Here is a 139,596-nt window from a genome sequence, read left to right on the forward strand (position 1 = left end):
AAAGAGAGGAGGGAGAGGAGGGAGAGGAGGGAGAGGAGGGAGAGGAGGGAGAGGAGGGAGAGGAGGGAGAGGAGGGAGAGGAGGGAGAGGAGGGAGAGGAGGGAGAGGAGGGAGAGGAGGAGAGGAGGGAGAGGAGGGAGAGGAGGGAGAGGAGGGAGAGGAGGGAGAGGAGGGAGAGGAGGGAGAGGAGGGAGAGGAGGGAGAGGAGGGAGAGGAGGGAGAGGAGGGGTTAAGAAGATTTTGGCCACTGCAAAGTTTTAGGACTATGGCATGGCTGAGGGATAGTTAAGCTTCAGGAATGGGAAAAGGAAGGAGGCAGTAGGTGGAGTCCCGTGCTTGCTCAGTGGCACTGAGAGCACAGTGTGGTGGTGTCCTCCCCACAGCTGGAAGCTACAGAGGTCACCATGTCCACCTTTCCCCTGGCTTTGCTGAGCTCTATGGAGAAGTGTCCCTGCTGATGTCTCAGATTAGCACCCACGGGGGCTGTGGGATTACATCTGTGGGGATAAGAGAAGGAAGGCTGCTGGCTCATCCTTGGGGGTGTGGAGAACATGACAGAGGAACAGAGGGCTTAAGGTCACACTTGTCCTTGGAGATTGCTGACAAGTTGGTGGACCCCAGCAGGGTGAAGAAAGCAAAAGGGATCAGCTCAGAATGGTCTATTTGTAAGCTGAAGAGGTCAGTGCTAGCAGAGAGCTCCCAGGGTGTGAGCACTTAACCACAGAGACCACAGGGAGCCCTGTCCCTCATCACCACCACCAGATCCTTTTTGGGGTGAGCTGCTGGGGAGCCACACACTGGAATTCAGGTCTGGTGTACCAGAAAATGTCCCTGGTCAGCTGCATTAGCATCCCAGCACCTCCCTCCTTCCTGGCCACGCTCTGATGAGTGCCCTCTGATGAGTGCAGCCAGCCCACAGCATGGAGCAAGGCACCCACTGCACTGGAACCATCCAGGGCACTGGCTTGGAAGGGACCTCTAGAAACCAGCCAGCCCAACCCCCCCTGCAGCAAGCAGGCACATCCCCAGCTTGCTCAGACGGTGTTTGGATGGGTGGAAGTGGAGCTGGGCAGAGCTGATGAGTGGAAAGGGAGAACGCAGCCAGCAGAGGGCAGGAGGCTTTGTCAGCGCAGTAAAAGTCCCGGGAGAGGAGGGGAAGCAAGGCAGCCCTGCAGACATTCCCTCCCGGGCTCTGACATCACAGCCCATTTCCCAAGCCCATTTTACCACCACACCAGGCCGGGAAGTGAGTAACAGGGCCGGAACATGAGCTCCCTGGCACAAGCATGGGAGCAATTAGCAGCGTGTTGGTGAGAACTCCCTAGCACTGCCCTTCACCCTGCTTCTGCTGCCAGCTCCTCTGCTCCTCCAGCCCTGCTGAGGGGACCCCTCTTCAGCAACATGCTTGACTGCCGCTGCCTCCTGGGAAGTTATTCCAAGAGGATCCCCTTTCTTTTTCAGGAGAGGTTATTTTGGTTCCCACGCACTTTAGACCACAGAATGGTCGGGGTTGGAAAGGACCTCCAAAGGTCATCTGGTCCAACCCCCTCTGCAGTCAGCAGGGGCATCCTCAACTAGATCAGCTTGCCCAGAGCCCTGCTGAGCCTCACATTGAATATCTCCAGGGATGAAGCCCCAAACACCTCCCTGGGCAACCTGTTTACCTGCACTACCTCTCAATTCCAGCTGCACTGAAGCCACTTACAGGATGCTGCAGTTCTTGGGAACATCTAACAACCTCCCAAGCAGGTCCACTCCTTTCTTGGGCCACACTGGTGGCATCACCTCATCTGAAAGAACTGCCACACTCACTGACTGCTTCCCAGGACCTTAGTCCTGGGGTGATTTACTCTTCCTTTGAGCCACTGATGACTGAGAGGGACAGGCTGTGGAGTCTCCTATCTGGAGACTTTGAAACCCAGCTGCCTGTGTTCCTGCCTGACCTGCTCTGGCAGCAGGGCAGGACTCAAGGATCTTCAGAGGTCCCTTCCAACCCTTCCCATCCTATGACTGCTATCAAACTTTCCTTGCAAGCCACTCTTGAAGCAGCCTGGCCACTGGGAAAGCCAACAAGTCTCCTAGGCATGGTGTCATGGATCAGCAGTGTTGTACAGACCAAACTTTAGCCATGGCTGGTCCAAATCACTTACTCCTTGGGCTAGCAAAGCAGACCTGACCTTATGCCTGGGGAATGGTTGCCATCCTTGCTATTTGAGAAGCCAGACATGAGTGGCTGAATCACAGGGCCTGAAGCCACTGGGGACTCAGAGTCACCTGAGTTCCAGAGTATCAGGAAGATTGCTATGTGGCACCTGCACCTTGTCATGATGATCTAATCATGCTGCTTTCCTGGGGACCACAGGAAATGAAGAGCAGCTCCAAGCAAGGTGCTGGGGGTGGATCCAGTGTTTGAATGAGATTAAACTCACAGAATCAATCAGCCAGGTTGGAAGAGACCTCCAGGATCACCAAGTTCAACCCATCACCCAACCCTATCTAACCAACCAGACCATGGCACTGAGTGCCTCATCCAGGCTTTGCTTAAACATCTCCAGGGGTGCTGACCCCCCCCCCACCTCCCTGGGCAGCACATTCCAAGGGCAATCTCTCTGTCTGGGAAGAACTTCTTTCTAAGCTCAAGCCTAAACTTCTCCCTGCACAGCCTGAGGCTGTCCCCTCTTACTCTGTTGCTGGTTGCCTGGGAGAAGAGCCCAACCCCCACCTGGCTACAACCTCCCTTCAGGTAGCTGTAGAGAGCAATAAAGTATCTCCTGAGCCTCCTCCAAAAACACATGGTTCCAGAACTTGGACTTGGCTTGGGAATCACTAAGAGGAGCCAGCTGAGGGGCACAATCCATGGCTCTATCCAATTTTTATTCAGTCTGTGTCAAGCCCCCTTATCAAGCTACACATTGGCAATGCACAGCTCCTCCAGCACTTCCCCTTCCACCACCTCCTCCAAGCCTTATCCTCCTCTTCCAGCAGGTCACTCTGCCATGATAAGGGGCACAACTTTTCCAGGCATTGCTGCTGGCACAGAGATCACAGCAGCATTGCTGAATGTTGCGTCTTGAGCTTCCCATATGCCATAAAAAAAAAAAAAACAAAAAAACCCCAACAACAACAAAAAAAACAAACCCAAACCAACAACCCAAAAAACTTCCTGGGCTGTAAAATGAGATAACCTCCTTGATAAGCACAGTTACTGGAAGGCTTAGCTCACCATGTCTGTGAAATGTCTTGAGATTGTCTGATAGAAACAGTTAGAGAAGGATAAAAATATAATTAGAGCAGAAGGATCCCACAGTGAGTTCCCATCTAAGCTTATCTGGTGACTCACTGAGAGGCTCTTTGCTGACAGGACATAATCCATGCTCTGGAATTTAAACAGCCCAGGCTAGCCCTAGGTGCAAACCACTGCAGCAATGATAAGACTTCAGAAGGCAACACCTGGGGAAGGCAGCCAGCTGCACGTGAAGAGGCAGAGCTCCAGGAGTCAGCATGGGAAACAGCACTTAATGGTGCTGGTTACCACCCTGGAGCATCGCTTGCAGAGAGCACCAAGGCCTCCTGACTCTGAGGAACACTCCAGCATCCAAAACAGAGGCTAGCTCCAGGCCAGAGAATTGTTTGCCAGGAACACTCAGGCACAGCTGGGTCTCACCACTTCTTCTGCATCTGATTAGCAGAGGATAAGAGTGTAAGGTGGAGAGCTCAGCTGTGGAGCTGGACCTGTGCCAGCACCCACAGAAGCTGTGGATATTGTCACTGGCACTCAGGAGCTTGGGAGCAGGCACATGGATGTGGGAGCCAATAGAAAGCATTGCCCAGGAAGTGTCCTGCTGTAAGCATTTCATTCTGCAGAGGCTTCTGTTCCACATTCAACCACAGAATGGTTTAGGGAGCTCAGAGACCATCTCCTCCAACCTCCCCACCACAGGCAGGGACACCTCTCAGCTAGACTCAGCTCCTCAAGGCTACATCCAACCTGGCCTTGAACACCCCCAGGGAGGGCACATCCACAACCTCCCTGGGCAGCCTGTGCCAGAGTCTCACCACCATTATACTGAAGAACTTCTTCCTCAGCTCCAGTCTAACCCTGCTCTGCCTCAGCTTCAAACCATTTCCCCTTGTCCTGTCTCTAACACCCTCATGGAAAGTCCCTCTGCAGCCTTCCTGCAGGATCCCCTCAGGCATTGGAAGGAAGCTCTAAATTTCCCCTGGAGTCATCTCCTCTCCAGGCTGAACACCCTCAGCCTGTCCTCACAGCAGAGCTGCTCCAGCCCTTGGATCATCTTTGTGGCCCCCTCTGGCCTCACTCCAGCAGCTCTGTGTCCTTCTGATGCTGGGGACACCAGAACTGGAGGCAGGATTCAAGGTGGGGGTCTCAGAAAAGCAAAGGAGCAGACTCACCTCTCTTGCCCTTCTGCCCACACTCCTCTTGCTACAGCCCATCCTTGCTCAGGGCTGTTTGATTTAGGCTGGTTCACACCCAGCTCAAACCACCACACCTGTCCTAAGCCATGCCTTTATTTTTCCCTTGAAAGCAAGGTGCAGCTCCCTGAACCTAGCAGAGATCTCTTCTGTAGGCAGGAGTGACCCTACCTACATACCTTGGAGTTTTGTCCTGCAAAGGCTGAGTCCAAAGCAGTTTGGCTCTGGACACTTTTAGGCTTTTTTAGCAACTGCTCCCTTGGGGCCCTCCCAGCACAAAAAGCTTTCTAGAGCCCTTCCAGGTTTAGGATATCCCAAACAAATCAAAGCTGCAAACTATATCCAGAAGAGGAAGAAGGAGATATCACTCCCAGAGGTGCTAAGTGGTACCTAGAGTCAGAGAATGCACTGGGTTGGAAGGGACCTCCAGAGATCATCTACTCCAACCCTCCTGCAGTCAGCAGGGACATCCCCAACTAGCTCAGGTTACTCAGAGCCCCATCAAGCCTGACCTTGACTATCACCAGGGATGGGGCTTCCACCACCTCCCTGGGCAAGCTGTCACCATGAGAAGCTTAGATGAGAGGAGAAAGAAATCAGAGGCAGCTTTGCTGCTCCTTGCCTGCTAGGTTTTGAGCACTTTTTTCCCCTCACCCATCTTTGTTTGGTGGCTTTAGTTCATCCACTGAGATGAGCTACATCAAGACTGAGTGAGGGTTGTGTACTTCAGCAGTGGTGGAGGTAGAGAAAAGCTCAGGAAGCAGCCTAAAGCTGTAATCAGCACTTTGGTTTTATTACTCTGCAGCAGGCTTTGTTTCTCTTCACACCAAGGAGCCTGGCTTGCAAGTTTGGTTTGGGTTTTTGTTTGGTTGGGTTTTTTTTAGTGGTTATTTTCTCAACCAGTTGGTAGCTGCTGCTAGAAATAATCTTCTTTTTTTCATTACCAACTCTCCTGAGAGGGTTGTTCTGGATGAGATGGTGATGCTTTGTGGTGCTGGTGGGAAGAGGCTGACTACTGAAAGCTTAAATAGTTCAATCACAGCCAGTCCCTGGAGGTGGGATCCTATATTAAGGTCTGGAGCTACTCTGCCCAGCTCTGTGCACTAGGCAACACCTATCCCTCCCAGCTAAACACACAATCCAGCCAAAGAAGACAACCACAAGGAGAGGTGATCATTCCTTTCCTTCATTTTATTTAGCTCTTTGTTTGCAGTGAGGGGAGGGTTGGTCTCTTCTCCTTAGTAACAAGTGATAGGATGAGAGGAAATGGCCTCAAGGGGAGGTTTAGGTTGGATATTAGAAGAAACTTCTTGGCTGAAAGGGTTCTCAAACTCTGGCACAGGCTGATGGTTGAATGCCCATCCCTGCACGTGTTTCAAATCTGCTGAGATGTGGTGCTGAGGGCTGTGGTTTGACACCAGATTTGGTAGAGGCAGCTCATGGTTGGATTCCATGACCTTAAAAGGTCTTTTCCAACCCAAACAATTGATTCCATTCTGTGGTTCTGTGATTTAGGAGATGAGCCACAGCAGCCCATGGAAATGAAGTGTTTTGCTCAAGGTCACAGTGCTTATAGTGGAGGTTTGCATCTCCTACATCTCACCCCAGCCTCCCAGTCACATCATCTTCACTCCTGCATGGCCAGGCAAAAGAAAAACCAACCCAGAACAAGGCTGCTGCTTGAAAACACTTCACCTGCACTCAGAGAACAGCTCTTGAGAAGCAGCTGAGCTGTGCAGGTGCAACACAAGAGCAAGGAAATCCCTGTGTTAGCAAAGCCACTGCTTCTCCTCACTGCCACTGCTCCTTTAAGTGCAAACACCACAGAAGGTGCTCCCACAACTGCTTGCTCCCAATCCTCTGGGATCCACCCAAGCCCAGCTGCAGCTCCTGACACGCTCAGCCTGGTGCTCCAAGCTGCAGATAAAAATAACAACTAGCCTCCCACTCACCTGTGGGAGCCAAGCCCTGCTCGTCATCCTGCTGTGGTGCTGGGGCCTCAGCACGCTCAGCACATCCTCACAGAGGGAGGAGTGTGTGGGGCAGCCCGGTTTGCCCCAGGCTCTCAGCTCTGGGGTTGGACTCAAGCCATTCCCTGCAGCAGTCACGTTGAGGCTGGTGGGGACCCAGCCTCAGAGAGACTGAAACTCTGCTCTGAGAGGGCAGTGGGCTGCTCATGCTGCAGCTCAGCAATCCTGGGCCTGGCAGGGGGTAGGGGGCTCCAAATGTGCCTATGTCTGACTTTAGAGCAGCAGCAAAAAGTGGATCAGTGCTGCTGCCAGGGGAGAGGGTCTTAGCTAGACAGAAACACAGCATCACAGCATTGTTTTGGTGGGAAAAGCTCTCTAAGATCATCCACTCCAACCACTTACCTAAGACCACCATGGCCCCTAAACCCTGGCCCCAGGTGCCATGGCCACAGGTTGTCTGAACACCTCCAGGGCTGGGGACTCCACCACCTCCCTGGGCAGCCTCTTCCAATCCCTGACCACTTTTGCAGCAAAGAAATTGTTCCTAACCTCCAACCTAAACCTCCCCTGGTGCAGCTTGAGACCATTTCTTTCATCCTATCCCTTGTTCCTTGGGAGAAGAGACCAAATCCCATGTGGCTCCCACCTCCCTTCAGGGAGTTGCAGGGAGCAATCCTCTTCAAACTAAACACCCCCAGCTGCTCCTCACCAGCCCTGTTCTCCAGAGCCTTCAACAGCTTTGTTGCTAACCAAAACCCAAAGACTTGTACCCCTCAGTGTGCTACTGATCATCCCCCAGGATACTCCTGTAACAGGGTTTATTTTGAGCTCAGTTTCCCCAGGTGCTTGTGCAAGTGACTCAGTGAGCAAGACCTTTAAAAATCTGATTTCCATCCATTCATCAGCTCTGCTGCTGTGTCAGCTGCAGGCAGGGATTGCTCCCAGCCTCCCTCCTCCCTCCACAGCAGCATAAATAGACAGGGGAGTGCTCCCTGCTCAGCTTAGACTATGGGTTGGTGTCCCCATGGTGTGGTTGCACTCCCCTGAGGTGCACATCTGGCCAAGTTGAGTCCTAACCTGCATCCTCCACTGTCCTGAGCAAAGTGGAGTTGGACTGAATGATCTCCAGAGGTCCCTTCCAACCCCTGATGTTCTATGATCCTAGAGGCATCCACGGAGCTTATTGTGATCCACTGGAGGAACAATGTCCTAGAGCAGATCCTTCCAGCTGCTGAATCATAGAAGGGGTTGGAAGGGACCTTGAGAGATCATCCAGCCCAAACCCCCTGCTAGAGCAGGGCCACCTAGAGCAGGTCACAGAGGAACACATCCAGGTGGGTTTGGAATGTCTCCGGAGGAGGAGATTTCAGCTCACTAAAACTAAACAGTGGGAGCAAAGGAAGAAGGGAAGGGAATATGGAAGCCAAATGTGACCTGGAGAAGCCAAATGTGGAAGCCAAATGTGACCTGGAGAAGACAAATGTGACCTGGAGAAGCCAAGTGTGGCCTTGAGAAGACAAATGTGGAAGCCAAATATGACCTGAAGAAGCCAAATATGACCTGGAGAAGACAAATGTGGAAGCCAAATGTGACCTGGAGAAGACAAATGTGACCTGGAGAAGACAAATATGGAAGCCAAAGAGAGTTGTATCTGACTGCCACAAAAGCCATAGAAACATAGAATTGTTTTGGTTGGAAGGGACCTTAGAGATCTTAAAGATCATCAAGTCCAGCCCTAGTCTCTGGTTCTGTCTGTCCCAAGAGATCCGTGTCTGCCTTCTTCTCTGTCCCAACAGGTCCATGACTACCTATTTTCTCTGTCCCAAGAGATAAAGACACTTCTATACATTTTTACAGTAGGTTTCTCAACCATGTTTAAGAAAGGACTCCTTGATACCACCCTTAAAAAAAAAAATCTCCAACCACCTTGTGCTGGTTTTTGGAGAAACTGGAGAAGGAAAAGCATCTTTTGCACCCAAGAAGACCTCCCCTTGCCCACCCCCCCTGCACATGAGTGTAAATGTGTTGCTGCTTCATTTCTGCCTCCTGGGCTGATGTTCTGTGAACCACAGAAGCTTTGCAAGCCCCAATATCATTTCTCTGAGCCAATTACTACCAAAAGCTGCAAAGGATTGAACTGCTTCTCTCTGAGAAATCCATGCAGGATTAATCTGGACAATTGTATAGGAGCTTGAAGCAGATAGATCATTGTATGGAGTGGTTCAATTAATTGCCAAGCAGCTTGCAGGCTTACAGACTACAGCTGGATTTTTCTATTGCAATCATTTGGTTGTCTTGTTTTGGTTTTTTTTTTTTTTTTTTTGTCCTCAACCCATCACCACAAATTTGACTGCCAGAAATTTGCTTCTGCCATTCATCTAAGGCACTTTGAAATTATTTGTTCTCCAGGAAGGCATAAGGGGACAATAAGAAACAAGAGGACAATAAGGGACAGGAGGACAAAAAGAAAGGAGAGGGAAATAAGGGACAGGAGGACAATAAGAAACAAGAGGACAATAAGGGACAGGAGGACAATAAGAAAGGAGAGGGAAATAAGGGACAGGAGGACAATAAGAAACAAGAGGACAAAAAGAAAGGAGAGGAAAATAAGGGACAAGAGGGCAAAAAAGAAAGAAGAGGAAAATAAGGTAAAAGAGGACATAAAAGAAATGAGAGGACAAAAAGAAAGGAGAGAAAAATAAGGGACAAGAGGACAAAAAAAGAAACGAGGACAAAAATGAAAGGAGAAGAAAATAAGGGACAAGAGAACAATAAGGACAAGAGGACAATAAGGACAAAAAGAAACAAGAGGACAAAAAGAAACAAGAGGATTATAAGGACTAAGAGGCCAAGGAGAAATAGGAGGCCATTTTTTGGTGTCCTAAAATTTCCTCTTAGGAGATTTGCTGCTCTGAGCAGTGCCATCTGTACAAGCTGGAGCAGATCTTAGGATCACAGAATGGTTTGGGTTGGAAAAGCCCTCAAAGGTCATCCAGTCCAACCATCAACCTAAGACCACCATGCCCACTAAACCATGTCCCAAAGTTCCATGTCTAGATCTTTTTGAACACCTCCAGGGCTGGGGACTCCACCACCTCCCTGGGCAGCCTCTTCCAATCCCTGACCACTCCTGCAGCAAAGAAATTGTTCCTAATCTCCAACCTAACCCTCCCCGGTGCAATTTCAGGCCATTTCCTCTCATCCTGTCACCTAGGGGGAAGAGACCAACCCCCTATCTGGCTCCAACCTCCTTTCAGGGAGCTGTAGAGAGCAATGAGGTCTCTCCTCAGCCTCCTTTCCCCCAGACTAAACACCCTCAGGTCCCTCAGCTGCTCTTCTCCAGCTTGGTTGCCCTCAGAGCGATTACAACCCCCCGCAAAGCCAGTGGAAGAACTGGGAGAATTCAGCAGGCAGCAGGTGGCCTTCCCCACTTCAGGGAAGATGAAGAAACAAACATTTCTCTCCCCTTGCTTCCCCAGGGCAGGCACAGGCTCCTTATCAGGAGCATTCCAGCCTGCCCTGTTTGTCACAGGAACCGGCCGGAGCGGGAGTGCGCTCGGAGCCGAGGGAGTGATTCAGTGGTGATGGGGAAAGGCAGGTGGAGCAGGTAAAGTCACCTCCAGACAGGAAGGTATAAAAGATACTTGAACTGCAGCAGCTGGGCCACTTGGACACAGGCAGCTGGGAGAGGTTACTTGTCTTGCCGTGCTTGGGAACAACTCAGGAAGCCTCTGGGGAGCTGGAAGAGCAGGAAGCGGCTTGGAAATACAAAAGACCCTGAGCTTAAGGCTGTCCTCTGGAGAGGAGACTCCTCAGGGGTAGAAATCAAGAGCCCAGAACATGCTTTTCTCCTTCTAAACCTCCCTTTGAACAGGTATTTATAGACTTTAATATCCTGTACACCTCTTGCATTGCTGTGTCTCCAGTCCCTCGGAGTTCAAGCTACAGGCAGGGACCAACCTGGTTCACTCTCTTGCCTGTGTGTTCTCTCTGGGCTGGTTTTATGGCGTGGAAAGACGTTTTCTAGAACTTGCAGGAAGTAGTCCACTGCTTAGTTTTAAACCTGGGGTTATGTCTGACTCTCCTGAATGGTGTTTTTTTTTTGTTTACTGATATTCCTAAATTTTTTTCTGGAAGCAGTTGGGAAAGGGAGGGAGGAAAAAGAAGCGGAGGGGGTCTGAGGAAATGCAGTGTGGCTGTGGAGGTCTGAGCAGTTGAAGAGATTTTCTTGTACTGAAGAAAAAAACAAACAAACTTTAAAAAGCCACAGAAAACCAAGCAAACTCTCCAAATTTGACCTATTTTATGGAGATTCCATGCTGCAAGTCTTCACTAGGACCCTCCAGCTGCAGTGCCTGGCTCCCACCAGAAGAAATCTTGCTGCCTGCCTTAGGTGCTGACCAAACCCAGTTTGATTTTTTTTCTGAGCATCAGCACTATGGCAACACAGCAAAAGCCACAAGAAGCAGGCACAGGCTGCCCTGTCCTGTGTGGCAGGGGATGAATTAAAAGTCTTTCTCATGTCTTAATTCAGTGCCCTGCTTGCTCTTCATGACTGAAGTCGACTGCTTGGTGGTGTCTGGTCAAGGGGCCACACAAGAGGGACTGGAGAGGGAACTTTCTACGAGGGCTTGTAGTGATGGATGAGGGACAGTGAAGATTTAGAGGTAGGAGACAAGGAAGAAATTCTTGGCAGTGAGGGTGGGGAGACACTGGAACAGGTTGCCCATGGATGTCCCCTCCCTGGAGGTGCTCAAGGCCAGGCTGGATGAGGCTCTGAGCAATCTGGGCTGGTGGGAAGTGTCCCTGTCCATGGCAGGGGGTTGGAACTGGATCATCTTGAAGGTTCCTTCCACAATCCAACCAATTCTATGGTTCTGTGAATCTCCACATTGATCAGATGGGGCCCAACTTGAGATCCAAGTTTAGGGGATAAGGTGCAAAGTCGGTCTCTGGCTAGGTGTGATTTGGTGTATCTAAGGTACAGCCTTCATCTTGAAGGTCCCTTCCAACCCAACCCATTCTGTGACTCTATGATCTTCAAGGTCCCCTCCAACCCAAACCCTTCTGTGATAACATCAAGATGCTGACAAAACTAAGCAGACTCTAAAAAAATCATCCACAGAGCCACAACCCTCTTGAGCAGAGGGGGAAAAGTGGGTGAAAAATGTTCTGTCCTCAGCTAAAAGCAACTCCTGGGAGTAAACTTCCTCCAGTTTACAGCCAAGATCCTGTTGTTGATATTGCTGTTGTATTCCAACCTGTAACAACCCAAACAGAAGAGCTTTTACACCTGGGTTATGAGCTCACCTCTGATTGCACAAGCAAAAGCTCTCTCTTTCTGAGGTTACCTCCTGCCACTGGTCCTGCTGCTCATCATTCCTAACAAAAAAAAAAAATCCCTGGGTGTAGGGGATGGAATTCTGCAAAAGAGTAGATTTAGTTAAATAAAGAAACCCCCAAACTAAACAGAGGTTTCCCTCATCTCTGTGCCAGCTTGGGCTTGCATTTGTAATTCAGCAGCATCTGCCAGATTGGGCTAAAAGCTGCAGGGTAGTCTGCAGGAGGGGGAGGAAAAAATACATTAAAAAGAATATCTTGCAGCTTGCTGAAAAGTGCAGAGAGTCTGTGAGTGAAAATGTGACTTGAGGAGAGGCTCTTCTAGAATAAGAGAAGGAGGGGGGGAAAAAAAAGGTTGTTGAAGCTGGGTTGAGCTCTGGCAGTGGTAGCTGTGATGGGAGAGAGAATTCTCCCCTTTACATAATGGAGATAGTTTTTTGTGTGCAATGTGAGGTCTTTCTGATGCCTTAAATAAGCCTTTCCTGCTGAGGAGCTTAGGGACAGAGGCTGACAGTGGTGTGTGCAGGGAGCTGTCAGGGTATGGCTGGACTCCACGAGCTGGGTTGGAGGATTCTCCAACCCATGCTGGTGAGCCACTGCTGGGCTGACTGCAGACCTATAATTACAGCAGCAATCTCAACATTTCTGGCTTGTCATGGCTAGATCTCCCAGCCCAAAGAATCAAGCCCAGCTAGTTCAGTGACACAGCCCCAGAACAATGCTCCCCAGGCACACGGCACCAGGGCTGGGAAGTTCCTCCAGCTCAGTCCTTGCTTTCAGGTAAAAGTGCTCCACAACCAAGGACTCCTGCACTTGAGGATCAGAAGGTAGGAGAAGCTGCATGTCTGGCCTGGGATAAGGGGGATTTGAGGTGCTGCTGAGCTTGCTGAGAAGGCTGCAGGGAGTTGCAAAGCAGCTGGCTGGAAGTGGGGTGGGAGCTGCTCAGCTGAAGGCATGGCAGAGCAGAGCAGAGCTCACAGTGTGCAGCAAGGCTGGGGATGTGCTGGCACTCCTCCAGGGCTGGGGACAGGGCAGAAAGCTGTTTTCCTAGGGAAATCAGGACAACAAGGAAACAGTGGAGAATTCCCCTTGCTCTGGCATCAAGGCCATTTCCTCAACAGAGCTTTTATTGCTCTGTCAGGGTGACCTGAGAAGCTTCTCGTGCTGCTTGGGGCTGAGGATGGAACAAACTCAGCAAGGTGTTTCCTCACCTCCTTTGGATTCTCCTGTGGCATAGATTCATAGAATGGTTTGGGTTGGAAGGGACCTCAAAGATCATCCAGTTCCAACCCCCCCCACCATGGGCAGGGACACCTCCCACCAGCCCAGGTTGCTCAAGGCTTCATCCAGCCTGGCCTTGAGCTCCTCCAGGAAGGGGACAGCCACAACCTCCCTGGGCAACCTGTTCCAGTGTCTCCTCACCCTCACTGGAAAGAATTCCTTCCTCATCTCCAGCCTGAATCTTCCCTCTTCAGGCTTCATTGAGGATCCTACTGTGGACAGACGAAACCAGGCAGCGTCCTTGGGTGGTGCCTCACTTGCCTGCCAGGCAGCATCCTTGATTTGAGGCACACCAAAGGGACTCTTCACCCCCCTGCTACCTCCACAGCTGAACAGTGTTATCTGTCTCTTAGGCCATGCCCATGCTGTCACCATAATATCTGAGTGCCTCCCAGACTAATAGACTGGGACCATAGCGAGGTCCCTACTTGACCTCATGGAGTCTTCTGCTCTCCTCCCTGCTCAGGTGTCAGGGAGCACCAGCTGGGGTAGGTTCTTCTTGTGATTTCTCTGGCCAGAGGGGGACAGGCTGCAGCCATCTGTCATGCCGTGGTGGTTCTGGTGGAGAGGCTTTGGCTGGATGCTGGATCTCTGCTGGCTGCTTTGCTCCTTTACAGGTTGTTGGACTTCACCTTCGGTACAGCAGCTTCCAGCAGGCTACCTGAGCCAACTCTCACCTCTAGCAGGGATCTGTTCCAGGCTCAGGATGCAGTGGAAGTCGTCACCTTGCACTTCATTCCTTCCAAGGGGTTAAGCATAGGTCTGGTGATGGGTGTCCTCACAGGGTGTGACATCAAGACTGTGGTTTTCTTCTCTCCTAGAGTCTCCCAGGGCTCTGTTTCTCTCCTCGGGCACCGTCATGTCGTGCTTCACCCAGCTGTGGCACTCCAGCACACCAGACTCTCCCACCAGCCCAGTCCCTGCCTCTCCAGGTGAAATCCCCATCCCCATCAGCCCCATCGTTGTCACCTCCCCAGGAGATGGCAGGAAGAAGGCCAGGTCCCCAGTCGACAAGCCAGGCTCTCCAACCCCAGCCTCTCCAAAACCAACCTCCCCTGTGGAGTGCTCCATTTGCTTCAACACCTATGACAACACCTTCAAGACCCCCAAGCTGCTCCAGTGCTCCCACGTGTTCTGCCTGGAGTGTGTGGCCCGCCTGAGCACAGGGCTGCCCCCAAACCAACCTGAGGACCAGCTGCCCTGCCCCTTCTGCAGGCAGCTGACCAGCATCCCTCAGGAAGGTGCCCCAGCACTCAAGACCAGCAAGGAGCTTCTTGCCACGCTGCCTCCTGAACTCCAGCAGGAGAAGGTGCTCTGGATGGAAGGGACCAAGCTGTGCTGCCGTCAGGCTTCTGAGGACCCTGAGAACCCAGACTCCTGCATCTCCATCGACGTTGCCATGAGCAAGCCCGAGAGCTCGGAAGCTCCCCCGGCGGGGCTGGCTGGGAGGCTGTCCCGCTGCGACATGTGTGATGACTGGAAGCGCATCGTCCTCCTCTCTGCCCTGATCATCATCCTCTTCTGCATCATCCTGTGGCCAGTCCAGTGTGCCCTGAAGACAGGGAACCTGCGCTGCTTCACCAGGACTGTTGCAATGAGCAGGCCAGAGTACCTGTCCCCTAAACCCACCATGGTGCCCCCACCTGGCACACAATCTCCTTTCCAGTAGCACCGAAGCAGCCCCTTGCCTCCTGAGCAAGCAGGAACAGGACCTGCTGCCCTGTTGGCATCCCTTGGTTTGCTGGCAGATCCCCACAGTCCACTCCCCACACTGCTCCTGTGCCTGCTCTTGAACAGATGCATCCCTCTCCAGGAGATCTGCTGAAGTACTTGCCTGCCAAGCTGTCTCCAGGCCAGGGATGCTCCAAGGATCCTTCTGCCAAACTCTCCATGGAAACCAAAGCTCTGAAGACAACAGCCAGGCTGCCAGGACTGTTTGCCTCCAGCAGCGTTCAGCTGTTTGTTGCCTTGGCTGGATACCAGGTGCCAGTAGGTGCAGTTCCTCTGACTCCCTTAGGGAATAAAGGGTTCGTTTTGCAAACTGGAAGGATCTCCATGATTATTCTTCGGACTGGGAGGGTAGAGACGTGGCAAAGCTGTAGAAGGAGATGCAAAGGAGCCTCACTGCACAGGCTTGGAACCAACCTCTTGAAGGTGTCAATGCTGCCTCCTGCTGGCCAGCCCCAGACCTGTCCCTGCTGCCCACCACCTGAGTTGTGTTCCCACCCTGAGGAGCTTTTGGAACAGAAGCCAGCAGCCACTCTGCTCTTTTTTTTTCCCTTTTCTTTTCAAGAAGATGCTTAATCCCCTCTCATCCTACCTGGACAACGACTCTGAGCACAGGGTGGGTCCTGTCAGGCACATGGACACCGCACCACACCTCAGCAGACTTCAGTCCTGCTTCTCACAGGCAGAAGGAGAGAAGCTCCATCCCTCTGACAGCTTGACCCTTCTCACCTTAACATGTGTCAGTATTCAGACACAGGCCAGTTGCTTACAGCCTGCTTCTATTCAATGCAGTGATCTTCTGGCAGTGATTTGCAGAAGTCTTCGTGACGAAGGCGACCTTCAGTTCAATGTTTTCTATTCAAGCACGTGGATGTTGGACAGTATTGTATGCAAGGACCATACCTGTATGGATTAAATTATGTTTTGTACAATGCAAAGTGTCCCTTGGTAGCCATTGCTCCACATTTCCCTTCTGACTTGCAGCTGGAGGTGCTCCCTTCCCAGGCCTGAGTCCAGCTGCATTCTTGGATCATGGTAGTTACAAGCAGGTGGCACATCCGAGCTGCCCTATGAGGAAAGGCTGAGATGGAGCTGGGTTTGTTCAATCTGGAGAATAGAAGGCTCACGGGAGACCTTCTCACCACAGGCTAGGACATAAAGGGTGGCTGAGAGGATGATGGAGACTCCCTTTTCACCAGGAGTCCCATGGAGAAGACAAGGAGTGACGGGCACAAGTTGCCCCTGGGGAGATTCCCTTTGGAATCCAGAAGAAAATGGTTCCCCTGGAGCACAGCTGGGCACAGAATCATCTCCCAAGGGAAGCAGTGGATTTCCCTCCACTGGACAGTTGTAAGCCTCAGCTTGCCAGGGTGCTGGACCGGAAAGGCTGGAGCAGATGACCTTTGAGGTCCCTTCCAGCCTGGCATTCTGTGAGTCTGTGATCTGCACTCTGGCCCATGCACCACCTGTCCCAGTGTTGTCCCATCCTGAGCACACCACCAGCTTTATTCTGTACATTCATACTTACAACCATCCAGGCAGTGTTGTCCCAGCTGGGACTCCCCTCTCTCTTTACCTGATTTCACCCAAAAGTGAGAAGCTGTCCAAGCTTCTCATCTTGTGCTTCTTCCTGGCTGGAGGGAAGATGCTTCCAGTCTGCCTCCCCAGAAAATCCAATTAGAAACAGAAAAGGCAAAAGGAACAGAAGAAGTAGAAGTGAGGTTGAGGTTGGTCTCTTCTCCCTACTATCAAGTGATAGGACAAGAGGAAATGGCCTCAACTTGCAGCAGGGGAGGTTCAGGCTGGATATTAGGAAAAAATGTCTTTGCTGCAAGAGTGGTCAGGGATTGGAAGAGGCTGCCCAGGGAGGTGGTGGAGTCCCCATCCCTGGAGGTGCTCAAAAACCCTGTAGAAATGGCATCTTGGGATGTGGATTCATGACCAGGGTGGTGTTGGGTTGATGGTTGGACTTGATGATCTTAAAGGTCTTATCCAACCTTAATGAGTCTATAATCTTCAGCCTCATAAAAATCTCTTGCTCTGGTGGCAAATGGGCCCCAGGGATGTTCAACCAGCTCCAGCTGTTTCTAGCAGCCTGTCACAGCATCCTTGTGGGAACTGCCCCTTTGCACTTCTCCTTCTCCCCGTCTACTTGGAACCAAAGCCTGAAGGTTAGGCTAAGACACAGCTGAACCTCTGGCTCAGGGATAGTCCAAAGGAAGAGTCAAAGCAAATGAGAAAAGAACCCTGGGTGATGGGAGACACCCAGATGTCCACACCAGCTGTCAGTCACTCTCCTAAAAAGCAAACTACTTAAAAAGAAATTAATAAAAACAAACAAACAAACAAACCAAAAAACAAACCCAGAAAAATCCTTGAGAAGATCCAACATTTATTCAACATTTATTAAAAGTGCAATAAAAATGAAACAGCTCTCCTGTCCCTGGGACAAGGGATGAGGAAGACCAACCAGGAGACACAGCCAAGGTGTGACATTGTGCTTTTGTTCTTCAACCCCTTCTGCTCAACACATGGAGCCAGCACTCCAGGCACTAATACCCCAAGCACACAGCAAGTCCCTGAGACCTAGGAGGACCTCAACAGCAGCCCCCCGGGTGCTCTTCTGGAGGTTCAGGCAGTAGGACTGAGCACTCCCCACCAGACAGCACCTTTGCTGAAGAGGTTCCTTGGCTGGACCATTTGCAGGCTGCAGGGCTGGAACAGCAGCAGCACTGGCAGTCACAGGTCAAGGCTGGAACACTGCAGTCAGTGACACCTCCACCTGGCCAGGTCACAATCACTCCTGCAGCAGCCCCCACACAACATTTGCCCTTCTCATTGGAGCTGCAGCAGGCAGGCAGAACAAAAAGAGGTCACACAGCAAGGTAATGGCAGAGCTGCATCAAAGCTTAGGGGAGCCCAGCTCAAAAGGTTCAGCTCAGCTGAGCATCTTAGGCTGCTCCTAAGGGTGGCTAAAGGCACAGTGCAGGCAGAGCTGCTTCCCTGCTCTTCAGCACCATTCAGCTTGGTGAGATTTCACTGAGCTCAACATTCAGACCCAAAGGAAGTTGGAGATGCTCAGCTCTGGCTCAAATTCTGCTAGGACCCCTCCCCAGTGCAGAGCAGGCTCTCAGGCACAGGCACAAGGAGCTGCTGCCCCACAAGCAGCAGGCAGTGCTCGGTGTGCTTTGGCAGGGTTGCATAGAAACCTACAACTGGTAGAGCCAAAAGGAAGCAGGAGGAGAAGAATCAAGAGGTGCAAACAGCTGGAGGAGGCCAGGCAGTGCTCTTTCTCTTTCTCACCCTCACAAGGCAGCAAAACTACTCCAGGATTTAGGCTAAAAACACTTCCAGCTTCGAAATGATTGACCTAAAGAAAACAGTTCAAGTCTACTAACACCTTACTAACAGCCCTGGGTGGGCAACCCTGGGAAAGCTCGTGAGCCAACAGGCCTGTGAACAACTTGTGTGTAAAAAATAAGAATCTTAAATTACAAAACAAACAAACAAAACCAAAAAAAACCAACAAGAACCACCCCAACATAATCCCCCCCCAAAAGAAAAAAAAACCCAATGAGCCTTGATTGCCCTCATGAAGGTCCAGAGGCACTTCCACATAAATATCAACCTGCTGAGACAAGGGAGAATGGGAGAAGATCCTTCTGATTAATAAGTTAGGTCAAGGCATGTTCTTAAGGTGGTGAGGATTCTGCTTGCTTCTAACAGTCAGCTTCTTTATTTCCTCACTCAGTCCAAGGTGCTTGGGGAAGGCAAACCAGGCAAAAAAACCCCAAAAAATCTTGTCCAGAATTGCAGATCTTGGAAAGGGTGGAAGTAAACACTGCAGATCCTGCACTGCAGAAGAAGGGAGAAGGGCAGCAAGGTTAATCATGGGAAGAAAAGCACACTGAGAAGGTTACAAAGCTACAAGCACTGCACCATGAGGCTGCTGGAACACTGCAGCAAGTTGCCCAGAGAGGTGGCTGAGGCTCCATCCCTGTTGATATCCAAGGTCAGGTTGGGCAAGGCTCTGAGCAAGCTGATCTAGTGGAGGATGTTCCTGCTGGCTGCACGGGGCTTGGACTGGATGGCCTTTGGAGGTCCCTTCCAACCCAAACCATTCTGTGATTCCCAGCTTGTGAAGTCTGTTCTCTAAGCCCAACACCTTTCTCCTGGCAGCCCAAAAAGCAGATGCCCCCTCAGTGGTAACACTGGAAAAGTCTTTCCCTGGTGACATCTCATTACCACATGCCCCCTGTTCTCCCATCAGCAGCTGGCCACAGCCACAGCTTTAGGCTCTGTCAAATACCATCAAAGTTTGAGGTGCTGGAGGGAGTCCAGAGCAGGGCAATGAAGCTGGTGAAGGGTTTGGAGAACAGGGCTGGTGAGGAGCAGCTGAGGGAGCTGGGGTTGTGCAGCCTGGAGAAGAGGAGGCTGAGGGGAGACCTCATTGCTCTTTACAGCTCCCTGAAAGGAGGCTGCAGTGGGGTGGGGCTTGGTCTCTTCTCCCAAGGAACAAAGCAATAGAACAAGAGGAAATGGCCTCAAGTTGCTCCAGAGGAGGTTTAGGTTGGACATGAGGAGCAATTTCTTTCCTGCAAGAGTGGTCAGGGATTGGAAGAGGCTGCTCAGGGAGGTGGTGGAGTCAGCACCTCAGGAGGGGTTCAAAAAACCTGTAGCCATGGCACTTGGGGCATGGTTTAGTGTCCATGGCGCTGCTGGGCTGATGGTTGGACTCCATCTCAGAGGTCCTCTTCAACCCTAAGCATTCTGTTGTTCTGAAGGGCACTGCTGCCTTCCCTGGGGCAGGCAGGGAGCCCTTCCCAGGGAGCTGCAGAAGCTGAGCTGAGGAGGAGCTGGGACAGAGGTGATGTCAAGAGGCTGTGGTGACTCTCAGCACTCCTACCTGTGCCGCCTGCAGGCAGCTCGGCCCCGGCGCCTCTACCGCCCTGCGCTGCTCGTCCCGGGGACCTTCGGGCTCTTGATGTTCAGGTTCTCGTAGACAGAGGCTGACTCATCCTCAGCCCTGGCAAGAAACAAAGCCTTGTTGAGAACAGCCTCACTGCACTGGATCTTGGCCCATGGGCAGCTGGCCAGTAGGGAATGGGGAATGGCCTGGCCAGGCTCCCTCTTCCCTCCCCAGCCCCGGAGCGAGGGTGACGTTGGGTTACCTGCTCCCAGTCACAGAGAGAGCACAGCCCTCAGCCCAAGAGCAAGCAACAACCTCCAACTGAACAGCCCTCAAAGCCTGCACAGCCCCCAACAACCCGCACAGCCCCCAAAACCTTCACAGCCCTCAAAAACCTTTACCACCCTCAAAGACCTTCACAGCCCTCAACAACCTTCAACTTCACAGCCCTCAACAACCTTCACAGCCCTCAACAACCTTCAACTTCACAGCCCTCAACAACCTTCACAGCCCTCAACAACCTTCACAGCCCTCAACAACCTTCAACTTCACAGCCCTCAACAACCTTCACAGCCCCTGGCTTCACACCCTTCAACTTAAAATCCTCAACAACCCCCAGCTCCTTCACAGCCCCCAGCTCCTTCACATTCCCCAGCTCCTTCACAGTCCCCAGGCTCCTTCACAAGCCCCCAGGCTCCTTCACAAGCCCCCAGGCTCCCTCACAGCCCCCAGGCTCCTTCACAAGCCCCCAGCTCCCTCACAGCCCCCAGGCTCCTTCACAAGCCCCCAGCTCCCTCACAGCCCCCAGGCTCCTTCACAAGCCCCCAGGCTTCTTCACAAGCCCCCAGCTCCCTCACAGCCCCCAGGCTCCTTCACAAGCCCCCAGGCTCCCTCACAGCCCCCAGGCTCCCTCACAGCCCCCAGGCTCCTTCACAAACCCCCAGGCTCCTTCACAAGCCCCCAGCTCCCTCACAGCCCCCAGGCTCCTTCACAAGCCCCCAGGCTCCTTCACAAGCCCCCAGCTCCCTCACAGTCCCCAGGCTCCCTCACAGCCCCCAGGCTCCCTCACAGCCCCCAGGCTCCCTCACAGCCCCCAGGCTCCTTCACAAGCCCCCAGGCTCCTTCACAAGCCCCCAGCTCCCTCACAGCCCCCAGGCTCCTTCACAAGCCCCCAGGCTCCTTCACAAGCCCCTAGCTCCCTCACAGCCCCCTCTCCATCACTCATTGGTATTCCCTTACTTGGGCAAGAGGGAAAATCATCATTTGGGGTATTTTATCCCTTGCTATGCCAGGACTCATGCTGCTCAGCACACCCTCCCTCCTCTCCAGGTGGGTGCAAATCCAGCTCCCTCTGCTCTCTTCTCATCTCGCTCAGAGCCTGCTGTGGAAGTCCCTCAGTGGCACAGTTTCACTCTCTGGCTGATCTCCAGAGACAAGGACATGGAACACCACTTGCTAAAGGATCTATTTCCTCCTCTCCTTCCCAAAAGTGTGGCACACCAGCCAGGTGGGCTACTGCCACCCCTGCTGCCACTGTGGGGGGATCACCTCTTCATTCTTAGCCATTCCAGAGAAGGGCCACAAGGATGAGCAGAGGGCTGGAGCTGCTCTCCTATGAGGACAGACTGAGAGAGTTGGGGCTGTTCAGTCTGGAGAGGAGAAGGCTCCCAGGAGACCTTCTTGTGGCCTTCCAGCATCTGAAGGGGGCTACAAGAAAGATGGGGAGGGACTTTTTAGGGTGTTGGGTGGTGATAGGACTGGGGGGGAATGGAGCAAAATTAGAAGTGGGGAGATTCAGACTGGATGTTAGGAAGAAATTCTTCCCCATGAGGGTGGTGAGAGACTGGCAGAGGTTGCCCAGGGAGGTGGTGGAAGCCTCATCCCTGGAGGTTTTTGCAGCCAGGCTGGAGGTGGCTGTGAGCAACCTGCTGTGGTGTGAGGTGTCCCTGCCCATGGCAGGGGGGTTGGGACTGGCTGAGCCTTGAGGTCCCTTCCAACCCTAACAATTCTCAGATTCCCACAGGACAGCCAACAGCTGCTCAGGGTTCAGGGATGGGAGAGGCAGGCTGGCAAAGGAGCTTTCTCTCAAGCTGTTCTCTCTATGGCTTCAGAAGTTCTTAGCCACTCAGAAGACATCCAGAAGACCTTTAGACATCCACAGAGGCATTCAGCTTACACAGATGGGGCCCGTGGTGAAGGGGGCTGTCCCTTGGCTCTGCCTTTGTCCATGGGAGGGTAGCCAATATTCAAGTAGTCTCGTTCCTTCCTTTTGCTCCTCTGCAACAGAAAGCAAAGGCAATAAAAAAAAAATCCCACTCAGAGCAGACACAAAAAGAAGCCCCACAAGGTTCCAGCAGTGGGACACTGGGTGTGAGGCTTCTTTCCATCTATTCAGGGCAGCATTTTTAGTGGTGACCCAACAGTGTTGGGTTAATGGTTGGACTTGGTGATCTGAAAGGTCTCTTCCAACCAAAATGACTCTGTCATTTGAGGCCCAGGGAAAAGATGGGAGTGGAAGTGGTGCCTGGCTTTTATAGAATGAGAGAATCTCAGCATGGTGGGGTTGGAAGGGACCTCTGGAGATCATCCACTCCAAACCCCCTGCTAAAGCAAGGCACCCACAGCAGCTTCCCAGGATCACAATGGCATGGGGGGTTGGAATCTCTCCAGAGAAGAGCCCCAGGGCTCTCAGCCTCTCCTCCCCAGGCAGTGCTCCAGTCTCTTAATCATCCTGGTAGCCCTCCCTTGGACTCTCTCCAGCAGATTCCTGTCCCTCTTGAACTGAGGAGCCCAGAACTGGATGCAGTACTCCAGGTGAGGTCTCAGCAGGGCAGAGCAGAGGGGGAGGAGAACCTCCCTGGCTCTGCTGGCCACACTCCTCTGAATGCAACCCAGGACCCCATTGGCCTTCTTGGCCACCAGGACACATTGCTGTCCCATGCACAACTTGCTCTCCACCAGCACCCCCAGGTACTTCTCCTTGGGGCTGCTCTCCAGCAGATCCCCTCCCACCCTGTCCTGCTGTAGTTTATTCTTCCTGCCCAGCTGCAGGACCTCTGCAGTTGGGTCGAACAAGCCTAGACCCAGTCCTGACCTCTGGGGAAACACCAGAGGCCTCCAACCAGAGGCAAGCTGCAGAGGACTCACCTGCTCCTCTTCCAACCTCTTCTGCTCAGCCTCAATGTACTGCTGCACAGCCATGTACACAAACTTGTACTGAGCCTCTGTCTGCACCATGCCCGAGCGCTGCCTGCGCACCATCTGGATGGTTTTGGGGATGTCGATGTCACAGTCCAGCCCTGCCCAGCAACCAGAGGGGGAGGGTTAAGGAATGGGTCCAAGGCTGAAAACTGACTGCCTTGAAGCCAGCTTTGAAAGCTTTCAGAGTCAGCAGAGCCATGGGAATCAGAGAATGGCTCCTGTTGGAGAGGGCTTTTAAAAGTGATCCAGTTCCAACCCCACTGCCACGGGCAGGGACACCTTCCACTAGAGCAGGGTGGTCAAAGCCTCATCCAGCCTGGTCTCAAACACTGGGTGTCAGGGAGTGATAGGACTGGGGGGTATGGAACAAAACTAGAAGTGGGGAGATTGAGACTGGATGTTAGGAAGAAATTCTTCCCCATGAGGGTGGTGAGATACTGGACAGGTTGCCCAGGGAGGTGGTGGAAGCCTCATCCCTGGAGGTTTTTGCAGCCAGGCTGGATGTGGCTGTGAGCAACCTGCTGTAGTGTGAGGTGTCCCTGCCCATGGCAGGGGGGTTGGAACTGGCTGAGCCTTGAGGTCCCTTCCAACCCTAACAATTCTATGATTCTCTGACTTCCAGCCTTGAAGCATCCACAACTTCTCTGGGCAGCCTGTTCCAGTGCCTCGCCACCCCCATAGTCCAGAACTTCTTCATAACATCCAACCTAAATCTGCCCTGCTCTAGTTTCAAGCCACTGCCCCTTGTCCTGTCACCCCAAGCCCTTATAAATAGTGGCCCCAGTGATGGCAACAAGAAGCCCTTCCTATGCTGTGCTGTCCCAGAGCCCCTCTCACCGTGTCCCTGGACAAGCCGAACCCACTGCTTGGAGATGACAGAGCCACTGCTTGCACAAGAGCAGGGCTGTCCCAGATGTGGTCAGAGGAAGGGCAGAGGAAAAAGGCAGGAGGCAGGGAGCAGACAGTACCTTGCCTGTGGATAATGTCCACCAGAATGTCAATCACGATGATGGTTCCTGTGCGTCCGATTCCAGCGCTGGCAGGAGGAAAGGAAGAAACATTCCCTAGAGTTACTCAGCTCAGCTCCAACACTCCCCTGCATGCCTGCCCCATCCTGGGCAGATGTGCCATGGCTGCTAGCAGATAAACCCAGCCCAACGCTCACCCCGAGGAGATCAGAGCCTAGGAGGCTGCATCATAGAACTGTTGGGGTTGGAAAGGATCTCTAAGGTCAAGTTCAACATCAACCCAACTCTAAGCCATGCCCCACAGTGCCAGGGCTGCACATTTCTTGAGCACCTCCAGAGATGGAGGCTCCACCACCTCCCTGGGCAGCCTCTTCCAATGCCTGACCACTCTTGCAGGAAAGAAACTGTTCCTCATATCCAACCTAACGCTCCCCTGGTGCAACTTGAGGCCATTTCCTCTTGTCCTATCACTTGACTCTAGGGAGAAGAGACCAACCCTCACCTCACTCCAACATCAGAGCTACCACCTGGAGATCAGCCCTGCTCTTTCCTGCACCACTGATGGCCTGGATTTTGCCATGTGTGTACTTCTCTGCCAGCTGATGGTGGGAATGAGCTTCAGGGGGTAACAGGAGAGGCACATTTTTGTTACCCACCCTGCTGCCAGCCCAACTGGTCCATACCTGCAGTGCACCACGATGGGCCCCGTGCCTGGAATGCTCCTCTGTGCCCGATTCACTTGGTCCAGAAAGCTCAGAACCCCTCCTGGTTCATTGGGCACCCCATGGTCTGGCCAGCTGAAATATTGATAATGCTTCACCAGCCTTGGGTGCTCACCCTGCTGGGAGCAAAGACCTGGTCAGGAAGCTCCTTTTTTAGTCTTTTTTTTTGGAGGCTTCTTCTTTTCTTTTTTTATCAAAGCTTGGGGCCGAGCAGCCAAGAACTTCAGGCAGGGAGATGATGAAGTAGAGAAAAGCCAAATGGCAAAGCCACAGCTGCTTCCCATGGGGGAAGTTCAGGATCACAGATCACAGGATGTTAGGGGTTGGAAGGGACCTCCAGAGATCATCAAGTCCAACCCCCCCCTGCCAGAGCAGGACCATAGAATCCAGCACAGGTCACACAGGAACACATCCAGGTGGGGCTGGAAAGCCTCCAGAGAAGGAGACTCCACAACCTCTCTGGGCAGCCTGCTCCAGGGCTCTGTGACCCTCACAGTGAAGAAGTTCCTCCTCATGTTGAGGTGGAACCTCCTGTGCTGTGGCTTATATCCATCACCCCTTGTCCTGTCACAGGGTGCAACTGAGCAGAGCCTGTCCCCTCCCTCTTGAGCCCCCAGCCCTCAGATATTTAGACATTTGCCAAACCCCCTCTCAGTCTTCTCTTCTCACAGAATCAACAAGGTTGGAAAAGACTTCAGGGATCATCAAGTCCAAGCTATCACCCAGCACCTTCTCCAGACTGAACAGCCCCAGGGCTAAAGCAGGGCACCCACAGCAGCTTGCCCAGGTTCACAATGGCATGGGGGGGCAGGAATCTCTCCAGAGAAGAGCCCCAGGGCTCTCAGCCTCCCCACACCAGGCAGTGCTCCAATCCCTTCATCATCCTGGTAGCCCTCCCTTGGCCTCCCTCCAGCAGATCCCTGCCCCTCTTGAACTGGGGAGCCCCGAACTGGATGCGATACTCCAGGCGAGGTCTCACCAGGGCAGAGCAGAGGGCCTGTCCCTGCTCCTAGAGCTCTCAGCCTCTTCCTCCTGGGCTCCTCCAGCAGAGGAGAGGCAGGAGGAGCAGCAGAGGACTCACCCTGTCGGTCCTGAGGATCTCCAGCTCCCGCAGGTAGTAGCCCTGCGCCTCCCTCTCGCTGACGCCGCGCACCCGCACGCAGCCGTACTCCTTGCTGCAGCTCTTCTCCGGCCAGTAGCGGAAGCATTTGTTCTGCAGCACACACAGCAAGCTCAGCACCTCACACACAGCAAGCTCAGCACCTCACACACACAGCCACGAAACAGCTTGGCTTGGAAGGGATCTTCCACATCAGCCACTTCCAACCCCTCCCCAGCACGGGCAGGGACACCTCTCCCCAGCACAGGCTGCGCAAGGCTCCGTCCAGCCTGGCCCTGAGCACCTCCAGGGACAGGCAGCAGCCACAGCAGCCTGCTCAGGGGAGAAACATCTCCCAGGCAGGGCTGCAAGGTCACTACCTTGAGTCCCCTGGGTTGCAGGATGGGGGACAGGGGCTTCCCTTTGCAGAATCCTAGCATGGTGGGGGTTGGAAGGGACCTCTGGAGCTCACCCAGTCCAACCCTCCTGCTGGAGCAGGGCACCCACAGCAACTTGCCCAGGAGGGTTTGGAATGCCTCCAGAGAAGGAGACTCCACAATCTCTCTGGGCAGGCTGCTCCAGGGCTCCAGCAGCCTCACAGCAGTGCATTCATGATGCAGGTTTGCACTGCTGGTAGGAATTTCTGCCCTGATTCTCACTTGAACACCTCCAGGGAGGGGGCATCCACAGCCTCCCTGGGCAACCTGTTCCAGTGTCTCCCCACCCTCCCTGTACAGAATTTCTTGGAATCATAGAATCAGGCAGGGTTGGAAGGGACCACAAGGATCAGCCAGTTCCAACCCCCCTGCCATGGGCAGGGACACCTCACACTACAGCAGGCTGGCCAGAGCCTCATCCAGCCTGGCTGCAAACACCTCCAGGGATGGAGCCTCAACCACCTCCCTGGACAACCCATTCCAGGCTCTCACCACCCTCATGGGGAAGGATTTCTTCCTTACATCCAGTCTGAATCTCCCCACTTCCAGCTTTGTTCCATTCCCCCCAGTCCTGTCACTCCCTGATAGCCTAAAAAGTCCCTCCCCAGCTTTCTTGTAGCCCCCTTCAGATACTGGAAGGCCACAAGAAGTTGATCTCAGAGCCTTCTCCTCTCCAGACTGAACAGCCCCAACTCTTTCAGTCTCTCCTCATAGGAGAGGTGCTCCAGCCCTCTGATCATCCTTGTGGCCCTTCTTCCTAACCTCCAGCCTCAATCTGTCCTCCTCAAGCACCCTGCCAGCTCTCACCCTGCCCCGCTCCACCTCCTTGGTTGTCATGACAATGACGTGGCTGTTCTCCTGGTACACCATGGCCCAGAAGTCATTCACTGTGGTCTGCAGGCAGCCCTGGGTGGCTATGTAGATCTTGCAGTGCTCTGAGTTCCTTCCATCTTCAGGGATGCTCTGAAACGAGCAAAGGAGAGGAGGGAGTAGGGGGAGAGAAGGAAAAGTCAATGATGAGGAAGATGAGGATTGCTTTAGTGCACCTTGAACAGTAGTTTGCCCTGCAGGCAGGGCACAGGATGATCTCCAGAGGTACCTTCCAGCCCCTACTATTCTGGGATTCTCTGATTTCTGAGCTAGCTGATTTCTCCTCTCTTCATCAGCCCTCTCATCACCAGTTTCTACAGCAAAATATTCTGCCTGCCCCTAGGGACCTTTCTGGAACCCACATTGCTGTGCCACAGGCTCTTGCCAGCAGGCAGCTGCACAAGTTGCAGGTGGATGTGGCTGGAATGAAGCCACCTTGAAGGCTTCCCAGGGGCTGGTGGCTTAAGTGCTTGAGCAGCATTGCTGGAAATGCAGCTTTGAGCAGCTCCTGGCTTACAGAGAACAATTAGAATTTGACCTTGGAGATAGTGCTCAGTCACAGACAGTCTGTATCAACACCCAGGGACCTCCTGACCAGGCATGGAAAAGGATGGGATTGAGATATTCTTAGATAGGGACAAAGAAGGGATTGAGATACTCTTAGATAGGAGCAGAGGGGATTGAGATACTCTTAGGAGCAAAGAGGGGACTGAGATACTCTTAGATAGGAGCAGAGGGGACTGAGATACTCTTAGATAGGAGCAGAGGGGACTGAGATACTCTTAGGAGCAGAGGGGACTGAGATACTCTTAGGAGCAAAGAGGGGACTGAGATACTCTTAGATAGGAGCAGAGGGGACTGAGATACTCTTAGGAGCAGAGGGAACTGAGATACTCTTAGATAGGAGCAAAGAGGGGATTGAGATACTCTTAGCTAGGAGCAAATAGAACATGGAGAATGAGATCCTTTGGGATACAGTAGAAAAATTCAGTGTTTGGCTTGGATCTAGTGAAAGAGACTGGTCCTGATGGGCCATGGCCTCAAAGCTGTCACCCTTACTGCCCTGACCCAGCAGAAACACAGCCCTGGGCTGCAGCCAGCCTCCCCCAGCCCAGTGCCTTCCCTTCCCCAGGTACCTTGATGTAGTTGGCATTGATGTAGTCCGAGCCAGGCACGCTCTCATCCACGTCCCTGAGTGCCACCCGTGTGGTGTCAACTGCAGGAGAAGAGAGTCCAGGATGAACACACCTGGGGGGCATGGCTGGGCTGGCACAGGGCAGCCACAAGGCTCTAGCTGTGAAGTCCCTGCAAAGAGGGTGTGAAATGCTCTCCTGCTGGCCCTTAGCAGAACTCCACACAACCACCTGGCTCCCAGGCTGGTAACCTGGGTGGACATTAGTCACACACAGACTGACCTGAGCTCAGGTTCTCCCTCTGGAGGCCCTAGCTCTGGCTCCATGATTTCTGAACCACACTTGAGCTCTGAGGCACACTTGGACTCACAGCACAAAGAGAGGAGAGCAGTTTTCCCGTGCCAAAGGGAAAGGGCAGGTCAGAAAGGGGATGGAGGACACCATGAACCAACTGCACATCATCGTGGTGCTGAAGAACACGGCTTAGTGGTGACCTAGCAGTGGTCTGAGAGGTCTCTTCCAACCAAAATGATTCTGTGACCACTCCCCAGGACACTGTAGACCTCTTTCCAACTCAGCTGGGATCTGAAAGGCCTCTTCCAACCAGGATGATTCTATGACCACTCCCCAGGACTCTATAGACCTCTTTCCAACTCAGCTGGGACCTGAAAGTCCTCTTCCAACCAGAATGATTCTGTGACCACTCCCCAGGACACTCTAGACCTTTTTCCAACTCAGCTAGGACCTGAAAGCTCTGCAAGGTGATGTGGCCCCAGAGGAGGCTGCAGAACTGGGGATGAAAAGCCCAACCCAGGCCTTGAGGCTCTCCTTACAGGGAAGGATGTTCTTGTAGCGATTCTTAGCCTTGTTCTCAGGTCTCTGTCCCTCCTTCCTGGGGTAGAGGAGTTTGCACTCTTGCTGCTGCAGCATCTGGGGAGCAGAGAACAAAAGGACAGAGTGTTCTGAAGAAAGGAGAGGCAGAAGCAAAGGAAGGGCTGTCTTGCCACTAGCTGCTTGGCTTCCTAACACTGAGAAGAGCAGAGGGAGTGCTGGCAGGAAGGGAGAAGGCAGCCAAAAAGCAGCTTGATAAAGGAGTTAATGGAGGGGAAGGCACACATCCCTGCAGGGAACAAAAGCCAGGCTGAGGAAAGAGAAACAGCCTTGGACATGAGAAAAAAAGCAATGAAAAAAAGGACCAAGAAGTAACTCAGCTGAACACAGAACACAGGGAAAGGAGAAACAGCAATGAGAAGAGGTCCTCAGCGCTGGACACTCCCATGCAGACCTGGTATGCTTCACACATGGGCCCAACAGGGACAGAGCACAGGAGCATCTCATACCTCAAACTCTTCCCAGAACCCTTGCTTGGCTTTCTCACTGTGATCTGCCATCTTGTTCAGCTCCTTCACCCTGTTCTCAATGTTGGCTGCGTTGATGCGTGTGGCGTTGAAGGGCTGGAGGCAGATGAAGAAGACAGAAATCACCACCAGGAACGATCAGCAACAGCAAACCAGGTCATGCTCCCCTTGCATAAACAGCTCCTGAATCCCTGGGGGCAGTGGCAGGAGCTGAGTCCATTCCTGTGTCCTTGAGTGCATGGCCAGGGACCTCTCTGGCAAGCGTGAGCCTGGCCAAGCAGGACAAGCAACCCGCAGGATGTTCTGGGGGCAGGGAGTTCCCAAAGAGCAGGGGCAGCTCTGTGTGCTCCTCCAGCATTTTGGGCAAGCCCAGAACCACCAAACATGTGCCAGAGCAGCCTTTACCTGCTTCAGATGAACCACAGCTCCAGATTTCTCCACCATGGGGTTCTTCTTGTAGTGCTCCACCAGGTCCGTCAGGGTGTCGAACCTCTCTCCTCCCCCCACGTCGTACTTCCCGTCTGGCTGCAGGAGAGAGAGTGACAAAACCCAGGCTGAGACCTGGACACACAGCTCCCAGCTGGCTCAGCCACCTACCCACCCTAGTCCTGGGCAGGGGCAGCAGGACTGCTCCCACCTGGTAGTGGATCATCACGTGGGTGACGTGTGGCTTGCGGTCCCCAGTCTCCATCTTGTCCTCATTTGTCAGCACTGAGAGCACGAAGTCCCCAGGCTTGCTCTGGCTCTCCCGCACCAGGAAGCTCCCTGGCTTGCCCTTCTCTGTCAGCAGCTTCTCTGCCTCCTTGCCAGTGAGGTGCCCGTGGTACCACCTAGGCAGCAGAGCAATGGAGAGCCAGGTCGGCTCAGGAAGCACAGCAGCATAGGGTGGTGGTGCTTGGAAGGGACCTCTGGAGACCCTGGAGTCAAATCCTCCTGCTAAAGCAGGGGCACCTAGGGCAGGCTGCACAGAAACACAGCCAGGTGGCTTTTGAAAGCCTCCAGAGAAGGAGACTCCACATCCCCTCTGGGCACCCTGCTCCAGGGCTCACAGCAAAGAAGCTGTTACTGCTGAGGTGGAACTCCCTGGGTCCCAGCTTGTGTCCATTGCCCCTCGTCCTACCACTGGGCACCAGTGGAGAGCCTGAACCCTTCCTACTCCCACCCACCCTTAAGGGGTTTGCAATCACTGATCAGAGCCACTCTCAGCCTTCTGCAGGCTAAGCAGCCCCAGGGCTCTCAGCCTTTCCTCCTCACAGGGATGTTCTATTCCCTTATCCACCCTCATAGCCTCTGTTGGACTCCCTCCAGGAGTTTCCCGTCTCTCTTGAATTGGAGAACCCAGACCTGGACCCAGCACTCCAGATGAGATCTCCCTAGGGCAGAGCAGCTTCAGGCAAAGAGCTGCCTTCCCTGCTGGGGCTGGTGTTGATGGGAAACCCATTTCCAGGCTCCCAATCTGGCTGCTCAACCCCCTGGCAGGACACCAGCTGAGGCTATTTCAGGAGCAGTCCCCAGTGACTCTCCTCCACCACGTCTGCAATGTCATCCCAATACCTTTGCCTCAGGCTGGAAGTGTCAGGGCTTAGCTCAGTCCTCCAGCTAAATGTGAACTGGCATCAGTGCCTTCCAGTGCCATGTGATGTGTGACAAGCACTGGCACCTAGGGATAGGGCTCTGGAGGAGCTGTGAGGAGCATGATTCTGGCAGGTCTGACTTGCAGGTGGCTCTGCTTCCCTTTGGAACAACACTTGGGGGTCAGCAGGCTGCATCAGACACCAGTGTGGGCAGCACTGCCCAAGGGCAAGGCAGAAGCATAGAAGAGGCTGGGAAAAGACCTTTAAGATCAAGGAGTTCAAGATGCTCTGACACACTTTGGGAAGGATTTTCAGCAGGGTCCCTTCTAGCTGTGGTTGCTGCTGCTGCTCCCCTTCCAGCTCACTAACCTCAGCTCAGGTCTGGCCAAGGGAGAAACCACATTCCCTGCTTCCCTCCCTTCCAGCCCTCCCTGCAGCCACATCCCAGCCCAGTGGTGATTACAACATGCAGGGAGGGTTGTGCTCAGCTCTTCCAAGTTGCTCCACCTCTCCATCTGTGTCCACCTTGCATGCATCTTGCTTCTTCACCTCAGTTCTCCTAACCCTTTCTCCTGCTGCCATGCTCACAGTGCAGTGCCAGTGAAACTCAGCAGGCTCTCTTGGAACCAGCTCCACCAGCAGCCTGTGGCAGCCTTGCCACAATGTCTTGCACACAACCATCCACCCAGAGACCTCAAAGAGGAGCTCTGTCTCACTAGCTCCATGCTCTGGCTCTGCAGCTCACCTGGCCAGGCTTGCCTCACCCTCCTACAACCTTCCATGGACACAAACCCAACCCTTTGGAGAGCAGCAGGATTTCTTTTTTGCCTCAGAGCCTTCCATCCCCACTCTCCATCCACACTCAGCAGTGGCTCTGGGCAGATGCCACAGGTCCCACTTTGAAGGCAACTGGCTCCTGGCCTGCTGACCAAGCTGCCAGGAATTCAGAGAGGCTCAAAATAAACTTCCAGGGGGGATGCAATGGCATCACCTCACGTCTCAGCAACCCTGCCCCAGAGGACAGAGTTGACAGAGCAGCAGCCAGTGATGAGCAGGGCAGAGAACATCCTCCTGTGCTCAGCACTGGGGAGACCACACCTCGAATCCTGGGTTCAGTTTTGGGCCCCTCACTCCCAGAAGGACATTGAGGGGCTGGGGTGGGGCCAGAGAAGGGTAACAAAGCTGGGGAAGGGTCTGGAGAACAGGGCTGGGGAGGAGAAGCTGGGGGTGTTGAGCCTGGAGAAGAGGAGAGTGAGGGAGACCTCTTTGCTCCCTGCAGCTCCCTGCAAGGAGGCTGGAGACAGGTGGGGGTTGGGCTCTTCTCCCAAGAAACAAGCAACAGGATAAGAAGAAAGAGCTTCAAGTTGCCCTAGGGGAGGCTGAGGTTGGACATGAGGAACAATTTCTTCCCCAAAAGGGTTGTCAAGCCCTGCAACAGGCTGCCCAGGGCAGTGGTGGAGTCCCCATCCTTGGAGGGGCTTCAAAGCCCTGGAGATGTGGTGCTGAGGGCCATGGTTTGGTGGTGCCCTGGCAGTGCTGGGTTAGTGGTTGGACTGCATGACCTTACAGGACTCTTCCAACCAAAACAACTCCATGATTCCATGCTGGAACTCAGCACACAGAGGAAGCCATTTCAGGCCTGACTGGGAAGACCTCTAAGGACCAGGACTCCTTCCTGAAGACTTGACAGGGCTCCTGGGCTGCACCATTCAGCAGAGGGCAGAACCTCTGGGGCAGCACTTTGGTGCCTGCTGACAACACTGCTGCTGCTCAGGCCCAGCTCTTGGAAGCCTTCCCACAATGACACATCTCACTCTGCTCTGCCACCAGCACCTCAACTATTTAGAGGACTTGCACCCTTTTGCCTCCCTTGTACTCCATGCCACCAGATCTTTATGGAGCTTCCTTGCCAAGCCAGACTTTCCTTGGTGGGAGAAGAGGGGGTGGGGGAGAAGCCAATTAAAGGAGCTTGCCACTTGCCCAGAGCTTCTGCTAACCTGAGCAGCTGCCCAGCTGCTCTACAGAGCCTGAACTTCCCTGGCAACAAGGGCAGCATGTGAGCTGCAGGGACTTCCCAGGGCCTGGCCCAGCAGCTCACATGATGGCATGCAGGGGAGTGTCTCAGCTCCATTTCAGGAACTGAGAGTGGGCACAGCTTCATCTGCTAAAGTTAGACTCCTGAGGGACCTGTTGGGGCATCACCATCAGCCTGCCTCTACCTTCCCCTCTCCAACCCACCAGGGAAACTGATGGGGAGGAAAAGGAAAAAAAGGGATCACTGGAGTGTCATGGATGGAGGGGAAGGAAGAAGGTCACTAATGAGCTGAAACAGCCCAAGGCAAACTGCTTCTTGCAGGGAGATCCCCATCCAGGACATGGAACTGCTGTAGAGGGTCCAGAGGAGGCCACAAAGAGGACTGCAGAACCTCCCCTATGGGGACAGGCTGAGAGGGTTGGGGCTGTTCAGCCTGGAGAAGAGAAAGCTCCAGGGAGACCTCAGAGCAGCCTTCCAGTACCTGAAGGAGGCTACAGAAGAGCTGGGGAGGGACTTTTGACAATGCTGCACAGCTTTGGGGTCACAGCAGCCAAATCACCTCCACACCCACCCTGGTTTGGGCTCTGTGGCAAACCCAGGTGCAAGCTGCCCCCTCTGAGGTCCCTAGGAAGAGAGAATCTCCCCAGGTGTTGCAGAGCACGGCTTACCTCTCTGAGGTGGGGTCCTGGCAGTTGAGGGGGTACCTGAGCTCGATGACATTGCTGTTCTTCTCCCTCAGCAGCCCCTGCTGCTCGGTGTAGTACTGCACCAGCTCTGCCAGGGTGGCAAACTTCTCCCCTCCATACAGGTCATAGTAGTCCCCTGTGTTCTGGATCTTGATGTGGGTCACCTCATCGTTCCTTCTGCAGAGGGAAGGCAGAGAGGACTGTAAGGGTGACAGAATGGAAACCCAAGCATCCACCTGGACACATCTTGAAGCTCCACCTCAGACCCTCTGCTCATGCAGGCACCGCTCCTGCTCATCACGCTCCTGCAGGAGGAGAAGGGATGGATGCTCCCTGGCCAAGGTTACTCAGCCAAGAGCTGACTCCACCTGGGACCTTGCAAGCTCCCAGTCCAGTAGTGGTGGGATCATGGAATTGTTTTGGTTGGGAAAGACCTCTAAGATCAAGTCCAGCTGTTGACCTACAATCCTGCTGTGGCAGGGGGGCTGGACTGGATCATTCAGGTTGGACTCAATGATCCTTGAGGTCTCTCCCAACCTTCTTGATTCTATGATTCTACGATCTTTCAAGGTCCCTTCCAACCAGTACCATTCTGTGACTCTGTGATTTGCAAACCCTATCAGCTGCACTGGAAGGGTTAATGCTTTCCCCTCTCAGGGGAGAATGGCTGGATGCCTCACCCAGCCTGTTCCATGAGCCACCTGCACTTGGCAAAGCTCCTTCTCCTTCTGAGAAGGCCACACCAACCTCTGAGGAGCAGGTTAATTGCCTTTCAAATGCACTTAAGCAGCAGCCCCCCTGGGCTGGGGAAGCATGGCTGGAAGCCCACTGCTTGATGGACGAGCTGGGTCAGAGAGAGAGGGGAAAACCTGAGCACATCTCTCCTCCTTTCCCACACTGAGCTGCTCCAAGTCTCCCTCAATTTGTTGCCAAAGCAACCACAAGAGCAGGATCCAGGAGAGTCAAGGTGGCAGAAGCAGTGTGCCAGGGCAGACTGAAAAGGCATTTCAGAGGGGGGAGTGGGAAAAGCTACAGGTCCTGTGGCTGAGGTTCAGTGGAAGGCAGAGCTGGACCATGGAAGGAGCTGTGGGGCTCTCTGCAGTGGTGCTGTCCCCACTTCTGGGCTCCTTCTGCAGCCTCCATAGCAATGTGGTGCAAGGCTCTGGATGGTCTTGGGGGTCTAGTCCCAGCTCCACAAAATGACTTCCTGTTCAGTTTTCCTGGGCTTGGTAGAGCTTGGAAGGGACCTCTGGGATTCATCCAGTCCAACCCCCTTGCTAAAGCAGGGCACCCACAGCAGCTTGCCCAGGATCACAGTATCCAGGGGGGTTTGGAATCTCCCCAGTGCAGGAGACTCCACAACCTCTCTGGGCAGCCTGCTCCAGGGCTGAAAGAAGTTTTTCCCTCATGTTCAGGTGGAACCTCCTGTGCTCCAGTTCATGCCAGCTACCCCTTTGTCCTGTCAGTGGGCAGCACCAAACAGAATCTGTCCTCTTGACACCCACATGTGCAGGAAGCTGCTGGGCATCACTGCTGGCTGTTTGGAGAGACACAGTTAACTCCACCTGGGACATCTGCTTAGCTGTGAGCTGGCCTGCCACAGCAACTGCAGCTGTCCTCTGGGCAAGGACTCATCCAGGGAGTGAGCAGAACTCACTGGATTGAAAGGAGAAGTGGCTGTGAAATCCAGCTCCCAGCCAGCACTCCCATCAGCAAGAGCAGCTGGCACATGAACCCCTGCTGCCATCCACACCAGCAGCTGGACCTGAGGAGCCTTTGTGCAGCACAGGAGGCAGCAGCCCAAACTCTGCTCCTGCCACTTGGCCTCAGGCTCCCCAGCTCCCTGCTTTCCATAGCTCCATCCCCACAGCCCAACAAAGGCTCAGTTCACAGATTCCCCACGCCACCCCCAAGACCTTCGAGCACTTCAGGGATGAAAAGCAGAGAGACAGTCAGGGTCATTTATGCTCTGAGCCCTCAAGGTCACCCTAAACACAGAGGGCATTGATCAAACCTCATTTCCTTCCCATTCTCTCCCTCTGAAGCTTGCTGCAAGCAGGGCAGCAGAACTGGGCTGCACAGTAGCAGCATCCATTAAACTGTGCCCTCCACAAGCTGGCTGGAGGGGGGGAAATAAAGCACAAAGGAGATGCCCAAAGCACTCAGCTGCCCTGTGCTGGAGGCCATGGCTCCTTCTGACTCACAGCCACAGCTCCTCTGGGGCTGCAGCACTGCCAAGTCCCAACTGCCAGCTCGTGTGGCAGCTTCAGAGTCAGCACAGAGCTGCCTCCGTTCCAAGCTGAGCTTCCTTAGCAGCACAACTCCTTAGCTAGACAGCCAGGAGGCTTTCTTCATCCAAAATATTCCAGCTTGGGAACTTGTGGGCATACTGCAGTGACCACCACTCTGCTCCTCTTCACCACAGAGTACAGTCAGGAAGCAAAGCCCCTGCTCCTTGTTCCTTGCTGCTGCCTCCCATCTCTAGTCCATGGCTCTGAGGCAAGGGTTGTCCTTTCCTCCTTGTTCCCCTTTCCCTCCTTTCTCCCTTTCTTCTTACTTCTTTCCCTCCTTTCTCCCTTTCTCCCCCCTTACTCTTTCTCTCTTTGATGTTGGTGAAATGGTAAAGGCTGAAATGGAAAGCAGAAGGGAAGGGGGAAAGGGGGAAAGGGGGAAAGGGGGAAAGGGGGAAAGGGGGAAGGGGAAAGGGGGAAGGGGAAAGGGGGAAGGGGAAAGGGGGACGGGGAAAGGGGGAAAGGGGGAAAGGGGGAAAGGGGAAGGGGGAAAGGGGAAAGGGGGAAAGGGGGAAGGGGGGAAAGGGGGAAAGGGGGAAGGGAGGGGGAAAGGGGGAAAGGGGGAAAGGGGGAAAGGGGGAAAGGGGGAAAGGGGAGGGGGGGGGAGGGGGGGGGGGGGGAGGGGGGGGGGGGGGGGGGGGGGGGGGGGGGGGGGAGGGGGGGGGGGGGGGGAGGGGGGGGGGGGGGGGGGGGGGGGGGGGGGGGGGGGGGGGGGGGGAGGGGGGGGGGGGGGGGGGGAGGGGGGGGGGGGGGGGGGGGGGGGGGGGGGGGGGGGGGGAGGGGGGGGGGGGGGGGGGGGAGGGGGGAGGGGGGGGGGGGGGGGGGGGGGGGGAGGGGGGGGGGAGGGGGGGGGGAGGGGGGGAGGGGGGGGGGGGAGGGGGGGGGGGGGGGGGAGGGGGGGGGGGGGAGGGGGGGGGGGGGGGGGGAGGGGGGGGGGGGGGGGGGAGGGGGGGGGGGGGGGGGGGGAGGGGGGGGGGGGGGGGGGAGGGGGGGGGGGGGGGGGAGGGGGGGGGGGGGGGAGGGGGGGGGGGGGGGGGGGGGGGAGGGGGGGGGGGGGAGGGGAGGAGGGGGGGGGGGGGGGGGGGGGGGGGGAGGGGGGGGGGGGGGGGGGGGGGGGGGGGGGGGGGGGGGGGGGGGGGGGGGGGGGGGGGGGAGGGGGGGGGGGGGGGGGGGGGGGGGGGGGGGGGGGGGGGGGGGGGGGGGGAGGGGGGGGGGGGGGAGGGGGGGGGGGGGGGGGGGGGGGGGGGGGAGGGGGGGGGGGGGGGGGGGGGGGGGGGGGGGGGGGGGGGGGGGGGGGAGGGGGGGGGGGGGGGGGGGGGGGGGGGGGGGGAGGGGGGGGGGGGGGGGGGGGGGGGGGGGGGGGGGGGGGGGAGGGGGGGGGGGGGGGGGGGGGGGGGGGGGGGGGGGGGGGGGGGGGGGGGGGGGGGGGGGGGGGGGGGAGGGGGGGGGGGAGGGGGGGGGGGGGGGGGGGGGGGGGGGGGGGGGAGGGGGGGGGGGGGGGGAGGGGGGGGAGGGGGGGGGGGGGGGGGGGGGGAAAGGGGGAAAGGGGGAAAGGGGGAAAGGGAGAAAGGGGAGGGAAAGGGGGAAAGGGGGAAAGGGGGAAAGGGGAAGGGGGAAAGGGGAGGGGGGAAAGGGGAAGGGGGAAAGGGGAAGGGGGAAAGGGGAAGGGGGAAAGGGGAAGGGAAGGGAAGGGAAGGGGGAAAGCAGAAGGGAAGGGAAGGGGTAAGCAGAAGGGAAGGGAAGGGGGAAAGCAGAAGGGAAGGGAAGGGGGAAAGCAGAAGGGAAATAGAAAGAAGAAGGGAAGGAGAAGGGAGAAAAGGAGGGAAAGACAAAGCAGCCCCAGAATTCCTTCTCCTCAGTTCAGCACTATGGTTCCCCAGCCCCTCTTGAGGCCATGGCTCTGGGTCCACCCCAGCACAGGTCACTCAGTGTGTGGTCTGCTCAGCTAGGACTCCACTGCCTGCCTCCTCTCCAGCCCACATCCTCTCTGTAATTAAAAGGAGCTGCATTTCCCCTTGCTGGCTTTCAAACACAACCCTTGAAGAAGCTGAAGGGGTTGGGGGTGGTTTGAAATGAAAAAGAGGTTTTGATTATTTTTCTAAAGGTACTTTCTCCTCCTGACACCTGTGGTTCAGGTGCTGATTCAGATATCTGCAGTGCTTCCTTTGAAAACCTTTGGATTTCTTAGAAAGGAAGACCAAAAAATGGAGAGAGAGAGAGATCTGTCCAGTTCAGAGAGAAAACTCCCCAGGAACTCTGTCATGATACAATTCTAGCTGGGAAGAGTCACTCCTTGTGCCATCTGTGTGTGGATAATATACCAGGGGAAAGGAGAAGGACACAAGGGGAAGGCACTCACCCAAAGTTTTCAGCTTTCACAGCACAAAGCCCCTCACCCCCTGCTCTGCTAGGTGATGCATGGCCATGGCCAAGCACATTGTCCATACCTGAGACTACAGAATCATGGAATTGTTTGGGCTGGAAAAGACCTCCAAGATCAAGGGGGAGAAGGGAAGGCAGGGGGAGGGTAAGGGAAGGCAGGAGGAGGACAAGGGAAGGCAGGGGGAGGACAAGGGAAGGCAGGGGGAGGACAAGGGAAGGCAGGGGGAGGGCAAGGGAAGGCAGGGGGAGGGCAAGGGAAGGCAGGGGGAGGGCAAGGGAAGGCAGGGGAGAGGACAAGGGAAGGCAGGGGGAGGGCAAGGGAAGGCAGGGGGAGGGCAAGGGAAGGCAGGGGGAGGGCAAGGGAAGGCAGGGGGAGGGCAAGGGAAGGCAGGGGGAGGGCAAGGGAAGGCAGGGAGAGGGCAAGGGAAGGCAGGGGGAGGGCAAGGGAAGGCAGGGGGAGGGCAAGGGAAGGCAGGGGGAGGGCAAGGGAAGGCAGGAGGAGGCCAGGGAAGGCAGGAGGAAGGAAGGAGAGGAAAATTGGGACTTTTCCCCTTCCCCTGTCCACTCTGTCATTTGCACAACCTTTCTCTAAACAAAGCCTTACTCAGAGGGTTTGTAAACTGAGTGGAGTTTCCTAAACAAAAGGAAGGTTGTTTAAACAGAAGCCATCAACAAATAAAAAAAAAAAAAGAATACAAAAAAAATCTGTATGACAGGGACCTGGAGAAACCTTAGCTGAGCTACTTCCCTGCAAGGCACCAGCTGGATGAGGGGTGTGGAGGGTTCATGCCCTCAACCCACACCCTGTTCCTTTTAGCTCAGGGACTCTTTGGGTCTTTGTCTCATCCCTTTAGCTCAGCCTCAAAGAGTTCTGCTCAGTCCATCTGCTCCACCACGCTGTGAGGAGCTGCATTCCCAAGGACCACCAGCAAAAGTGCAGCTTTGCTCTCTGGAGTTAGCTTGGTGTCCCCCCTCCAAAAAACAAACCCAAGCAGAACTTCCAAGAGTGATGCCCATGGCACTGTCTGGGAACAGAGGCAGTGTGAGGCTGGTCAGGAAGCTCAGTCTCTTATGGAGCTGCTCCTGGGATGCCACAGTGGCACAGAAGATGAGTCTCTGCCTTCATTTCTCTTTGCAGGTGGAGTGAGGTGAGTCCTTCCTGCTGGGATTGGCACCAAGCTCCACAGCTGTTAAGTGAGGTTGTCCTCTTCCCTGGCAAGCCATGCCACAAGCACAGAGCTAACCCTGGCAGGACAGGGGCAAGAGCAGAGGGAAGTGACCCTTGAATTTTAGGATCACAGAGTCCTTAAGATTGGAGAAGCCTTCCAAGAGCAAGTCCAACATCAACCCAGCACCACCATGGCCACTAAACCACATCCTGAAGTGCCATGTCCAGGTGTTTTTGAACACCTCCAGGGCTGGTGGCTCCACCACCTCCCTGGGCAGCCTGTTCCAGTGCCTGACCACTCTTGTATTACTTCAGCTGGCACCACAGAGAGGTCCCCTCTGCCCAGCACCTCATCTCCTGCACAGCTGTTCATCAGGGCAGGGAGTGCTGGAGAGTTCCAGGCTTCTTCCACCCCTCTGCTGCTGTCTGCTTACCTGACAGACAGAGTGAAGTCTCCTGGGTTGCTCTTACTGGGTCTTGCCAGAAAGCTGCCATGGACACCTCTGGTCAGGAGCAGCTTCTCTGCCTCAATTCCACTGATGTTGGGATGAAACCACCTGCAGAGTGCAAATGTGAGATGTGAAACAACAGAGATCAGCCTCAGCCTGCTGGGATTGCCTTCCTCAGCACTATCTTCTGGCCTGCAAGGCAGGCACAGAGCCCCAGTCCTACCTAGCAGCTGACCTGGAGACATTCAAGGTCAGGCTTGATGTGGCTCTGAGCAACCTGATCTAGCAGGGGATGTCCCTGCTGACTGCAAGGGGGTTGGAGTAGATGACTTTAGGAGGTCTCTTCCCACTCAGTGCATCACTGCAGAAACCTCTCAATTCAGATGATAGCCTGGAGAAAGTCTTCCCAGAGAGGTCTCTTTCCCAAAGGACTTTGTTCTCCCCAGACCAAGTGAAAACAAGGAGAAAAATGACCACAACTGCTGTGTCAAAAGCAAAGCTCTCCACACAAAACCAGTGCCTGGCCTGGGAAGCAGCAGCCCAGGGGATGATCAGCAGAGCAGGTGGTGTCCATGGCTAACAGGACAGAGCAGAGAGGGGAAGGAGAGACAGCTCACCCTAAGGGGGGAAATGTTTCATCATATTGTCTGCTCCTGCAAGGTAGTCTTCATCTGTCAAGTGCCATTGAGCCATCTGCTGACCTCATCTCTAATCTCTGCTATCAGTCTTGATGGCATTCTCTTAATGGAATGGCAAGAACTGCTGCTTCCCCAGGCTGTCACAGCTCCTCAGTACTCACAGCAGGCTGCTGACCTCCCACGTGGCTCCCAGCTTCATGGCTCTGGGCTTCAGAAGCCACTGAGAATCCACCTGCTGAAGGCCAGCCCCCTTGGAGCAACCTCACAAGTCACACACAGAGCACCCCAAAGTCACTTGGTTCTGAAAGTATTGCTCAGGGTTAGGTCATGCTGCAGGAGACAGTTCCTGAGAGGAGATTCTGCTGCTCTGCTCTGCTGAGACCTCACCTGCAGTGCTGTGTCCAGCCATGGGACCCCCCCAGCACAAGAGAGACATAGATTTGCTGGAGTGGGTCCAGAAGAGTCCACAAAGATGATCAGAGGGCTGGAGAACCTCTGCTATGGGGACAAGCTGAAAGAATTGGAGCTGTTCAGCCTGGAGAAGGCTCCAGGGAGACCTTAGAGCTGCAGTTCGATATCTGAAGGGGACCTACAGGAGGGCTGGGGAGGGAGGGGCTGTGGGGATAGGATGGGAGGCAATGGTTTGAAACTGGAGCAGGGCAGATTTAGGTTGGCCATCAGAAGGAAGTTCTGGACAATGAGGGTGGTGAGACACTGGAGCAGGCTGCCCAGGCCTGTGGTTGAGGTCCTGTTCCTGGAAACAATCAAGACCAGCCTTGGTGTGGCCCTGGGCAGCCTGATCTAATTGGAGATATCCTTGCTGGGTTCAGGGAGGGGTTGGACAAGATGCCCTTTGAGGGTTCCCTTCCACCCTGATGCAACCTGTGAATCCCTGCAGGGCTCCATCACCTCACTTTTCAGGAGCCAGGAGGAGGAGATGTGCCCCAAGCCTGACAAGAGTGAGTTCAGAGGTGGAAGGAGCTCCGAACCCAACCACTCCGACCTGCCACGCTCTGCTTGCCAAGCCAACTGAAATGTGGTTTCTCAAGAGGGGCAGAGCTGGAAACATTTATTCATCTTTCTTGCACATCATGGCTTGCAGACAGCTGCCTGTGGGCCAGATGAGCCAAGGCTTGGTTGGGCTCCCCAAGGGGCTCTCAACCACTGCAGGGAACTGCGTCACCCAGCACCTCGCTGAGCGCCTGCGGGAGGAAACGCACCCAAAGGCTCAACCTACAGCACACAGAGCCTGAAGACTGAGCCTGCAAAGGCCAGAGACTAAACCTGCAAAGGCCAAAGACTAAGCCTACACAGACCAAAGACTAAGCCTACACACGCCCAGACACTGGAGTGTGTTTGTCTCTGAGGTACACAGAGAAAAGGTCAAGAAGCGCCACCAGCTCCTCCCCACTTTGGGATTTCCTCCTTCCCACCACAAGCCAAACAGTTTGGATTAAGGTTCCTTGAAATCTGGAGGAGGGGAGGGTCATGGAAACAGATGGCAAACAGGAATCCCAGCCTATCCCTGCCTTCACAGGGCTGACAACCTTTCCCAAATCCACTCCCTGCAGGGTCTGCACTGAACTGCTCCTGGCCTAGGAATGAAAGCTCTTAATGGAGCTTAATGGAGCCTGGGGACGGGGAAAAGCTGCCAGAGGCCACACTTCAGGTTTCCACTGAGTGCCTAACAGCAACAAACCCAGCAGAGCACTGCCAGGCACAGCACACATCAGGAAAATCCTAAGGGAACATCTCCAGTAAAAGAGTGGGATTGGAGCCACCTGAAAGGGGGCTGCAGGACAGCTGGGGAGGGACTTTTGGTGAGGACTTGAAATGAAAGGATGAGAGGGAATGGATTGAAGCTTGAGGAGGGCAGATTGAGACTGGAGATTAGGAAGGAAGTCTTCAGAGTGAGGGTGGGTGAGATTGGAACAGGTTGTGCCCAGGGAGGCTGTGGCTGCCCCCTCCCTGGAGGTGTTCAAGGTCAGGCTGGATGAGGTCTATGAGCAACCTGGGCTGGTGGGAGGTGTCCCTGCCCATGGCAAGGGATTTGGATCTAGATAATCTTCAAGATCCCTTCCAACCCAAACCATTTTCTGAGTCTATGAAGGCTCTCTGGTTTGTGAAGGTTGCCTCATCCTCCTCAGTCCACACCAAGAACCTGCCTGCTCCACAGCTCTCTGCTGCTTCATCCTCTGGCTGAAGGCACAACTGCCACAGCCCCCACAGAGCCTGAAGTGTTCCTCTCAGTGGAGCTTGTTTGCTGCCCTGGAAGAAGCTGTACCTGCAGACAGCATCTCCAGAGCTGGTTTTTCGTTATGGTTCACTCTGGGGTACCTTTGTTGGTAAGCAAAACTCAACCCACAACAGAGCAGGCAAGAAGAAAACACCAACCCACACATCTCCTGCTACATGGCAACACCAAAACCTGCAGCCAGCCCTCCCAGAGGCCCACAGCTCTAGCTGGGTGCTAGAGGAAAAAGCATCACCCACTTGCAGGTGACCCTGGGGTTTCAAGCCAGACCTTTTGGACTCTCAGACCTGCAATGTTAAACTGGAGGCTGTCAAAGCCTGGCCCAGGCTGCCCAGGGGGGTGGTTGAATCCTCATCCCTGGAAGTGTTTCAAAGAGGTAGAGATGTGGTGCTGAGGGACATGGTTGAGCACCAGGCTTGGTAAGGTTAGAGGCTGGATGGGACTTGCTCATAGAATCATTAAGGCTGGAAAAGACACCAAAGATCAAGTCCAAGCTTCCACCCAGCACCTCCATGGCCATTCAATTATGTCCCCAGGTGCCATGGCCACACATTTCTTGAGCCCCTCCAGGGACGGTGACTCCACCACCTCCCTGGGCAGCCTGTTCCAATCCCTGACCACTCCTGCAGCAAAGAAGTTGTTCCTAATCTCCAGCCTGAACCTCCCTTGGTGCAGCTTGAGGTTCTTCCCTCTTGTCCTGATGTTAGTCACTTGGGAGAAGAGGCCAACACTGATGGCCTCAAAGGCCTTTTCCAACCCAAACCATTCTGGAAATCAGGGAAAGCAAGCACATAAAGATCCAAACTAGATCACAGCATAGAGTCATGGAATCATTAAGGCTGGATAAAGCTCTCCAAGACCATCCAAGTCCAACCAGCAACCCAACACCACCATGGCCATTAAACCATGCCCCAAAGTGCCACATCCACAAGTTTTTGAACCCCTCCAGGGATGGGGACTCCACCACCTCCCTGGGCAGCCTGTTCCAACCCCTGACCACTCTTCCAGCAGGGGGGGAGGGTGGTGGTAGAAAATTATCCATTTCTTGATATCCCACCATGATGGCAGCAGAGGAGGAGCATCTCTGTGCAGGAGGCCAGGCAGGTGAATTGTTGGTGCTTTGTGCAGCAGCTCTGGAAAGCTGCTTGGAGTAAGAGTGAGGAGTCTGAACAACTTTTCATCTCCTCCACTCTGTGTAACCACAGACTGCCTGCTCCAGGCAATCCTGCTCTCCTGCAGAGGAGCACAGCTCCCTCCCATCCTTCAATCCACCTGGTGATCAAATTGAGATTAAACTGCCCTGATCAAACTGAAATTAAAAAGCCCTCCCTCAAGAGCCTTTCAGGAACCACAGCTACACAGAAAAAAAAACAAAAAGGATTAAAGTAAACAGAAACAGGATAGATCTGCAGGAGGTGCAAAGACCCCAACACAGACTAGCAGAAGGAAAGAGCTTGGGCTGCTGGGAAGGACCCTGGGTGGTGGGAGAGGACCTCACCTGGAGTACTGGGTCCAGTTCTGGGGCAGCCAACTTTAACCTGATGGAGTGGGTCCAGAGGAGGCCACAGAGATGATCAGAAGGCTGGAAAACCTCTCCTATGGGGGCAGGCTGAGGGAGTTGGTGCTGTTCAGCCTGGAGAAGAGAAGGTTCTGGGAGACCTTAGAGCTGCATTTCAGTATCTGAAAGGATCCTACAGAAATGCTGGGGAGGGACTGTCTAGAAGGGCCTGGGGGGATAAGATGAGAGGCAATGGTTTGAATGGAGCAGGGCAGATTTAGGTTGGGCAGCAGGAGGAAGTTCTGCACAGTGAGGGTGGGGAAATACTGGCACAGGTTGCCCAGGGAGGTGGTTGAGGTCCCATCCCTGGAGACATTCAACACCGGACTTGGTGTGCCCCTGGGCAGCCTGATCCAGTTGGAGATGTCCCTGCTGAGTGCAGGGGGCTTGGACAAGATGCCCTTTGAGAGTCCCTTCCAGCCTGCTGCATTCTGCGTGGAGTTCTGGCCAGGCTGAGCAGTGCAGCAGAGCTCAGCATGGTCAGCAGCAGAAAGGTCTCACAGCCACAAGAACCCCAGAAACCTCATTTGGAGCAAGGCAGGATGAGTGAGGGATGGCATGGGGGTGGTGGTCAGCACTATGGTGTGCCTTCAACACCTCCTTGCTTGTGGGGAAGGTGCAAGATCCTTCCTTAGATAGATGTCACTCATCCTCCACCCACACACTCCCATCAGCCCTGGCTGATGCAACTGCTGCAGACCCTTCCTGACTCTGTGGGGACCAAGAAAAGCCATGGTGGTGGCCCAGGTAGATAAAGATGGGGACCTCTGGCTTCAAAACAGCCCCCTGGGTGGAAGCATTGCTGCAGCAGTAGCTCTAAAAATAGGAAACCTTTCTCTGTGCTAAAAGCTGTCCACTAATTTCTCTTTAATTACTGAGGAGTCCTTGTTCCCATACAGTGTTAGTCATTTCCTCCCCAACAGGAGCAGGAATGCTTTCTTCTGCTGGAATGCATCCTTGTGCTCCTGGTCCTGGGATAAAACAAGAACAAATAGTTGAGCCACACCACTACCCCCTCAGAAACCTATAAAGCAAAGCCCAGCTGGGAATCCTGGAATTCTAAACAGCTCCAGCAGACATCCCACAGATAAAAGGCACCATACCTGGAATGATGCTTCTGAAATGATTGGGAAGCCACTGAATGTGGCATCAGGGAAGCAGGGGGGACAGAATCCTGATCATCAGCTGATGAATGCTAGGAAATGACTGTCTGAGGTTTCATGGAGGGATCCAGCTCCCAGCTGATGCTTACAGAGCTGGGCTGGGGCCAAAAGGGTGATGGCTTTAAACTCAAAGAGGGAAATTCAGACTTGGAGGTGAGGAAGAAATTTTGTACACTGAGAGTGGTGAGACCCTGGCCCAGCTTGCCCAGAGAGGTGGTAGAAGCCCCATCCCTGGAATCATTCCAGGTCAGGCTGTTTGGAGCACTGAACTGGTTGGGGATATCCCTGCTAAGTGCTGGGGGTTGGACTAGATGAGCTTTAAAGATCCCTTCCAAGCCAAACCATTCTATGACTCTATGATGCTTTAACCTCCAGGTAAACAAGAAAGTTCCTCAGTGAGGTCCCAAAGGAGAGCTCCATCCCTGGAACCATCCCAGGTCAGGTTGTTTGGGGCTCTGAGTGACCTGCTCTAGCTGGGGATGTCCCTGCTGACTACAGGGGGGGGGTGGAATGGATGAGCTTTGAAGATCCCTTCCAACCTGAACTGTTTAGTGATGCTTTAACCCACAGGTAGACAAGGAAGCTGCTAAGTGAGGTCTCAAAGGAGATGGAAGCTCTTCCTCATCACCACCTTCTTCCCTTCTCTGACACAGCCCTGAGAAGGTCCAACATGCATTTTTTGAACAGAAGAGAAAGCTGCTGAGTGAGTGCCCTAGCTGCTGAGGCTCACAGACCAGCAGACACAGGATGTCTGCCCCAGAACACTGCACATCTGACAAGCAGAGCCACCACTGAAGGCTTGAAAGCCATTGCCAGAGGGCTGAGGAGAAGCATTTAACCCAGGGTTTCACCACCCTCATTTTGGGGGCATTCCCTGGAGAGAATCCAGCCCCCAAGGGGCACATCTATTGCAGCCCCCATGGTGCCAATTTAGCCCAACATCAGGAAGAGGATTTGGAGCATTTGTGGTGTGGTGAAAGTTCTCTTTTGTTAGGTTTGGAGAGGATCAAAGCAAATGTGGCCCAAGAGGCACTGCCTACGCTCGCTGTGTGTGGTTAGCACTCTTGGGTTCCACACAGGCTCCAGCCCAGCAGGCTCAGGGGGTTCAAGAAACTGGAAGAGGGGGGAGGGGAGGACCAACTGCCACCAGACTGCCCTTTTGCTGTGCTACAGCCTCTTGCCACCAGCCAGGAGCAAGGCTCAGTGTCCCCAGTGCCAACTCAGAGCTGGTTCCGCAGCCAGCGCCACCACGTCGCCCACCCTGGTGAAGGAAGGGCAGGATGTGGACCCTGCCCCTGCAAGCAGCCAAGCAAATAAACAACTGAAGCTTCTTCTAGCAGAGAGACAGACAGGCTGACTCATCAGAGCAGACCTGACCTGGGGCCATGCAGCACCCTGCAGGACTAAGTTTCCTACTCAGTAGATAAGAGGATGATGGGCTCGATGCTTGAGCAACCTCCTCCAGGTTGGGGATGTCCCTGCTGACTGCAAGGGGCTTGGACTGGATGAGCTTTAAAGGTCTCTCCCAAGCCAGTGCATTCTATGGTTCTAAGGAGCAATCTTCAGAGCTGCTAAAAGGATCCAGACACTTACAGAGAATCTAAAGATCCATCAGGTTGTGCTGGTGGCACTTAGAGACACTCCCCTCAGTCCTGAACAGCAAAGGATGCAGCCCAGCTGAGCTCTCACAGCAGAGCTGAAGCAGGAGTGAGGCTGAGACAGTCCAAGAAGCAATTAACTCCCTGTGAGGTCCTCAGTCCTTAGGTAGATGCAAACTTCTGGGCTGAGTGGATGCTGCTCTCCTAATCCTGCAAGAGATCTCTGGAATGGAGGAAGAGAAGCCACGAGTCAGGGTCCTGGCTTGGAGAACAGAGAAGCAGCTGTGACCTGGACTGTGAGATGTGTTCAAAACCCATGGAGATATGTCTGGGATGTGTTTGGATGGCCATGGTGGTGCTGGGTTGATGGTTGGACTCCATCTTAGAGGTTTCCAACTGAAACAGTTCTCTGATTGGTGATGCTATGATTGCTTTGATGTCACAAAGCCAGAGGCTAAAACACTGACCCTCAGCTAAAGCCCACAGCAAGTTGCTAAATAAGGGCACCCACAGCAGCTTGCCCACAATCACAGTGCCCCAGACAAGTCTTTGAAGCTCTCCAGAAAAGACTCCACAACCTCTCTGGGCACAGCCTGCTCCAGGGCTCCAGCATCCTCAAAGTCAAGAATTTTTTCATCAAGTTCAAGTGAGACCTCCTGGGTTGCAGTTTGTGCCCCTGTCCCTGGGCAAGACAAGAGCCTGGCCCCAGCCTCTTGCCCCCCACCCTTCAGCTCTTGCTGAGCATTGCTCAGCTCCCCTCTGGGGCTGCTCTTCTGCAGGCTCTCAGCCCCAGGGCTCTCAGCCTTTGCTCCTCACAGAGATGCTCCAGGCCCCTCAGCAGCTTTGTAGCCTCTGCTGGACTCTCTCCAGTAGTTTCCTGCCTCTCTTGATCTGGGGAGCCCAGAACTGGACACAATGCTTCAGAAGTGACCTCACCAGGGCAGAGCAGAAGAAAACACACCACTGGTACTTGCACTGAGTGGGTGTGAACAGCCTTGGCTGCAGCAGTGGAAACCTCAGCCTACATCTCAGCCTGCTGGATGGTGACCTTCAGGAAGAGCAAAGCAGCTTTGGGCTGTGAGCAGCAGAGCACCCAATGCTCCTCTGTGTCACAGGCTGGAGCTCACCACCCACCTCTGGGTTTCAAACTCAAACACTGCCTCAGCAATGCCTTCACACAGCTCTTCAGAAACAGCTTCTCCAAAGATGTCCCTTGCAGTGCTCTGGGCAGAGTGGTTTCACTCAGAGCAAAGGGGTTTAAGCTAGGGATTAGCAGTGGCTTCTGACTGCCTGGCTAAGAGCAGAGGCAGGGGGAGATCAGGCTCAGCTCTGGCCACCTCATCCCTGGAAGTGTTTAGGACCAGGCTGGAGGAGGCTTTGAGCACCCTTGGCTAGTGGGAGGTGTCCCTGCCCGTGGCAGGGGAAGGGGGGAGTTGGAAGGGGATGAGCTTTAAGGTCCCTCCAAACCCAAACCATTCTAGGATTCTATGGATCAGTTTTATGACTCTGGCATTTAACTCCAGTTTCAGCCCTGTCCTTGGAGCCCTTGGGAGAAGGTGGCTGGACAGTCCCCAGCTGCCATCATGGCGGAGAGGGTGGCTTCTGCTGAAGCAGGACGAGCAGAGTGCACGTACAACAGCCACAGAAAGAGCAGCAGAAGCACCCCAGGAGCTCAAAACCAGGAGCAGGCAACACCCTCCTGGCAGGGAGCTGGAGCAGACAGCTTCCATTTCCCAGCTCTGGAGCCTCACTTGGCATTAACTGTTAATTAATATAAATGCATATCTGTCCTAGCTCCCTGACACATGCCAGGTTCTGCTCTCATCTACTCCCTATGATTCGGTCCTGGATCTCAATTACTCGAGCCCAGGCTTGCCACTGGCACATCCTCTACTTTCCCCATGATGCCCTCCTTCCTTCACCTTCTGAGCCACCCAGCCCCCTCCCAGGAGCAGCACAGCCAGGCCCTCTCACATCCTCCAGCAAATGGGGTTCTGATGTTCTCTGCACCTCACAACCTGACCCTGACTGATGCTCTCTGCACCTCACAACCAGACCCTGACTGATCCTCTCTGCACCTCACAACCTGACCCTGACTGATGCTCTCTGCACCTCACAACCTGACCCTGACTGATCCTCTCTCCACCTCACAACCAGACCCTGACTGATCCTCTCTGCACCTCACAACCAGACCCTGACTGATCCTCTCTGCACCTCACAACCAGACCCTGACTGATCTTCTCTCCACCTCACAACCTGACCCTGACTGATCCTCTCTGCACCTCACAACCTGACCCTGACTGATGCTCTCTGCACCTCACAACCTGACCCTGACTGATGCTCTCTCCACCTCACAACCAGACCCTGACTGATCCTCTCTCCACCTCACAACCTGACCCTGACTGATGCTCTCTCCACCTCACAACCAGACCCTGACTGATCCTCTCTCCACCTCACAACCTGACCCTGACTGATGCTCTCTCCACCTCACAACCAGACCCTGACTGATGCTCTCTGCACCTCACAACCTGACCCTGACTGATGCTCTCCCCACCTCACAACCTGACCCTGACTGTTGCTCTCCCCACCTCACAACCAGACCCTGACTGATCCTCTCTCCACCTCACAACCAGACCCTGACTGATGCTCTCTGCACCTCACAACCTGACCCTGACTGATGCTCTCTGCACCTCACAACCAGACCCTGACTGATCCTCTCTGCACCTCACAACCAGACCCTGACTGATCCTCTTTGCACCTCACAACCACAGCCTGACTGATCCTCTCTCCACCTCACAACCAGACCCTGACTGATCCTCTCTGCACCTCACAACCAGACACTGACTGATCCTCTCTCCACCTCACAACCAGACCCTGACTGATGCTCTCTCCACCTCACAACCTGACCCTGACTGATCCTCTCTCCACCTCACAACCAGACCCTGACTGATCCTCTCTGCACCTCACAACCAGACACTGACTGATCCTCTCTCCACCTCACAACCTGACCCTGACTGATGCTCTCTCCACCTCACAACCTGACCCTGACTGTTGCTCTCTGCACCTCACAACCAGACCCTGACTGATGCTCTCTGCACCTCACAACCAGACCCTGACTGATCCTCTCTCCACCTCACAACCTGACCCTGACTGATGCTCTCTCCACCTCACAACCAGACCCTGACTGATGCTCTCTGCACCTCACAACCAGACCCTGACTGATGCTCTCTGCACCTCACAACCTGACCCTGACTGATCCTCTCTCCACCTCACAACCAGACCCTGACTGATGCTCTCTGCACCTCACAACCTGACCCTGACTGATGCTCTCTCCACCTCACAACCTGACCCTGACTGATGCTCTCTGCACCTCACAACCAGACCCTGACTGATGCTCTCTGCACCTCACAACCAGACCCTGACTGATGCTCTCTGCACCTCACAACCAGACCCTGACTGATGCTCTCTGCACCTCACAACCAGACCCTGACTGATGCTCTCTCCACCTCACAACCTGACCCTGACTGATGCTCTCCCCACCTCACAACCTGACCCTGACTGATGCTCTCTCCACCTCACAACCAGACCCTGACTGTTGCTCTCCCCACCTCACAACCAGACCCTGACTGATGCTCTCTCCACCTCACAACCTGACCCTGACTGATGCTCTCCCCACCTCACAACCAGACCCTGACTGATGCTCTCCCCACCTCACAACCTGACCCTGACTGATGCTCTCCCCACCTCACAACCTGACCCTGACTGATGCTCTCCCCACCTCACAACCAGACCCTGACTGATGCTCTCTCCACCTCACAACCAGACCCTGACTGATGCTCTCTCCACCTCACAACCAGACCCTGACTGATGCTCTCTCCACCTCACAACCAGACCCTGACTGTTGCTCTCCCCACCTCACAACCAGACCTCACTCTTTCCTCATCTCTCCCCAGTACACACCACAGCTGCACCATGCCCTCCTCCATCTCTGCAGCCACACTACCCAAGACCACTGTGCTCCAGCTGTGAGCAGGAACAACAGTCATGGATTCATAGAAGGGTTTGGGTTAGGAGGGACCTTAATGCTCAATCCAGTTCCCTGCCAGGGGCAGGGACAGCTCCCACTAGCCCTGGCTGCTCAAAGCCTCATCCAGCCTGGTCTTAAACACTTCCAGGGATAAAATGGCCCCAACTGAGCCTGATCTCCTCCTGCCTGCACACATCTTCAGGCAGCACCTGCCTATCACAGAGGCTTCCTCACAGCCCATCCCATGCCACTGATAGGGAAAACCTCCTCCTCCACCACCACCTCTTGCAGTGCCCAGATAAAGGCTCTGCAGTGACAAGGAAAGGAAGCCAGGGACAAGATGAAGATCCAGGACACAAAAATACCTCATCTTGCAGGCTGCCCTGCAGGAGCAGACCAAACAACAAGGCAGCAGGGTGAGGCTGAGCTGTGCTCCATGCTCACATGGCTGCACATGAAGGATGGGAACAAGCCTGGCACCTGCCAGCCCTGTGGCTGCCTCTTCCTCATCGCCACGTGCAGCTGCTGCCTGCCCTGCAGCACCCCTGGGACCACAGCTCCCCTGGGAGGCTGCAGTAGGTGAGGGGCTTGTGAAGGGACCCTGCCTGTGGCATTCTGGAGGTCTCTGCCATAACTCATGGTCCAGCCTTTGGCAAGCAGCACTTGGTCTGGAAGCTCTGCTCCTTACAGCAACACCTTGGGAAAACTCAAACACATCTCCTGCTCAAGCTCTGCTCCTTAGAGCAACACCTTGGGAAAACTCAAACACATCTCCTGCTCAAGCTCTGCTCCTTAGAGCAACACCTTGGGAAAACTCAAACACATCTCCTGCTCAAGCTCTGCTCCTTAGAGCAACACCTTGGCAAAACTCAAACACATCTCCTGCTCAAGCTCTGCTCCTTAGAGCAACACCTTGGGAAAACTCAAACACATCTCCTGCTCAAGCTCTGCTCCTTAGAGCAACACCTTGGCAAAACTCAAACACATCTCCTGCTCAAGCTCTGCTCCTTACAGCAACACCTTGGCAAAACTCAAACACATCTCCTGCTCAAGCTCTGCTCCTTAGAGCAACACCTTGGGAAAACTCAAACACATCTCCTGCTCAAGCTCTGCTCCTTACAGCAACACCTTGGGAAAACTCAAACACATCTCCTGCTCAAGCTCTGCTCCTTACAGCAACACCTTGGGAAAACTCAAACACATCTCCTGCTCAAGCTCTGCTCCTTACAGCAACACCTTGGGAAAACTCAAACACATCTCCTGCTCAAGCTCTGCTCCTTACAGCAACACCTTGGCAAAACTCAAACACATCTCCTGCTCAAGCTCTGCTCCTTGCAGTAACACCTTGGCAAAACTCAAACACATCTCCTGCTCAAGCTCTGCTCCTTGCAGCAACACCTTGGCAAAACTCAAACACATCTCCTGCTCAAGCTCTGCTCCTTGCAGTAACACCTTGGGAAAACTCAAACACATCTCCTGCTCAAGCTCTGCTCCTTAGAGCAACACCTTGGCAAAACTCAAACACATCTCCTGCTCAAGCTCTGCTCCTTACAGCAACACCTTGGGAAAACTCAAACACATCTCCTGCTCAAGCTCTGCTCCTTAGAGCAACACCTTGGCAAAACTCAAACACATCTCCTGCTCAAGCTCTGCTCCTTACAGCAACACCTTGGCAAAACTCAAACACATCTCCTGCTCAAGCTCTGCTCCTTGCAGCAACACCTTGGCAAAACTCAAACACATCTCCTGCTCAAGCTCTGCTCCTTGCAGTAACACCTTGGGAAAACTCAAACACATCTCCTGCTCAAGCTCTGCTCCTTGCAGCAACACCTTGGGAAAACTCAAACACATCTCCTGCTCAAGCTCTGCTCCTTGCAGCAACACCTTGGGAAAACTCAAACACATCTCCTGCTCAAGCTCTGCTCCTTACAGCAACACCTTGGGAAAACTCAAACACATCTCCTGCTCAAGCTCTGCTCCTTACAGCAACACCTTGGGAGAACTCAAACACATCTCCTGCTCAAGCTCTGCTCCTTGCAGCAACACCTTGGGAAAACTCAAACACATCTCCTGCTCAAGCTCTGCTCCTTACAGCAACACCTTGGGAGAACTCAAACACATCTCCTGCTCAAGCTCTGCTCCTTACAGCAACACCTTGGGAGAACTCAAACACATCTCCTGCTCAAGCTCTGCTCCTTACAGCAACACCTTGGGAAAACTCAAACACATCTCCTGCTCAAGCTCTGCTCCTTGCAGCAACACCTTGGGAAAACTCAAACACATCTCCTGCTCAAGCTCTGCTCCTTACAGCAACACCTTGGGAAAACTCAAACACATCTCCTGCTCAAGCTCTGCTCCTTACAGCAACACCTTGGGAGAACTCAAACACATCTCCTGCTCAAGCTCTGCTCCTTACAGCAACACCTTGGGAGAACTCAAACACATCTCCTGCTCAAGCTCTGCTCCTTAGAGCAACACCTTGGGAAAACTCAAACACATCTCCTGCTCAAGCTCTGCTCCTTACAGCAACACCTTGGCAAAACTCAAACACATCTCCTGCTCAAGCTCTGCTCCTTACAGCAACACCTTGGCAAAACTCAAACACATCTCCTGCTCAAGCTCTGCTCCTTACAGCAACACCTTGGCAAAACTCAAACACATCTCCTGCTCAAGCTCTGCTCCTTACAGCAACACCTTGGGAAAACTCAAACACATCTCCTGCTCAAGCTCTGCTCCTTACAGCAACACCTTGGGAAAACTCAAACACATCTCCTGCTCAAGCTCTGCTCCTTACAGCAACACCTTGGGAAAACTCAAACACATCTCCTGCTCAAGCTCTGCTCCTTACAGCAACACCTTGGGAGAAACTCAAACACATCTCCTGCTCAAGCTCTGCTCCTTACAGCAACACCTTGGGAAAACTCAAACACATCTCCTGCTCAAGCTCTGCTCCTTACAGCAACACCTTGGGAGAACTCAAACACATCTCCTGCTCAAGCTCTGCTCCTTACAGCAACACCTTGGCAAAACTCAAACACATCTCCTGCTCAAGCTCTGCTCCTTACAGCAACACCTTGGGAAAACTCAAACACATCTCCTGCTCAAGCTCTGCTCCTTACAGCAACACCTTGGGAAAACTCAAACACATCTCCTGCTCAAGCTCTGCTCCTTACAGCAACACCTTGGGAAAACTCAAACACATCTCCTGCTCAAGCTCTGCTCCTTGCAGCAACACCTTGGGAAAACTCAAACACATCTCCTGCTCAAGCTCTGCTCCTTGCAGTAACACCTTGGGAGAACTCAAACACATCTCCTGCTCAAGCTCTGCTCCTTACAGCAACACCTTGGGAAAACTCAAACACATCTCCTGCTCAAGCTCTGCTCCTTGCAGTAACACCTTGGGAGAACTCAAACACATCTCCTGCTCAAGCTCTGCTCCTTACAGCAACAGCTTGGGAGAACTCAAACACATCTCCTGCTCAAGCTCTGCTCCTTGCAGCAACACCTTGGGAAAACTCAAACACATCTCCTGCTCAAGCTCTGCTCCTTACAGCAACACCTTGGGAAAACTCAAACACATCTCCTGCTCAAGCTCTGCTCCTTACAGCAACACCTTGGGAGAACTCAAACACATCTCCTGCTCAAGCTCTGCTCCTTACAGCAACACCTTGGGAAAACTCAAACACATCTCCTGCTCAAGCTCTGCTCCTTGCAGTAACACCTTGGCAAAACTCAAACACATCTCCTGCTCAAGCTCTGCTCCTTACAGCAACACCTTGGGAAAACTCAAACACATCTCCTGCTCAAGCTCTGCTCCTTACAGCAACACCTTGGGAAAACTCAAACACATCTCCTGCTCAAGCTCTGCTCCTTACAGCAACACCTTGGGAAAACTCAAACACATCTCCTGCTCAAGCTCTGCTCCTTACAGCAACACCTTGGGAAAACTCAAACACATCTCCTGCTCAAGCTCTGCTCCTTACAGCAACACCTTGGGAAAACTCAAACACATCTCCTGCTCAAGCTCTGCTCCTTGCAGCAACACCTTGGGAAAACTCAAACACATCTCCTGCTCAAGCTCTGCTCCTTGCAGCAACACCTTGGGAAAACTCAAACACATCTCCTGCTCAAGCTCTGCTCCTTACAGCAACACCTTGGGAAAACTCAAACACATCTCCTGCTCAAGCTCTGCTCCTTGCAGCAACACCTTGGGAAAACTCAAACACATCTCCTGCTCAAGCTCTGCTCCTTGCAGCAACACCTTGGGAAAACTCAAACACATCTCCTGCTCAAGCTCTGCTCCTTACAGCAACACCTTGGGAAAACTCAAACACATCTCCTGCTCAAGCTCTGCTCCTTACAGCAACACCTTGGGAGAAACTCAAACACATCTCCTGCTCAAGCTCTGCTCCTTACAGCAACACCTTGGGAAAACTCAAACACATCTCCTGCTCAAGCTCTGCTCCTTACAGCAACACCTTGGGAAAACTCAAACACATCTCCTGCTCAAGCTCTGCTCCTTGCAGCAACACCTTGGGAAAACTCAAACACATCTCCTGCTCAAGCTCTGCTCCTTGCAGCAACACCTTGGGAGAACTCAAACACATCTCCTGCTCAAGCTCTGCTCCTTACAGCAACACCTTGGGAAAACTCAAACACATCTCCTGCTCAAGCTCTGCTCCTTAGAGCAACACCTTGGGAAAACTCAAACACATCTCCTGCTCAAGCTCTGCTCCTTAGAGCAACACCTTGGGAAAACTCAAACACATCTCCTGCTCAAGCTCTGCTCCTTACAGCAACACCTTGGGAAAACTCAAACACATCTCCTGCTCAAGCTCTGCTCCTTGCAGCAACACCTTGGGAAAACTCAAACACATCTCCTGCTCAAGCTCTGCTCCTTACAGCAACACCTTGGGAAAACTCAAACACATCTCCTGCTCAAGCTCTGCTCCTTACAGCAACACCTTGGGAAAACTCAAACACATCTCCTGCTCAAGCTCTGCTCCTTAGAGCAACACCTTGGGAGAACTCAAACACATCTCCTGCTCAAGCTCTGCTCCTTACAGCAACAGCTTGGGAAAACTCAAAGGACCTCCCCACACAAGGATCCATCCCACACAGGGATCCATCCCGCACAGGGATCCATCCCACACAGGGATCCATCCCACAAGGACCTGGCCCCACCAGGGTCGAGCAAAAGACTCCTGAGCTAGGAGCAAGCCCATGCCCAAGGAGTGCTTTCAGGAGCAAAAGCAATTCCTGGCCAGTTCCCAGCTGCTCCAAGTGCAGTCTCCGCTCACCTTGCTAGGAGTTTGGAGCCCAAGGACAGACAGAGGCTCTTGCTGAGACAGTTTGGGTTTGTTTACAGAGCAAACACTAATCCCTTGGTGTTCAGCTCCCCACTCAGATCCCAAACATTTCCTCACTCCAGGAAGAACATTCAGCAGGTCCCTCAACAGTGTGCTCCAACACCTCCTCACCTGTGGTCCTGAGCTCCTTTACCCTGCCCTGGGGAGCCTGGAAACCAACTCAAACAGTCTGCAGGGAGGTTGGACACCAGTCCTGGGCCTTTGGGAACCTTTCCAGCACACCCAGGCAGACCTTGGTGAGCAGGGAGATGGGTAAGAAGGGAGCTGCAGTGCCTGGGGTCTAGCAGATGCCAGAGTGAGGCAGAAGGCAAGAAACAGGATGAAAACTGCTGGGCAAAAGCCACCACTTCTGCCTGGCACTTCTGAGCTGCCACAGGAGGGGAGAGGCAGACCCAAGCTTTATCAAGCCAGTCTGCATTTCAACACCCAGCTGTGCACACCTGCACCAGCAGGAAGCTGGCAGCTGGGGCTCTTCCAGCTTGCCAAGAGGGCTTACAGCCATGTTCTCCTCACCACAGGCACAAAAAAAGGTGGAGCTAAGTCCCCTCAAGCTGTTTGGAAGGCATCAGCCCCAAAGGTCTCTGGGAGTCTGGGTTTCAGCTGCAGTGTTCCATAAGTTCTGATGGAAATCTCTGAATCCAAGTCATGTCTGAAGCAGCCTCTCCTGCTCAGAGGGTGCTGCAGCCCCAGGAGCACCACAACCTCACCTCAGAGAAGGCTTTCTCTGCTGGCCTCCAAAGAGTCACAGATTGCATCAGGATGGAAGGGACCCTCCCAGGGCATCTTGGCCGACCCCGCTGCACCCAGCAGGGACACCTCCAGCTAGATCAGGCTGCCCAGGGGCACAGCAAGTCTGATCTGGATTGTTCCCAGGGCCTCACCCACACCCCTGGGCAGCCTGCTCCAGTGTCTCAGCACTCTCATGGGGCAGAACTTCCTCCTGCTGGCCAACCTAGACCTGCCCTGCTCCAGGCTCAACCCATTGCCTCTCATCCTATCAGCCCTTCCCCAGCCTTCCTGTAGGTCTCCTTCAGATACTGAACTGCAGCTCTGAGGTCTCCCTGGAGCCTTCTCCAGGTTGAGCAGCCCCAATTCTTTCAGCCTGTCCTCATAGGCCCTCTGATCATCTTTATGGCCATCTTTAGACCCACTCCCAGCAGGTCCATGTCTCTCTCCTCCAACAAGGTCTAATAGCAGGGGAAATCTCTTCTGAACTCCTTCAAATTCGTGGAAGTTTACTGGTTTGGGTTTCACAAATGGTTTTGTCCTCATAAACCAAGTCTGAGCTCCAATTGCAGGAGCACCTGGCAGGCAGTTGAGGCATTAAAAATACCTCTCCCCAACAAGCACTGAAACAAGCCCAGCTGCTCTCTGACTGACTGGCTTCCTCCTGGAGCAGAAAAACACTGCTTGAGCTGCTTTGCTATGACCCAGTGAAGCAGAAAACACCCAAAGAAGAGACCAGGAAGGGAGAAATCAGTCACTGGTGCAGCCCCCGAGACAACAGCACTGAAAGGAGGCAGAAGCCTTGGGATGCTCTTGAGGCACAAGGGAATGGAAACCACCAACAGGCTGCAGCAATCTGCACTCCTGGGAGCCCTGCAGAGTGCTGGGGAGCAGCCCACAGCATCTGCATGCCCAGGGAGGGAGGGAAGGAAGGAGGGAGGGAAGGAAGGAGGGAGGGAGGGAAGGAAGGAGGGAGGGAGGGAAGGAAGGAGGGAGGGAAGGAAGGAGGGAGGGAGGGAAGGAAGGAGGGAGGGAAGGAAGGAGGGAGGGAAGGAGGGAGGGAGGGAAGGAGGGAGGGAGGCAAGGAAGGGGGGAGGCAAGGAGGGAGGGAGGCAAGGAAGGAGCACCCAAGGCATGCTCCACGTTCCTCCCGGTGGCAGGGAGCCACAGCCACTTGCACACGCATCCCATTCCATTTTACAGCCTCAAACACAGCTCCAGACACAGCCCAGCTCCTCCCTGGATGTGCTCCCTGCATTTCCAGCAGGCAGGATTGCTTCCTGCCCGTGTGGACTCCTCCAGCCAGGCAGAGGGAAGGTTTCAGGCTCCCTTCCCTACCCCAGCACAGAATGCTGAGAGCTGAGGAGGGAAACATCTCGAAGCCACCAACAGCCTTGCTGGGGAGCAAATGCAGTTGGAATCCTCAACTGCAATCCTAGAATGGTCTGGGTTGGAAGGGACCTTGAAGATCATCCAGTTCCAACCCCCCTGCAGGTTTGGAAAGCCTCCAGAGAAGGAGACCCCACAACCTCTCTGGGCACAGCCTGCCCCAGGGCTCCAGCAGCCTCAGAGGGAAGAAGTTTCTCCTCCTGTTGAGGTGGAACCTCCTGGGTTCCAGCTTGTGTCCCTTGTTCTGTCACTGAGCACCACAGGAGAGAGCCTGGCACCTTCATCCTGACACCCACCCCTCAGATCACAGCCTCACAGTCTGTCAGAGGTTGGAAGGGACCTCAAGAGCTCACCAGGTCCAACCCCCTGCCAGAACAGGATCCCTTGGGGTAGTCTGCACAGGAATGCATCCAGGTGGGTTAGATACTTATAGCCACAGATATTTATAGGCACAACCTCCACTGCTTCACCCCCTGCCCTTCTGACTGCAGATTGCTGTTAGTTTGGTGCCATTTCCACCTCCCTCCAAAACTCAGCACACCTTGAAATGCCACAGCCCAGACAAGCAAGTCAGCAGTGCATGGCAGCCTGCTCAGCTAGAGCCAGCAGCAGATAAGCAAGGAGCTCTGAACACAGCACAAGATTGCAATCTAATAACCTCACCAGATCACATCCTGCTGGCAGCAGGGGCAACCTCTCCCGGGCTGCAGTCAGCACCAAAAGCCTCCTCAGCAATCACATTAGCAGCAGGCAGAGTCATCAGGCAAATGAAACTGCTTAACACAGCTTCCCAGGGCTGCAGCCAGCACCAGGAGAAAGCTTCCATCAGCCAGGAGCTGCAGAGGCATCTCCAGGGTAGTTTGCCCTGGTGAATCACCCACACAATGGTTGGCAGGGGTTGGCAGCCTGCTCCAGCTGGAGGAGGTGGACCTTGGACAAGGTGAGCTTTGAGGGTCCCTCCCAAACCAGTGCAATCTGTGCAGGGACTTCTGAGGACCATCTAAGTCCAACCCTCCCCTCCCCCTGCCAGAGGAGGACCCCCTGGAGTGCATCATCCAGAAGTCACTGCTGCAGAGGCTCTGCCAGCCTGGGGCTCATCACTGTTCCCACCCTGACACCACAGAACCACACAAACAGCCAGCTTGGAAAAGAGCCTCAGGATCACCAAGCCCCAGCCCTGCCCTGCAAGGCTCACCCCTAAACCAGAGCCCCAAGCACCACATCCAAACCACCTCCAGGGCTGGGGACTCCACCACCTCCCTGGGCAGCACATTCCAATCCCTGACCACTCTGGATGGGAAAAATTTTTCCCTAGTGTCCAGTCTGAACCTCCCCAGCTGCAGCTTGAGGCCATTCCCTCTTTTTCTGTCTCTTGGAGCCCAGCACCAACCTCCCCACAGCCTCCTTTCAGGTAGTTGCAGAGAGCCAGGAGGTCTTCCCTCAGCCTCCTCTCTTTCCTACTAACCATCCCCAGCTCCTTCAGCCACTCCTCACCAGATTCATTCTCCAGACCTTTCCCCAGCTTCCTTGCCCTGGCTCCAGCCCCTCCACATCTCTCCTGTATTGCAGTGCCCAAAACTGGACACAACACTTGGAAAGAAAAACCCAAAACCCAAACGACCCTTCCACAGCTCACCCCCACCTTGGGTAGCTGCTCTCTGACTTCCAGCTCCCATCCTCCTCTAGCACAAGTGGAAGCCTCCAGTGCAAGCCCAGCTTTCCCCAGCTGTCCTCCATGCCTCCTGCCCTTTGCCTTCTCCCCTGAGCTGAGCAGGAGCAGCTCTGCTCAAACCAGAAGCCAGGCTGGCAGAGAACAGATTTCCTACCTCACCATCACTGCCCAAGGCTTCTCAAGAAGCCAGCAGGGAATCCACAGGGGCAGCTGAAAACGCAGGGAGGTTCTTGGGGCTCTGGGAGGGGTGGGAAGAGCTTGCTCTAGGAGGTGGAGTGCAGTTTGCTGCCCCACAGGAGCCCTCCAGCCTGCAGCATCCTTCGGGAGGGTGGCTCGAGGCGGTGGAGCTTGGAAGCTTGCAAGCCAAGAAGGGACAAGTGGTGAAAGCTACCAAAGCCCAGCTCAGGGTGGAAGGGAGTAGGAGTGGAGAGAAGAAAAGGAAGTCATCTCCTTCTCTTATCAGCAGCAAGCCAGCAGCTGTGGAGAGAGTGTTGAGAAGAGGGCTGGGGAGGGTAACCACCAGGCAGGCAGGGGACGTGACGACATCTGCCTGGCAGCTTCTGGGCACCCAAAGCTGAGGAAGAGAGAGAGGAAGGCTGCTGGGCACAGCTGCAGCCCAGGGAGCTCCCTGGTGGGCACAGCTAACCCCAGGGAGCTCCTGGTGGGCACACCTCACCCCAGGGAGCTCCTGGTGGGCACACCTCACCCCAGGGAGCTCCCTGGTGGGCACACCTCACCCCAGGGAGCTCCTGGTGGGCACACCTCACCCCAGGGAGCTCCTGGTGGGCACACTTCACCCCAGGGAGCTCCTGGTGGGCACACCTCACCCCAGGGAGCTCCTGGTGGGCACACCTCACCCCAGGGAGCTCCCTGGTGGGCACACCTCACCCCAGGGAGCTCCTGGTGGGCACACCTCACCCCAGGGAGCTCCTGAACCTGAAAATCACTTCCTAGAAATTCTTCCTCCTTGCAAAGCAGCAAAAGAGGTTTCTGCTGGAGACCCTCAGTGCTGAGCCAGCCATCAGCCACCCTACAGACCTGGGCTCTGCTGCTGCTGGGCACAGGGCTGGCCATGCTCCTTCAGGAGGAGCCTTCCAGCTGCTCTGATGACCTGAGACACCTTTGCATCCCTGCTTGCTTTCTGGCTCTTCCTCAGCTCAGCTTCAAGAGAGTTTTGGCTCTGAGTCAGTTGCTCTGTCCTCCAAAGCAGGGTTCAGAGCCCTCTCTGCAGCTCTCTCAGCTCCTTGCAGGGGGACACTGCCCTGCTCCTCCCACCTGAAGCAGCACCTGCTGCTGGACCCCAAAGACAGCTCTGCCTCCAGCAGAAGGCTTTCTCCACAGCCCTTCTGACCTTGCTTTTCCTGGGGAGGGGAGCACAGAGAGCAGCCCAGGCAGAGCCTGGTCCCCTGCTTCAGGCATGGAGAGAAACAGTCACTTCCTGAGCTGACACAGAACAGAACCCAGAGCTCTCCCCTGAGGAAGCTCAGCACAGCCTCCCAGGGCCCAAAGCATCTCAAAGGGTCCCTGTGTAGTGCTGGACTCATGGTTGGACTTGAAGGTCTTAAAGGTCTCTTCCAACCAGAATGATTCTGGGACTCTCTGCCCAGGTCTGGAGAGAATCAGAGAATTGTCAGGGTTGGAAGGGACCTCAAGGCTCAGCCAGTTCCAACCCCCCTGCATGGACCTCACACCAGAGCAGGTTGCTCAGGGCCACATCCAGCCTGGCTGCAAAACCCTCCAGGGATGAGGCTTCCACCACCTCCCTGGGCAACCTGCTGACATCTTTCATCAGATCAGATGAGACAACTGGAGAGTGCAGACAAGCTGCCAGGCACAAAAAAACCTCTCCTCAGGCCAGCCCTGGGCATGAAGAATTTGTGTGCCCAGTCCTGCAGGAAGCCAAAGGCTGCAGCAAGGGAGGACAACTCCACTCCTCCAGACACAGCCTCAAGACAAAGGCTGCAGCAAGGGAGGACAACTCCACTCCTCCAGACACAGCCTCAAGACAAAGGCTGCAGCTAGAGGACAACTCCACTCCTCCAGACACAGCCTCAAACCAAAGGCTGCAGCTAGAGGACAACTCCACTCCTCCAGACACAGCCTCAAACCAAAGGCTGCAGCTAGAGGACAACTCCACTCCTCCAGACACAGCCTCAAGACAAAGGCTGCAGCAAGGGAGGACAACTCCACTCCTCCAGACACAGCCTCAAACCAAAGGCTGCAGCTAGAGGACAACTCCACTCCTCCAGACACAGCCTCAAGACAAAGGCTGCAGCTAGAGGACAACTCCACTCCTCCAGACACAGCCTCAAACCAAAGGCTGCAGCTAGAGGACAACTCCACTCCTCCAGACAAAGCCTCAAGCCACCACTGATCTCCCTCTGCTCAGCAAGCCAGGGAAGGAAGAAGACCACAACCCCCAGTCAGAGGACCACAGGATGCACTGTGTTGGAAGGGACCTTTAAAGCTCATCCAGTCCAACCCCCCTGCAGTCAGCAGGGACATCCCCAACCAGATCAGGTTGCTCAGAGCTCCATCAAGCTTCAACATGAGTGTACCACCACACTTGGGAGCCTTACAGCCCTGCAAGCACAGGAGTCACCAAAATGCTACCTCAAGCCAACACCCAAGGACTGCAAACACCTCCCATCTCTCTTCTCTCTCTCTCTGTTATCATTCCAAGGCTGCAAAACAACCCATGCTGTGCCCAGGGAGAGCTGAACTTGGTGTCTAACAACCAAGGACATCAGCAAATTTCACAACCCAGGACAGGACTTCCCTTGCCTCACTGCCAGCACTTCCCTGCAGACCTGCAGGGTGAAGCTAAGCACTCCCTGCAGGGTGAAACTAAGCACTCCCTGCAGGGTGAAGCAGTCCCTGCAGGGTGAAGCAGTCCCTGCAGGGTGAAGCAGACCCTGCAGGGTGAAGCAGTCCCTGCAGGGTGAAGCACTCCCTGCAGGGTGAAGCACTCCCTGCAGGGTGAAGCAGTCCCTGCAGGGTGAAGCACTCCCTGCAGGGTGAAGCACTCCCTGCAGGGTGAAGCAGTCCCTGCAGGGTGAAGCAGACCCTGCAGGGTGAAGCACTCCCTGCAGGGTGAAGCACTCCCTGCAGGGTGAAGCAGTCCCCAGCTTCCTCTGCTCTCACTCTCCCACACTTTGCCTCACCCCCTGAGGCAGGCAGCAGAGATGCCTCAAATCCCACCTGCAAGAGGTGGGGGCAAGAGCAGGTTGCAGTGTGGCTGCCACTCTACTGCAGCAGTCCTCAGAGAGATGTTTTGGGAGCAACTCCCTCTCAGCCTAGGACTGAACAACCTCAGCCTAGGACTGAACTCCCTCTCAGCCTAGGACTGAACTCCCTCTCAGCCTAGGACTGAACTCCCTCTAAGCCTAGGACTGAACTCCCTCTAAGCCTAGGACTGAACTCCTCTCAGCCTAGGACTGAACTCCCTCTCAGCCTAGGACTGAACTCCCTCTCAGCCTAGGACTGAACTCCCTCTCAGCCTAGGACTGAACAACCTCAGCCTAGGACTGAACTCCCTCTCAGCCTAGGACTGAACTCCCTCTCAGCCTAGGACTGAACAACCTCAGCCTAGGACTGAACTCCCTCTAAGCCTAGGACTGAACTCCCTCTCAGCCTAGGACTGAACTCCCTCTCAGCCTAGGACTGAACTCCTCTCAGCCTAGGACTGAACTCCTCTCAGCCTAGGACTGAACTCCTCTCAGCCTAGGACTGAACAACCTCAGCCTAGGACTGAACTCCCTCTCAGCCTAGGACTGAACTCCTCTCAGCCTAGGACTGAACAACCTCAGCCTAGGACTGAACAACCTCAGCCTAGGACTGAACAACCTCAGCCTAGGACTGAACTCCCTCTAAGCCTAGGACTGAACTCCTCTCAGCCTAGGACTGAACAACCTCAGCCTAGGACTGAACAACCTCAGCCTAGGACTGAACAACCTCAGCCTAGGACTGAACTCCCTCTCAGCCTAGGACTGAACTCCTCTCAGCCTAGGACTGAACACAGATGTGTCTCCCCTCAACTAGGAGCAAACCAACTCCTTGCCAGGATGATGCCAAGGGTAGAACACCCCTGAGCCCTTCCCCCAGCTGCAGAGGAAACCCCAAAGCAGACCCAAGGCAACACAGCCAACCAAGGAGCCTTCACCACTCCCCAGACTCTTCCTCATTCAGCAGATTCCTCTCCAAGCACCTCAAAGAAAGAAATCCATCAGGAAGCAAGGTAAGGGCAGAGCCTTCTGCTGCAGCATCCTAGCTTCCCCAGGCTCCTTCCCACTTGGCACCAGGGCCAGGAGGAGGAGAGGAGATCCCTGCTGTGCTGTCCCTCCCCTGCCGTGCCATGCCATGCCACCCTCTGCCTGCCACGTGGTGCCCAAGCCCACAGCCATCAGGTGCAGGCTGGCTGAGCCCAGCAAGCCTCCAGCTTGCAGGATTATATAACCTCAGCAGCTAATCCAAAATAAAAATAAAGAAAGAATTAAAAAAAAAAAAAAAAACCACCACACATCAGGAGGTTTATTTTTGGACCCTGGGCAGGGTGACAAGACAAAAATACAGCCCCTAGCAGGTCCAAGTTGTCTTTGAAGGCTTGCCAGGGTTATTTCCCCCCTCCCCCCACCCCCAGATACATCATGAAGAATTGGAGAGGGGAGGGGAGGAGAAAGAGGAAAAAAAAAAAAAAAAAGAAGGACCATGGTTATATTTAGACTTTTAATCAGTCACCACTGCTTCAAGAGGAGGCTGATGGAAATACCTCAGAAGGATGGGAGGAAGAAGGGAACAAACAAACAAAGAAACCAACCAACTCCCTCCCCTCCCCCCTAGAAAAAAAAGACCCCAACCCATGGACAAACACAGCCCTGGCAACGTGGTGGCATGGTGAGGATGCTGCTGAAGGGGGAGTTGTGTTGTTTTGAAATGAAATCTTGGTCCTCTTCCCACCCTCTTGCAATCCCACACCTCCCCTCTGCATCAGCTCTCCATGGTTACCCCAACTCCCAGACAGCTCCAGCTGCTGGCACCCCTCTGCCACCTGTGCCCAGTGTGATGGGCAGCAGGAAAGCACAGCTGGAGAAGCTAAGGAGGTCCTAGCCTGTGAGTAACCTCCTGGTTGCCCAACACCTAGCACCTGGCACAGGCAGGTTCTTGCTCAGCTGGATAGCAAAAAGGAAAGGCTGGGGTTGCACAAAAGGCCTTCAAGCATCACCAGAGCAAAGCCAGGCTGGATCAGCCAACCTGGGCTGGTGGGAGGTGTCCCTGCCAGTGCCAGTGCCAGGGAAGTTGGGACTAAATGATCTTCAAGGTCCCTTCCATCCCAAAGCATTCTGTGAACCTTCTCCCCCCCCCCCCCAGAGAACACAAAAGGTGACACCAAGGCACGAAGGTTGCCTGGGCTGGAAGCTGAGAACTCAACCTGCCAAAGGTGCTGGAAACCTGCACAGCAACTCCATCTCTGGGCAGGAGAGGGACCACGGCCTGGCACTGCACCTGGGGAGGTTGAGGTGGGAGACTGGGAACAGTTTCTTTGCTGCCAGAGTGGTGAGGGACTGGAACAGGCTGCCCAGGGAGGTAGTGGAGTCTCCATCCCTGGAGGTGTTCAAGAAATGTGTGGCCATGGCACTTGGGGACTTGGCTTGATGGCCACGGTGGTGTTAAGTCCATGGAAGAGATGATCTTAGAGGTCTTCTCCAACCAAACCAATTCTGTGATTCTATCTGGAGGGGCACCCTGAGACTGTCTGTGTTTGGCCTCTGCTTTTTCCCTTCTCCCAGCTCAGCAAGCAGTCCCCACAGCCATGCCCAAGAAGGGCAAGAGGCAACCACCCTCAGCAAGTACAGGCTGGGAACCACCCCCAGCAGCTCTGTGCCCAGCAAACCTCGAGCAGGTCCTTGCTCAGACCCAGGCTCCTCACCTGATAACACACTCAGGGCAGCTGCAGCAGGCACCAGCCCAGCTGGAACAGTCAGCTCAGCCTCTCCTCCCCCAGCACTGCTTCCCACACCAAGGAGCTGCAACAAGCCAGATAAAGTTCATCTCCTTGTCAGGAGAGGCTTCCCCAGCTCTAAGTTCTCATGAGGGAATGCTGCTGTGATTCACCCTGGGCAGGCAGCCTCCTGGGGGCCAGCAGCCATGGCTGGACCAGATGACCTTCTTCTCCTCTTTCTCCTCCTCCTCCTCTTCCTTGTTCCTCTCCTCCTCTTCCTCCTTCTCCCCCTCCTCCCCCTCCTCCTTGTCCCCCTCCTCCTCCTTCTTCTCCCCCTCCTCCTCCTTCTCCCCCTCCTTCTCCTCCTCCCTCTTCTCCCCCTCCTTCTCCCCCTCCTCCTCCTTCTTCTCCCCCTCCTTCTCCCCCTCCTCCTCCTCCTCCTCCTTCTCCTCCCCTCCTCTCCTCCTTCTCCCCCTCCTTCTCCTCCTCCTCCTTCTTCTCCTCCTCCTTCTGCCCCTCCTCCTCCTCCTTCTTCTCCCCCTCCTTCTCCCCCTCCTCCTCCTCCTTCTTCTCCCCCTCCTTCTCCCCCTCCTCCTCCTCCTTCTTCTCCCCCTCCTTCTCCCCCTCCTCCTCCTCCTTCTTCTCCCCCTCCTTCTCCCCCTCCTCCTCCCCCTCCTCCTCCTTCCTCTCCCCCCCTCCTTCCCCCCTCCTCCTCCTTCTTCTCCCCCTCCTTCTCCCCCTCCTCCTCCTCCTTCTCCCCCTCCTTCTCCTCCCCCTCCTTCTCCCCCTCCTCCTCCTCTCCCCCCCTCCTTCCCTCCTCTCCCCCTCCTTCTCCCCCTCCTCCTCCCTCTCCCCCTCCTTCTCCCTCCTCCTCCTCCTTCTCCCCCCTCCTCCTCTCCCCCCTCCTCCTCCTTCTCCTCCCCCTCCTCTCCCCCTCCTCCTCCTCCTCCCCCCTCCTCCCCCCTCCTCCTCTCCCCCCTCCTTCTCCCCTCCTCCTCCCCCTCCTTCTCCCCCTCCTTCTCCCCCTCCTCCTCCTCCTCCTCCCCCTCCTTCTCCCCCCTCCTTCCTCCCCCTCCTCCTCCCTCCCCTCCCCTCCTTCTCCCCCTCCTCCCCTCCTCCCCCTCCTCTCCCCCTCCTCCTCCTCCTCCTCCCCCTCCTTCTCCCCCTCCTCCTCCTCCCCCCCTCTCTCCTCCCCCTCCTCTCCCCCTCCTTCTCCCCCTCCTCCTCCCCCTCCTTCTCCCCCTCCTTCTCCCCCTCCTCCTCCTCCCCTCCCCCTCCTTCTCCCCCTCCTTCTCCCCCTCCTCCTCCTCCTCCTCCCCCTCCTTCTCCCCCTCCTCCCCCCCTCCTCCCCCTCCTTCTCCCCCTCCTCCCCTCCTCCTCCTCCCCCTCCTCTCCCCCTCCTCCTCCTCCCCCTCCTTCTCCCCCTCCTCCCCTCCTCCTCTCCTCCCCCTCCTTCTCCCCCTCCTTCTCCCCCTCCTCCCCTCCTCCTCCTCCCCCTCCTCCTCCCCCTCCTTCTCCCCCTCCTCCTCCTCCTTCTCCCCCCTCCTCCTCCTCCTTCTCCCCCCTCCTCCCCTCCTCCTCCTCCCCCTCCTTCTCCCCCTCCTCCCCCTCCTTCTCCCCCTCCCCTCCTCCTCCTTCTCCCCCTCCTTCTCCCCCTCCTCCCCTCCTCCCTCCCCCTCCTTCTCCCCCTCCTCCTCCTCCTCCTTCTCCCCCTCCCTCCTCCCCCTCCTCCCCTCCTCCTTCTCCCCCTCCTCTCTCCCCCTCCTCCTCCTCCTCCCTCCCCCTCCTCTCCCCCTCCTCCTCCTCCTCCCCCTCCTTCTCCTTCTCCCCCCTCCTCCTCCTCCTCCCTCCCCCTCCCTCTCCCCCTCCTCCTCCTCCTCTCCTCCCCCTCCTTCTCCCCCTCCCTCCCCCCTCCTTCTCCCCCTCCTCCTCCCCCTCCCTCTCCCCCCTCCTCCTCCCCCTCCTTCTCCCCCTCCTCCTCCCCCTCCCTTCTCCCCCTCCCTCCTCCCCCTCCTCCTCCCCCTCCTCCTCCTCCTCCCCCTCCTTCTCCCCCCTCCTCCTCCTTCCTCTCCCCCTCCTTCTCCCCCTCCCTCCTCCTCCTTCCTCTCCCCCTCCTTCCCCCCCTCCTCCTCCTCCTCCTTCTCCCCCTCCTTCTCCCCCTCCCTCCCCTCCTTCCTCCTCCCCCCTCCTTCTCCCCCTCCTCCTCCTCCCTCCTTCTCCCCCTCCCTCTCCCCCCTCCTCCCTCCCCTCCTTCTCCTCCCCCTCCTTCTCCCCCCTCCTCCTCCTCCTTCTCCCCCCTCCTCCTCTCCCCCTCCTCCTCCTCCTCCTCCTCCTTCTCCCCCTCCTCCTCCTCCTCCCCCTCCTCCTCCCCCTCCTCCCCTTCTCCTCCCCCCTCCTTCTCCCCCTCCCCTCCTCCTTCTCTCCCCCTCCTCCTCCCCCTCCCTCCTCCTTCTCCCTCCCCCTCCTCTCCCCCTCCCCCTCCTCCTTCCCTCCCCTCCTCTCCCCCTCCTCCTCCTTCTCCTCCCCCCTCCCTCTCCCCCCTCCCTCCTCCTCCTTCTCCCCCTCCTTCTCCCCCTCCTCCTCCTCCTTCTCCCCCTCCTTCCCTCCCCCTCCCCCCTCCTTCTCCCCCTCCTTCTCCCCCTCCTCCTCCCCTTCCTCCCCCTCCTTCTCCCCCTCCTCCCCCTCCTTCTCCCCCTCCTTCTCCCCCCCCTCCTCCTCCCCTCCTCTCCCCCTCCTTCTCCCCCTCCTCCTCCCTCTCTCCCCCTCCTTCTCCCCCCTCCTCCTCCCTTCCTCCCCCCTCCCTTCTCCCCCTCCTCCTCCTCCTCCTCCCCCTCCTTCTCCCCCTCCTCCTCCTCCTCCTTCTCCCCCCCTTCTCCCCTCTCCTCCCCCTCCTTCTCCCCCCTCCTCCTCCCCCTCCTTCTCCCCCTCCTCCTCCTCCTCTCCCCCCTCCTCCTCCTTCTTCCCCCCCTCCTCCTCCTCCTTCTCCCCCTCCTCCTCCTTCTTCTCCCCCTCCTTCTCCCCCTCCTCCTCCCCCTCCTCCTCCTTCTTCTCCCCCTCCTTCTCCCCCTCCTTCCTCCCCCCCTCCTCCCCCTCCTCCTCTTCTCCCCCTCCTCCTCCCCCTCCCCTCCTCCCCTCCTCCTTCTCCCCCTCCTCCTCCCCTTCTTCCCTCCCCCTCCTTCCTCCCCCTCCTCCTCCCCCTCCCTCCCTCCTTCTCCCCCCTCCTCCTCCTCCTTCTCCCCCTCCTCCTCCTCCTTCTCCTCCCCCTCCTCCTCCCTTCTCCCCCTCCTCCTCCTCCTCTCTCCCCCTCCCCCTCCTTCTCTCCCCCTCCCCCTCCCTTCTCCCCCTCCTCCTCCTCCTTCTCCCCCTCCTCCTCCTTCCTCTCCCCCCTCCTCCCCTCTCCCTCCCCCCCTCCTCCTCCTTCTTCCCCCCCTCCTCCTCCTTCTTCTCCCCCTCCTCCTCCTTCTCCCTCCTCCTCCTCCCTCCCCCTCCTCCTCCTCCTCCCCCCTCCTCCTCCTCCTTCCTCCCCCCCCTCCTCCTCCTTCTCCCCCTCCTCCTCCCTCCTTCTCACCCCCTCCTCCTCCTCTTCTCCCCCTCCCCTCCTCTCCTCCCCCTCCTCCTCCTCCTTCTCCCCCTCCTCCCTCCTTCTCTCCCCCTCCTCCTCCCTCTCTTCTCCCCCTCCTCCTCCTCTTCTCCCCCTCCTCCTCCTCTTCTCCCCCTCCTCCTCCTCCTTCTCCCCCCCCTCCTCCCTCTTCTCCCCCTCCTTCTCCTTCTTCCCCCCTCCTCTCCTTCTTCTCCCCCTCCTCCTCCTTCTTCTCCCCCCTCCTCTCTCCCCCTCCTCTCTCCCCCTCCCTCCTCCTTCTTCTCCCCCTCCTCTCCCCTCCTCCTCCTCCTTCTTCCCCCCCTCCTTCTCCCCCTCCTCCTCCTCCTTCTCCCCCTCCCTCTCCCTCCTTCCTTCTCCCCCTCCTTCTTCCCCCTCCTCCTCCCCCTCCTTCTCCTCCTTCTCCCCTCCCCCTCCTCTCTCCCCCTCCTCCCTCCTTCCTCCCCCTCCTTCTCCCCCTCCTCCTCCTCCTTCTTCCTCCCCCTCCTTCTCCCCCTCCTCCTCCTTCTTCTCCCCCCCTCCCTTCTCCCCCTCCTCCTCCTCCTCCTTCTCCCCCCTCCTTCTCCTCCTTCTCTCTCCCCCTCCTTCTCCCCCTCCTCCTCCCCCTCCTCCTCTCCCCCCTCCTCCTCCTTCTTCTCCCCCCTCCTCCTCCTTCTTCTCCCCCCTCCTCCTCCTTCTCCCTCCCCTCCTCCCTCCTCCCCCCTCCTCCTCCTCCTTCTTCTCCCCCTCCTTCTCCCCCCTCCTCCTCCTCCTCCTCTCCCCCTCCTCCTCCTCCTTCTCCCCCTCCTTCCCTCCTTCTTCTCCCCCTCCTCTCCCCCCTCCTCCTCCCCCTCCTTCTCCCCCTCCTCCTCCTTCTTCCTCCCCCTCCTTCTCCCCCCTCCCTCCTCCTCCTTCTTCTCCCCCTCCTTCTCCCCCTCCTCCTCCTTCTTCTCCCCCTCCTTCTCCCCCTCCTCCTCCTCCTTCTTCTCCCCCTCCTTCTCCCCCTCCTCCTCCTCCTCCTTCTCCCCCTCCTTCTCCTCCTTCTTCTCCCCCTCCTTCTCCCCCTCCTCCTCCTCCTCCTCCTCTTCTCCCCCTCCTCCTCCTCCTCCTTCTTCTCCCCCTCCTTCCTCCCCCTCCTCCTCCCCCTCCTTCTCCCCCTCCTCCTCCTTCTTCTCCCCCTCCTCCTCCTTCTTCTCCCCCTCCTCTCCTCCCCCTCCTCCTCCTCTCTTCTCCCCCCTCCTTCTCCCCCCTCCTCCTCCTTCTTCTCCCCCTCCTTCTCCCCCTCCTTCTCCCCCTCCTCCTCCTTCTTCTCCCCCTCCTTCTCCCCCTCCTTCTCCCCCTCCTCCTCCTCCTTCTTCTCCCCCTCCTTCTCCTCCTCCTCCTCCTTCTTCTCCCCCTCCTTCTCCTCCTCTCTCTCTCCCCTCCTTCTCCCCCTCCTCCTCCCCCTCCTTCTCCTTCTTCTCCCCCTCCTCCTCCTTCTTCTCCCCCTCCTCCTCCTTCTTCTCCCCCTCCTCCTCCTTCTTCTCCCCCTCCTCCTCCTTCTTCTCCCCCTCCTCCTCCTTCTTCTCCCCCTCCTCCTCCTTCTTCTCCCCCTCCTCCTCCTTCTTCTCCCCCTCCTCCTCCTTCTTCTCCCTCCTCCTCCTCCTTCTTCTCCCCCTCCTCCTCCTTCTTCTCCCCCTCCTCCTCCTTCTTCTCCCCCTCCTCCTCCTCCTTCTCCCCCTCCTCCTCCTTCTTCTCCCCCTCCTCCTCCTCCTTCTCCCCCTCCTCCTCCTTCTTCTCCCCCTCCTTCTCCTTCTTCTCCCCCTCCTCCTCCTTCTTCTCCCCCTCCTTCTTCTCCCCTCCTTCTCCCCCTCCTCCTCCTCCTCCTTCTCCCCCTCCTCCTCCTCCTCCTTCTCCCCCTCCTTCTCCCCCTCCTTCTCCCCCTCCTCCTCCTCCTGCTCCTCCATGCACTTGTTAGTTCACCTGCTCACTGCCCCCTCTGACAGGGGCAGACCAGAGCTCATCTGTCTCCCAGGATCATAGAATCAGAGAATTGTCAGGGCTGGAAGGGACCTCAAGGCTCAGCCAGTCCCAACCCCCCTGCCACGGGCAGGCACTCCTCACACTACAGCAGGTTGCTCACAGCCACATCCAGCCTGGCCTGGATGGGTCCATGGAGGCCATGCAGCCTGTTCTGAGGGGCCAGAAAGAGCAGAGAAGGAGCTGGGGCTGCAGTGTGCAGACACTGAGAGCATCCCAACACCACCACCAACCATCAGAGCCTTTCCCAGAAGAGGCAGCAGATGAGACTCCTCTGTTTCTCCAGACCATGTGAAACTGCCTGGGACTTGATGCAGAAAACCTCCTCCCACACAGAGAAGAGCTGCAAGGTGCAGCCCTTGGGTCCTCCTCAGCACTAAAAGCACAAAAAGCCCAAAGCTCCCAAACTCATGCACTTGAGAGATGCTTTCCCTGCAGCTGGATCACAGCAACATCCTTCCCCCATGGCACCTGCCTGGCACACCTGTGACAGCCACAGCACCTGCCCAGGAGAGGAGGAGCAGCTCAGAAAGCCCAGGAGGAGATGCTGGAGCACACATCTCTCCCAGGCATGTCCCTCAGCAAGCAGGCAGAGCTATGTGGAGAGCACCCTGGATACACCCAGCAGCAGGAGCTATTTGCAGACCAAAACCCCAAACCCCTGTGCAGGAAGCACACAGTTCCTGATTTCCAGCTTGGGTTAATGTGAAGAATTTCCTTCTTCCCTTCAGACTCATGCAGGAAGCCTGCAAACAGCCCAGCCCCAGAATCTGATCAGGCTCCATCCTACACAGGCTTCCTGGAACAAGCAATTGGGCTGCAGGAGTCACCTTCCAGCCCTCCCCACCACTCACATCAGGAGGCAGCAAGCGCAGCCCTGCCCAAGCCACTGCTTTTTGGTCAAGGCAGTGGGAAAAAAAAAAAAAAAAAAAAAAAAAGCACCAGAACAAACCCATAGCTGCTGCAGAAAAAGGGTAGTCAGTGCTTGAGGAACTGCAGCCCCTCAGGGGGAGGCTTCTCCTCTACACACATCCATAGGATCACACAGAATCACAGAATTGTTTTGGCTGGAAAAGACCTCTAAGATCATCCAGTCCAACCATCACCCCAACACCACCATGGCCATTAAACCATGGCCACAGGTTCCAGAGTCACCTGCTTGGAAAAGACTTGAAGATCATCAAGTCCAACCATAAGCTAACATCTCCCTGTCCACAGCTCTTAGAGGGTAGAATCCTAGGATGGTTTGGGTTGGAAAAGAGCTCTAAGACCATCAAGTCCTGGGAAAGAGCTCTAAGATCATCAAGTCCTAGGAAAGAGCTCTAAGATCATCAAATCCTGGGAAAGAGCTCTAAGATCATCAAGTCCTGGGAAAGAGCTCTAAGATCATCAAGTCCTAGGAAAGAGCTCTAAGATCATCAAGTCCTGGGAAAGAGCTCTAAGATCATCAAGTCCTGGGAAAGAGCTCTAAGATCATCAAATCCTGGGAAAGAGCTCTAAGATCATCAAGTCCTAGGAAAGAGCTCTAAGATCATCAAATCCTGGGAAAGAGCTCTAAGATCATCAAGTCCTGGGAAAGAGCTCTAAGATCATCAAGTCCTAGAAAGAGCTCTAAGATCATCAAGTCCTAGGAAAGAGCTCTAAGACCATCAAGTCCTAGGAAAGAGCTCTAAGACCATCAAGTCCTGGGAAAGAGCTCTAAGACCATCAAGTCCTAGGAAAGAGCTCTAAGACCATCAAGTCCTGGAAAAGAGCTCTAAGATCATCAAGTCCTGGGAAAGAGCTCTAAGATCATCAAGTCCTGGGAAAGAGCTCTAAGATCATCAAGTCCTGGAAAAGAGCTCTAAGATCATCAAGTCCTAGAAAGGAGCTCTAAGATCATCAAGTCCTAGGAAAGAGCTCTAAGATCATCAAGTCCTAGGAAAGAGCTCTAAGATCATCAAGTCCTGGAAAAGAGCTCTAAGATCATCAAGTCCTAGAAAGAGCTCTAAGATCATCAAGTCCTGGGAAAGAGCTCTAAGATCATCAAGTCCTAGGAAAGAGCTCTAAGATCATCAAGTCCTAGGAAAGAGCTCTAAGATCATCAAGTCCTGGGAAAGAGCTCTAAGATCATCAAGTCCTAGAAAGGAGCTCTAAGACCATCAAGTCCTAGAAAGGAGCTCTAAGATCATCAAGTCCTGGGAAAGAGCTCTAAGATCATCAAATCCTGGGAAAGAGCTCTAAGATCATCAAGTCCTAGGAAAGAGCTCTAAGACCATCAAGTCCTAGGAAAGAGCTCTAAGATCATCAAGTCCTGGGAAAGAGCTCTAAGATCATCAAATCCTGGGAAAGAGCTCTAAGATCATCAAGTCCTGGAAAGAGCTCTAAGATCATCAAGTCCTGGAAAGAGCTCTAAGATCATCAAGTCCTGGGAAAGAGCTCTAAGATCATCAAGTCCTGGGAAAGAGCTCTAAGATCATCAAGTCCTAGGAAAGAGCTCTAAGACCATCAAGTCCTAGGAAAGAGCTCTAAGACCATCAAGTCCTAGGAAAGAGCTCTAAGACCATCAAGTCCTGGGAAAGAGCTCTAAGATCATCAAGTCCTGGAAAGAGCTCTAAGACCATCAAGTCCTGGAAAGAGCTCTAAGATCATCAAGTCCTGGGAAAGAGCTCTAAGATCATCAAGTCCTGGGAAAGAGCTCTAAGATCATCAAGTCCTAGGAAAGAGCTCTAAGATCATCAAGTCCTGGGAAAGAGCTCTAAGATCATCAAGTCCTGGGAAAGAGCTCTAAGACCATCAAGTCCTGGGAAAGAGCTCTAAGACCATCAAGTCCTGGGAAAGAGCTCTAAGATCATCAAGTCCTAGGAAAGAGCTCTAAGATCATCAAGTCCTGGGAAAGAGCTCTAAGATCATCAAGTCCTGGGAAAGAGCTCTAAGATCATCAAGTCCTGGGAAAGAGCTCTAAGATCATCAAGTCCTAGAAAGGAGCTCTAAGATCATCAAGTCCTGGGAAAGAGCTCTAAGATCAAGTCCTAGGAAAGAGCTCTAAGATCATCAAGTCCTAGGAAAGAGCTCTAAGATCATCAAGTCCTAGGAAAGAGCTCTAAGATCATCAAGTCCTGGGAAAGAGCTCTAAGATCAAGTCCTAGGAAAGAGCTCTAAGATCATCAAGTCCTAGGAAAGAGCTCTAAGATCATCAAGTCCTGGGAAAGAGCTCTAAGACCATCAAGTCCTAGGAAAGAGCTCTAAGATCATCAAGTCCTAGAAAGGAGCTCTAAGATCACCAAGTCCTAGGAAAGAGCTCTAAGATCATCAAGTCCTGGGAAAGAGCTCTAAGATCATCAAGTCCTAGGAAAGAGCTCTAAGATCATCAAGTCCTAGAAAGGAGCTCTAAGATCATCAAGTCCTGGGAAAGAGCTCTAAGATCATCAAGTCCTGGGAAAGAGCTCTAAGACCATCAAGTCCTAGGAAAGAGCTCTAAGACCATCAAGTCCTGGGAAAGAGCTCTAAGATCATCAAGTCCTGGGAAAGAGCTCTAAGATCAAGTCCTAGAAAGGAGCTCTAAGATCAAGTCCAGCCATCATCCTTACACAGCACTTCATCCAAACACCTTTTAAACACCTCCAGGGCTGGGGACTCCACCACCTCCCTGGGCAGCCTCTTCCAATCCCTGACCACTTGTGCAGCCAGGAAATTTTTCCTAACCTCCAAGCTAACCCTCCCCTCCCAGAGGGTATGGACCTGCTTTTAGCTTGGAAATTCTTATAGGCTTGGTGGATCCCTCAGGACCAGGATGGAACCCCACATTTCCTCTGAGGAATGAGTTGGCAGAGGGAATCTCAAAGGGTATCAAGGCTGCCATGGTGAGCACCACAAAGATACCATGGAGGCAGGTGATGGACAGATGCTAGGTACTAAATCAGTGACCCAGATGGGGACAGAATTGCTCTCAGCTCCTGGCTGCCCTCCCTCACAGGGCCCAGGCTGCTGGTTTGCTCATGGAGGGATATGGAAGCCCTCTGGCTAAACCAGAGCCCTTCAGCTGGAGCAGTAAGTCCAAGCCCCAACACCAGGACACAAACTTTCCCCCCAGCTGCCTCCAAAGGTGTCAGTGAGGAGAGATCCAGCCTGCAGTGGTCACCATGGAAACCCAGCCCTGGGAAAAGCTCCCAAGACAGCAGGGTTTGCCTTGCTGAGCAGAGGGAAACACCTTTTGCACATCAGGAAGCATCTCCTGCACCCCCAGAGCCACCTTCTGCACCCCCAGAGCCACCTTCTGCACCCCCAGAGCCACCTCCTGCACTCCCAGAGCCACCTTCTGCACCCCCAGAGCCACCTTCTGCACCCCCAGAGCCACCTCCTGCACTCCCAGAGCCACCTCCTGCACTCCCAGAGCCATCTCCTGCACTCCCAGAGCCATCTTCTCCAGGCCCAGGGCCACCTCCTGCACCCCCAGAGCCACCTTCTCCATGCCCACAGCCACCTCCTGCACACCCACAGCCACTCAGGTGCTGGGGGAGCAGCTCAGGCCCTGGGGGGAGCAGCTCAGGCCCTGGGGGGCGCAGCTCAGGCCCTGGGGACATGGGAAGAAGCCTTCCCCATGTAGCCACACGTCTCCATGCCAAGCAGGACCTGCACCCAGAAGACACCTGGAAGAGTCCAGCTGGCTCCTGCTGCTCCCCTGGCAGAGCTCCACTGGAGCACAAAGCCCCAATTCATTCACTCAGTCAGTCAGGTGCCTTGGAGGCTCCTGAGAAGAATCATCTCCTAGAAACCCAATTAACTGAAGCCCTGCTTGGAAGCAGCAGCAAGCAGCTCCAGCACCACCCAGCCACAAAGGAAGCTGGCCCTCAAATAGAGCTTTGGCAGCTGGAGCTGGAGGTCTGGGCTGGCTTCTTCCTCAGGGAGCTCTGCCTTACCCTGCTGCTGCTGCTGCAGACGGTGAGGAATTCTCCTTGGCAGCCTGCAAAAGAGATCCAGCTGCAGCTGAGGAATGAGTTCCAGGGCCCAGAGAGCTTCATTTGTCTTGTGAGCATAAGGAGAGCAGCTCAATCTGCCTGGGGGGGAAACCAGAGGGTACTGGAAAAACAACCAAAAAAAAAAAAAAAATCACCCAGGGTTTGATCCAAGAACCTCTCCACAGCTCCTTCCAGCCTTGGGGTGGTTGAAACTGCAGAAGGGGAGACCTAGGTTGGACACTGGGAAGATCTTTACTATGAGGGTGGTGATACACTGGAAGGGGTTGCCCAGAGAAGTTGTGGATGCTTGATCCCTGGAAGGGTTTAAGACCAGGCTGGATGAGGTCTTGAGCAAGCTGGGCTGGTGGGAGGTGTCCCTGCCCATGGCAGAGGGGTTGCAACTGGATGATCTTGAAGGTCTCTTCCAACCCAAACCATTCCAGGATTGACCACCCTGTTCCCTCACTAAAATGAGGAGTGATCAGTGTACTCCTGCAGTAAGGAGCTTGCCCTGTCTGGAAATAAACAGCAGGTTGGGGGCTTGGAATTGAATCAAAGACTCAAAGAATCACAGATCTGCTTCTGTTGGAAACTACCTCCCAGCTCATCCAGTCCAACCATCAACCCAACACCATGCCCACTAAACCCTGGCACCAAGTTCCTTGAACCCCTCCAGGGATGGAGACTCCACCACCTCCCTGGGCAGCCTGTTCCAATCCCTGACCACTCCTGCAGCAAAGAAATTGTTCCTAATCTCCAACCTAAACCTCCCCTGGTGCAACTTGAGGCCATTTCCTCTCATTCCATCACCTGATCCTAGCTGCTGCCAAGGTTCCCATCCTCATTTACCATAGGAAAGCTTAGTGCCAAAGCACATCTGCTCCTTCCTCTGCATTCCCATCTCTCTCCTCCCCACCTGGCCAGGCAGGGAGTGCACAGGCAGTCACAGCAGGCACAAATGTCTTTGAGCTCTGATCCTTCCATGCTGCTGCACGCCCAAAGAGAGCTTCATGCAGCCTGGCCAGAGAGAGAGAGACCCAGGAGAAGCCTGAGCTGGGGTTCAGGTGCAGCAAGAGCAAAGGAGGGAAGCAGAAGGCAGCTTGCTGGGAAGGTCTGGTGATGAGTGTGAGGCAACACAAATGAAACCAGGGGGTGAATTCGAGCTGTGGCCTGTGGCCAGAGGGTCCCAGATCACTTCAGGTTGGAAGGGACCCTCCAAGGGCATCCTGTCCAGCCCCCCTGCAGGCAGCAGGGACACCTCCAACTACAGCAGGCTGCCCAGGGCCACAGCAAGGCTCCAGGAATAGGACCTCAACCTGTTCCAGTGTTTCATTGTGCAAAACTTCCTCCTGATGTCCAAACCTACCTCTGCCCTGCTCCAGTTGCAAACCATTCTCATGCTGGAGCTGAGCACAAGCCAGCTCCAGAGCCAAGTGCTGCAGTCCTGCATGGAGAGATGGGAACCAGCAGCTCACAATAAAGCAGCTCACAGGGGACCTTTCTGAGCTTGCCACAGCAGCTGTGGGCTTGAGCATGCTCCTGCCAACAAGATCCACACTCACCCTGCTTCCAGCCACCCTTGCCTTAAGCTCTGCCCGTGGTGTGGTGTGGATGAATACCCGAGATGCCAAAAGACTGACCTGGTTTTGCTTCCTGGACCAGAAATCACCACCTCCCCACCACCACCCAAGCTGCCAAAGTAAGCAAGCTCTTGCAGATCCTCCAGGTTAATGTTTACATTTGGATTGAGGGCAGGAAGTGTTGTGTTTGCTTGCTGGGAAAGGGAGGGGGAAGGCTGGGACCGCAGGGGAACTGCTGTTCTGTTTCCTGAACTGCAGCTGATGCTCAGGGCTGGAGAGCAGGCAAGGCTCTGGGATACACCTGGGGCTAGTTGGTGCCTCAGGTGCACTGCAGTGTGCCCTGCCCAAGCATGGTAAAGCAGCTGAAGACAGACATTGAGGGGCTGGAGCAGGTCCAGAGCAGGACAGTGAAGCTGGGGAAGAGTCTGGAGAACAGAGCTGGGGAGGAGCAGCTAGGGGAGCTGGGGGTGTGCAGCCTGGAGAAGAGGAGGATGAGGAAGACCTCATTGCTCTCTACAGCTCCCTGAGAGGAGGCTGGAGCCAGGTGGGGGTTGGGCTCTTTTCACATGCAACAAGTGATAGGACAAGAGGAAATGAGCTCAGGTTGTGCCAGGGGAGGCTCAGGTTGGAGGTTAGGAACAATTCCTTTCCTGCAAGAGTGGTCAGGGATTGGAAGGGGCTGCCCAGGGAGGTGGTGGAGTCCCCAGCCCTGGAGGGGTTCAAGAAGCCTGTGTCCATGGCACTGTGGGACATGGTTGAGTGGCCATGGTGGTGTTGGGTTGATGGTTGGACTGGATGACCTTAGAGGCCTGTTCCCACCACCCAAACCATTCTGTGGTTTATGATCTCTCCATCCTGCTCCGAGTGCAATGAGGTGAGCACCCAAAGTGGGGTTGGCACAGTCACAGCTGCTGGCTAATGGTCCTGGAGCCAAGAGCAGGTTCTCCACTAGCATGGCTTTGGAGCCAGGAAGGAAAGAAGAGAACTGTCTGCTCCTTCCCAGGACCTGCTCAACCAGCAATGCTCCAACCACCAGAGCCACAAAGAGCAATTCCTGCAGAACTGGGACAACCTTAGCAGAAACAAACAGGCTCCAGAAGCTGGCATTTACTCATTTCCTCCTCTCCCAGCCACAGCATCCCAGGAAATGCGGCTGTAAAGAAAATAAGCCTGCCCTGGAGACAAGGGCAATGCACGAGGCAACTGCCAGCTCCCAAGTGCTCCAGACATCCTGCAGCTCCTTTCTAGGAAAGGAAACAGGAGTTTGGGATCTGCAAGCCATGGGTCAGGGGAGGTTTATATCCTCCAAGGTCTCTTTGTTACAGCAAAAAGCCTCTAAGGGCCCCAAGCAGACAGAAACACCAAAGCAGAGGAGGAGCAGTGGTTGCTCAGCCTCCCAGGTTCCAGAATATCCATGATTTAGCCTGGAATCAGCCTTGAGTTGGAAGGGATCTTAAAGATCATCCAGCTCCAACCCCTCTGCCATGGGCAGGGACATCTCCCACCAGCCCAGGTTGCTCAAAGCCTCCACAGCACAGCAAGGTCACCAGGAGACCTTCCCAAGCAAGTCAGACACCCAGAGAGGTTTGTTCCACCTCCCATCTGCCTGCCTTGAAGAGAATAAGCACCCAGGGCATGGAGACTCCAAAGCTGGGGGACAGTCCCCAGTCACTCTTGTAGCCACACCAGCTCCCAAGACTTCAGCTGGGGGCAGCCCTGCAGCAGCCCTCTTGGTCCTGGAAGCAAGAAGCCACCACCTGGCTTGGGATGGAGCTACTGAGGAATCACTTCCCCACAAATCAGATCCCCCTGCTTTGCACCCCCTCCTTACACAGAATCACACAGAATCAACCAGGTTGGAAGAGACCTCCAGGATCATCAAGTCCAACCCTATCTAATCAACTAGCCCATGGCACCAAGTGCCTCATCCAGTCTCCCTGGAACACTGACCCCACCACCTCCCTCATTCCCAGCCCATTCCAGAGAGCAATCTCTCTTCTTTCTAAGATCAAGCCTAAACTTCCCCCTGCACAGCTTGAGACTGTGTCCTCTTGTTGGGTTGCTTTCAATGCAACAGGCCAGCTGCACCTTGGCTCACACCAACAGCCTCTGTAGGGCATCCTGGAAGGCTCTCAACACCACAATACCTTTCAACCAAGGGTTTCCCTACAAGCCTGAGTGACCTGCAAGAAAGGGTGGAGGTATGAACCTGTCAGGAGACAAGGATCCACTATTTAGTACTTCAGTTGGGCCTTGCAGTGACTTTTCCTCATTAGGGACCACCTTGAGCCTCTCAACACTCCACCAGCACGGAGCATGAGCTCAGCAGATCCACCTGGCCAGAACCAGGCTATGCTTTGAGCCAGGGGGAGAACAGCATCAACCAGGGTTCAGACAGGAGAGAAGGATGCCCTACAGATCTGGTTGGCCCCCTACACATTGCTAGGCAAGAGAAGAAAGGTTGGGGCCAAGCAGTTTCACCACAACATGAGAAGAAAAAAGGACCTGAGCAGGGTCACAGAACCTGCAACTCCAGCACTCCAGTGCCTAGGTGGAAAGGGTGAGGGCAACAGATGCTGGGAGCAATCAACCCCCAGCAGCAAATCCAGCCCACATGGCCCTGACCCCTCCTCAGCAGCACCACCAGGAGCCAGCCAGGTCTCTCAGGACTCCTGCAAGGGCTGAGCTGGCAGCAGCACCACAACCATTTTGCTGTCTCTAGCAGTCTGCTGCCTTGGGCAGCTGCCCGAGAAGGTAGAGCCAGCAAGGTATGGGCAGCACAGACAAATATTGACTTGCCTGTGGGCAGAGAGAGCACTACCAGGGCTGAGAATGAAAGCCAAGGGCCCCAAGTGCCAGCCCTCTGCCTTTTTAACTCCATCACCCATCACAGCAAGGAGGTTTCGTAACTGGCGGTGGCACCGCCCAGAGGAGCACTGCCTCTTCCTCAACTTCTTCTGCATGCTTTGAACCCAGACACAAAACACAGCTCAGCACTTGGGGCAGGAGAGGACAGCCAGAGGATGGCCAAAAAAAAAACCCCACACCAAAAAAAAACAAAGAGAGAGAGAGGACCCCCCCAAACCACCATAAACCAACCCTTTTTGGCTGCAGGAACGTCCGTGAGGAGAAGAGGAGGGAGTCAGGACACGTTCAGGAGATGGTCGTGCAAACCCCACTCATGACCTGCCCGTGTTGGGTCCTGTACCAGCACCAAACAAGCACTCCCTGTCCTGTAACCGATCCCATTGCTCAGCCTGAAGTGCCTGTCAGCTGGATGGCTGCTCCCCAGCCACCACCCTCTGCAGGGCTTTTCAACACACACTTCACTTCCACCACCACCACCCCCCAACGCCTTTTGGGGGTCACCTTAAGGCTGTCCCCTGTGAAAAGACCAAAGAGACTTGCAGAAGCCCCAAACCAGCTCTTAAGAACCCCCTCTGCGTGCAGACCAGCACTCCAAGCAGGCCAACCAGCACCAAAAGGGAGCAGCCACTGGGTTTCTATTTACCCCTTTGGAAGCCACAGCAGAGGAGAAGGAATTTGGGGATGATGTCCCCTAAGTCACACAAGCTCCTGCCACCACCCAGGAAGACACCAGAGCCTTGAAACAGCATCTTTGGGACGATCTGGGGGTGGCACCGACATCGCACCAGATGCACCCAGGTCTCTCTCCTTCCAGCTCGCAGCCCACAAAGACGTTTCAGGCAAGTTTTAGTGCTCGCTCCCCTTTTGGCGTCCCCTCTCCAGCATCTCCAGCAGCCCCTGCCTGAGAAGATGCTTGAAGGCAGCAAGGCTCCTCCTGCCGATGGGACGGGGGGCGACCCGAAACAGGCATCGGGGCAGGGGCAGCACAGCCCCCGAGCCCTGCACACCTACGAGAGAAGGTCCCGGGGGAAGCTCCGAGCGCAAGCCGGTACCCGGTACGGGCGGTTCGGCTGGGCTGGGCTGGGCTGGGCTCGCCTCGGGCTCCGCTCCCGCTCGCTTTAGGCTCGGCTCGGCTCGGTTCAGGCTCTGCTGTGCTGGGCTCAGGTTCGGCTCTCGGCCCTTACCTGCGGGAGGTCATGGCTCCGCCGAGCTCCGGCCCCAGTCCAGCTCCGTCTGCCCGCCCCGCCGGGGCGCCGGGCCCCGGGCCGCCGGGGCAACCCCTCCCAGTGACGCGGGGGAATCCCCGCCCTCCGCCCGCCCCGGGGAGGCTGCGCCCCGCCGCCCGGCCCCGCCGCCACGCCCGCACCGGCTCCTGCTGCGCGGAGTCCGCTGGCCCCGGCGTGCTGCAGACTGTACTCCCCTCAGCCCCCTGGGCTGCCAGTTCAGACGCTGGACGAGTGGCACAAGGAGCACTGAGACCCCAGTGAGCAACGCGCAGCCTTCCCTCTGCCCCTCTCCTGCTGACATTCCCTTCCTGGAGCCATTCCCCTCCCCCAGCCATTCCCCTCCTGGAGCCATTCTCCTGGGGGCATCACCTTCTGGAGTCAATCCCCTCCTGGAGTCATTCCCTTTCTGATGTCATTTCTCCTCCTGGAGCCCTTCCCCTCCCTAACCTACTCACTCATTTAGTCCAACTCCCGTGCACTGAGCAGGAACATCTTCACCTAGATCAGGTTTCCCAGATCCCTATCCAACCTGACCTAGAATGGTTCCAGGGCTGGGGCATCCACCACCTTTCTGGTCCACCTCTGCCACCATCTCACCATCAGCACTGTAAAAACTTCTTCCTCCTGTCTAAGTCGAAAACTTCCTCTTTTAGTTTAAAACCATCACTGTTGCAACAGGCCCTGCTGAAAAGATTGTCCCCAGAAAAACAATTGTCTCCATTTAAAAGATTGTCTCCAACAGAAGTTTGTCCCCATCAGAAGTTTGTCTCCATCAACCCACACCACCACATTTGCTGTTATCCCTAAATGCCTCCAGCTCAGGGACCACTTTGGAGTTAGGAGTGGGTCTCCCTCCATGGCAGGGGGTTGGAACTGGATGATCTTTAAGGCCCATTCCAACCCAAACCATTCTATGATAACACCAAGAAGTCCTTTCCAGCCATGACAGTTCTATGATTCTATGATTCTCATCCCAGTCTCTGTGGTGGGATGGGGATGGTGGCACCCAAATCCTCCTCTGGGGCAAGCTGGGATCAGGGGTGCTAGAGGTGCTATGAGCTTTAGGCAGACACAGCACACTTCATAGATTCATTGAATGGGTTGGGTTGAGTTGGGTTGGAAGGGACCTTCAGGATCATCCAGTTCCAACCCCCTGCCATGGACAGGGACACCTCCCACCAGCCCAGGTTGCTCAAGGCCTCATCCAACCTGGTCTTAAACACCTCCAGGGAGGAGGCATCCACAACCTCCCTGGGCAACCTGTGCCAGAGTCTCCCCACCCTGCCCTGGAAAGAATTCCTTCCTCATCTCCAGCCTAAATCTGCCCTCCTCGAGCAGCTTTTGCCATCTGAAGTGTAAATTAGGAAGCCTTTAACCAGCTCAGGTGGGATCTATGTTGCTTTAACATAAAAGACCATAAATTAACCCAAAGCAATGCCCTGAATCTGGCACCTTTCATGAATGCTGGGTGAGAAAACAAAGCCAGCTGGCCAGGAGAGGGGAAAAAGCCAGGCCACAGGCAGCAAGCCCCTGCCCTGTCTCCCTGGCCAGGCAAAAATAGCTCCTTTGGGGCTATATTAAGGCTCAGCAAATTCCAGCTCTATTTGGGGAATACCCAGGGAGCTGGCAGCAGCAGGAGCCAGCTCAGCTCCCAGCGAGGAGCTCTGCCTTCCTCATCACTCCCCTGCATGCCACTGGCTGGCTCACAGGGCAACGAGGATCCAGGGAGGCCAAATAGCAACCCTGATGACAATGACCTCTGTGCTCTCCTCCCTCCTTTCCCCTGCCACTGAGGGCCTCCAGTTACTGGGAGCTTCTGTCACAGCACTGAGACTTCATTGTGAGAGACCAGACTGTGACTGCTCTGCCTGTCTGGTGCAGGGAGGGAGAACAAGACCCTTCCTCAGGGCAACTCACACAGCTGGGGAGAAGCTGCTGCTCAGCTTCTTGGGTTAAAAAGAGAGCAAAAGGAAACCCTTGGAACAGATCTCCTCCCTTCCCAGAGCCACAGAACAGTGGTGAGGGTTGGAAGGGACCTCTGATGATCATTGAGTCCAATCCCTCTGCTAGAGCAGGATCCCCCAGAGTAAATCACCCAGGATCACAGCCAGCTGGGTTTGGATTGCCCCCAGAGGTGGAGGCTCCACAACCTCTCTGGGTAGCCTGCTCCAGGGCTCTGAAGACTTTTTTTCCTAACGTTTAGATGGAACCTCCTGTGATCCAGTTTGTGTCCACTGCCCCTTGTCCTGTCACTGGGCACCACTGGGAAGAGCCTGGCTCTATCCTCCTGACACTCAGCCGTTGGATATTGATCAGCAATAATGAGATTCCTCCTCAGTGTCTTTCTGCTGGACTCTCTCTGGTAGTTCTTTGCCCTTCTTGAACTGGGGAGCCCAGAACTGGGCTGGTTTCTAGACTATGCAACTAGGACACAGGTAACTGCTGACAATGGTCATCTCTTGTGAGATCTTAGCTCTCCTGTCCATTGCAATGCTTTGATCCCATGGAAATACTCAGCAGAGAAACCCAGGCTGGCCTGGAAGCTCTCTCTGCAGCCAGAAGATCCACTTTTGTTGGTGCTGGGATGGTTCCAGTTCCTTGGGGCACCTGCTGTGATGGAGAAACACATAGCAGAGGTGCTAGATGTCAGTGTGACCCCCATCTGCTCTCTGTTCTGCTCAGTCTCAGCTGGTGGCCAGCTGGGAGAGGCTTTAGTGGGTTCTGCCCTGCTACACCTGCCCCAGCAAGGGCAGAATTTCCTGGACTTCCTCTGCTGTGCATCCCAGCTATGGGGCAGCAGCCAGGCTTCTCTGTGCCCACCATAGCTGGCCCAGAGAGCAGGAGAAAATGGGTTTCAGCCTCAGCTCTCAAGCAGATTAAGGAGAGTGGACTAAGCTGCTTTCAGCCCTGCATTGAAGCTCCCTGGCACAGAGAGGCCATCTGTTGGGATGAGCCGTTCCCAGATGCCAGCTGAGGATGGGTGAGACCATCCAACCCCAAGTGCCTGCTCCTTCCTGAGGGTATCACCTGCTTGCCTTCACTCCCAGTGAGCCCATGGTGTGCTCCTGATGGTGCTGAGCAGGCTGCTGTGAGCAAGAGCTGCCAAAAGGCATGGCCAGGCCATTCCCCTGAGTCATGCTTGCTGCCAGCCCAAGCATGCCCCCAGCATGGCTCCTGTCCTTCTTTCCTTCCTCTTTCTCCCCACAAAGGGTTTTCCTAGCCTGTAGGATGAAAAAAACCTTGCCCTCATCCAGCTGCCAGAGCCCAACTTTTCCTTCTGGCCAAGGCAACCACAGTTTTTTCTCCTCCTGCTCTGCAGCAAGCCACTGAAATGCCTCGGCAGGAGGCACTGCCCTGGCAAGCCCATGCCTGTTGGGGCATAATAATGTCATTGTCAAGAAGATGCTGTGCCAGGAGGCTGATCTGGAGCAAAGCAGGGCCCCAGTTGTGCGTTGTGCAAGGCCTGGGGCTCCCCAGACACTGCCTCATTGTTTCCCATCGTGAGTCTTCGGCGTCTCGGTGCCCACTGCGGGGCTGGCTCCTACCGAGCTGCTGCAGGCACCAGGCAGGAGTGCAGCACTGCAGGGGAGCAAAATGACTCTGCTGCCTAAATGAGCTGCCTGCCACGCAGCAGGGAGCTCACCTCACCTTCTGATCTCACTTCACACCACCTGGACCAGCACGAGCTCTTGGTTCTCCACCTCCCACCCACTTTGCTGGCTGAGAGATGAAGCTGTAGAGACCAGAAAGTGAGAGCTGAAGGCCAGGTGGAAAGGCCCTGTCAGGAAGACCAGTTCAGAGCAGGAACTGCTCAAACCACATCCTGCTCGCAATGCCTGTGACTGAATTTCCATGGTTCCTCAGCTTCAGAGGGTAAAACCCAGGGGAAACTTCTGCCAGGGGCGAGGAGACCACAGGAGCTTCACTTCTTGGCGTGGTGAGATGTCAGCAGGACCCAAAGCTGCTTCTGAAAGTGCTGATAAAGCCATGCATGGCAAAGAAGGAAAAGCTGAGGGGTCCGTGAGTAGGTGAAACCCTTCAGACCGCACTCAGATGGCCACAGAAGAGAGGAAGTGAAGACCAGCAGAAGTCTTCCTCCTGCAGATGTTGGGTAGACAGGACAGAAAGAGGCAGCATCTAGGGGTTATGCAGGCACCTGCCTGAGCCACTCTGGTTCTAATGGAGATGAAGAGGGACATACTGGTTTGACCTGCCCAGGAGAGGGCTACACAGAGTCACAGACTGCATTGGGTTGGAAGGGACCCTCCAAGGGCATCTTGCCCACCCCCCTGCACTCAGCAGGGACACCTCCAACTAGATCAGGCTGCCCAAGGGCCACATCGAGTCTGACCTCAAATGTCTCCAGGGATGGAGCCTCAACCACAGCCCTGGGCAACCTGTTCCAGTGTCTCCTCACCCTCACTGTACAGAACCTCCTCCTGATGTCCAACCTTACTCTGCCCTGCTCCAGTTCCAAACCTCTGCCCCTTGTCCTGTCACTCCAAGCCCCTCCGAGCGCACCAGCAGGAGGCACACAGCACAAAGAGAATCCAGAAATCATTCCCGTTGGAAAAGAGCCCTGGGATCATCACCTCCAACCAGTGACCCTGCTCCACAAAGTGCACATTGCGGTGGTAATAATAATAACAGTAATTATAGTAATGGAAATAATAATAATAATAATAATAATAATAATAATAATAATAATAATAATAATAATAATAATAATGGAAATAATAATAATAATAATGGAAATAATAATAATGGAAATAATAATAATGGAAATAATAATAATAGAAATAAAAATAATGGCAATAGAAATAATAATAATGGCAATAGAAATAATAATAATGGAAATAATGGAACAATAATAATAGAAATAATAACGGTAATAGAAATAATAATGGTAATAGAAATAATAATAATAGAAATAATGGAAATAACAACGGTAATAAAAATAATAATACTAATGGAAATAATGGAAATAATAATAATAGAAATATTAATAATAAAACAATAATAGAAACAATAATAATAGAAAATAATAATGGTAATAATACTAATGGAAATAATAATAGAAATATTAATAATAATAATAGAAATAATAATAGAAAACAATAATGGTAATAATAATAAAAAACAATAAAAATTAAAATGTGATAAAAAATGTAAAAATAATAATAAATGTAATAACAATAGTGAATGTAATAAGAATAAAAATGGTGATGATAATAATATGTAAAAAATAATGTAAAATAAAAAGAGTAATTGAATAAATGAAAATCTGATGATGGTGATAATAATCATAATATGAAAATAAAAATACAATAATATTTTAATAAATTAAACTATAATGATAGTGGTGATGATGATAATAATAATATTAATATTAAAATGATAATAATATTATAAGTTAATATTATAAGTTACCTCTAGTGATGGTGAAGATAATAATATTAACATAAAAATCATCACCATAATATTACAATAAGTTAACCTCTAATTATGGTGGCAATTATGATAATAATATTTACATTAAAAATATAATATTATTATAATAAGTTAACCTCTAATGATGGTGGTGATGATGATGATAATATTAACATTAAAATGATAATAATAATATAATAATAGATTAAACTATAGTGATAGTAGTGATGGTGATAATAATATAAAAAGAAAAATGTTGCTAATCTAATAAACTATGATGGTGGTGGTGGTGATGATAATATAAAAAGAAAAATGATAAGAAAACTTACATAATAAATTATAATGATAGTGGTGGTGATAATAATATAAAAATAAAAATCCTAATAATGCAATAAATGAAAATATGATGGTGGCAATGATAATAATATAAAGATAATAATGTAATAAGTTAAACTATAATGATAGTGGTGGTGATGATAATATGAAAAATGATAATAAATGAAAATATGATGGTGATGATAATAATGATGACAACACTAATATAGTAGTAGTAATAATAATACAATAATATGATAATAGTGATGATAATAATGATGATAGTGATGATGATGATCATAGAATTATATGATCATAGAATTAGTCAGGGTCGGAAGGGACCACAAGGATCTAGTTCCAACCCCCCTGCCATGATGATAATGATGATGAAGAAGGGAGAAGGGAGAAGGGAGAAGGGAGAAGGGAGAAGGGAGAAGGGAGAAGGGAGAAGGGAGAAGGGAGAAGGGAGAAGGGAGAAAGAAGAAGAGAGAAGGGAGAAGGGAGAAGGGAGAAGGGAGAAGGGAGAAGAGAGAAGGGAGAAGAAGAAGGGAGAAGGGAGAAGGAAGAAGAAGAAGGGAGAAGGAAGAAGAAGGGAGAAGAAGAAGGGAGAAGGGAGAAGGAAGAAGGGAGAAGGAAGAAGGAAGAAGAAGAAGGGAGAAGGAAGAAGAAGAAGGGAGAAGGGAGAAGGGAGAAGGGAGAAGGAAGAAGGGAGAAGGAAGAAGGGAGAAGAAGAAGGAAGAGGAAGGAAGGAAGAGGAAGGAAGGAAGAGGAAGGAAGGAAGAGGAAGGAAGGAAGAGGAAGGAAGGAAGAGGGAGGAAGGAAGAGGGAGGAAGGAAGAGGGAGGAAGGAAGAGGGAGGAAGGAAGAGGGAGGAAGGAAGAGGGAGGAAGGAAGAGGGAGGAAGGAAGAGGGAGGAAGGAAGAAGGAGGAAGGAAGAAGGAGGAAGGAAGAAGGAGGAAGGAAGTAAGAAGGAAGGAAGAAGGAGGAAGGAAGAAGGAGGAAGGAAGAAGGAGGAAGGAAGAAGGAGGAAGGAAGAAGGAGGAAGGAAGAAAGAAGGAAGGAAGAAAGAAGGAAGAAGAAGGAAGGAAGAAGAAGGAAGGAAGAAGAAGGAAGGAAGAAGAAGAAAAGAAGAAAAAGAAGAAGAAAAGAAGAAAAAGAAAAGAAAAAAGAGGAAGAAAAAGAAAAGAAGAAGAAAAGAAGAAGAAGAAGAAAAAGAAGAATAGTAGTAATAATAGTATATAATAGTAATAATAGTGGTAATCAGAAGAAGAAGAAAAAGAAGAATAGTAGTAATAATAATAATAGTATATAATAGTAATAATAGTGGTAATTCGAAGAAGAAGAAGAAAAAGAAAAATAGTAGTAATAATAACAATAGTATATAATAATAATAATAGTGGTAATAATAATAGTAATAATGTAGTAGTAATAATAGTATATAATACTAATAATAGTGGTGGTAATAATAATAACAACAACAATAATAATAATAAAGCAATAGGCCCCTTAAAACCATCTTTAATAGTTCTCAAACTTTATTTCATGGTGATTGACAAAAGACACAAGTTAGTAATGGTTATATCATGCTGCTCCTCTTCTACTGTGCATTGCCCTTCTTCAGAATTCATACAGCAGTTCACAACAGTCATCCATTTCCCCCTCTAAATGAAGCCACGTGGACAGCTCTCTTTGAAAAGAAAAGCCAAAAAAAGGCCAAAAAAGGGGAAAAAAAATCACCCAGATACACACAGGCAAAAAAAAAAAAAAAAAGAGAGAAAGAAATAAAAGAAAACCAAAACACCAACAAACCTCAACCTCTATTTGTTGTTGGTTTGGTTTGGTGGTTTGTTTTTTTTTTTTTTTTTTTGGACAGAACACCTTATAAATGCTCTTAAAAAATAAAGCCCAAGTTAAGTGCACAGCCCCTAGGGAGCACTGCTTGGAGGTGGTTTCAAGATGCTTGACAACAGGGACGCAGAGGGTCCTGTTTTAAGGCATTTCCAAGCCCCAGCAACAAAGCAGACAGAGTTTTGGTGTTGGTTTTATGTCTTGTTTGGAGGTGTTCAGAGGTTTTTTTTGTGTTGGTTTGAGGGTTGGTTGATTTTTGATTATTTTTTTTTTCTTTGCAGTGACCCTGGCTTCATTTCAGTGGCATTCTAGACAATTAAAAAAAAAAAAAAATTAGCTGCTTCCTCTGTGCATGCCTTCCCCTCTCCCTCTGGAGCTGGAGGCATCCAGCTCTGGGGTTCAACCATTCCCCACCTTTCCAAAACACAGCTTGAGGGTCTTGACATGTCCCTCCCACCCACCCCTACCCCAACCAGCAGCCCTGGTTAGCCTCCATCCATGACCAAAATCCAGCAGAGTCCATCCCCTCCACAGCATCACTCACAGCACTTCCCCCTGAGGGGGGAACTTTTGTTTTGGGGGTTTGGGGACAGAACACCTCAGAAATGCTCTTGAAAAATAAAGTCCAAGTCACAGCATCAGTCACAGCACTTTCCCCCGGAACCACTTCCCACCAGGAATTACTTCCCACCAGGGACCACTTCCTCCCAGGGACCATGAATTATGTACAGGAGCCACTTAAAATGTGGTTATTGGCACTCACCCCCGGAGCCACACACAACCACCACACACAGCCCCAGGGTCTCCATCCCACAGAGGGCACAGCCCCCTGTGAAATGTTTCACCCTGGATTTGTTGAGGAATGTCCCTGGAGGAGGCACAAACTGGGGGGTGGGGGAAGGGGGTAGGGGATTGATTTTTCTTGAAGAAAGACCAAGAACCCCCCAAGTTCTTCCCCTTTGTTCCATCTATGTTCAGAGCTCACCCTGAGCAATGGAATTTTGACTTTTCATGGCTCAAAAACTGAGTGCCCAGAGCCAGGGTTGTTCATGGAGGCACTGCTTGGTAAAGGTATCCTGCAAGGGGTGCTAGAAACTGAGGGAGAAACTGGAAAATGATGGATATTGATGAATATTTGATACCTGGTGGGGTCCTTCACGTTAATTCACACCCCATGGGTTTAGGCTGGAGAAGAGGAGGCTGAAGGGAGACCTCATTGCTCTCTACAACTCCCTGAAAGGAGGCTGGAGTGAGGTAGGGCTTGGTCTCTTCTCCCTAGTATCAAGCGACAGGACAAGAGGAAATGGCCTCAAGTTGTGCCAAGGGAGGTTGAGGTTGGAGATTAGGAAAAATTTCTTTGCTCCAAGAGTGGCCAGGGATTGGAAGAGGCTGCCCAGGGAGGTGGTGGAGTCTCCATCCCTGGAGGTGTTCACAAAACCTGTGGCCATGGCACTTGGGGACAGGGTTTAATGGCCATGGTAGTGTTAGGCTGATGGTTGGACTGGGTGATCTGGGAGGTGTTTTCCAACCAAAACAGTTCTATGGTTCTATAAAGCTGGTTTTAAACAAAACCACACCAGCTGCCATCCCAGGCTGGGACAGGGACAGTTGTGTCCCAGTGGTGGGAAGGGCCATGGGTGCTAGACAGCATCAGCAAATTCTTCCCATGGAGAAGGAACCTGGATGGAGGAGGTCATTTCTTTCCTAGCTGCAGTCCTGTTTGTTCTTAGAATCACAAAATGGTTTGGGTTGGAAGGAGAGTTTGAAGGTCACCTAGTCCAACACCCCCACAGTGAACAGGGACATCTTCCCCTGGATCTTCTGTTTCCAGGAGGATTTGGCAGAGACAAACACACACACCCCCCACACTCACTCAGAAACACACCTACTGGCTTTGCAACTGGCACCACAGGATTTGCCTTCAGCATCTGTAAGGAGGAAGAAAAGCCTCAGCCCCCCTCCTCCCCAACCCTCCTGCCTCAAAGGCTGCCTCCTGCCCTGTTCCCATCTCCACTGAAGCTCTTGCTGCTAGGCTGGAAGGCATCCAGAGGAGTTTGATCGAGGTGTGGAAGACCCTGCACTGCACCAGGCATTGCAAAACAAACTAACAAACAAACACAAGCTGAAGTCCAAGGTAAAAACTCCAATTGCTCTTGATGGGAGAGGCTCTAAACCCCCAGAGGTTCACATGCTGGCCAGCTGCAAGCATCCTCGTGGTAGACAGAAGGCAAACCAGGCCCAGAGGCTGGAAGATGGAGGTGGCTCGTGGGAGGACATATCCAACTGATTATTTTTGAAGTGAAAAGGGACCCAGGGCCCATCTGACAGCACTGGAAGGAGGAAAGCACTCTCCCAGCTCTTGAAGAGGTGCTGCAAGTTCTCACTGGTGCACGGGAGGGCAACACTTGGTACACAGAAGCTCTTGGGGAGAGCAGCCAGGGGCAAGCAGGTGGTTTAGGACATGTCTGGATAAACACAAAGCGTGGAAATGAGGTTTCACAGCTGCTTCAGCACATGTCCAAGAGGAGGAGGAGGAGGAGAGCCCACAGAGAAATCAACATTTCCCCCACAGCCCCTCTGAGTCCAGCAAACAGTCCTAGGACAACCAAAGAGCAATGCTTTTGTGCCTGCTCAGAGCAGACCTTGGTCTCTCTTCCAGTGCATGGCATCCCTGATTTGAACAGAGCACGAAGGAGAAAAGCACTTGAGATCCTTACACACATAAATTAGAGTGAGAGGAAGCGAGGAGAGGAGGGAGATGGGGTGAACACAGGGCCAGGAGAAGGCTTGGCAGGGCCAGGCTCCAAGGCAGGGTGGCAGTCCCCACTGCTGGCCACCTCCCTGCTCAGCCAGCACTGCAGAAGGGGACTCTGAGGCCAGGTGTGAGGTGGGAAGGCAGTGAATCCACAAAGGCCACACATCTCCCCAGCACCAGCATCCTTTTCCCCACGGGTGTGAACAACAATCCAAGAACACAAGTAAGGAGAGGGAGAAATAACCTCCCCCCACCACAGGAAAAAAAAAAACAAACCAACAAAACAAATAAAGGAAAAAAAAAAAAAGAAGAAGCTTCAAGTATGAATAAGATTTACAATGCAGGTGCAACAGGGGAAGTTCTTCTGTCACTTCTGGGAGACTTGGTTCAAGGTTTGTTCTTTGTTGCTGCTGTTTGGTTAGAGTCTGACTGACCTGGATAAACTGCAACTGAACAAATAACCCAAAAGAAAAGGTGGTTGGTTTGTTTTTGTTGGGGTCTGTTGTTTTTTTTCTTCTTAACCTCCTCCTCCCTTTTCCCTCCCTCCCCCCTCACCCCTCCCTCCCCAAAAAATATAAAAAGCAATAAGTTTACAAAAATAGAAAATAATTACAGCAATAGGCAGGAGGGAGGGGAGGAGGAGGAGGAGGAAGGGTCCCTGGGGGGGTCTATTTGGCTGAGCAGTGTAATATCCTGGGGTTGTTTAAAGCGTCCTCCACCAGGTGCAGCTCTTGGCGGTCCACAACCACGTCCCTTATGCAGCCAATGAAGCCTGTGCTGTAGGCCTTGGGCAGCTTGTGAGCCACACTCAGCTTCTCCAGTCCCCCTGCAAAGAGACACCACAGAAGGTTGGGGTGGGAGGACAAGGGACAAGGTGCCATGGGAGCCAGCAGCCCACCCAGGCAGGGTCAGAGGTGCTGGTGGGGACTGGAGAATGGGTTGGGAGAGACTTTCAAGATCCTCCAGGATGTTCTCCCTTTCCACAGCAACTCACCTAACCACAGGGCCCCATCTGTGTCTAGCTGTGTTGCACCAAGTGGAGAGGAGCCAGCAATGGGGGCCTCGTTGCCAACTTGAAGGGAACCTTCTCTTTGTACCCTGCTCCCAGAAGAAGAAACAGAAGATGGTTAGCAAAGCCCAGAGCTGCCCAGGGCTTCCCACTGGACTGGGCACCATCACAGAGTCATAGAATTGTTAGGGTTGGAAGGGACCTCAAGGGTCATCCAGTTCCAACCCCCCTGCCATAAGCAGGGACAGCTCACTCTAGAGCAGGTTGCTCACAGTCACATCCAGCCTGGCCTTAAAATCCTCCACCACCATCAGCTCTTCTCCAGCTGGAGAGGAGTGAGGAGCAGAGATTTGGGCTGCAGAGCACAGAGTGGTCCTTGCTCCAACATCTCCCTGAGGACTGCCACGCATTCCACAGCCCTTTCAGTGGCCACAGCTTCCTCTCACCCCCTGCAGACCCAGCAGCAGCCATCCCTGGCATGCTGGCTGCATGAGCTGTTCACCACTCCCACCACCAACAAAAATAAAAAGGACAGCTTGAGCTCAACATGAACAGAATGTCAAACCCTCAGCAGGCTAAAATCAAAGGCCTTGGTCCCTCCTTGGGGCCTGCCCCTCTGACATTTCCAGGCGTGTCACAACATGTGTCCCTCCAACTGCCCACATGCCTCTCCTCTATTCTTATCCAAGAAGAAGAAGAGTGACCCCTGGGGACCACAGGGCACGGAGCCATGGCCATGACTCATAGAATGGTTTAGGTTGGAAGGGACCTTCAAGACCATCCAGTCCCAACCCCCCTGCCATGGGCAGGGACACCTCCCACCAGCCCAGCTTGCTCAAGGCCTCATCCAACCTGGCCTTGAACAGCTCCAGGAAGGGGACATTCACAACCTCCTTGGGCAACCTGTTCCAGTGTCTCCCCACCCTCACTGTCAAGAATTTCTTCCTCATCTCCAGTCTAAATCTGCCCTCCTCAAGCTTCAATCCATTCCCTCTCCTCCTATCACTCCAAGCCCTTGTCCAAAGTCCCTCCCCAACCTCCTTGCAGCCCCCTTCAGGCACTGTAAGGCTGCTCTCAAGTCTCCCTGGAGCCTTCTCTTCTCAAGGACTCAAACTCCCCCAGTTCCCATCTTGCCCATCCCAGAGCAACCACAGAATCCATCCGGCTGGGAAGAGACCTCAAAGGTCATCCAAGCCCAACCCTCGAGCCAGCGCTGAAGGGTCAGCACTAAAGGCTCTGCCCTGGTGCTGCTCTGCCATGCTTCGTACCTGTATGCCTTGATGTGTATCCACTGGTTGGTGTTGACTGGGACTGTGGACTGCAGGACAACTGGCTTGGAGCCCAGGTCGTAGGTCATCTGCACGAAGCCATCCACGATGGCCAGGGCGATGTAGTCCGAGCGCTCCAGCCCCTTCCCACTCCACAGGATCAGCCCCTGGGTGGCCTCAGTTTTGATGCTTAGCTCAAAGTGGTTTGATTGCAAGGCCTTCTCACTGCATGAGGAGACAGAGCAGAGTTAAAGCCTTCCCAGGCAGCAGGCAGCCAGTCAGCTCCTTGGGCCAACCAGCTCAGGAGAACCTGCAGCTGAGCTTTGGCATCCAGCTCTGCAGGGGGACTGTCCCTGCCTGCTGAGAACCTGCAGCTGAGCTTTGGCATCCAGCTCTGCAGGGGGACTGTCCCTGCTTGCTGAGAACCTGCAGCTGAGCTTTGGCATCCAGCTCTGCAGGGGGACTGTCCCTGCCTGCTGAGAACCTGCAGCTGAGCTTTGGCATCCAGCTCTGCAGGGGGACTGTCCCTGCCTGCTGCACCTGAGGGGTCACAGGTCAGCTCAGGAGAACCTGCAGCTGAGCTTTGCTATCCAGCTCTGCAGGGGGACTGTCCTGCCTGCTGCACCTGAGGGGTCACAGGTCAGCTCAGGAGAACCTGCAGCTGAGCTTTGCTATCCAGCTCTGCAGGGGGACTGTCCCTGCCTGCTGAGAACCTGCAGCTGAGCTTTGGCATCCAGCTCTGCATGGGGACTGTCCCTGCCTGCTGCACCTGAGGGGTCACAGCCTTTGCAACAGCCCAGGCCTGCTCAGAAGGCTTGAGGTATGGGGTTAGTAGATGGGAAGCTCTAAACCAGGCCACAGGATCAAAGAATTGGCCCTCTGGAGGTCTCCAACCCAGCTCCCACTCAGAGTATGACCAGTGCTAGAGAGGGCAGCTGTGGCTCTGCCCAGCTGAGCTTGGGAACATCAAGACTGGAGCTCCTCTGTCTTCCTGCTGCCCTGAGCCAGGCCTGTGCAGGTAGAATGATAGAATGCATTGAGTTGGAAGGGACATCAAAGGTCACCTTGTCCAAAGCCCCTGCAATGAGCAGGGACATCTTTAGATAACACTGCCCAGGGCCCCATGGAGTTTGACTTTCAATATCCCCAGGGATGGGGTCTCCAGCACCTCTCTGAGCAACCTATCCCAGTATTTCATTATCCTCCTTGTGAAGAGCATCATCCTAACATCCAACCTACATCTACCCTGCTCCAGTTCTCCTGGGAATGTTTTCCCCAGCATCCAGCTTGAACCCCCAAAGACACAGTCTGGGGCTGCTGCCTCTTGCTTTTGCCCTCCATGGAGCACAGGGGTCAGACACATCAACCCCTGCAAGATGTGACACACAACTCCTGGCTCTGCCTCCTCATATGCAGGTGCTGAAGGAAGGGCTCTGCACTGTGGGCTGGTGCACAGCTGGATGGAGACTGCCCACAGAGGAACAAAGGCTTCTTTCTCATGGATGTGGTGTCCTTCCCCAAGGGAGGAATGAAGGAAGGACAGGATCTCCCCATCTTAGCTTGCTCCCCCTTTGGAACTGGCCTAAGGGTCCTGCCAACAGGTGATGCTGCCAGGTGGCTTCACCATCCACTCCGCTGGGATGCTCTGAGACACACTGCTGACACGTGCACACACAGACCAGACAGCATGGGCAACACAGACAGCTTTTTATTCCCATGGGACACTGTGCCCAAAGTGCTGGAGGAAGGCTGAGGCCACTCAGCCTCTCCCCTCACCCATGGCTATTTGCTGCCTAGATCCCCCCACCCCCAACAGGAGCAAGGAGCAGAGCTGGGGCTGCAGAGGAGCTGCTGTTCCTACACTGCAAGGAGAGAGCTTCCTTGGGGTTTGCTCTCATCACCTGCAGAGCTGCATCCCTTACAAATAAAAAGCCACAGGTATGGACACACAGAAGACACCACAGACAGAGACATGCTGAGGCAGCAAGAGCACAAGACACAAGAGCTGAAAGCCTGGCACAGACTCACCTGGGCTCCACAGGGTAGTCCAGAGCTTCAGGACTTAGGTGCAGGAAGAAAGGGGAGCATGCCATAAGCAGGGCAGCAGAGGAGACCCTTCCCTCCCAGCCCTGTTCAGCAGCGACAGCTCCTGACCCTCCACACCACCACAGCTGAGCAAACCACCCAAAGGCAGCAGCAAACCTCAGCCCCTGGCCCCAGGGCTGAGTTTCCTCAAACCAGGCAGATGAGTTTGCAAGTTGTTGCTTCCTAGATTCATAGAATGGGTTGGGTTGGAAGGGACCTTAAAGATTATCCAGTTGCAACCTCTCCACCTCCCACCAGCTCAGGTTGCTCAAGGCATCATCCAGCCTGGCCTTGAACTCCTCCAGGGAGGGGGCAGCCACAACCTCCCTGGGCAACCTCTTCTAAAGTTAGCCAAGATGAGCCTAGAATCATAGAATGGGAAGGGTTGGAAGGGACCTCTGGAGACACATTGAGCCCAACCACCCTGCTAAATGCCAACAGTTCCTGTCCCAGTGGAGCAGGAACTCTGCAACGTTCTCCAATACTATTCCTCACAGTGAGGGTGGGGAGACACTGGAACAGGTTGCCCAGGGAGGTTGTGGCTGCCCCCTCCCTGGAGGAGTTCAAGGCCAGGTTGGGTGAGGCCTTGAGCAACCTGGGCTGGGGGGAGGTGTCCCTGCCCATGGCAGGGGGTTGGAACTGGAGGATCTTTAAGGACCCTTCCACCCTTAACCATTCTATGAACCATGACTATCAGTGTTCCACATTGCCCTGCTGGGATGTGTGTCCCAGGAAGGGACACTGGGCAGCACTGTTGGGAGAAAGGAGTTTTTAGTCCTGCAGAAGCACCCTGGGCAGCCCTGCAGGAGGGTCTCAGGCTGCTTGTTTTTGAGGAGCACCTCAAAGTTCCCATCTAGGCAGACACATCAGGATTCTGAGTCAGCCTTGGGGCACTTGGGCAGCAGGACATGCATGGAGAAGGGGAAATCCAGGGCTACAGCTGTCCTGCTGGCACTGCCTGCAAGTGTTGGGTGCTACAGGCCTGGCATTGCAGCCAGCTCCAACTTGATGTCTGTATAAAAATGTACATCCCAAAAGAGCTTGACAGGGCAGGTCATGGCCAGCAGGGCCCAGGGGAGCACTGGGAGGGTTAGTCCTGCCCTAGGCACACCCCAGTGTCTGCCTGCAGGCAGAGGAAACTACTTTTTATGGACAACCCAATGGGTCCTTCAGTCCTGGCAGGGCTGGGGAGAGCTGCTGCCAAATCCCCAGCAGAGGAGCTGGGGAGTGGTGCTGAGCTCCTGTGCAGGATGGGACATGCAGAGCCAAAATAGGTTGGCTTGGGCAGGGAGGAGGCTGGAGGCCTCCTGTGCAGAGAGCTGGGAGAGGAAGGACACAAAGGTGGCAGATTCCTGCTCCTCTGCAGGGCTCCTGTCTGTGCAGAGAGACAGCTGGGCCTGGTGACTGTCACTGCTGTGGGGCACTGCCTAGCTCTGGAGGAAGCTTGGCTCCTAGGGAGCCCTTTCCAAAACACCAGAGCAAGCCCTGAAGTGCTGTGGACGTGCAGCTGATGGCTGTGTGGCTGCTCCTCAGGTGCTGACATGCAGGCATGCACCCAGCTCAGCCCCCTGAGCTTCTGTCCCACCCCAGCCTGGAGAAAATGAGGTGAAATGGGGATGGGACTGGCAGGAAGCACTCCAGAGCTCCTCCACACAGGGAGGAACACAGCTGCAAGAACCAGTGCTTCAATCCACTCCTGCCACTCACCAAGACAGACAGACAGACAGACAGCAAATCAAGCTTGCTTTAGGCAACAAGTCCTTCTCCCCACCCACCTGCCCAGGTCCTCCTGCTCCCTTGGCTGCACTGCACCTTGGGAGGGGTTGCCCAGAGCACAACATCCCTGGCTGGAGAATGCTCTCCTAGCACCCAGCCTGGCTTCCCCAGTGCCACATTCCTGCTGCAGGAACCAGGGCAGGATCAGCTTCCATCATCACAGCCCCAAGGCTCTCAGCCTTTCCTCCTCACAGAGCTGCTCTAGGCCCCTCAGCATCTGTGTAGCCTCTGCTGGACTTTCTCCAGCAGTTCCCTGTCCCTCTAGAACTGGGGAGCCCAGAACTGGGCACCATACTCCACACGTGGCTTCAGTAAGGCAGGATAGAGAGGCAGGAGAACCTCCCTTGAGCTTCTGCAACACTCTTCTTGATGCACCCCCAGGATGCTCCTCACCCTGCCCCTATTCTTCCTCCCCTCCCTGCCCTGTGCTGCCCTGCAGTGCACTGGTGGTTGGGGTGGCAATGGGAGATGTGCTGGAGGGCAGATGGCTGCAGGGGGGAGCTGGGCAGGGGGAGCTCTGTACTCACGCAGGGATCTCATTGGTCAGGTGGCTTGAAAACAAAGAAACAAGGACATTGAGAAGGGACAGACAGACAGACAGCTCAACACAGACACCCTGAGGGGCAAGAGACGAAGGGACAGAGCCAGTACCCTTGCTTGGACCTTGGTTCACCCCTAACTCCTTGTTTTGGAGCTTGGTTGATCCCTAACTCCGTGTTTTGGAGCTTGGTTGATCCCTAACTCCTTGTTTTGGAGCTTGGTTCAGCACTAACTCCTTGTTTTGGAGCTTGGTTCAGCACTAACTCCTTGTTTTGGAGCTTGGTTGATCCCTAACTCCTTGTTTTGGAGCTTGGTTGATCCCTAACTCCTTGTTTTGGAGCCTGGTTCAGCCCTAACTCCTTGTTTTGGAGCTTGGTTGATCCCTAACTCCTTGTTTTGGAGCTTGGCTCAGCCCTAACTCCTTGGTTTGGAGCTTGGTTCAGCCCTAACTCCTTGTTTTGGAGCTTGGCTCAGCCCTAACTCCTTGTTTTGGAGCCTGGTTCAGCCCTAACTCCTTGGTTTGGAGCTTGGTTCAGCCCTAACTCCTTGGTTTGGAGCTTGGTTCAGCCCTAACTCCTTGTTTTGGAGCTTGGCTCAGCCCTAACTCCTTGTTTTGGAGCTTGGTTGATCCCTAACTCCTTGTTTTGGAGCTTGGTTGATCCCTAACTCCTTGTTTTGGAACCTGGTTCAGCCCTAACTCCTTGTTTTGGAGCTTGGTTCAGCCCTAACTCCTTGTTTTGGAGCCTGGTTCAGCCCTAACTCCTTGTTTTGGAGCTTGGTTCAGCCCTAACTCCTTGTTGTGGAGCCTGGTTCAGCCCTAACTCCTTGTTTTGGAGCTTGGTTCAGCCCTAACTCCTTGTTGTGGAGCCTGGTTCAGCCCTAACTCCTTGTTTTGGAGCTTGGTTCAGCACTAACTCCTTGTTTTGGAGCTTGTGTGATCCCTAACTCGTTTTGGAGCCTGGTTGATCCCTAACTCCTTGTTTTGGAACCTGGTTCAGCCCTAACTCCTTGTTTTGGAGCTTGGTTCAGCCCTAACTCCTTGTTTTGGAGCTTGGTTCAGCCCTAACTCCTTGTTGTGGAGCCTGGTTCAGCCCTAACTCCTTGTTTTGGAGCTTGGTTCAGCACTAACTCCTTGTTTTGGAGCTTGTGTGATCCCTAACTCGTTTTGGAGCCTGGTTGATCCCTAACTCCTTGTTTTGGAGCCTGGTTCAGCCCTAACTCCTTGTTTTGGAGCTTGGCTCAGCCCTAACTCCTTGTTTTGGAGCTTGGCTGTGATGGTTTGAAACTGTCTTTTTAATTTTTCCTTGCAAAGTTCAGAACAGAGAAAGTGAAAGAATGTAAATAAGTCACTATTGGGTGTAAGAAAGCAAAATAACGATTGTTCTAAACACTTCCATTGGATAGATAGAAATGTTTAAGAACTATTACCCAAAACAAAGTAGGCACTCTGCACATTCTGCGTTCGGCAGTGGGGGCAGTTGCTGGGCTGTCTGGCTGCTGTTTCTTCTTCTCTTCTGGCTGAAGATAACACACTGACCTTGGCAGCTAAGTTAACAACTTTCTGCTTAACTAACTCTGCTTCTCTGTCCAGGGGGGTCTGGGGGGGAAGCTCCTGGGAGAGGGAGGCCCCTTTGGGAGGGTCCCCTTGGGGGGAAGCAAAGGGAGATCGATTGTGCTTTTTTCTGTTGATTGTATATATTTGTGAATGTTGTGAATTTTGTATATTTGTACATATTCATTGCATTTCACTGTAGATTTTAGACTCTGCTTGTAAATACAGCTTTTCATTTGCTTTCAGACTGAGCTAGCCTGGTTATTGTTGGTGGGGGGGAATTTCAGCTCACACTGACACACTTTTTATTTTTGGCGCCCAACGTGGGGCTCGATTGCTTGTGATTTATTTCTGCTCAGATTAGGAAGCAAAATGAAGCTGTTTTGGATTTTGAGTAATTTTATTTCCTCTGTTATCAGTGTGATTGTCTACAGATGGGCTGTTTCCTGCATGATAGACAAGATTGTGAGATATGTGGCATATAAGTCGTTTCTTTGGGTTAAGAACAAGTTACTGAATGTTGGTGAATTCTGTTGTGGTCTTATTGGGCTAAGAAGCTATGGTAACTCAACTATGGATCTGCTAGCAGACACATATGAGTTTGTTACTCCTCTTACAACTACAGAGGGTCCTTGGAACCAGTGGTACCCTAGATATCTTGTGCTAGCCTTAATCTTAATTTTGTTGCTTCTTGGAATAATCATATGGCTACTGATAGCACTGTGTCAAGAAAGACATAAGGCTACTTGCTCTTCCAACTCTGCTGTGAATGTGAAAACCAAGCCAGTAAATTTGGTGGCCACTGTAACCAGAAAGCGTAAAGGAGATGCAGATGCTGCAGGAGATGGTGCAGATGGAGATGAGGGTCCTTCTACTCAGGATCCCTCTGTTAAGAAAGATCCTTCTGATGAGGAAGAGAGGGTTAGCCTTAAAACTCTGGTAGACCTCTTGAGACCCCACATGGATGATGGAGATGTAGGTCAGGATGTAGACCCTGGTAGATTAGCAACTGCTGGTAGTGCCTCTGAACTCAAAGAAATTCAACGGAGGATTACAACAGGATTATGGGGACAGCAACCTCAGGATGATGATGATGACGATGAGGATGATGAGGATGACATACAGTCAGCTAATGCACCCAGACAGGAAATTAGACATGTGAGGAAGGATTACATCAGAGGAGATAACGAGCCAGTCCTGACTTGGCTAGCCAGGTGTTTTGATATGGGAGCCCCAGCATTGGTGGTAGGTGACAAGTCGGCCTCTCAGTTGGGGATGCTCTCAAAGGATACAGGCATAGACAGGCACCTAGGCAAGTGCATTGGTAAAGTTTCTCTGTGGGCACGCCTCCTACTGGCAGTCTCGCTGAGGTACCCCAGCAGAGATGATTTACCATGGAACCCTAAGCCTTGGACCACAATAGCTGAGGGAATCAAGCGTCTGAGAGAGTTTGCTGTGAGAGAAGTAATGTATGGAGATCATAAGACTCTGAATCCTGATGAAATTCCTGTTGGAACAGGCCTTGCCAAAAAGCTCATTAAGCTTGCTCCTCCTAATTATGCCACTATTCTGGCAAGCAGGATTGTGGCAAGAAATTATGGTGGAGCACCTCCCACTGTTGGCCATTTCACTGACCAAATGAGGCAGTTGGAGGATAGTCTTGCACGTACTTCTTTGGTTTCAGCCATTGAAACTCTGTCTGGAAAGATGGAGAATTGCATGAAAGAGCTGAAGGAGGAACTTAAAACCTCCATATCCAACTTGATGAAGGGGGATGATTCTAATTCCTCTTCCTCCAGATGGATACAAGTTTCAGCTGTTAGGAACAGACGTGCTCCAAGAAGGCCATTCCAGAATAGGTCAAACCAAAACAGACAGCAGAGGCAATCACGTGGCAGTATCTGGATAACTCTGTGTGATCAGTTTGGTGAGAACATGAACAGATGGGATGGTCAACCAACTTCTGATCTTTTCAAGAGGTTACGGGAGCTGCAGAGGGGCAGATCCCGAGGTAGCAATACCAGGAGGGTAGCTGTCGCTTCCTCAGTTTCCCAGAACAACTCTGATAGCTCCAACAGTGATCCTAATTCTGGTGCTGGACATTGTGCCGGCTGTACATGTGGAGGTAATCCCCACCATTAGGGGTGCCCTGCCTTCCGCCAGGGGGAGGTAAGGGATAATGGAGATAACAGAATCTATTGGGATGTGTACATCCAGTGGCCTGGCACTTCAAAATTTCAGAAGTACAGGGCCTTGGTTGACACAGGAGCTCAGTGCACCATAATACCATCAAATTATCAAGGGGGAGAATCTATAACTATTCAGGGAGTCACTGGTGGATCTCAAGAGTTGTTTAAGATAGAGGTTGATATAAGTTTAACTGGGAAGCAGTGGAAGAAACATACTATTGTAACAGGTCCTAATGCACCTTGTATTTTGGGAATTGACTTTCTGAGAGAAGGGCGTTTTAAAGACCCTAAGGGTTACAAATGGGCTTTTGGAATAGCAACTGTAGAAATTGATGGAGGAAAATTGAAGTTGTCCATTAGACCTGAGCTTTCAGATGAATCTGCAGTTGTGGGACAACATGAGATAGAGGATGTAAAGCTGCCGGTTGCTTCTCAAACTGTGCATCACAGACAATACAGAACCAACCGTGACTCTTTGGTGCCCATTCAAAACTTGATTCGTCAGTTGGAGAGTCAGAAGGTCATCAGCAAAACTCATTCACCTTTCAACAGTCCAATCTGGCCTGTGAGAAAGCAGAATGGAGAGTGGCGTCTGACAGTTGATTTCCGTGCCTTGAATGAAGTAACTCCACCCATGAGTGCAGCTGTACCAGACATGATGGAACTCCAATATGAGCTGGAATCCAAGCAGGCCAAATGGTATGCTACCATAGACATTGCTAATGCTTTCTTCTCTATTCCCATAGCAGAGGAATGCAGGCCTCAGTTTGCTTTCACCTGGAGAGGCATTCAGTACACATTCAATCGTTTGCCCCAGGGGTGGATTCACAGTTCAACCATCTGCCATGCAGTGATCCATGATGCTTTGGAGAAAGGTGGAGCTCCAGAACACATTCAGTTCATCGATGACATCATCGTCTGGGGTGAGACTGCTGAAGAAGTCTTCGAGAAAGGTAATAAAATCCTTGACATTCTCTTGCAAGCTGGTTTCGCTATCAAGCGAGACAAGGTGAAAGGACCTGCCAGAGAAATCCAGTTTCTGGGAGTGCGGTGGCAAGATGGTCGCCGTCACATCCCAATGGATGTGATAAACAGAGTCTCCACCATGGCAAATCCCATCAACAAGAAAGAAACTCTGCGCTTCTTAGGCATAGTGGGATTTTGGAGACTGCACATTCCTGGATACAGTCAGATTGTGAAACCTCTCTATGATGTGACTCGAAAGAGAAACAGTTTCCAATGGGGTCCTGAGCAACAAGCAGCCTTTGACCAGATCAAGCGAGAGGTAGTCCAAGCGATGGGTCTGGGACCTGTCCGAACTGGTCCAGACATTAAGAACATTCTGTACACGGCCGCGAGTGACAATGGTCCAACCTGGTGCTTATGGCAAAGAGCTCCAGGGGAGACACGAGGACGTCCTCTTGGTTTCTGGGGTCGTGGCTACAGAGGCTCAGAGGCAAACTACACTCCAACAGAGAAAGAGATTTTAGCTGCTTATGAAGGAGTGAAAGCTGCTTCTGAAGTGATTGGAACTGAGTCACAACTTCTTCTAGCTCCTAGATTGCCAGTTCTGAATTGGATGTTCAAAGGCAAAGGTTCTTCACCACATCATGCAACAGATGCTACCTGGTCTAAGTGGATGGCTCTGATAACACAGCGAGCTCGAATGGGAAATCTCGAAAGGCCTGGTTTGGTGGAGGTGATCACAAACTGGCCAGAAGGCACAAGCTGTGCTAAACCTCCAGAGGAGAGAGTAACTCGTGCAGAGGAAGCTCCTCCTTACAGTGATCTGTCTGATGATGAAAAGAGATATGCTTTGTTCACAGACGGTTCCTGTCGTCTTGTTGGGAACAAGCGGAGATGGAAATCTGCAGTGTGGAGCCCAACGCGCAGAGTTGCAGAAGCGAGAGATGGAGAAGGAGAATCCAGTCAATTTGCAGAGGTAAAAGCTGTCCAGCTAGCTCTTAACATAGCTGAACGTGAGAGATGGCCAAAGCTTTATCTCTACACCGACTCGTGGATGGTAGCCAATGCCTTGTGGGGTTGGCTGAAAGACTGGAAGAAGAATGGCTGGCAGAGGAAAGGAAAGCCAATCTGGGCTGCAGATCTGTGGCAAGACATTGCTGCTCGCATTGAGAGAATCCCAGTGAAAGTGAGACACATCGATGCTCACATTCCTAAGAGCAAAGCTACTGAGGAACAACAACACAACCATCAGGCAGATCTAGCTGCAAGAGTTTCCCAGGTGGACACAAACTCTGATCCTGATCCTGATCTTGACTGGAAACACCGAGGTGAGCTGTTCTTAGCTCGGTGGGCCCATGACTCGTCAGGACATCAAGGCAGAGATGCAACCTACCGATGGGCTCGTGACAGATCCATTGACATTTCCATGGATGCTATCACACAAGTCATCCATGACTGTGACATTTGTGCTGCTATTAAGCAGGCAAAGCGGATCAAGCCCTTGTGGTACGGTGACCGATGGTCCAAGTACAAGTATGGTGAAGCCTGGCAGATTGACTACATCACTCTACCTCGTTCTCCATCTGGTAAGCAGTATGTGCTGACTATGGTAGAGGCAAGCACTGGATGGCTGGAAACTTATCCAGTTCCTCATGCAACTGCACGTAACACCATTCTTGGCCTGGAGAGACAAATCCTGTGGAGACACGGAACTCCAGAGAGGATTGAGTCGGACAATGGAACTCATTTCAAGAACGATCTTGTGAAAAACTGGGCCAAAGAGCACGGCATCGAGTGGATATTCCACATTCCCTACTATGCACCAGCTGCAGGGAAGATCGAACGCTACAACGGTTTGCTGAAAACCACTCTCAAAGCCATGGGGGGTGGATCTTTGAAAAACTGGGAGAAACATTTAGCACAAGCAACCTGGTTGGTGAATAGTAGAGGTTCAGTGAATCGAGCTGGACCTGCCCAATCAGATTTGTTGCGAAAGGAAGAAGGTGATAGAGTTCCTGTTATCAGAGAAAAGAATCTGTTAGGCAAAACTGTTTGGGTATTTTCTCCTTCAGGAGAGGCCAAACCTGTCCGAGGGGTGGTTTCTGCTGAAGGTCCTGGTCACACCTATTGGGTGATGCAAGAAAATGGTGAAATTCAGTGTATTCCACAAAGAAATCTAACTTTGGCTGAGAGAGGTTAAATTCAGAGTGTTGCGCAGATACAGCATCGCGCCCAAGAGGAGAGTTCATGAGATCTACGGTGCACGAACCCTGAGAGCCCTGAGTCACCTGAGAGTCCCTGTTCCTTCCTTCGCTCCATCTGCGAGGAAACAAGCTGTTTGCTGTTTTTCCTGTGATTTGACTCTTTTGAATCATCTACATCTGAGATAGCCGGAATGGACTATGGTCTTTATTCACCTATTGTTGTAGATATTATTTTAGATTAGATAAATGATAGTAGCAGCCAATGGAATTGTTTAGAAGGGGTGGACTGTGATGGTTTGAAACTGTCTTTTTAATTTTTCCTTGCAAAGTTCAGAACAGAGAAAGTGAAAGAATGTAAATAAGTCACTATTGGGTGTAAGAAAGCAAAATAACGATTGTTCTAAACACTTCCATTGGATAGATAGAAATGTTTAAGAACTATTACCCAAAACAAAGTAGGCACTCTGCACATTCTGCGTTCGGCAGTGGGGGCAGTTGCTGGGCTGTCTGGCTGCTGTTTCTTCTTCTCTTCTGGCTGAAGATAACACACTGACCTTGGCAGCTAAGTTAACAACTTTCTGCTTAACTAACTCTGCTTCTCTGTCCAGGGGAGTCTGGGGGGAAGCTCCTGGGAGAGGGAGGCCCCTTTGGGAGGGTCCCCTTGGGGGGAAGCAAAGGGAGATCAATTGTGCTTTTTTTTCTGTTGATTGTATATATTTGTGAATGTTGTGAATTTTGTATATTTGTACATATTCATTGCATTTCACTGTAGATTTTAGACTCTGCTTGTAAATACAGCTTTTCATTTGCTTTCAGACTGAGCTAGCCTGGTTATTGTTGGTGGGGGGGAATTTCAGCCCTAACTCCTTGTTTTGGAGCTTGGTTCAGCCCTAACTCCTTGTTTTGGAGCTTGGTTGATCCCTAACTCCTTGTTTTGGAGCTTGGTTGATCCCTAACTCCTTGTTTTGGAGCCTGGTTCAGCCCTAACTCCTTGTTTTGGAGCTTGGTTGATCCCTAACTCCTTGTTTTGGAGCCTGGTTCAGCCCTAACTCCTTGTTTTGGAGCTTGGCTCAGCCCTAACTCCTTGTTTTGGAGCCTGGTTCAGCCCTAACTCCTTGTTTTGGAGCTTGGTTCAGCCCTAACTCCTTGTTTTGGAGCCTGGTTCAGCCCTAACTCCTTGGTTTGGAGCCTGGTTCAGCCCTAACTCCTTGTTTTGGAGCTTGGTTGATCCCTAACTCCTTGTTTTGGAGCTTGGTTCAACCCTAACTCCTTGTTTTGGAGCTTGGTTCAGCCCTAACTCCTTGGTTTGGAGCTTGGTTGATCCCTAACTCCTTGTTTTGGAGCTTGGTTCAGCACTAACTCCTTGTTTTGGAGCTTGGTTGATCCCTAACTCCTTGTTTTGAAGCTTTTTTCAGCTCAGCAGCCAGGTTACCTCTTTGTCACAGCATTGTGGTACTCCATGTATGTCCTCCCATCAAAAGCAATGGCCTCTGCATCTCCAGCAGCCTTCTCAATGATCACTGGAGGTGGTAGGGAAAAAAAAAAGAAGAGCTGTCAGGCAACATAGCATGGCCTGCCCATCCCTGGAGACCAGGAAAGTCTCCCTTTACACTGCCCAGATTGAAGGCACACACAAACCTGCCATCCCCTGGGGCAGGTCAGCACTGTGGCACTCTAAGGAAGGCCCTAGGAAGCTTTGCTGTGGCTTTAGATCCCAGGGGTTTGGACCAACTCCCTGTTTTGCAGCCAACTGTCATGGAATTTGCAGCCTGGTTGGTTTCCTGGATGAAGGTTGGGAGGAACCTGGGCTTGGAGGTGGCCCTAGTGATACACTCAGGGAAGTAGTAGGGAAAAACCTTGAGCTAGATATGACTCAGGCCCTCCAGGTGAATCTGCTACAGCACCAAACCATCCTTCCCTGCCCCAGGCTACATCAGCATGAACCAAGGTCAGAGAGCAGTGATGGGAGGAGAGGGCAGGGCAGGGCAGGGCAGGGCAGGGTGAGCCACCCCTGGGCAGCAGCACTGCAGTGCCCCACTGCATTTCTGAGACATGGCACAGCCCTGACCTCACAGCCAGGCAATGCCACAGCTTTTGCTTCTCCTGGGTCCCTCCCAGCAGCCACAACAAGGACAGAACCTCAGGCTTGGTGCAAGCCAAGTGCTGTCCTGCTGCCACCAGCCAGCTGTGGAATCACAGAATCATCAACCAGGTTGGAAGAGACCTCAGAGCTCATCAAGTCCAACCTATCACCTAATACCTAACACCTCCTGACAACTAAACCATGGCTTCAAGTGTCACATCCAAGCTTTTTTTGAACCCCTCCAGGGATAGTGACTCCACCACCTCCCTGGGCAGCACATCCCATGGCCAATTACTCTTTCTGTGAGGAATTTTCTCCTCACCCTGAGCCTAAACTTCCCCTGGTGCAGCTTGAGACTATGTCCTCTTGTTCTGTTGCCTGGGAGAAGAGCCCAACCCCCACCTGGCTACAACCTCCTTTCAGGGAGTTGTAGAGAGCAATGAGGTCTCCCCTGAGCCTCCTCTTCTCCAGGCTAAACACCCCCAGCTCCCTCAGCCTCTCCTCACAGGGCTGTGCTCCAGACCCCTCCCCAGCCTCCTTGCCCTTCTCTGGACACATTCAAGTCTCTCAATGTCCTTCTTAACCTGAGGAGCCCAGACCTGGACACAGCACTCCAGGTGTGGTCTGACCAGTGCTGAGTATAGGGGCAGAATGACTTCCCTGCTCCTGCTGGCCACACTGTTCCTGATCCAGGCCAGGATGCCATTGGCCTTCTTGGCCACCTGGGCACACTGCTGGCTCCTGTTCAGCTGCTGCCAACCAGCACCCCCAGGTCCCTCTCAGCCTGGCTGCTCTCCAACCTGTAGCGCTGCACGGGGTTAAGCAGCTAAGGGGTGAGGGTCTGTGTCCAGCCCTGCCCTGCAGCCTCACCTTTCTCACAGTGAGCCCCAGAGAAGCCCCTCTGGCAGGCACACTGGTAGCTCTCCAGCAGGGGGCTGCAGCTGCCCCCGTTCTGGCAGGGGCTGGGTTTCTGGGTGCAGGGGTGGCCTCGGAACGGGGCGATCTCGATGGCGCTGCGGATGTTCTGCTCCCTCAGCACAGGCACCCCCTTGATGGAGATCTGGCAGGCACAAGCAAGAGGAACCACACAAGACACCTTTGAGACCATCCAGCCCTTAACCCAGCACTGCCAGGGCACCCCCAAACCACATCTACACAGCTTTGAAACCCCCTCCAGGGATGGGGACTCCACCACAGCCCTGGGCAGCCTGGGCCAGGCCTTGACAGCCTTTCAGGTTGAACTTCCAAGGAAAGGATCTTGAGGAAGCACAAGAGTTGACCTGCACCACCCCACCTCTCTGCAGGGCAGGCAGGGGGACAGAGGCCAGTATGCCTGCAGGGAAGGAGAAGATAGGAATCCATCCCTAAGCCCCACATGCTCCTGTGATGCATCCCCACCTCCCCTTCTGCCACCCACCACTGCCACTTTTCATCTCTGTGTGCCCTCCCCATGCACATGGACCCACGTGGAACCTACTCCCAGGCTCATCCTTGCTCTTCTCACAGAATCAAACAAACAGTGGGGGTTGGAAGGGGCCTCTGGAGATTATCCAGTCCAAGCCCCCTGCTAAAGCAGGATCACTCAGAGCAGGTTGCAGAGGATCACAATGTCCAGGTGGGTTTGGAATCTCTCCAGAGATCACTCCACAGCTGTGGTGGGTGCAGCTGGCACATCTCCCAGCCAGACAACTGTCCCCAGTAGGTCCTTACCCTCTGCACAGCTCCACTGAAGCTTGTGGAGATGGCAGCTGCTCGAGCCAGCTTGCTGAAATCAGGGGCTCCCCCCACATAAAATGGCTCCTTCAGGTTCAGGAAGGTGTGAGGCACCTGGGGACAAGAGGGGAGAAGGTGAGATGGAGAAGATGTCACAGTGTCCCTAGGCTGCAGGCTGGGCACGTGGCCCAGCTCCGTGGGGACTAAAGGAGGCTGTGAGCAGGGCAGCAGTGCAGGCAGAGCAGCCAGCCATGGAATCACAGAACTGTTCTGGTGGGAAGAAGCCTTGAAGATCATCAGGTCCCACCTGTTAACCCAGCACTGCCAGGGCACCACCAAACCATGGTCCTCAGCACCACAGCTACACAGCTTTGAAACCCCTCCAGGGATGGGGACTCCACCACTGCCCTGGGCAGCTTGGGCCAGGCCTTGACAACCCTTTTGGGGAAGAAATTGTTCCTCACATCCTGCCTCAACCTGCCCTGGTGGAACTTGAGGCCCTTTCCTCTTGTCCCGTCCTTACTACCTGGAAGAAGAGACCAACCCACACCTGGCTCCAGCCTCCTTTCAGGGAGCTGCAGAGAGCAATGAGGTCTCCCTTCAAGCCTCCTTTTCTCCAGCCTGAACCACCCCAGTTCCCTCAGCTGCTCCTCACCAGCCTTGCTCTCCAGACCCTTCCCCAGCTTTGTTGCCCTTCTCTGGACCCTCTCCAGCACATCAATGTCATTCTTGGAGGGAGAGGCTCAAAGCAGAACCCAGGATTGAGCCTGGGTTCCTCCATCTGCCACAGGTTCCCCCGCTGCCACCCTGTACCCAACTCCACAGCACAAAAAACTCCCTGGTGAGTCTTGAGTCACAAGTTTCCTTGGGCACACAAGAGGGGTGATGGACCTTCCTGAGCTCCTAGGATGGACCCAGAGGCACAGCAGGGAGGCAGAGATGCAGTTATATGAGTTTCTAGCTAATGCTTTGTGGAGTTAACACAAGAAACATGGACCAGATGCTTCCAAAACAAAATGGAACAACTGGCTGGGAATTAATGATGGGGAGGGAAAAAAAAAAAATTAAAGAAATGAGTGTCTCTAATCTACAGAGATCCTAAAGCTGCTGGGGCAGATGGGAAGTGAAACACTGAGAGCTGAATGGCAAACAGAAGAGAAGGATGTGCCCATGGCAGATGAGATGGAGGTGCAGGTGGGTGATACTTATCTTTACCTTACGGGATTTCTGGGATCCAGACAGCAGGGGAGGGAAAAATACAAGTGGAAATCAAAGAGAAAGAGAGAGAAAGAAAAAAGGGAGATCAGTGGCAACATCACAACATGCAGGGCTGCAAGGCCCCAACCAGTGCCCAGGGCAGCTGGGGAAGGGGAGCTGCAGAGGGCACAGGAAGGGCTGCTGCCACCCTGCCAGCTAAGGGCAACCTTCTCATGGAAGCAGAGAATTGCTTGGGTTGGCAAAGCTCTCTAAGAGCATCAAATCCAACCACCAACCTAACACCACCACGGTCACTAAACCATGTCCCACAGTGCCATGGCCACACCTTTCTTAAACACCTCCAGGGCTGGTGACTCCACCACCTCCCTGGGCAGCCTGTTCCAATCCCTGACCACTCTTGCAGCAAAGAAATTGTTCCTAATCTCCAACCTAAGCCTTCCCTGGCACAACTTCAGTCCAGTTCCTCTCTTTGTTTGGAGAGAAGCTTGGAAAGATGAGTAAGGGGAGGAAGAAATCCCTGCAGGAAAGCTGCATAACCCTGCTGCTGCACTTCAAGGTGGATCTTAAGGATGAGCTCAGCAGCAGCTGGGGCTTTTCCTACAGCAGCTTCCCAGCTGGAATGGTGAGTGAAAGGAAGGCCAGTGGCCCTGCCATTAAACCCCAGAGAGCTGTGGTTTGTGCAGAGGCAGAAGCCCAGAGGGGACAGGGCACAGGGAAGAGCCAGCTTGGAAGCAAAGGAGAGAAAGCACTGATGGATTCAGCAGCAACAGTGCAACAGGGCTTTGACCACCCCATGATTTCCTCCCAGCCCAGCAATCTGTGCAGCCGGCACTATGGAAGGCTCTGGAGCATCATCAAGCACAGGCTGAAGCCCACAAGGCCCCAGCACTGCAGCAGCACAAGCTGCAAAGGTGCCTGGTGGGCCTGCCCCAAAACAGGGACAGCTGAGGACCTGCAAAAAAGGGGAGGTGCGAGGAGGGGAGGGAGGCAAACACCTCCCTGAAACCAAGAATCAGGGCACATGTGCCAATGGCAAAGGTGCTGCAGCTCTGCAGTGTGGGGTGGGGGACAACAAGGAAGAGGTTGTGCAGCTGATGTCCTACAGCACCAGGGCCAAGAAGAGAGCAGCAAAGAGAGGCAGGCGAGCTCCGTCTTCCAGCCTCCTTTCCTCCTCAGGCCTTGCCTACTCCTCCTCCACCCTTAAAGCCATGCACCACAAAAGCTCAATGAGCCAAGGAGCTTCTCAGCTCGTGACAGAGATGAGAGGAGCAGGGCTGGAAGCCCAGAGAGCTGCCCCTGGCCCCTCAGCTTACCGGAGACTCTCCCATCACCCTCTCGCCGTTGTTGATCCTCATGACCCCTTTGCGGCCGTTCCTCTCCAGCGAGACAGTGATCCAGCTGTTGAGGGGAACTGGCTCCTTGCTCCTGGGGGTGGGAAGGGAGGAGGGGACACATGGGTGAGACCTCTACCATCATCACCTTGCAGACACAGTGCTGTAAAGCCCCCACCACCAGCTTGGGCTGCCCAGCTTGACCACTTCAGATTGTCCAGGCCACCACGGCTTGACCAGTTTGGGTTGCCCAGGCCACCACAGCTTCACCAGTTTGGGGTGCCCAGGCCACCACAGCTTCACCAATTTGGGTTGCCCAGGCCACCACAGCTTCACCAATTGGGGTTGCCCAGGCCACCACAGCTTCACCAATTGGGGTTGCCCAGGCCACCACAGCATCACCAGTTTGGGGTGCCCAGACCACCACAGCAGCTTCCCAGACAGCCCAGCATTAGCCTGGGAAAGGGGCACAAGGCAGGGCAGGTCCTGTCCCACAGAGGGACAACCAACCAGGAGCCACTACTGCTAACTGCTGAGGCCATGAAGCCTTCCTCCCCACTTCCTCGTGGTTTTCTGGAGAGGGGAAGCTCAAAGCCAGTGCTGGGCACCAAAAGCCACCCTGAGCAGCAGGTGCCCAGCCCAGCCTACCTGAGCACAGCTGCCCCTTTGCCCAGGTCGTATCTGTACTCCAGGTAGCCATCATGTAAGGCCAGAGAGACAAAGTCTCCTTTGCCATCTGTCTTCTGGCCATTGTAGAAGATCATGCCACTGGGGTTCTTGGCCAGGAACACAACTTCCATGGACATTTTGTCCCTGAGGAGAGAAGGATTATGGATACCCTCCACCCCTGTCTGCTGAGCCCTTGGAAGACCTCCCTGGGAACTACAGGTGTGGCAGGGAGATGCCACCACTGTAAACCACCTTGCCAGGGAAGAGAGACATCAGCTCAATGGAAGATGTGTAGGGACAGCCAGTGTGTGACAGGTGAAGAGCAGAGCAGGAGCTCTCTCCTCCACATCACCCACCCAGATGATGCTCCTCTCTCTCTCCTCCACATCAGCCACCCAGATGATGCTCCTCTCTCTCTCCTCCACATCAGCCACCCAGATGATGCTCCTCTCTCTCTCCTCCACATCAGCCACCCAGATGATGCTCCTCTCTCTCTCCTCCACATCAGCCACCCAGATGATGCTCCTCTCTCTCTCCTCCACATCAGCCACCCAGATGATGCTCCTCTCTCTCTCCTCCACCTCACCCACCCAGATGATGCTCCTCTCTCTCTCCTCCACATCAGCCACCCAGATGATGCTCCTCTCTCTCTCCTCCACATCAGCCACCCAGATGATGCCCCTCTCTCTCTCCTCCACCTCACCCACCCAGATGATGCTCCTCTCTCTCTCCTCCACCTCACCCACCCAGATGATGCCCCTCTCTCTCCCCCCTCCACCTCACCCACCCAGATGATGCTCCTCTCTCTCTCCTCCACCTCACCCACCCAGATGATGCTCCTCTCTCTCTCCTCCACCTCACCCACCCAGATGATGCTCCTCTCTCTCTCCTCCACCTCAGCCACCCAGATGATGCTCCTCTCTCTCTCCTCCACATCAGCCACCCAGATGATGCTCCTCTCTCTCTCCTCCACCTCACCCACCCAGATGATGCTCCTCTCTCTCTCCCTCCACCTCACCCACCCAGATGATGCCCCTCTCTCTCTCCTCCACCTCACCCACCCAGATGATGCCCCTCTCTCTCCTCCCTCCACCTCACCCACCCAGATGATGCTCCTCTCTCTCTCCTCCACCTCACCCACCCAGATGATGCTCCTCTCTCTCTCCTCCACCTCACCCACCTAGATGATGCTCCTCTCTCTCTCCCTCCACATCACCCACCCAGATGATGCCCCTCTCTCTCTCCCCTCCACCTCACCCACCCAGATGATGCCCTTCTCCCACTCCCTGGAACTTACTGCAGGTCAGGAATGAAGGTCTGCAGCCCATTCAGCTCCAGGTAGGAGAAGCCATTGAACTCTGGGAGGAAGGGCATGGTGTGGTCCTGCTCTGTCACTGGGCACAAACAAGGGAATGGTGAGGAAGAGGAGGGCAGAGCAGCTTCAGCCAGTGCCCCAGAGCCAAAGCAGGCACACCCAGGCTGGGGAAATCAACAGGTCCACTTCCTCAGGCCCTGCTCTCATCTCACCTAGCTCACAGAAGTCTCCTTCCCGGCCCATGGGACAGGCACACAGGGCACCTCCCTCAGGCAGCACCAGGCAGGTGGCAGAGACATGGCAGGGTGAAGGGTCACAGGGATTCCTCTCATCAGCACATGTTGGACCTGCAGCAGAAAAGGCAACCTGTCCTGTCAGCAGCTCAACCCAGCAGCCAGCAGGCACCATTCAGCCAGAGACAAAGGTCTCTGATGGCTGCCATCCCCTTTTCTCCTGTCTCAGGTCAGGTTCCCACGACCCAAGAAGGCCCCCAACAAATGGTAGACAGTGCTGATGCCAGGCTACAGCCCTAAAGTGCAAGGAAAAATCATTCTGTGATGAGAACCAAGAGATCTTGGCCCTTGTCTTAAGGGCATATGGACAGGTCTGTGTTCTAAAGTGACAGACATCCCTGGCTGCAGCTTCACCCTGCACTTCACCATCCCTGGAGGTGTTTAAAAGCCATTTGGATGAGGAGTTTTGTACAAGAAGATGTTAGGTCATGGTTGGGTGCAATGATCTTAAGGTCTTTTCCAACCAGGTGATTCTACGATCCCACCCACTACGATTCAGCCCACTGCTGATGCTCCACACCATATCCCACCCCACTGCAGCTCTTCAAGCGAGGCTCTGGGTACCCTCACAACACTCCACACCTCATCCCCCTCCCCACTGTAGCTCCTAAACAAGCCCCCAAAGCTCTGGAACCCCTCAGGACCAAGCAGCAGGATGAGGAACCCCAAGGATGCTCTATCCCCGTACCGGTGTAGGTGTGGAGGCACTCGCAATGGAACATCTCAGCCTCTTTGACGTGGCAGATGCCACCATGGTGACAGGGGTTGGGGTGGCAGGGGTCATTGCCGCACTCTCCCACCCCACTGCCATAGAGCACATCGCTGCCTTTCTCCCTCAGGTCATACATCTGGTTGTTGACATCCAGCAGGCGGATGCAGCCCTTCAGGCCGCTCGTGGCCGCCGTACGATCTGCCACCCTGAGGGGACAAAGTAGGTGAGGGTCTTAGCCCCAAGGACAAAAATGTAGAGACTCTCCAAGCAGCTGGGTCAGCAGGACCTCAAGAGGTTCCTCAGACCCAGAGATGTTCACACTTCAGGAGTGGGTTGTTTAGTTTGGAGGAGGCTGAGGGGAGACCTCACTGCTCTCCCTGAAATGAGGTTGGAGCCAGGTGGGGCTTGGTTTCCCTAGTATCAGGTGATGGAACAAGAGGAAGTGGCCTGAAGTTGCACCAGGGGAGCTTTAGGTAGGAGGTTAGGAACAATTTCTTTCCTTTAAGAGTGGTCAGGCATTGGAACACACTGCCCAGGGAGGTGGTGGAGTCTCCATCCCTGGAGGTATTCAAGAAACCTGTGGCCATAGCACTTGGGGACAGGGTTTAGTGGCCATGGTGGTGTTGGGTTGATGGTTGGAGTCAATGATCTTAGAGGTCTTTTCCAACCCAAACAATTCAGTGATTCTATGGTTCTGTGGTTTAATGGCCATGATGGTGTTGGGTTGACAGTTGGAGTCAATGATCTTAGAGGTCTTTTCCAACCTAAACAATTCAGTGATTCTATGGTTCTGTGGTTTAATGGCCATGATGGTGTTGGGTTGACAGTTGGAGTCAATGATCTTAGAGGTCTTTTCACAAACAATTCAGTGATTCTATGGTTCTGTGATTTAATAGCCATGAAGGTGTTGGGCTGACAGTTGGACTCAATGACCTTAGAGGTCTTTTCCAACCAACGCAATTCTATGGTTCTATGGTTTAATAGCCATGGTGGTGTTGGGTTGGCAGTTGGACTCGATGACCTTAGAGGTCTTTTCCAATCAACGCAATTCTATGGTTCTATGGTTTAATAGCCATGGTGGTGTTGGGTTGGCAGTTGGACTCGATGACCTTAGAGGTCTTTTCCAACCCAAACAATGCTAGGATTCTGTGGTTTAATGGCCACGATGGTGTTGGGTTGACAGTTGGACTCGATGACCTTAGAGGTCTTTTCTAACCCAAACCATTGTGTCTCAACCACCAGCTCTCAGCAGGCTGCAGCCAGCAGGGATGCTCTGCTTGCAGCAGCAGCTGTTCTGCCCACACCCAGGGGGCCAGTACCCCTCACTCACACAGCCATCTGGTCCTCTGGTGCTCCCCCAACGAAGAGGTCTGTGTCGAGGTTGAGGCCGTCGGTGCCCGGGGGGCTCTCCCCGCTGACGTGAGGCTCCCCATCCACTGCCAGCATCCCACTGCGGCGGTTGCGGTTCACCACCAGCTGGTGCCACCTGCCAGGCTCCACACGGACCTTGCTGGTGATCACCCCGGTGCCAGAGCCAGTGTTAAACCTGCAGGAGAAGAGAGGGGAGGCTTGTGTCTGTGTCACCCCGCAGGAAGGTGGCGTCTGGCTCGTGGCAGAAGGGTTGCTGAGCCCCAGGTTGAAGCGAGGAGCACTCAGGAGCTTCCCTCCGTCTACGTTTCTGGATCAGGCTGCACTTGGAGAGCACAGCTGAGAACTCATCTGGATTTTGCAGCCTCCAGAGGTCTGCCCTGCTCCTCACCTCAAGCCAAAGCTGGGCTTTGGCAACTGGAAAAAAAACATCCCCATGTGGCAGTGTTCCTGTGCGACCTGTGCTGGATTCTGTGGTCCTGCTCTGGCAGGGGGGTTGGACTTGATGATCTTCAAAGGTCCCTTCCAACCCCTAACATCCTGGGATCCTATGATCCTTTCAGCTCAGATTTCTTTCTCCCTCTCTTTCTTCCCCCTGCATTTCTGCTTCCAGTACAGAAACAGCTCCAAAAAAACCCATAAAAGTCCTCTCACTTGCTCCACAACATCAATCTCCCACAGCTTTTAGCTCTTCAAAATTCCAACTGAAATAAGGGAATTCACTTTGCTGAAAAGTGCCCCAGGGAATGAGTCCTCCTAGCACTCCTGCTGGAAAAAGGTTCCTCCTCTTCTTGCCTCTAATGCTACTGCTTCTTAGCCTGGAAGTTCAGGCCCAGCAACCTCCTGATGTTCTGCAAGGACCATTCTGCTTCTTCCAGGAAATCAGAGGCTGAGGAGAAACCTTCTCACTCTCTGCAACTCCCTGAAAGGAGGCAGGGGTTGGTCTCTTCTCCCAAAGCAACAGGACAAGAGGAAGTGGCCTCAAATCACACCAGGGCAGGCTGAGGTTGGATATGAGGAAAAATTTCTTCCCCAAAAGGGTTGTCAAAGCCCTGGCCCAGGCTGCCCAGGGCAGTGTTGGAGTCCTCATCACTAGAGGGGTTTCAAAGCCACAGAGATGTGGTACTGAGAGACAGGGTTTAGTGGTGACCTCACAGTGCTAGGTTAAAGGTTGGACTCCCTGATCTCACCGTTCTCTTCCAACCGAAACAACTCTCTGACTGTACTCCACACCACACAGGGCTGTGGGGAGAGGAAGGGCACCCACCTGAGCTCCACGAAGCCACCAACCAGTGCCAGGGAAATGAAGTCCTTGCCACGGTTCTGGCCGTTGTAGAGCAGCAGCCCGCTGAGCTCCACGGTGCGGAACTCCATGGCGATGCGCACCGTGTGGTAAGCCTTCATCATCTTGAAGGCCAGGTAGGACTTGCCTCCAAAGCTGGGGATGAAGTACCTGATAGCTGCAAGAGCCAGGGGAGAGGAGGGAAAGGAAGAGAGGATGAAGCAGAGGAGGGAACAGAAGGACAGACAAAGACCCTCCATGAGCCTGTGGATATTCTCCTACCTGTCCAAAGAAAGCTCCAGGCCCATGCTCCTGTGCCATCAGCCCCTGTGCCATCAGCCCCTGTCACTGCCTCCCAGACACTTCTACAGGTTGCAGCCACCCCCTCCTGTGATGGCATGACCCCAAAAGGCTGCTCCCAGGCTACAGGGACCTGTGGTATTGCTCCCCCTACACTTAGCTTCAGTGGTGTCCCAGTCTGCTCCTCCTAGCTGAGGACCTAGGTTGGTCCTCTCCCTGCCCAGCTGTCACATCCCCTGTGCTGTCACTGAGCTCTGCTGCACACACAGCTCCTGGTAACTCAACTTCTCTGCTCCTTTGATAATTTTTTATCTGCCCCCCGGAGTCCCAGGTAACAGATTTACAGTCATCATTCCTGGCTTTCATTTATTGCAGCTGAGACTTCCCAAGCAATCTGGAAGGCCATGTCCTCTTAAAATTATCAAGGCTGGACATCCACATGGAGCAAGAGCTTTGAAGGCTCCAGCTTGTACAGCCTTAGGGACAAAGATTCTCAGGAATAAGCACTGACAACCATCCAGAGCCTACAGTGTGACACCAAACTGCCCATGGGAGCTCACAGGATCACAGAACCCCAGCATGGTGGGGGTTGGAAGGGACCTCTGGAGATCATCCAGTGCAACCCCACTGCTAAAGCAGGGCACCCACAGCAGCTTGCCCAGGATCACAATGGCCAGGTAGAGTTGGAATCTTTCCAGAGAACACTCCACAGCCTCTCTTGGCAGCCTGCTGCAGGGCTCCAGTACCCTCACAGCAAAGAAATTTCTCCTTAAGTTCAAGTGAGACCTCCTGGGTTCTAGCTTGTCCCCACTGCCCCACGTCCTATCACTGGGCCGCCACTGAGAAGAGCCCAGCCCCATCCTCATGACCTTCACCCTTTAGCTCAGCACTGGGAAGCTCTCCTCTCAGGCTGCTCTTTTCCCACACAGTCTGCTGGAGGATGGGGGTCAGAGGCACCTACATTTTTCACAGACAGCTCCTCCTTTGCCAGCTGGGCAGCTGCAGGTGAAGTCCTTCCCATCATCCTCACAGGTGCCACCGTGCAGGCAGGGGTGAGAGTCACAAGGTCTCAGGGGCCTCTTCGTGGTGGGGGGCTGGCGCGTGGGCTTCCGGCGGGGGGTGGAGGGGAAGGTGAAGGAAGGTCTCTTGGTGCTGCCAGCTCCTGCTGGCCTGCTGAGGGGGTGCCCTGCCACCTCTTGGTGCAGGATGTGGGCTGTGGTGGCAGCAGCAGCCGTGCTGTACCGGCGGGTGGTGGCAGGAGCCATGGTGGTGGCTGTGGTGGTGGTCACGGTGGTGGTGAAGAGCCTGGGGATCCAGTCTGAAAGACAGCAAAAGGCAGGTGGAGCCTGGTGCTTGGCAAGCCTCCCTGGGGGCAAGGAGGGACTTCAGGGGTGAGATGGGGGCAGAGAGGCTTGGATGCATGACTCTGTCAGGTTACTGCACGCTCTCAAGCCCCAAAGCCCTCTTCTCTCTGTTCTCCAAGGCTCAAAGCCCTCTTCTCTCTGCTCTCCAAGCCCCAAAGCCCTCTTCTCTCTCTGCTCTCCAAGACCCAAAGCCCTCTTCTCTCTCTGCTCTCCAAGACCCAAAGCCCTCTTCTCTCTCTGCTCTCCAAGACCCAAAGCCCTCTTCTCTCTCTGCTCTCCAAGACCCAAAGCCCTCTTCTCTCTCTGCTCTCCAAGACCCAAAGCCCTCTTCTCTCTCTGCTCTCCAAGACCCAAAGCCCTCTTCTCTCTCTGCTCTCCAAGACCCAAAGCCCTCTTCTCTCTCTGCTCTCCAAGACCCAAAGCCCTCTTCTCTCTCTGCTCTCCAAGACCCAAAGCCCTCTTCTCTCTCTGCTCTCCAAGACCCAAAGCCCTCTTCTCTCTCTGCTCTCCAAGACCCAAAGCCCTCTTCTCTCTCTGCTCTCCAAGACCCAAAGCCCTCTTCTCTCTCTGCTCTCCAAGACCCAAAGCCCTCTTCTCTCTCTGCTCTCCAAGACCCAAAGCCCTCTTCTCTCTCTGCTCTCCAAGACCCAAAGCCCTCTTCTCTCTCTGCTCTCCAAGACCCAAAGCCCTCTTCTCTCTCTGCTCTCCAAGACCCAAAGCCCTCTTCTCTCTCTGCTCTCCAAGACCCAAAGCCCTCTTCTCTCTCTGCTCTCCAAGACCCAAAGCCCTCTTCTCTCTCTGCTCTCCAAGACCCAAAGCCCTCTTCTCTCTGCTCTCCAAGACCCAAAGCCCTCTTCTCTTCTCTCTGCTCTCCAAGCCCCTGAGCTCCTGCTCCACAGCCTGGCTTATGAGTCAGCAGCTGCCTGCACAAAGTGTGTTTGCCACAGATGGTCCTGGCAAGATCTGCAGAGCCAACTGGCCTGGTCCAAAGCCTAAACCAAGAGAGGAGGACTGACCACAGACAGAGAGGGCTCACCGAAGTCCATGAATTTGACATGCTCATGCTGGGGCTTCTTCACCAGGATGGTCTTCTTCTTGGAAGCTTTGATCTGTTTCAGCAGGGCCCCTTGGATGTCAGCTGCCGTGTAGGAAGTGGCTGGTCATGGCCAGGAAGAGAAGAAGAAGGGCAAGAGTGAAGATGTAGCTCACCTAGCAGTGTCTCTCTCCTCACACACCCAAATCGCTCCTTTCCCTAGGAGAATGCTTCCAGCCTTCCAGGCACCAGCCTAGGGTGCACCTCCACTCACAGATTCATAGAATCATTTGGTTTGGAAGGGGCCTTAAAGACCATCCAATTCCACCCTCCCTGCAGGGACACCTTCCACTAGACCAAGCTGCTCAAGGCCTTGTCCAGCCTGGCCTTCAGAGATGCTCTTCTCCCAGCATCTGTTGATGGTGCAGGACAGAAGATATATCCCCAAAGCCAATTTTAGCAAGGTTCTTCCACCTTCCTTGCCACACTTGTGTTCCTCAGGCTGGTAGCCCCAGGCAGGTGGTGATGCCAGTGTGACTCAGCACCAGGAGGGCTCCTACCTGGGTCAAAGTGGGACTCCACAATGACACGGACAGCACTGCTCTGCCCCAGGTCTCGGACACGGATGCTCTTGAAGTCCTTCTTGACGTCGGAGGTGCGGAAAAGCTCATCCAGCTGGTTGGAGAGGGGGGAAGGAGAAAAGACAAACTGTTTAGTGGGCAGATGTTAGACATGGGTCCTTCACGGTAAAAGGTCTCAAGCCTCAGCAAGTCTCCTTGGTTTCAACCCACAGGGGTTTGCATCCAAGCCTTTGCAAGCCTGACCCATGCAGAGGACAATGCTCTGCTCCGTTGTGTGATCATTTCTCGTTCCTGTTCTTTACGGCCTGCAGTCAGCAGTAAGAAAAAGGATCCAGAAACAATGTGGGCAAAGTGAGCTGTCTCCATGGAGAAGAAGAGCAGACCAGAGCCAGACCAGAGCCACCTTGCAGCTCACAGAAGGATTTTTTGTCTTGTGTGAGATCCAAGTCTTGCTGATCTCCTCTAAAGCTGTGTAAACCTGCTTAGGCACTTTGGAAAATCCCCCAGGGCCCCGTTCTGCATCTCTAAGTACCTGACTGCCTTGTCAAACGTGGCTCCCAGGCACTGCAGGATTTGCCTGAAGTCACATGAAGGAGACAGTGGCAGTCCAAGGCTTAGAGCAGCTCAGGGCTTTAACACCCAGCCTTGCGTTGGGCCATCAGGCATCACAGCTAGAAGCCACCACTTCCTTCCCTCAGCTTCAAGGCAAAGAGAATCATAGAATGGTTTGGGTTGAAAGGGACCTCGAAAGGTCATCCAGTCCAACACCCCTGCAGTCAGCAGGGACAGTCTCCACTAGATTGCCCAGAGCCCTGTGGAGCCTGACCTTGAATACCTCCAAGGATGAGGCCTCAATCACCTCCCTAGGCAACCCGTTCCAGTGTTTCCCCACCCTCATGGTAAAGAACTTCCTCCTAACATCCAACCTAAATCTCCTCTTCTCTAATTTAAAACCAATCAGCTGACTAATGGTCCCGTGGGCTGGTCTCCCCCCATAAACTGAGGCACAGTGATCTCAGAGTCATAGAATGGCTTAGGGTGGGCCTCAGAGATCATCTACTCCAACCTCCCTGCCACGGTAAGGAAGGTAAAGAAGGTAAGAAGTGCAAAGGAGCACATCACATCCACAGGCACTTGTGGGTAGGTTGCAGAGGGACAACAGGTCTCAAATTCTCAGCTCAGGAACTCTCATCCCATCCAGAGATGGCGTCTAGGACATAGGGTCTGAGAATGCAAAGCCTCCTGCCTTCTCCTGGGGCTGAGTGGAGGAAGCAGTGAATGAAGCTTTGGTGTCCGTGTTTGCATCCTCAGACAGGGGCTGCACTGTGGCACTGGGAAATATTGCCACTGTGATACAGAACTGTCTGAACCATATGGTCCATATGCCAGGCACACATCTGCTTGTAGGACTCTACTGAAGGCTTGCCAACTTCTAAATGCAGCCTGGAAGCAGCTCCAGATATGTTAATCCCCTTGCAAAGAAGCTTTGCATTTGCTGTGCCACTCTGCAGGCTACAGTAGAGTGTTGCTACCCCACCCAGCACTTCCTTGGCATTCCCAGGTGTACACATTGCCATGCAAACTCCACCTACTCCCAAGAGCTGGCAAGGCAGGGAGGTTCTCCTTAAAGATAGGAGGTTGGATTTCCACAAGCTGCTTCCCAAGCTGTGTAGCTGAACAGGAGGAGCAAAGGAGGTTTGGGCATGTTTTGAACCCCAGTGGTGCCCTCATGGTGAGGACAACAGAGTGTCTGCAGTTAGAGAGGGTGGTGTTGAGAAGAGGGCTGTGCCTCTGGAAGTGAACACTTGGAGTCAAGTCATTTCATAGGATCACAGAATTGTGTTGGTTGGAAAAGACCTTTAAGATCATTGAGTCTAACCATTGACCTAGCATCAAACCAAGTCCCAAAGTGCCATGTCCACACATTTCTTGAACAGCTCCTACCACCTCCCTGGGCAGCCTGTTCCAATACCTGACCACTCTTAAAGGATAGAAATTGTTCCTAATATCCAATCCAAACCTCCCCTGACAACTTTCAGGCCATTTCCTCTTGTCCCATCACCTGCTACTAGGGAGAAGAGACCAACCCCCACCTCACAGCAACTTCCAGTGAATCGTAGAGAGCCAGAAGGTCTCCCCTCAACCTCCTCTCCTCCAGATTAAACAACCCCTGTTTCCTCAGCTGCCCTTCATAAGATTTGTTCTCTAGACCCTTTTTTGTCCACCCATTTTGGACCTGTTTGTCCACCACATGGGCCATTTGGACCCATGTGTGCACCACAGTGCAGACAGAGGTGGACACACTTTTGCTGCACACACTCCCCTCTCCTTTCGCTGCACACGCTCCCCTCTCCTTTCGCTGCACACGCTCCCCTCTCCTTTCGCTGCACACGCTCCCCTCTCCTTTCGCTGCACACGCTCCCCTCTCCTTTCGCTGCACACCCTCCCCTCTCCTTTCGCTGCACAGCTCCCTCTCCTTTCGCTGCACACCCTCCCCTCTCCTTTCGCTGCACACCCTCCCCTCTCCTTTCGCTGCACACGCTCCCCTCTCCTTTCGCTGCACACGCTCCCCTCTCCTTTCGCTGCACACGCTCCCCTCTCCTTTCGCTGCACACCCTCCCCTCTCCTTTCGCTGCACACCCTCCCCTCTCCTTTCGCTGCACACCCTCCCCTCTCCTTTCGCTGCACACCCTCCCCTCTCCTTTCGCTGCACACCCTCCCTCTCCTTTCGCTGCACACGCTCCCCTCTCCTTTCGCTGCACACCCTCCCCTCTCCTTTCGCTGCACACCCTCCCCTCTCCTTTCGCTGCACACCCTCCCCTCTCCTTTCGCTGCACACCTCCCTCTCCTTTCGCTGCACACGCTCCCTCTCCTTTCGCTGCACACCCTCCCCTCTCCTTTCGCTGCACACCCTCCCCTCTCCTTTCGCTGCACACCCTCCCCTCTCCTTTCGCTGCACACGCTCCCTCCTTTCGCTGCACACCTCCTCTCCTTTCGCTGCACACCCTCCCCTCTCCTTTCGCTGCACACCTCCCCTCTCCTTTCGCTGCACACCCTCCCCTCTCCTTTCGCTGCACACCCTCCCCTCTCCTTTCGCTGCACACGCTCCCCTCTCCTTTCGCTGCACACCCTCCCCTCTCCTTTCGCTGCACACGCTCCTCTCTCCTTTCGCTGCACACCCTCCCCTCTCCTTTCGCTGCACACCCTCCCCTCTCCTTTCGCTGCACACCTCCCTCTCCTTTCGCTGCACACCTCCCCTCTCCTTTCGCTGCACACCCTCCCTCTCCTTTCGCTGCACACCCTCCCCTCTCCTTTCGCTGCACACCCTCCCCTCTCCTTTCGCTGCACACCCTCCCCTCTCCTTTCGCTGCACACGCTCCCCTCTCCTTTCGCTGCACACGCTCCCCTCTCCTTTCGCTGCACACCCTCCCCTCTCCTTTCGCTGCACACCCTCGCTCCCCTCTCCTTTCGCTGCACACGCTCCCCTCTCCTTTCGCTGCACACGCTCCCCTCTCCTTTCGCTGCACACCCTCCCCTCTCCTTTCGCTGCACACGCTCCCCTCTCCTTTCGCTGCACACCCTCCCCTCTCCTTTCGCTGCACACCCTCCCCTCTCCTTTCGCTGCACACGCTCCCTCTCCTTTCGCTGCACACCCTCCCCTCTCCTTTCGCTGCACACCCTCCCCTCTCCTTTCGCTGCACACGCTCCCCTCTCCTTTCGCTGCACACCCTCCCCTCTCCTTTCGCTGCACACCCTCCCCTCTCCTTTCGCTGCACACGCTCCCCTCTCCTTTCGCTGCACACCCTCCCCTCTCCTTTCGCTGCACACGCTCCCTCTCCTTTCGCTGCACCCTCCCTCTCCTTTCGCTGCACACGCTCCTCTCTCCTTTCGCTGCACACCCTCCCCTCTCCTTTCGCTGCACACCCTCCCCTCTCCTTTCGCTGCACACCCTCCCTCTCCTTTCGCTGCACACCCTCCCCTCTCCTTTCGCTGCACACCCTCCCCTCTCCTTTCGCTGCACACCCTCCCCTCTCCTTTCGCTGCACACGCTCCCCTCTCCTTTCGCTGCACACCCTCCCTCTCCTTTCGCTGCACACCTCCCCTCTCCTTTCGCTGCACACCCTCCCCTCTCCTTTCGCTGCACACGCTCCCCTCTCCTTTCGCTGCACACGCTCCCCTCTCCTTTCGCTGCACACGCTCCCCTCTCCTTTCGCTGCACACCCTCCCCTCTCCTTTCGCTGCACACGCTCCCTCTCCTTTCGCTGCACACCCTCCCCTCTCCTTTCGCTGCACACCTCCCTCTCCTTTCGCTGCACACGCTCCCTCTCCTTTCGCTGCACACCTCCCTCTCCTTTCGCTGCACACGCTCCCCTCTCCTTTCGCTGCACACGCTCCCTCTCCTTTCGCTGCACACCCTCCCTCTCCTTTCGCTGCACACCCTCCCCTCTCCTTTCGCTGCACACCCTCCCCTCTCCTTTCGCTGCACACCCTCCCCTCTCCTTTCGCTGCACACCTCCCCTCTCCTTTCGCTGCACCCTCCTCGCTGCACACCTCCCTCTCCTTTCGCTGCACACCCTCCCCTCTCCTTTCGCTGCACACCCTCCCCTCTCCTTTCGCTGCACACCCTCCCCTCTCCTTTCGCTGCACACCCTCCCCTCTCCTTTCGCTGCACACGCTCCCCTCTCCTTTCGCTGCACACCCTCCCCTCTCCTTTCGCTGCACACCCTCCCCTCTCCTTTCGCTGCACACCCTCCCCTCTCCTTTCGCTGCACACGCTCCCCTCTCCTTTCGCTGCACACCCTCCCCTCTCCTTTCGCTGCACACCCTCCCCTCTCCTTTCGCTGCACACCCTCCCCTCTCCTTTCGCTGCACACCCTCCCCTCTCCTTTCGCTGCACACCCTCCCCTCTCCTTTCGCTGCACACGCTCCCCTCTCCTTTCGCTGCACACCCTCCCCTCTCCTTTCGCTGCACACGCTCCCCTCTCCTTTCGCTGCACACCCTCCCCTCTCCTTTCGCTGCACACCCTCCCCTCTCCTTTCGCTGCACACCCTCCCCTCTCCTTTCGCTGCACACCCTCCCCTCTCCTTTCGCTGCACACCTCCCCTCTCCTTTCGCTGCACACCCTCCCCTCTCCTTTCGCTGCACACCCTCCCCTCTCCTTTCGCTGCACACCCTCCCCTCTCCTTTCGCTGCACACGCTCCCCTCTCCTTTCGCTGCACACGCTCCCCTCTCCTTTCGCTGCACACCCTCCCCTCTCCTTTCGCTGCACACCCTCCCCTCTCCTTTCGCTGCACACCCTCCCCTCTCCTTTCGCTGCACACCCTCCCCTCTCCTTTCGCTGCACACCGCTCCCCTCTCCTTTCGCTGCACACCCTCCCCTCTCCTTTCGCTGCACACGCTCCCCTCTCCTTTCGCTGCACACCCTCCCCTCTCCTTTCGCTGCACACCCTCCCCTCTCCTTTCGCTGCACACCCTCCCCTCTCCTTTCGCTGCACACCCTCCCCTCTCCTTTCGCTGCACACCCTCCCCTCTCCTTTCGCTGCACACGCTCCCCTCTCCTTTCGCTGCACACCCTCCCCTCTCCTTTCGCTGCACACCCTCCCCTCTCCTTTCGCTGCACACGCTCCCCTCTCCTTTCGCTGCACACGCTCCTCTCTCCTTTCGCTGCACACGCTCCCCTCTCCTTTCGCTGCACACCCTCCCCTCTCCTTTCGCTGCACACGCTCCCTCTCCTTTCGCTGCACACCCTCCCCTCTCCTTTCGCTGCACACCCTCCCCTCTCCTTTCGCTGCACACCCCCTCCTGCCACTCCCTCTCCTTTCGCTGCACACCCTCCCCTCTCCTTTCGCTGCACACCCTCCCCTCTCCTTTCGCTGCACACGCTCCCCTCTCCTTTCGCTGCACACGCTCCCCTCTCCTTTCGCTGCACACCCTCCCCTCTCCTTTCGCTGCACACCCTCCCCTCTCCTTTCGCTGCACACCCTCCCCTCTCCTTTCGCTGCACACGCTCCCCTCTCCTTTCGCTGCACACGCTCCCCTCTCCTTTCGCTGCACACCCTCCCCTCTCCTTTCGCTGCACACCCTCCCCTCTCCTTTCGCTGCACACCCTCCCCTCTCCTTTCGCTGCACACCCTCCCCTCTCCTTTCGCTGCACACGCTCCCCTCTCCTTTCGCTGCACACGCTCCCCTCTCCTTTCGCTGCACACCTCCCCTCTCCTTTCGCTGCACACGCTCCTCTCTCCTTTCGCTGCACACGCTCCTCTCTCCTTTCGCTGCACACGCTCCCCTCTCCTTTCGCTGCACACGCTCCTCTCTCCTTTCTCTGCACACCCTCCCCTCTCCTTTCGCTGCACACCCTCCCCTCTCCTTTCGCTGCACACCCTCCCCTCTCCTTTCGCTGCACACCCTCCCCTCTCCTTTCGCTGCACACCCTCCCCTCTCCTTTCGCTGCACACCCTCCCCTCTCCTTTCGCTGCACACGCTCCCCTCTCCTTTCGCTGCACACCCTCCCCTCTCCTTTCGCTGCACACCCTCCCCTCTCCTTTCGCTGCACACCCTCCCCTCTCCTTTCGCTGCACACCTCCCCTCTCCTTTCGCTGCACACGCTCCCCTCTCCTTTCGCTGCACACGCTCCCCTCTCCTTTCGCTGCACACGCTCCCCTCTCCTTTCGCTGCACACCCTCCCCTCTCCTTTCGCTGCACACCCTCCCCTCTCCTTTCGCTGCACACCCTCCCCTCTCCTTTCGCTGCACACGCTCCCCTCTCCTTTCGCTGCACACGCTCCCCTCTCCTTTCGCTGCACACGCTCCCCTCTCCTTTCGCTGCACACGCTCCCCTCTCCTTTCGCTGCACACCCTCCCCTCTCCTTTCGCTGCACACCCTCCCCTCTCCTTTCGCTGCACACCCTCCCCTCTCCTTTCGCTGCACACGCTCCCTCTCCTTTCGCTGCACACCCTCCCCTCTCCTTTCGCTGCACACCCTCCCCTCTCCTTTCGCTGCACACGCTCCCCTCTCCTTTCGCTGCACACGCTCCCCTCTCCTTTCGCTGCACACCCTCCCCTCTCCTTTCGCTGCACACCCTCCCCTCTCCTTTCGCTGCACACCTCCCCTCTCCTTTCGCTGCACACCCTCCCCTCTCCTTTCGCTGCACACCCTCCCCTCTCCTTTCGCTGCACACCCTCCCCTCTCCTTTCGCTGCACACCCTCCCCTCTCCTTTCGCTGCACACGCTCCCCTCTCCTTTCGCTGCACACCCTCCCCTCTCCTTTCGCTGCACACCCTCCCCTCTCCTTTCGCTGCACACCCTCCCCTCTCCTTTCGCTGCACACCCTCCCCTCTCCTTTCGCTGCACACCCTCCCCTCTCCTTTCGCTGCACACCCTCCCCTCTCCTTTCGCTGCACACCCTCCCCTCTCCTTTCGCTGCACACGCTCCCCTCTCCTTTCGCTGCACACGCTCCCCTCTCCTTTCGCTGCACACGCTCCCTCTCCTTTCGCTGCACACGCTCCCTCTCCTTTCGCTGCACACCCTCCCCTCTCCTTTCGCTGCACACCCTCCCCTCTCCTTTCGCTGCACACCCTCCCCTCTCCTTTCGCTGCACACCCTCTCCCCTCTCCTTTCGCTGCACACCCTCCCCTCTCCTTTCGCTGCACACGCTCCTCTCTCCTTTCGCTGCACACCCTCCCCTCTCCTTTCGCTGCACACCCTCCCCTCTCCTTTCGCTGCACACGCTCCTCTCTCCTTTCGCTGCACACCCTCCCCTCTCCTTTCGCTGCACACCCTCCCCTCTCCTTTCGCTGCACACGCTCCCCTCTCCTTTCGCTGCACACGCTCCCCTCTCCTTTCGCTGCACACCCTCCCCTCTCCTTTCGCTGCACACCCTCCCCTCTCCTTTCGCTGCACACCCTCCCCTCTCCTTTCGCTGCACACGCTCCCCTCTCCTTTCGCTGCACACGCTCCTCTCTCCTTTCGCTGCACACCCTCCCCTCTCCTTTCGCTGCACACCTCCCCTCTCCTTTCGCTGCACACGCTCCCCTCTCCTTTCGCTGCACACGCTCCCTCTCCTTTCGCTGCACACGCTCCCCTCTCCTTTCGCTGCACACGCTCCCCTCTCCTTTCGCTGCACACCCTCCCCTCTCCTTTCGCTGCACACCCTCCCCTCTCCTTTCGCTGCACACCCTCCCCTCTCCTTTCGCTGCACACCCTCCCCTCTCCTTTCGCTGCACACGCTCCCCTCTCCTTTCGCTGCACACGCTCCCCTCTCCTTTCGCTGCACACGCTCCCCTCTCCTTTCGCTGCACACGCTCCCCTCTCCTTTCGCTGCACACCCTCCCCTCTCCTTTCGCTGCACACCCTCCCCTCTCCTTTCGCTGCACACCCTCCCCTCTCCTTTCGCTGCACACGCTCCCCTCTCCTTTCGCTGCACACGCTCCCCTCTCCTTTCGCTGCACACGCTCCCCTCTCCTTTCGCTGCACACGCTCCTCTCTCCTTTCGCTGCACACGCTCCTCTCTCCTTTCGCTGCACACGCTCCCCTCTCCTTTCGCTGCACACACTCCTCTCTCCTTTTGCTGAGGCCAGAAAATCCCTAGCCAGAGGACTTACCGCACTCTCAATGCTCCTGGCCGTCTCCCCAAAGAGCTCTGACTTGGGGTCAGCCATCTCAGGTGTGTAGAACAGCTCCTGGCCTTCCACCTCCTCCAAGATGAGGACTCCTTGGAAAACTTTGGTAGCTATGGGAAGGAGGGCAAAGAAGACAAAGGCCTTTAGTGGGCTTGCAGGCAGGGGATGGGCGTGTGGCTGAGAGCTGCAAGGAGTGTTCGAGTCCCTGGGGGGCGGAAAGGGGGATGGCAGTGTGTGGGTAGTGCCAGCATTGGGGTTAGTCTGGATGGGTCTGGGAGAGCACCATGGAGGATTAGTATCAAGAGGGTGCTGGAGCAGATGGCAAAGACCAGGCTGGAGATGGCAGCTTTTACCATACGGTTTCCTGTGAGCTCCGGCCAGGATAGCAGCCCCCCTGCACCGGCTGAGCGACAAGAGAGAGACGTTAGCCAGAGCAGCACAAAGTCAACACGGCAGGATCAGACATGGGCATGCACACGGGGGCACAGCAGGGCAAAGTCTGGGCCCTGGGCAAGGAGGAAGACCTGTGCTGGGAGAGGGAAGTAGAGAACCTGCCCTGGGGCTGTGGGCGGCTTTGCAAAACCAGAGTGAAACTGCGGTAGGAACCCAAGGGGTGGTGCCCTTCCAAGGGGAGCTGTGGAGGTGCAGAGGCAGCTTGAGAAAGGTCCCTGCTGTGGGTAAGCATCTGGCAAGTCCCCAGCAGCTGTTGCTTTGGGGGTTAAAAGGGGAAGGTGGCGTCCAGAGGAAAAGGGGGTGTCCTGCTGGAAACCCCAAGGCACAGGGACGCTTAGGAAGGACTCAGTGAGGAAGTATCTAGTAAGACATCCCCAGAGGAACAATTTTCAGGGTGATGAGGATATGTGTAGAGGGCAACCAATGCTCTGACCAAGCTCAAGTGTTTCCTCACCATGGCCAGTGTGAAAGGGACTGGAAGCAGGTAAGAGGCCCCACCTTGGTCACAAGAGCAGTGCACAGCCCTGGGAACCACAGCATGACTCACAAAGCTCTGACCCTCCAAGGACACTGAGGAGCTGCTCTCCCCATCTGCCCTGGAACCAAACTGGTCTTGGTCAGCCCAGCTTCCTTTACAACCACTGACAGATAAAATGGGAATCCAGGGAATTCCCTCATCCCACCAAGTGGCAGCTGTTAGTGCTGCAGAAGCCTGGCCAAAACATTGGGCAAAGATTTAAGGCTGTAGTAGTCAGGGAAGAAAGTGGTCACCTAAGGGAAGGAAGCTACAGTGTCCTGGCTCCTTGTGTGACCAGCAGCACCCACCCAAGCATTGGGGCTGGCTACTGGGGGCTGTGGCAGGTAGACAAAACATCTGCCAGCTACCATGGGTCAGCAACATCCTCATGAACATCCCTTCAGGGACACACCAGCCCCAGGTTAGACCTAGGAGCTGTGCTCACTGCCAGCCAGGCAAGCACCGTGCTGCTGTCCCCACCAGGCAGCTCCGAGTGGCATCTGTCCCTCTCCTGCACCCTACAAGAGCTCAGTCTGACTCCTGACCACCAAAAGGGAGCCCAGAGCCCAGCCCAGAGGACAAACTCACCGGGACAGTTGCTGCCTTCTGCATCAGCAGCTGCAGTCTTGCCATCAGAGCAGCATCCCAGGGGGGTGTTGTAACAGGTCGCCCTCTCGATGGCTGGGGTGGAAGTGACCTGGCTTTCCTCCACCTCCTCTTCCCCTGCAGGGCATGAAGAGGAGCATTCACCAGCAGGAGGTAAGACCTCACCTCTGTGTCAGAGGGTGAGGCTCAGACACAGCTTGAGAGGTGTGAGGGGCAAGCTTTAGCCCACAACCAACCCTCCAAAGCCCAGAAGCTCACACTCACCGGCAGAACCTGCTCCACTAGACTCCTGGTCTCCACTGATGCCCATCTCTTGGTCTCCACTGCCTTCTGCACTGCCTGATTCAAGGTAGGCAGGCTGGGTGGTGGCCAGGACCACTGGTGCAGTGGAGAGGGGGCGGACAGTGGTTTTATAGACCCCATGGGTCAGCCATGGAGTGGTGGCTGGCCTGGCAGTCGTGATGCGCCTCGTTGTAGGGTGGCTCCTTTCAGTGGGCCTGGCCTCCAGCAGCGGGGAGCTGGGTGGTACCTCAGTGGGTTCTGAAGGCTGGGTGGTGAACCTCAGTGGTGGAGGAAGAATTAACTTGTCCAAGGGCAGCGTGGGCAGCGGTGTGGGCGGTGAGGTGTGGCTTGTGTGAGTGATGGACTCTGAAAGGAGCAGCCAGACAGCATGGGTGAGGAGGGACAGGTCTGGGAAAGGTTGGCCACGACACTGGGAAGGGTGTTGCAAATCCTCAGGTACCTGCCCTGCACCTCAGGTACCTGCTGTGCCATGGAGAGTCAGGGCACAGTGACAAACTGCAGAGGGAGGCAGCCAAACCCAAGTCCAGTGTCAGGCCAGAGAGCTGGCAGTGCCCCAGCACCAAGAGCACAGACACTCACCGTGGCACTGCCCCACATGCTTCACAGTGATGACCTGGCCCTGCCGGCAGGCGATGGTCCTCAGCTGGCACTGGTCCCCATAGGTGACACCATCAGAGCCACACACCTGAGAGGCAGAGAGGAAGCATGAGCTGTACTCTGTCCTCCTCTAAGCCCTGGGCAAAACAAACTGCTCTGCAGAAGTTCCTTGGATGCAAAGAGGTGATGGTCTGCACAGGGGGAAGCCCAGGAGCAGAGCAGCTCAGAGATGCCAGATAGGACAGAGACCACCAAGCTCTGCTGAGAGACATCTACATGTCACCCTTGCCCACGCCCCAAAGACTGCCTCTTGCTGGGGGTGAAGAGACAGCAGCCTCCCACACTGCCTGCACCAGCCCAAGCAGCTGAGCTGCCCACATGTCCCTGCAGAAGGCCTCCACGGCTGCCTCACCCACAAACCTTGGTCATGTTGGCTTCTGAGCAGAGTGGGGATGGACACTCGCAGTGGGCAAAGCCATTGACTTCCACACATGAGGCCCCAAACTCACAGCTCATTTCCTCACAGGATTTTGGGGCTGATGGGTCTGGAGTAGAAGAAAAGGGGAAAGAGATAACCAAAAGAGCAGGACATGGCAATCACATGGACACAGGCTATGCTGAATCTCTTCCCAGTGGGTCTTAGCTCTCCTAGGGACTCCCCAGAGTGGTTCAGACCAGAGGACAAGTCAGAATTTCACCAAACAGAGAAACAGCTCCTGATGCTGTGCATGAGAGCACAAAGGGCACCATAGAATCATGAAGGTTGGAAAAGACCTCTAAGATCATCATGTCCAACTATCACATAACAGGAACCCAGCCCAGAATAGACACCATGGCCAGGAACCCAGCCCAGAATGGACACCATGGCCAGGAACCCAGCCCAGAATAGAGACCATGGCCAGGAACCCAGCCCAGAATGGACACCATGGCCAGAAACCCAGCCCAGAATGGACACCATGGCCAGGAACCCAGCCCAGAATGGACACCATGGCCAGGAACCCAGCCCAGAATAGAGACCATGGCCAGGAACCCAGCCCAGAATGGACACCATGGCCAGAAACCCAGCCCAGAATGGACACCATGGCCAGGAACCCAGCCCAGAATGGACACCATGGCCAGGAACCCAGCCCAGAATGGAGACCATGGCCAGGAACCAGCCGAATGGAACCATGGCCAGGAACCCAGCCCAGAATGGACACCATGGCCAGGAACCCAGCCCAGAATGGACACCATGGCCAGAAACCCAGCCCAGAATGGACACCATGGCCAGGAACCCAGCCCAGAATAGAGACCATGGCCAGAAACCCAGCCCAGAATGGACACCATGGCCAGGAACCCAGCCCAGAATAGAGACCATGGCCAGGAACCCAGCCCAGAATGGACACCATGGCCAGAAACCCAGCCCAGAATGGACACCATGGCCAGGAACCCAGCCCAGAATGGACACCATGGCCAGGAACCAAGCCCAGAATGGACACCATGGCCAGGAACCCAGCCCAGAATGGACCCATGGCAGAACCCAGCCCAGAATGGACACCATGGCCAGGAACCCAGCCCAGAATAGAGACCACGGCCAGGAACCCAGCCCAGAATGGACACCATGGCCAGAACCCAGCCCAGAATGAGACCACGGCCAGGAACCCAGCCCAGAATGGACACCATGGCCAGGAACCCAGCCCAGAATAGAGACCATGGCCAGGAACCCAGCCCAGAATGGACACCATGGCCAGGAACCCAGCCCAGAATAGAGACCATGGCCAGGAACCCAGCCCAGAATGGACACCATGGCCAGGAACCCAGCCCAGAATGGACACCATGGCCAGGAACCCACCCAGAATAGAGACCATGGCCAGAAACCCAGCCCAGAATGGACACCATGGCCAGGAACCCAGCCCAGAATGGACACCATGGCCAGGAACCCAGCCCAGAATAGAGACCATGGCCAGGAACCCAGCCCAGAATGGACACCATGGCCAGGAACCCAGCCCAGAATAGAGACCATGGCCAGGAACCCAGCCCAGAATGGACACCATGGCCAGAAACCCAGCCCAGAATGGACACCATGGCCAGGAACCCAGCCCAGAATAGAGACCATGGCCAGGAACCCAGCCCAGAATGGACACCATGGCCAGGAACCCAGCCCAGAATGGACACCATGGCCAGGAACCCAGCCCAGAATGGACACCATGGCCAGAAACCCAGCCCAGAATGGACACCATGGCCAGGAACCCAGCCCAGAATAGAGACCACGGCCAGGAACCCAGCCCAGAATGGACACCATGGCCAGAAACCCAGCCCAGAATGGAGACCATGGCCAGAAACCCAGCCCAGAATAGAGACCACGGCCAGGAACCCAGCCCAGAATAGAGACCACAGCCAGGAACCCAGCCCAGAATGGACACCATGGCCAGGAACCCAGCCCAGAATGGACACCATGGCCAGGAACCCAGCCCAGAATGGACACCATGGCCAGGAACCCAGCCCAGAATGGACACCATGGCCAGGAACCCAGCCCAGAATGGACACCATGGCCAGGAATCCAGCCCAGAATGGACACCATGGCCAGGAACCCAGCCCAGAATGGACACCATGGCCAGGAACCCAGCCCAGAATAGACACCATGGCCAGAAACCCAGCCCAGAATGGACACCATGGCCAGGAACCCAGCCCAGAATAGAGACCACAGCCAGGAACCCAGCCCAGAATGGACACCATGGCCAGGAACCCAGCCCAGAATGGACACCATGGCCAGGAACCCAGCCCAGAATGGAGACCATGGCCAGGAATCCAGCCCAGAATGGACACCATGGCCAGGAACCCAGCCCAGAATGGACACCATGGCCAGGAACCCAGCCCAGAATGGACACCATGGCCAGGAACCCAGCCCAGAATAGAGACCATGGCCAGGAACCCAGCCCAGAATAGAGACCACAGCCAGGAACCCAGCCCAGAATGGACACCATGGCCAGGAACCCAGCCCAGAATGGACACCATGGCCCCTTTCCCCCACAGCACAACCACACAGGGTGGGAGAGTTGCTTTCCTGCAGCAGTACCCCAGCACCCATTTTTTGGGTGGCCTTCTGCTAGGTGGCTCCCTCACCTTTCTCACAGCCAGTCGTGCCCAGCTTGCTGCCATTGGGGCACTGGTTGCACTTCATGCCAGTGATGCCAGTCTTGCAGGAGCACAGCCCAGTCATCTGCTCACAGTCGTCACGCACGGAGCCCACTGGGTCACAGTTACAGGCTGGGCAAGAAGGACAAAAAGACAATTGGTTTGCTGATGGATTTGTGGAGCAGACTCTCTCCCCAGCACCCCAAGAGTGAGGAACAGGGTCCAGAAGAGGCCCATGATGATGGTTGCTATTTACTGACCCCACACAACCTGTCTCCAGCCACTGTCTTGACCACTGCCCTATGGCTTTTGATCCCACATCTGCTCCACAGACACATGCAGGGACCCTAGGGCTCATTCAAATTGGGCTCTAGCAGCCCTGCAGACCATCTGAACAGGGAGCAGGTCCATGGAAGGAGACATCTCCTAGCCAAGCTGCACTGCAGGGGAGCAGCAGCACTGTGCAATACTTCACACTTCACCCTTGCATGGAGTCATGAAGGTCTGCAAAACCTGCTGCTGAAGCTGTCTTCCAATAGGACCAAAAAGAGAGTTAGAGACTCATGGAATCATTTTGGTGGGAAGAGACTTTTAAGTCCAACCTTTAAGCCAGAACTGCCAGGTCACCACTAAACCATGGCCCTCAGCACCACAACTCCATGGCTTTGAAACCCCTCCAGTGATGAGAACTCTGCCACTGCCCTGGGCAGCCTGGGCCAGGGCTTGACAACCCTTTTGGGGAAGAAATAGTTCCTGGTGTGGGAACTAGACCTGCCCTGGGGATACTTGAGACCATGTCCTGTTGCCCTACACTTGTTCCTTGCGAGAAGAGCCCAGTCCCCACCTCACTGCCACCTCCTTTCAGGCAGCTGTAGAGAGCAATGAGGTCTCCCCTCAGCCTCCTTTTCTCCGGACTAATCACCCCCGATTCCCCAGCTGCTGCTCACCAGCCCTGTTCTCCAGACTCAGTGCTTAGAGCAGGACACCCCCCGCTGGCCTGAGCAGGACACCCCCCAGGCTGCCCGAGGAGGCGGCAGCGCGGGCAGGCCGGGCAGACTCACGCGTGCAGCCGCTCTTGCTGTCGGTGACGATGCCGCGGAAGTTCCAGAAGCCAGGCTCGCAGCGGTCGCACTTCAGCCCCCCCACGCCTGGCTTGCAGGAGCACTGTCCCGTGGTGGGGTCACAGGATCCTCCATAGGAGCCGTAGGGGTTGCACTGACAGGTACCTGTGAGCCAGAGAGAGACAGTGTGAGGCTGAGACACACAACCAGGGAATCGTTCTGGTTGGAAGAGGCCTTTAAGGTCATGGAGTCCAAGCATGGACCCAGCGCTGCCCTCAGCACCACAGCTACAGAGCTCTGAAAGCCCTCTAGGGATGGGAACTCTGCCACTGCCCTGGGCAGCCTGGGCCAGGGCTTGACAACCCTTTTGGGGAAGCAATCATTCCTCATGTCCAACCTAAACCTGCCCTGGTGCAACTTGAGGCCATTCTCTCTTGTCCTGTGGCTTGATCCCTGGGAGAAGAGACTGACCTAGGAGAAGGACTTGACCACCCTTTTGGGGAAGAATTTTTCCCAGTATCCAACCTTAACCTCCCTTGGTGCAACCTGAGTCCTGGTCAAGGTGGAAGAGGGCTGCATAAATGTGGAGGGACCAACTGCTGAGCCACCAAGCACTCAGCCAGGGCAGTAATGTGGCCTCAGGTTGAGTAGGAGGAGGTTTCATCAGCTGCTCTCAACACTTCTCTGTCCCAGCTACAAGGGGGAATTAAACCTTCAGGGACCTGCTTGCTTTGCTGTCATCAAGAACTCCTCTCTCATTAACATCAAAGGGGAAGGAAGCTATTAGAACTTTATTATTAATTCATTAATCAGGAACTTGATGGAGGGAAACGATCCAAAGACAGACAGAGAGACGCTCCCTTTATCCGCAGGGAGCAGCAGACAGGGGACATGGGGCAGAGCTGGAGAGAAAGGGGGACCTGAGGAGCAGCAAGTAGGGTGCACAAGGACACCCCTGGATCACCAGAGGCACAGCCAGAGCAGGTAGCAGTGGGTAAATCTGCCCCAGGGGCTGGTCAAGTGGTAATTACCTCCTGAGGTATGGTTGCTCCAACATAAGGACACAGGTGGGTCAGAAACTGGTGGGAGACCAAACCCCAGGCAGTTGGGAAGCTGTGTCCATGGACTGGGTGGAGGGCAGGGGACAGGACATCCATCAGTGACACAGGGGAATGTCACACTACCAACCACAGCTGGCAGAGCAATGCTGAAGGTGAAATGCTTGTGCCCTCCCTGGTGTCACTCTGCCCAGCTCCTCCCTGCTCAGCTGGTCCCTCCTGACCCCCTACCAGGACATCTCTGGACATTCTCTGATTGCTGCTGCTTTTTAGCTCACACAGCACATTAAACAGCACCACATCCTCATCAAGCAAGCAGCAGCCAAGCCCAGGCATGGCATAGATGGTGTCTCCACGGGGTAATGTGTCTCCTTAACAGGCAGCCACAGCCTCAGCTGTCAGGAGCTTGCTAATGCCTTTCCAAATGTGCCTTCAGCCCAAGTGCTGTTCCCATCATTGCCTTATAAATATTAATGAAGCATTTGTTGGCTCAGTTTCCTGCACAGTGCCAGTCACTGGTCCTAGGGTGGCTTGGAGAAGGTCCTTAGGTGAGCCTGACAGCTCTGCTCCACCTCAGCTTGCAGTGCAAGGACACAAAGCAATATTTTTGTCACTCAGGTTGGGATAGAGCCCTAAGCCTCTAACAATGGACTGAAAGCACCAAGAGCATGGTCTGGGCCTAGGGACATCTTCTGGGGCATTCAGCAGAAGGCAAGTTCTGAGCCACCATCCTGTCTCCTGTCTCCTAAGAGAGACTTAGGCCTGGAAGGTGTCTCAGAGCTTTTGAAGGGATGATGATGGACTAATGATGATTAGTAGATATAAAAGGAGAAGCATGCAGGCACATCTCCATGTGGGCACACTGTGTGCCTAGGGTTGGGACAAACAGAGATATTCTGAGCCTGGAAGGTCACTAGGTAGCTAAGGAATGGAGAAGGTCTACCTTTCTTTGTTTCCCTTGGGATGGTGCCTCAAGTTGTCCCTCCACCTGCTCTGTTCCAGACATCCCTCCCTAGAGGTGTTCAAGGCCAGGCTGGATGATGCCTTGAGCCACCTGGGCTGGTGGGAGGTGTCCCTGCCCATGGCAGTGGGGTTGGAACTGGATGATCTTTAAGGTCCCTTCCAACCCAAACCATTCTATGGTTCTATGAACAGGGGTTCATAGAATGAAGCACCTTTCTGCCCCCCTAGGTGGGAACAGAGCATTCACTCACTTGGGCATCCAGCTGCACCCACTCCGAGCGCCAAGGTTGCGTTGTCTGGGCAGCATCCATAGATGGTCTGGCTGCAGTGCACAACCAGGAGAGGTGGTGGGGTTGTGGCAAGGACTGCAGAGGAAGGCATAGAGGCACTGGTTATGTCTGGCAAGCAGGCTGCTGCTGGGCACTAGAGCCAACACATGGATGCAGCAGCTAGCAGCATTCCTTGCCAACCCCACCGTGCTCCTTGCAGAGATGCTGGGAACAGGTGGTGAGGTGAGGTCCTACCCTCGGC

The 139,596-nt window shown here is 54.5% G+C and overlaps 3 protein-coding genes across 3 annotated transcripts in view; 1 reads left to right on the forward strand and 2 right to left on the reverse strand.

The window, feature by feature from the left end:
* Positions 1-13,461: 13,461 nt before the first annotated feature.
* On the forward strand, positions 13,462-14,694 carry RNF223 (ring finger protein 223). Its single transcript, XM_054394834.1, has 2 exons — positions 13,462-13,513; positions 13,847-14,694. Exons 1-2 carry the CDS (start codon positions 13,462-13,464, stop codon positions 14,692-14,694), a joined length of 900 nt encoding a protein of 299 aa, XP_054250809.1.
* A 2,477-nt stretch (positions 14,695-17,171) lies between these two features.
* LOC128977545 (tyrosine-protein phosphatase non-receptor type 11-like) lies at positions 17,172-82,562 on the reverse strand. Its single transcript, XM_054395110.1, has 16 exons — positions 82,533-82,562; positions 40,021-40,143; positions 33,728-33,922; positions 30,079-30,280; positions 29,856-29,963; positions 29,433-29,546; positions 28,926-29,022; positions 28,096-28,175; positions 26,897-27,052; positions 25,635-25,766; positions 24,515-24,669; positions 23,832-23,899; positions 22,810-22,961; positions 21,839-21,939; positions 19,660-19,779; positions 17,172-18,608 (listed from the first exon to the last, which is right to left on the reverse strand). Exons 1-15 carry the CDS (start codon positions 82,544-82,546, stop codon positions 19,695-19,697), a joined length of 1,782 nt encoding a protein of 593 aa, XP_054251085.1. The 5' UTR covers positions 82,547-82,562; the 3' UTR covers positions 17,172-18,608; positions 19,660-19,694.
* An 11,027-nt stretch (positions 82,563-93,589) lies between these two features.
* The window catches only part of AGRN (agrin), a 162,382-nt gene continuing 116,375 nt past the window's right edge, over positions 93,590-139,596 (reverse strand). Inside the window, exons 14-40 of the mRNA XM_054394835.1 lie at positions 139,317-139,430; positions 137,045-137,209; positions 135,972-136,115; positions 133,290-133,414; positions 132,852-132,957; positions 132,234-132,617; positions 131,952-132,086; positions 130,376-130,503; positions 121,752-121,866; positions 121,195-121,314; positions 119,756-120,112; positions 118,480-118,672; positions 117,175-117,390; positions 115,821-116,050; positions 115,052-115,186; positions 114,825-114,918; positions 113,504-113,668; positions 112,838-112,949; positions 111,522-111,533; positions 110,304-110,420; positions 109,464-109,653; positions 107,943-108,030; positions 99,587-99,610; positions 97,227-97,259; positions 95,199-95,423; positions 93,916-94,019; positions 93,590-93,747 (exon numbers count right to left, since the gene is read on the reverse strand). Coding sequence (XP_054250810.1) covers positions 93,590-93,747; positions 93,916-94,019; positions 95,199-95,423; positions 97,227-97,259; positions 99,587-99,610; positions 107,943-108,030; positions 109,464-109,653; positions 110,304-110,420; positions 111,522-111,533; positions 112,838-112,949; positions 113,504-113,668; positions 114,825-114,918; positions 115,052-115,186; positions 115,821-116,050; positions 117,175-117,390; positions 118,480-118,672; positions 119,756-120,112; positions 121,195-121,314; positions 121,752-121,866; positions 130,376-130,503; positions 131,952-132,086; positions 132,234-132,617; positions 132,852-132,957; positions 133,290-133,414; positions 135,972-136,115; positions 137,045-137,209; positions 139,317-139,430 — 3,989 coding nt within the window. The remainder of the gene's footprint in view (positions 93,748-93,915; positions 94,020-95,198; positions 95,424-97,226; positions 97,260-99,586; positions 99,611-107,942; positions 108,031-109,463; positions 109,654-110,303; positions 110,421-111,521; positions 111,534-112,837; positions 112,950-113,503; positions 113,669-114,824; positions 114,919-115,051; positions 115,187-115,820; positions 116,051-117,174; positions 117,391-118,479; positions 118,673-119,755; positions 120,113-121,194; positions 121,315-121,751; positions 121,867-130,375; positions 130,504-131,951; positions 132,087-132,233; positions 132,618-132,851; positions 132,958-133,289; positions 133,415-135,971; positions 136,116-137,044; positions 137,210-139,316; positions 139,431-139,596) is intronic.

The sequence above is a fragment of the Indicator indicator genome, chromosome 32, assembly GCF_027791375.1.
Source record: "Indicator indicator isolate 239-I01 chromosome 32, UM_Iind_1.1, whole genome shotgun sequence".
Lineage (NCBI taxonomy): Eukaryota > Metazoa > Chordata > Aves > Piciformes > Indicatoridae > Indicator > Indicator indicator.

Coding starts and splice junctions, on each gene's coding strand:
- RNF223 (XM_054394834.1), top strand. CDS start 13,462: ATGGAGTCTTCTGCTCTCCTCCCTGCTCAGGTGTCAGGGAGCACCAGC. Junction 13,514..13,846: donor GTCAGGGAGCACCAGCTGGG/GTAGGTTCTTCT, acceptor CTTCTCTCCTAG/AGTCTCCCAGGGCTCTGTTT.
- LOC128977545 (XM_054395110.1), bottom strand. Junction 27,053..28,095: donor TCAATGCCAACTACATCAAG/GTACCTGGGGAA, acceptor TGCTCGTTTCAG/AGCATCCCTGAAGATGGAAG. Junction 25,767..26,896: donor AGGAGGTGGAGCGGGGCAGG/GTGAGAGCTGGC, acceptor TGTGTGCTGCAG/AACAAATGCTTCCGCTACTG.